The sequence below is a fragment of the Sturnira hondurensis genome, unplaced genomic scaffold (genome assembly GCF_014824575.4).
Source record: "Sturnira hondurensis isolate 20B ecotype Veracruz unplaced genomic scaffold, ASM1482457v3 Scaffold0024152, whole genome shotgun sequence".
Lineage (NCBI taxonomy): Eukaryota > Metazoa > Chordata > Mammalia > Chiroptera > Phyllostomidae > Sturnira > Sturnira hondurensis.
Window position 1 is genome coordinate 751,907 of NW_028096783.1, and position 121,896 is coordinate 873,802.

The 121,896-nt window shown below is 47.4% G+C and overlaps 1 protein-coding gene and 1 long non-coding RNA gene across 2 annotated transcripts; one reads left to right on the top strand and one right to left on the bottom strand.

The window, feature by feature from the left end:
• The first annotated feature begins 16,444 nt into the window (after nucleotides 1–16,444).
• CLMP (CXADR like cell adhesion molecule) lies at nucleotides 16,445–120,647 on the top strand. Its single transcript, XM_037038285.1, has 8 exons — nucleotides 16,445–16,616; nucleotides 17,204–17,515; nucleotides 104,105–104,262; nucleotides 114,411–114,612; nucleotides 116,101–116,268; nucleotides 116,729–116,851; nucleotides 117,396–117,537; nucleotides 118,400–120,647. Exons 2-8 carry the CDS (start codon nucleotides 17,488–17,490, stop codon nucleotides 118,701–118,703), a joined length of 1,125 nt encoding a protein of 374 aa, XP_036894180.1. The 5' UTR covers nucleotides 16,445–16,616; nucleotides 17,204–17,487; the 3' UTR covers nucleotides 118,704–120,647.
• Nucleotides 118,762–121,667, bottom strand: LOC118981495 (uncharacterized). The gene is made up of 2 exons (XR_005065351.1): nucleotides 120,993–121,667; nucleotides 118,762–120,454 (listed from the first exon to the last, which is right to left on the bottom strand). It is a non-coding gene; the product is annotated as an uncharacterized LOC118981495 (long non-coding RNA).
• Nucleotides 121,668–121,896: the final 229 nt, after the last annotated feature.

Below are 121,896 nucleotides of genomic sequence, written 5' to 3' on the forward strand. Positions count from 1 at the left end.
TGGCTGAAAAATTTTTTGGAACATTAGCAGGGTAACCACAAACACTGTTTTTTTTTTTTAACGCCTGTCTGACCTCAGTTGAGCCACAGTATCTCTCTCTGTCCCCCAGAACAAGCCCTGTGGGAAGCTTCCTTGGGGCATCAGGAACACCCTGCCTGCCTGGCTCTTCCTCCCAGCGTTTGCCTCCCCACTGGTGCTTACAGTCAGGCTGGCTTCCTGGCTGGGTGGGGATCACTCCCCAAGGGACTATTTCAGGTTTTAAGACAAAGAGAAGGTCACCGTTTTCCAACTTCCTTACCCAGGAGGGTCTCTGCAGGCCACTTGGGACCCCTAAACCTGGCACTGAAAGATGGATTTCCAAGAGGCCGGACCCGCAGAAACAGAGTAGAAGAGCATGGTTGCCGCAGGTTGGGGGGCAGGGAAATGGGGAGGTTTGGGGTCAAAGAGGACAAACTCCCAGCTCTCGGGCAAATAAATCTGGGGATCCAATGCACAGCATGGTGGTTATAAGTGACCATAGTGTATTATACGTTTGACAGGTGGTAAGAGAGGAGATCCCACCACCACGTGCTCAGAAAGTTGCAGTCCTGTGAGGAGGTGGCGGCGTTCAGGAGCCTTATTGTGGTGATCGCTTTGCAGCCCGTGCAGCATCTAATCCTCACGCCATGCTCTGTCAATGCACACGTGTTGTATGGCAGTGATGTCTCAAAACACCGAAGGAAAGAATAACAAAGACCAGCACTGAAACAAAGCCAAAGGGGATGATGACCATTCCCGGGGTCTCCTCCTGGGGGGCAGGGCTCAGGGCAGAAAAATCACTTAAGTTGTAATGAAAACGTGCAAAAGCAAAACGGTCCCAGGGAACGCATCGTCTCCAGTAAAGTGCACTGCTCACCGCAGGGGTGTGTTACTAGAAAGCACTGCCAGGCTGAGGCGGGAGGGGATTCAAGCACGTGCTGCAGCTGCAGGTGCAGGTGGCATGGTTGCCGGGCGCAGGAAAAGCTCGGTGTCGCCACAAACCAGCAGAAAAGTCGTCGGAGGATATAAACAGACAGTTCTCCTAAAAAGGAACAAAAGGAGCATGCTGTATGTGCTCAGACAGATGAGGAAATGCTTCACACCCATAAAAGAACTAAGTAAAAATTGCAGTGAGATCCTATTGAGGCAGGACAGTGAGAAGCGAGGAGAATTCCTTGGTGAGTGGAATAGGGAAACTGAGACAGAGAGCTGAACACACTGGCTGAGCAATTTACAGCCAGGCGCAGATGGTTCCCAGGGCAAAAGGCCCAGTTGCCTGGCGGGGGCAAAACTGGGAAAACAAGAACCTGTCCTGCCCCCAGAGTGACCTCTCCTCCCCTGACCTTTCCCCTGGAGACAACACCTAGGCCTCACTTAGATTTCTATTCCGGGCCCAGAAAAGCAGCAAAACCAGGTGGGCAACACCAGGACCAATTGCAATGACTGAAGACCCCGGCCCTGTCACTGGCCAGTCAGAGGAGACCAGGCCCCAGCAAGGACACACCTGGAGAACTGACGCACATTCTGCTGGGATCTCCCCTGGGATTTCTGCGGGCAAGAGAGGGGAAGAGCCCTCAACACAGAGCACCCGGTGCACTCTCTCTCTGAGCGGCAGCCCGCGCATTCCCCGCAGGCAGGGCTCTCCTAAACCCCAGGGTGCCGGGCAACCCCCTGAACCTGCACCCCAAATCCCCCTTTCTCTGACTTCCCACTGGGCTAAGACAGCCCAGCCTGGGCTTTCCTGTTGCTTCTTCTATGCTAAGCTCTTCCTTGCTGTACTGTCCCCAGCTTTAATAAATGTTTCCTCACAGTCACCTGGATGTGTGTTGTGACATCTTTCCCACAAGAAGCCAAGAACCCACACACGACAGCTGGCCCCAGGCGGACCTGCTCAGGCCAGGCTCCTGTCTAATGACACTTTGAAGGAATCAGTGAGGTGGGAACACTGATTCCAAGAGCAGCTGAAGAAGTAACACAACTGAGATCATTGTTTTAAGATAGAGACAAATCTCATGTTCCAGGGGGCACTAAAAGCACAGGTTATTTCCCTCTCTACCAGACCCACATCTACAAGTTAACATGTAGCTTCACAGAGGCTGAGCCCTTAATTAACTGTAAGTAAAATAAAAAATCAGTTTGTCCTCCTAGAGAGAGTACTGGCTACATGGTTTTCTGGGCCCAGGACAAATAAGAGATGAAGGGCCCTGATTCAAAAATTGTTAAGAATTTCAAGACAGGGACAGCGGAGCATTAAAACAAGTGCGCAGGCCCCTCCCCAGTGTGGGGCCTGGACGGCCACCCAGGCCACACGGCAGAAGCCGCCCTGCCTGTGGGACGCAGGAAGCAGTGCCCCACAGGGGTGCCGAGAGCACACACAGTCCCATTCGTGCGTGGTTCTGCCTCCAAGACAATTTTTCTCCACTGAGTGGAAAGAATGGCTTCCCCGTTGTGTGATTCTGGGTAAGTTCCCCAGCATCTGTGAAGTTCTCTGTCTGAATGGCAGAAAACAATGAAAAGTAACCCTTGCCAAGGAGTGGCGGAGCGGGGGNGGGGGGGGGGGGGGGGGGGGGGGGGGGGGGGGGTACAAAATGAGTGAGGACAGTCGGAAAGCACAAACTTTCACTTAGGAAACAAATTAGTCCTGGGAATGTGGTGTGCAGCTCGGGGGACTATCGTTCGCAACACCGTATCACACCGTTGACCCTTGAACACTGTGGGGGTTAGGAGTGCTGATCCCCTGCACACGGGAAAACCCACATAGAGCTTTGACTCCCTAAAAACTTCAGTTGTCTCTCCACATGCACCTACCCACAGGGGATTGGTTCCAGGACCACCCCTCACCCACTCGCCCCCCTGCAGATACCAACATCCTCAGATGCTCAAGTCCCTTACACAAAACCGCATCCCACAGGTCAGTGCATACAACTGACCCTTCACAGTGGGTTGGTTAAATCTGTGGATAATAAACCTGGGGATACGGTGGGCTGACTACATACTTATTGAAAAACACCTGTGTATAAGTGGGCCCGAGTAGTTCAAACCAGTGCCATTCAAAAGTCAGTTGTACATGTGAAAATTGGTTAAAAAGTAGATCTTAAAAGTTCTCCTGCCCTAGCTGGTGTAGCTCAGTGGATTGAGCGTGGGCCTGCGAACCACACGATTTCGTGGTTCGATTCCCAGTCAGGGCACATGCCTGAGTTGCAGGCCAGTTCCCAGCAGGGGACTCACGAGAGGCAACCATACATTGATATTTCTCTCCTTCTCTCCTTCCCTTCCTCTCTAAAGATAAATAAATAAAATATTTTTTTAAAAAAGTTCTCCTCACACATACACAAATTTGTAACTGTGTGCGGTGGTGGGGGTTAAGTAGACTTGTGAGGTGGCTGTTTCGCAGTAGATACATATATTGAATTACCATATACGTAATACCTGAATACCTGAAATTTGAATACCTGAAACTAATGTCAATCATATCTCAATAAGAAATCTCTAGTTGTCACATTGAACAAAGCAAAAAAGGTAAAATTAATATAATTTATTTAACCCAATATATTCAAAATATTGTCTTTTCAGTATGTAACAAATCTTCAAATTATTGATGAAAACACCAAACCTAGCCCTATATATTCCTAGGATTGTGATGGATACTAAACATGGTATGTGTTTGGCAGTGCTGTGTGCCGAGTCTGGTATAAAGTTTTACAGGTATGTAGCATCAGAATGGAGTTCTGGCATCCCAGCCCGCTACTTTCAGACTCTCTTTTGAGAGTCAGTTCTCTTAACTCAGGAAAAGCTTCTGGAAAAAGTGACCCTGAATTGCATTATAAGGAGAGGAAGGAGTGTGATGTGGTTGTCAGGAGGTGGGAGGTTGTCCCAAACCAAAATGACAGCTCAGATAAGAGCTTGCTGAAAGGAAGGGCGAGCCCGTCTCGGGGGACCGTAGACCTGTCAGCCTCAGAGGCTGACAGGAGACCAGAGCTGACAAGTCAGATGGGCAAACACTGCAAAATCTTCACAACTCGCACATCCCCTGGCACATCAGGGCAGTGCCTGTCCAATCCCCCCACCCCGGGCATCTCTGAAGGCGGAAGAAAGAAAATAACTCTCCAAACAGGCCACTACAATTTGGGATACTTCTTTAACTTTCTGTGTTCATCGTCACAAATACATGAAAATTTTACATTCTATTCCATCATATACCCAAGATTGTTTTATTGTGTTTTTAAAAGAGTTTATTTATTTGTTTTTAGAGAGATGAGAAGGGAGGGAGAAAGAGAGGGAGAGGAACATTGATTGGTTGCCTCTTGTACACCCACAACCGGAACCTGCCCAGCAACCAGGCATATGCCCTGACCAGGAATCAAAACAGTGACCTTTTGGTTTACGGGATGACACTCAACCCAGTGAGCTACACTGGTCAGGGCACCAAGATTATTTTAATGTTAAAAATAATCATCTCCCCTAAAAAAACTTTGCTAAAATTTAATTCCATTAGGATGTTTCATATTTTCTCTTAACACAAGAGGCTTAAGTGCCCCAGTCTGCAAAGCACTGCAACAGTAGCACCATACTAATGGTGCATTGGTGATAAAGGCTGCTGCACAGAAGAGTCCACACTTGACCGTGGTCCTCGTGGCACTTCAGGAACCAGAACTTTTTGGATGGGGCCCAGAAGAGGACATGCCCTGTGTGGAAATCCCACATTTTTGTCCAGCCTTCTCTGTGGCTCTTTCCCTTGGTACATCCTGCCCTCACCTGTGAGCCTCCAGCCAGACAGACCCCTTCTTGACTCCCAGAGAGCTAAGTGGTTTACGGAGATTTATAATTACTTGAATTTTTCCAGAATTTCTAATGTTTTTGCTCCTTTTAGTTTTTCTGCACCATGATTGGGTACGGAAGTAGAGCAATGGGAGGGGGCATGGCGGGGAAGGTTGCACTGCAGACTCAGAACAAAGAAAGTTCCGTGAGAGGGAAGAGCAGCCTCTGACACCCGCGACTGGGAGACCACCCAGCTCCATGGCTGGCTTCTACCTACTGCTCTGGGTCCCTTGAACCGGGCACATATTTCTGCTCTCCAGGGCCTTACCCCTGGGGCAGAATTATCATTTGTTTATGATTGGGACCAGGCTGCCCAGTGCGGACAGTCCTCTAGTAAACTCGGATCACAGCCCTGGGCTTCTAACTGATCCAGGGAAGAGCTCCGTGTGACTCACTTCCCTTTGCTGAAGTGTGCATGTGTCGCTCAGGTACTTGGTGACAATTGCAGAGGCAAACTTTGTGACCACCTCTTCGTGCGTGAAAGAGGAGTCAGGGGAAAGCTGGTCATACTTTCTAGGTCCCTTCTTTTGTTCTCAGAAATTGCCTTTATTACTAGCAAAAGGGCTGTTGTATTGCAAAATAGGATATCATAAAGCAGGTAAAATATCTTTTCTGGTTGCTTCAGTGCAATGGGGGTTGAGGAGGGTGCCAGTGAGACTAGACGCACCTGGTGTGGCTAACTGTTGAAGTGGGTGTTGAGAACATGGGCTTTGTTACACTATTCTCTCTACCTTTGTTTTAGGTTGGAAATTTTCAACAAGAGATTTTTAAGAAATGCCTGCTTTCGTGGAGTTTACATGGTCTTTTACAAAGGAAGCTATTGGAGAGAATCGGCATACCGTGGGATGCAAAGTGCTCCCGCCCAGTTCTGCTCCTTACTACCTGCCTGCCTGCTCTGTCCTCCATCCCTGGTCACAGCCAGAGCTTCGCCATCACTTCTCTGCAGAGGGCCCCTGAAGGCTCTCCGCCAGCTCACTGGGCTCAGGAGGAGGAGCAGATGGGATGAAAAGGGTGTCTCCTGTCTTCCTGCAGTCAGGAAGCAAGGCCAGTCTGAGCAGAGAGAAGGGCACTACTCCCCTTTAGACTCACACTTAAGAACCAGGATCTGACGTAAAACTTGAACACACAGATTTCCAGGCCCCGCCCCACAAGTACTAAACCAGCCCTGGGGGTGGGGGAGGTAGGAAGAAGTCCTTTTGAAAGCTGCTCTGGGGCCCCATTGCCAGGCCAGGTGTGGGAGTCGCTGCACCAGGCCAACACTTGGCGTCCAGTGGCTGGTGCTGCCCCTCTGTCCTAGAAGAGCGTTCCAGCTCTAAAAGTTTGGGTCAAACTGCGCTTCCACCTGGAGCCTCCTACTGCCTTACTGTCCGCAGGGGCGGTACCTGGAGATCCCAGCATCCCTTTGACCACCCTCTCTGCTCATGGGTCCTCATGGTCTTCAGCAACGTGTCCCAGTGGGCAGCTCTGGTTCTGCCTGGCTGTCCTCCCCTGATGTAACTGAACTAATAATTCAAATTCAAGCTACAAACCCAGAGACCACACCCATCAGGGTGTTCTTTAGGTTCCTCAAACTCAACATAAATGAATTCACTGGGTTCTCCTCACTCCTTCAGCTGCCTCTTGGCTTTTATGTTTCTTGCTCATCTTAGAACCATGATTCTTGTTATCTTGTGTAGAAATTGACATTATGATTAACTTATCTCCATCCCTCTCCATCCTCCACGCTTTCAGGGGTGTCAAACCCGCAGCCCACAGGCTGCCTGCGGCCCAGTATGGCTATGAATATGGCCAAACACAAAACTGGACACTTACTTAAAACCTTTTTTTGCTCATCAGTTGTTGTTAGTGTTTGTGTAGTCGATGTGTATCCCAAGACAAATCTTTTTCTCCCTATATGGCCCAGAAATACCAAAAGGTTGATCACCTATCCCATTACTCTATTCCATGATTTACACTCATCTCTTCTTTCCAGCACATGGCCTCTGGCCCAGCCCAGCCCTCTTTACCGTTCACTTGAACACTGAGTGGCTTAAACGTCTCTTCTCTAGTTGGTCCCAACACACTCCCCACGCCTTCCACCACTTTGAATCTCACCCCCTTCCTTTGAGTTGCTCACAAGTAAATCCCACCAATAATCTTCATCAAGACTGCATTGTTCTCCTGAAAAAACCCTTAGCAGCCCTGGCTGGTGTGGCTCAGCTGGTTGGAGCATTTGCCCCATACACCAAAAACCGGGGGGTTCGATTCCCAGCCAGGTCACATGCATAGCTTGTGGGTTTGATTCCCGGTCGGGCATATGTGGGAGGCAACCAACTGCTGTTTCTCTTCACATTGCTGTTTCTCTCTCTCTGTCTTCCTCCCTTTAAAATCTATAAACATAGTTTTAAAAATGTAAAAACAAAACAAACAGAAAACCTTTAATAACTTCCTTTACCTACTGAATAAAGCCAAGGCATCTTTTTTTTTTCAGTGATTTGGCCCAACTCTACCCTATTGGGCTTATATCCACCCACAGGTTTTGTGTGCTCCCTTAATAAAATGTTACTACTCATAGAATTCTGCCAGTGAAAAACCAGCTTGTGAATTGTTTTCAAATAGGTTAAAAAGACTTGTGATAATAAGTGTAACAATTGAAGAAAGTATCATCTTCGTAGATTTAGTGAGGACTTACTAATTTTTTCATGGGTTTTTTTTTATATTGTAAAGGCGATTACATTTTTTTGATCTTCCTCATTAGATCTTCAACACCAGCCCTAGAGACCAACCGCCCCGTTGCAAGTATCTGAATAGGCCGGCAGAGCTCAACCGTGAACTCAGTGGGGGATCTTGAAGTCCCATGGAAGTGTCATCACCCCCGACCCCCCACAGAAGCCATCTTTATACATCTTCACACCGGGGGCAGGAGGTAACTCCCTGAGTAACAGAAATTCCCTCCCCGCTTTGGGTGCGGTAGAGCCACAGGGCGGAGCAGCACGTGGTGAGCTGAGTGGCACCAGGCAGGAAGCCGTGGGGCCCAAAGGGAGGGGAACAGAGTGATTACCAATGAACTTTGCTTATTGGGGCAACCTGAGTGGATTCCCAGCCCAGGCTGCAGTCAAAGATGATGCTAAACAGTCCTCCTTTGCTTTCGGAGTTGCTATGACAGCCCGGAATTTGCAAACCGAGCTGGACCTGGAGACAAATTCTGTCCTTGGCCCCAAAAGTTAGTAGTTCCAAATGGTTCCGCTTATGGTTCTTACTGTCCCTTCTGACACTTGCCAGACAGAACTATCTCTAAACGGGGGATGTGGCAATGTCCCAATGGACCAGGCTATTTCCGAGCCGGCTGAAGCTGCAGTAGAAGGAATTTAGGTGTGATGGAAGGAACTTCTTGGCAAGAAAGTTGGAAAATATTTCAATAGGTCCCAGCAGAGAGAACCTCATCATTTTCTCAAAATTCTTTTATACATGTTTAGTGTTCTGTGGTTTACTAATCATATTCACATAAATTATCCCTCTGTATTTTCAGATATGCCCAGAGAAGTAGTCCAAGGTGGTATTATTATATCCAACCAAAGACAAGCAGAGTACGGGTCAGTAAGAACAAGCTCAAGTACCTAACAAGCAGTGGAATTGAGATTTGAATCTGGGAGTTCCGATTCCAAGTTTAGGCTCTGAATTCTATTATGATGATCTCCAAAACATAAACTAAGTCACACCTGATCCAGACAGTTTAGAAGCAAATTTTTAAAAGAAAAGGGTGTTATAGATAAATGGCTTTTTATTGTGGTAAAGTGCACATTAGATAAAACTGACCAATGAAACCATTTTGAAGTGTGCAGTCCGGCGGCAGTGAGTGTGCTCACACTGTGTGCCGTGCCACCACCCCCGCCTTCGGAACCCTCCGTTGGGCAGAACCGAACCCCTGCATCCGCAGAACTCCAGCCCTCCATGGCCACCTGTCCCTGCACGCCGGAGGTCACCATTCCACTTTCTGTTTCAGTGAATCTGACTGCGGTCTGTACTTCATGTACGTGTAATTATGCAACATTTGTCCCTTTGTGACTGACTTCTGTCAGCTTAATGTCCTCAGGGCCCATCCTTGCTTTAGTGTGTGTGTCAAACTTCCTTTTTAAGGTCTAATAGCATTCCACTGCATGTACAGACCACACTTGGTTTATACATCCAGCTGTTGGTGGACATTGGGTTGTGTCCACCTCAGGCTGCCACAGATGCTGCTGCTGTGAGCATGGGTGTGAGCATTTCTTTGACCCTACCTTCCCTCCTTCTGAGCAGGCACCTGAGGGCAGAGGTGCTGCAATAATTCTGGGTCATGGAATGATTCTGTTTAGTTTTTCGAGGAACCATCACACTCCTTTCCACGGCAACTGCATCACCTTACACTCCCACCAACAGTGCAGGGAGGTCTTCATCTCTACACATCCGCACTAACACTTATTTTCTAATTGTTTTGTTGTTGTTGTTGCTGTGGTTGTTAGCCTTTCTAACAAGTGTGTAAGTGGACGACTTTTAAACTCATGGTTGTCTATGTCATTTTTCCCAGAAAGTTGAAGGTTGGTCCTAGTAAAACCAGGTTAGCTTCCACCTGACAGGCCAGCTCTAAGTCCCATCAGGAATCTCAAAAAAGCATCCACCGGTGACCAGGGAAAGCACTTGAATACCCTGAGCAAATATACGACTTGCTCTTCAGGATAATGAACTTAAAGCGCAGATCCTTCCTCCTCATAGGAAGTTCATACACCTTTACTTTGAGTAGAATTCATTACATGGTGCACACTGGTTAAAGGCACCTCCCTCCATAGCTAGAGGGTGTGTGTGTGCACACAGGTGAGGGCGTGAGTCTACAGGGGTGAGGCGAAGGGGCAAGTCCCAGGGAGGATAGGATGGCTGAGAGGATCGGCAGGCTCTCCTCCCAAACAGCGCTAGTCACTTCGTGCCTCTGAGCTTCCTCTTTTGTTCTTCACCTACCCCTGCCCACTTCAAAGAGATGAGCGAGATGTATCTTTAAAGGATTTTGAAGGTGCTCTGTGCACACAAGATGTAATTATATCTGATGTCATAATTATGTCACCTGGTGAGAACTGTTGGCTTCCCTATAAAGTGGTTCAAAATAATGGGCAAGCTCAGGGCCGGTGAGACTGGGACTGAGAACCATCCTGAATCCCCCATCCTTGGATGTTCAAGCCCTACCCACCTCAAATGCCACCTCCTATGTGAAGCAGTCCCTGGTTACCACACAGGAAGAAATGGCTCCCTCCTTTATAAAGTCAGCAGCACTCCACCTATGCTTTCCTTAGGCCAAAGGCCATGTTTTACTTTTGGTTTATAGTCATGTAAGAGCATATCCCAGTTTAAATTGGATGCTCCTTAGAGGCAAAATCCAGGTCTGGTTTGCCCCTGGTATAAAGCAGATGCCACCAAAAGCTCCCCAGCGCACGTTTCTTGTTCTTGATTCATTGACTAGAACATGTCACCTGGTCATCCTGTGGCAAGGAAGGCTGTGAAAGTGCATCCATTTTTTAGCCTCTATGTTGGAGGTGTGTTGGGAATAGGACTGGTGAGCCAGTGAACAGGATCTTCCAGCGTTGTCTTTCTGCTCAGCACATGTCCTGGGAAGTCAGAGGGAAGAGGCCCCAGCTTGAGCCTTGTGCCGGGTTGGGGGGCCCCACAGTGTCTATTGCACACAAACCACTCCTGGGTCGAGTGTCCTCAACTTCAATTCGGAAATGAGGGGAACAGAGAAGAATGACCACCTCAATCGGACGGACCATGCCGATTCCTACAGTTCACATTCCTAAGAACACTTTATTTACATTCATAAAAAACAAAGAACTTACAAAGCATTAGCACCTCTATTTCTCTAATTACTGACTTAGGTTAAATAATATGTTCAAGATAACTCAGTAAGTGACAGCTCCAGGAAGGGGTCTGTCACTCATACCCAGCCTCCTAGTGTCCACACCTCTCAGACAATGGTTCAGGCCACAGCTGTCCCCTGCCTCCCCCACCCCCAGAGTGGCACAGTCCAGAGAGATGCAAGAAGCTGCAAGACAGTGGCCTAAGTTTGTGTCGTGTGCCTGTGGCTGTGTGGTGTTGGGAAGGTGAGGGCTGTTTCTCCTCCCGTCCTGTGTTGTCAGCCTGGCCACCACAGGCATCAGCTGTATCACTAAGCAGCTGTGAGCAGCTGCTGACTGCTCCCAGCATCTCGGCCTACGGAAGTCTGAGCTCCTCACAGGGCAGCAGTGGCCTCCTCGGGCTTGGCACATACTGTCCTCGGTTTTATTCCATAGCTTCGACAGCCTCATCCATTTCTAGACAAAAATCCCAGCTCTTCCTTGGCCCCCATCACACCTATTTTTTGCCAGGAGACACCGTGGAGTTTTCTGTTCTCATTACAGACCTTGCAGGAAGAGACAAAGCCACTCTATGTGATAATTTTCCACACTGCTGGAAAGAAAATGGGCTGGTTGCTAAGCAACCGATCTCAAGCTTGACTCTGTCTCTAACTTGAGCGTGACCCTGACATAACACATCCCCTGGCTAGGTCTCAGTCTAAAAATGAGGAAGTTTGACCAAAGAGAACTTGAGGGCCCATCCAGCTTGGCAGCGGAGGCAGCAAGGGAGCTAAGGCAGGTTACAGGCTGGGACTCTCTTTCAGGGCTGAGTGGATGAAAAACGCATAGGGACCCTATTCCCTTTGTATTTTTTTAGTCCTCACCAGAGGAGATTATGTATATATGATATATAAATAATATAAAGTTGCTTTTAAAGAAAGAGGAAGAAAAAGAGAGAGAAACATCGATCGGTTGCCTCCCATACATGCCCCGACTGGGGAGTGAACCCCAAACCCAGCTATATGTCCTGAGTGGAAATCAAACCTGCAGATTTTGGGTGAATGGGATGATGTTCCAACCAGCTGAGCCACACCTGCCAGGGCTCACGTAATCTCCTCAACAGCCACAAGAGAAATTTTATTAATGAAATGAGGTAGACTGAGAGAGGGTAAGAAACTTGCCCAAATTAGGCGCAGTATGGAGGGCTAGGGAAATCCAAAAGCAGCCTGTCTTGCCCTTCGAGTACATGAGGACACAGTAAGAACTCGGCCATCTACAGCTCAGAGGAGGATCTCTTCAAGAATCCAACCATGCTGGCACCCTGGTCTTGGACTTCCAGCATCCTTCCAGAAATGTGAGAAGTAAAATTGTTGTTTATTAAAAAAAAAATCAGCTGGTCTTTCTCCAAAGCCTGAACTCTGACAGGGTCACTGTAGCAGGAATTGAAAGTGTGGTGTGGGGAGGACTGGGAAAGCCCAGAGTAGCTGACCTCAGGGGAGAGGTGACAGCAGAGCGAGCGAGAGAGACCCTGGCTGTAAATCCTTAGGCTTGATCGCTGTGTGGACCATCTCATCTTGGCTCTTGGCTCTCCCCCTGGTACCCTAAAACCTCCACTGGGGTTGAAGGACAGGCCTGTGGATCTTGGGGCCTTGCAGGTAGATGGAGGTTGTTTCCTCTCTAACAAACATCCTGCAGGAAACACTTGTCCCCAAAAATCCCTGCCTGGTCACACAGATAAAGCTGGGGCTGTCCTCTCATGGTGTGGGACAGAACGGGGCCCAGCCATCCTTACCTCTCCCCGCTCCCAGGCCCTCTGAGAAGAGAACAGCTGCTTTCCCCACCTTGGTGGTTAACTCCTTAACCCTCAGCCGCCATCAGCACACAGGGCTCCCTAGACGCAGCCTCCATCAGCGCTGTCCGGTCAAGACCCTGAACGCTGGCAGGGGCCTCCTACTGTGCAGAGGTGAAAAGACAGGCCCACTGATGGCCAAGTCAGTAAGTATCATTGTAGGACAGGAAGGACCATGTAAAACCTTGTTTTAATAGGAAAAGGGAATGAGACAGAGTTGGCTCTTTTATTCTGCAGGGAATGGAATCCTATGAACTGAGGTTTTAGTTGGAACAAGCGTTTATTGAGCCTCCTCAGTGTTAAGCACTGCGGTAGGTATGTCCATTACTCTCATTCTTCCTCATAACAACAGTGTTAGGAAAAGAGGAAGGGAGGTGCACTGAAGTGACCTCCTCAAAGCCCCTAAGAACCCGAACTGTCTGCCTTCCCTGCCCAGAGCTCTTCCACCTCCCACAGCCGCCTTCTCCGCGGCCTCCTGAGCCTGAGACACCTGCTTGGGCGTAGCTGGACACTGGAGCTCTAAGGGACTCAAGGACGTGGTCCTTGGATCCAGGACCCTCTGAGATGAGACGACAGCAAGGTCTCCCCGTTCCTTGCCGTGCTCCCCTCCTGCTCAGTTCACAGGGCTTCCCCGACAGCTCTTCCCTCAGGAGCAGTAGCCCACGCCCACTCTGCATGCTGCCTTTCACAGCAGTTCTCAATCCACATTGTGAGTGTTTGTTGTTCTTCATCCTTTATTCACCATAAGCACCTGGATGGCAAGGATGACTTTCGCTTTGCTCACCATTGACTTCCCAGGACTGGGCATATTCCGGGTGCTTAAAAAAGATTCAATAAATTATCAATTTAAAAAAATTCAAAGATGGATGGATAAATGGATAATGGTTTGTCCTCCCCTCAAAGTTACTATGTCTCAAATTAAACTTACATTTCCCTTCCTGACAAGTTGACTCACTTGACTCCCCAGTTGGTCAGCAATACCATCAACAGAGAGTGAGGCGGAGGGGCTTTCGATCTTCTGACTTTAAATCTGGCCTCAATCATTTACTAACCCGGGAGTGGTAAGCAATTGGTTGATCTCTCCGAACCTCAGTTTCCTCCTTGTAGTGTGGTATTGTGAGGCTCACTGACAACATTCATAATCCCCGTTCTATATTAGGAGGTCACTACACAGCTGCTATGAACCTTAGCACACATCAGGCACAGTAGGTCATGTAGAGTTATCTTTGGTGCCTCTTTTGTCTTCTACTTCCTCCCCAATGGCCACCAGATATGTAACCTGTCGAATCTTTTTTCTCAGTATCACCACCCTCATCTCATCTCCCTACGTAATGCAACAGGTTCTAACCAGTTCCTCGGCTTCATATTCTCCCAATCTTTTATGCACACCCTGAGGTGGCTCTAGAAGTCTCTAGAGAAGAGGTTTAGGGAGGCAGTCCCTGGCTCTCCATAGAGAGTGGGAAAGAAGGAACTTGTCTGGAAGCTGCACATCCGTACCTCTTTACAAAATGCTGAGGAAATGCCCGCTGTCCGCGTTAAAGCCCGGGGTAGGAGCCTGATGATAGAGAAGGGGGACTAGAGTTCTCCAACCTCGGCTAACTCCTGGAGCACCTCCGGGCAAGAGCTGCCAATTTACATTTCTAAAATTATGGTCCTCATCGAGGTCTATTTTGCTGATTTTTTTCAGTGAGTTTAGGAAAGTTCCAGAGTCTTTCGCCTCACATTCAGGACTCTTCACGAGCTCACTTTGGGCTAACTATTCCAGGGCATTTTGCTACAGCGTGAATTTTTCATTTTCCATATTTCATTTCACTCAGTGCCGCCCGAATATGCCCCACTCCGTGCATGTGTCCAGGGGCGGCCCACAGTGGTCCTCCTCAGCTCCTTCCAGCGAATGGAAGTCATTCCTCTTTGAGCCTGGCTCAAAAAGTGCTCTTCCAGGGGCTCTCCACAGCCACCCCAGCCTGTGGGGCTCCGCCCTTTCTTGGAATACCCGTGTTTGTTATTGTCAGGGTAAATTATTCTGCTGCTTAACCACAGAACTTTCGAGTATTTTCGTTGAAAGTTTTCATATGTTGCTGTTTTCTCTCCCACGGGACCAAGATGCCCATTTACGGTAAGGGCCGCCGCATGCCTCTTGGGTCCCCCTGGCACCCAGCCCAGTCACTGTGGGACACGGTCTAGGTAGGCAGTGGGCTGCTGAGTCACAGTGACATCTCCAGGGCTCCCCACTCTTCTGACCCACAAATGCACAACAGAAGAGAGGCTTTGAGTTTAGGGACAGTCATGTCTAGGGGCCAAGGACTCTCCCCAAGGAATACATGGCAAATGTCTACCTGCGAGAGGGCTTTGCACCTGGGAAAATTAACCTCGGCCCAGGGAAACCGTTTCCTGTGCTGGTGACTGATGACTTGGAGCTGACGGCATGTTGTTAGCTTTCGCTTGGGCACTGTGTGTTTAAATACACCCCTGCTACACCCACACGCGTCTGTCGTGAGCACCGCACCCTTGAGCAAGACGTGCTGTGACCAGATCCATGAGAAAGGCCACCAGCAGTGGGGCACTAGGGATGGGGCTTAAAACTTGTGTAAAAACATTTCCTTTAGAGAGAAATGAAAGGAGGACTCTGGTGAAGGGCATCTAAGGATTTCCTCTACTTTTCTGTAAATCTGAAAGTATATTGGAATACACTTTATGTCACTTTTCTGCAAACCTGTAAGTCCAAAAGTATATTAGAATATTAAATAAAATTTTAAAGCAGAAATCACAGAAAACTGCCTTCCCACCTTCTTCAGCCTTTAGGAAGAATTAACATTTTTAACACATTCATGTACAAAATATACTTATGACTATTTTTTCTCCTATTAGACAAGAAGTGTAAAATGGGAAGAGCTGAAGAGAACTTCTAAATATTTTATAATATAAAACAATATTTTAGAACATTGACATTGTAATAGAGGGGTTTATATCCTAGGATCTAGGGCAAAACATTTAACCTCTCTCGGTTACAGTTTCCTCCTCCTGAAGTGGATTTAAAAATGCTCATCCCTTAGCATCGTCATAGGAATTAAATAAGAAGATAAATATTAAATAGTTAATATAATTCCTGGTTCATGTCGGTGCCATGATATTCAAGTTTCAAACGCTTAAAGAATGTCAATACCCGAGTTCTATGCGCTTCCTGTCCGTCACACACACAAAGCATGGGGTGCAGAGCAGACGCTAACACACGGCAACGGTGCAGAAGCAGCGACCCTGCCGGATCCCAACAGCCCTGCTTTCCCGCCCCTTTGAGGTGATTTCATAGGTGCCCCTAACCCCTCCAGGCTGCCGCTTTCTTCGGCTGTGAAATGGGTTGGTTTTCATTCCAACAAGGACTAGCTAATTAGAGCTGACTCTGCAGTCTCAGAGATCTAAGGCCCTGGAGAGAGGATTGGGAAAAAAACGGGGCAATTGCGTCATCCAATAGCCTGCCTGGCCTGGGGGGTTCATCTCATCCAACCACCCCGCTTCTCAGAGCTCCGGCCCGCTCCCAGTACAGTCACTGGCGAGGAGGAGGGTGAGCGAGCGGCTCCTCAGGCCCCAGTGCGGCCAAAGGAGAAGCCCTCGCTCCAGGGGCACCCAGAGGCCGGGGCCAGAGAGTGTGGGCCAGAGCCCCAGGACACGGTGCAAGGTGCGAGCAGGAGCCGTGGGCAGTTGAGGACTGAACACTGCGGGCTAGGTGCTACAGGGTCCTCAAAGATAGACCCCCAAGCGACCGGGCGCCCCCTTCCCCTCCTGGGCCTGGACCCTGGAGCCAGGAGCACGGCCTCTCAGGCCTGGACAGAAGGCCGTGCCCTCTGCCTTCTTTTCTCTCTGAAAGGGCTGGTACACGTTTTGGCCAGGGACCATTGCAGTGCGGCTTGCTCCAGTGCTTCCTATAATAGACCCCGTCCACTGTGCTCTTGCCCGCACCCCCAGTGGTGGTCAGCTCGGCTCTGCTGCATCTGGGGTGGACCACAGTAAACTCTGGCCACAGACCAGAGAAGAGGCAGGGCGAAAGTCCGAGGGAGAGCCAGGTGGAGGTGTCCGCGGTGTCCGCGGTGTCCGCACAGGCGGTGAGTCAGGAGGGCAGGAACCACGCTGCTGCCTCACTGTCTCCGTCGCCACTTCCACGCGCAGTGGTGTGTATGGCCTGCAGTTTCAAGCAGACGAAAACAGACCGGGGGGCCAGGGAGAGGAGGAAAGGAGAAAGGAAAAAGGGAGGCAGGAGGTGAGAAGGGAGAGGCAAGAAGAATGTAAATACAGGAGAGGGGTGAAGAAAAGAGGGAGAGAAAGGGGGAGAGAGAGGGGGAAAAAAGAAATGGAAGCAGAGTGCATATGCGAGAGGAAAAGATGCAAGAGAGATGTGGAGAGGTCAACGTGAGAGCAGAGACAGGGCACACGGACAAGGCCTCATCCCTCGGTTGCCCTACACAGACTCAACCCTACACCGCACGACCTGCAGCCACGCTGCTTCCGCTCGCCCCGGTCCCCTCCGGCCTCGAGGTGCAGCCCTGCCCGGCCCCTTCCCCGCGGCGCACCCCAGAGCTGGGAAGGCGGAGGCGAGCCGCGAGGGAGGGGCTGCAGGGAGGAGGCAACCGAGTGGTTCGAGCTCACTCTATTTTTTTCCCTTCTTTCTCCACTGCTTTTTCTTTCTAAACAGGGAAAAGTGCTCCACGAGCGGTAGCGTCTTTCCGCCTCGCTTTTTCCTCCCCAACCCCGGTCTCTGCTCCCGTCTGGGCGCCAGCTGGTGGAGCGCGCGCAGAAAGCCCGTCTGCGAGCGGGAGCGCGTGGCGCGGGGCCGCTCCCGCGGCGGCACATGGCCGCAGTCATCCCGCAAGCCTCCGGAGGCGCCGCACCCAGCTCGCCCGAGGTCCGTCGGCTGCGCCCCGCCGCCCCGGAGCCAAGCAGAGGCTGAACGCGGAGATACCCGCGCCGGGCGTCGGAATGACCCTTCTCCTGCTCCTCTGGCTAGGTGAGTGCCTCGGGACGGGCAGGGGACCAGGGGACCGGGGCAAACACAGCCTGCGTCCGAGGACGAACGCTGGCTCCGGATGGTGGTGCCCGCAGCCCCTGGAGTGAGCCGGCCCCTCAGTCCCGGCCTCCCGGCTGCGGAGGAGCACATCTGGCCACGGAGCACACTCGGGGCTGGAGGTGGTTTCTGGTCCAGCTGGGCTGTGACCCGTTTGGTGGGGAGGGTCTTCTGGGGGACTGAGGTTCAGTTTTAGGAGTCTGCGGGTAAACTAGAGGATCGGGGAAGGAAAGGCTTCTTCAGGAATTTTTGTGCCAGGTTCCTGCGGGGTTGGGGGGCGGGGATAGGTTTTTGTTTCAAACAGGCGCCTCCAGGGCCCAGATTGGAAACAGATGTGTTGAAGGGTCAGCGGAAGGGAAGGGGGAAGAGATGGGGAGAGGAAAGGGGCAGAGCACCCGGAGAACCAGGAAGGTGCAAACTCGAAAATGGCCCAGGGAGGGAAGAAGAGGGAAGGGACAAGGACTGGAAGGGAGAGAGGGACGAGAAAGGGAATATGAAGCAGAAGAGTAAGACGGAGGGAGAGTGAGTAAAGAGAGTGGGAGGAAGACAGAAAAAATGGAGTGGAAGAGAAGAGCAGAGAGAAACAGGTTCCGGGGCAAAAAGAACTCGACCCTCCTGTGTGTCCCTTCTGGGTGCCACCCAGGCAGGATTCCGGAAGCCTAAGAGGCCCTAGGGCACAGATTCCTCCAGGTGGAAGCAGGCAGGTTTGCTGGAGCCATCAGGACAGAACACAGCAAGGAGTGTGCACCAGGGGCAGACAAGAGGGAGGTATGAGTATCGGGATGCCCTGGAGAGGGAACGTGGGCAGGGACCGCAGGCAGGAGAACTGAAGAAAAGCCACAATCTGCACGAGCAAACTCCGGTGTCACCTGGAGACAGGACCAAAAGTCAGCGGAGTTCAGAAAACCAAAAAGCCTGCCTGTTGGGGTAGAGTGAGCCCTACCCTGGACACCTGGACACCAGAGAACTTGCCCTGGTTTTGAACTGACTGACTGGGTGACCTTGGGCAATTTATTTACTACCCAGCGCTTCAGTTTCCTTAGCTCCAAAACAAGACCGGCAGGTGGTGCCTAAGTTCCTCTGAGTTCTGACAAGCTAAGCAACCCAACATGAAAGGAGGTTGGCAGGGCCTGATGTCTAGAAACCCCCTGCCCCCCGAAAAGGTAAAAAGGCACTAAAAAGTCACCCTGAAATAGCTGTCTAGAGAGCTCCCTGTCTCTCTCTTTCTGTTTCCTTTTTTTCGGAAACCTCGCAGACCAACCAGGCCATATGCACATCAGTCTAGGTCAACCTCATGCCTGTGATCGCCCAGGTGAGCGGGCTGCAGGGGTAGACTAGCCAGAACTGTTGCTCAAGGAGGCAGGTGAGGGGTCACTGTTTTCTGAGCCTTTTGATACTGCCAAGTACTGCAATACTGCTCCTGTGCACAACTGGCATGTCTCCAGAGCACCTTTGTCACCTTTACTGGCCTCCGCTCCTCAGCATCCAGTCACCAGATGTGCAGTGGACTCAAACATCAGAGCTGCCTTGTTAAAAACATCTGGAATTTCTTAAGTGCTTATCATGCTGAGCACTTTATATCTTGTTTATTCACTTTTTCTGTGTGCCAACCCTATTGGCTACCCACTTCATTATTCCCATTTTGCGGATGAAGAAAGCAAGGTAGAAAAAGGTCAGGTAACCTGCTCCAGACCATCAGCTCGTCCTTAGCAGAGATGGGATCTGAATGCAGGTTATCTGCCTCCAGAGGTTGCTCACAAAACCACCACACTCTACCAACTCCCGTCACTGCAGAAGGACTCCTAAAGGTGTCCTCTGTTGTGAGGTCCAGTTTGGTCCTCTGCATGGAGCCGGAGATGTCTTGTGCCCCTGTTCTGCACAGGGGGTTTTGGGGAGGGGACAGCAAACACCTTCGGCATTGTTTATAGTGGAAAGTGAAAGGTGACTTTGTCCCACCAGGTTAGTTGGAATCAACTGGACTTGATGATGGTTCTTAGTCCATGAGAAAGGAACTTGCCGAGGCATGGACCAAAAGGTGTCACTGATTCACTGCCCATCCTTACTGGGTTGCTGCTATGTGTAATCATTGCGCTGGTGAGAAAATAATCTGTTGGTTTGATACCTCGTCTTTATGACGAAGACACCCCTTGTGATTTCTTACTTAGTTTTGAGTTCTTTATTAATTGTTACAAACGAAAGGCCATGTACAAGAGGAAAGGTGGGCTGCTGACTTAGAATTCGGCACAACCGAAAGCTCCGCATTCACACCTACTGTTCAGCTTTGCCACAGCTATGCCTTTGTCAAAGAGATTCATGACATCCCAGCTCTAAGTCCATGAGCCAGTTCAAGTAAGAAGTCACAGAGAGGATGAGCTGAAGGGCAGGGTGAGGGACAAGACAGGAGACCAGAGGGGAGGTTGGTGAATCAGAGATGGGCATTGGCAGGGAACTACCCCAAAGGAGTGCTTCTGCACTGACATCCTGTGTGAGTCGGAGCCCTCAGGGGAGCGCCCCAATGGGCTGAAAGGTCCTTATTTGTGAAGTGACTCTGGGCCATGGTATGCCTGGGCACTGTTTAGCAAAGCCGGGAAGAAAAGCCACGGAGTTGCCTGAATCCTAAAATCATCTGCTGGTCCATTGAAGGAATAGTTAGTTCCAGGACTGCTTCTGGTCATCGCTGGTGTGGGTTTTGGCCTCTTTTTTTCTTGAGATTGCACAGTATTGGAAGGGATTCGGGAGGGCTAAGAGTTCATAGTCAGAAGGAGGATGGACCTGTTCACTCCTTGTTTTCCCGACCTGCCAGTGAATCAAATCAGACTCCTGCCTTTCTGATGTGAATGAAAAATTACTACCCTCAGCCCTATGGAGAAGAGGGAAGTGGGACTTCATGGGCTCTCTAAACCCCAGCCCTTCCTCTGACTACCGCCCCTCAACTCTGCCCCTGAAGCTCAGGTCCTCATTCTTCCGCCCGAACTTCTCTCCTGGACTCTGTAACAGCTGCCACACTGCTGTCCTGCCTGAACTCTGTCTCCTCCACCCTACCCCACCCCCACCTCGCACACAGCTACCAGGGTCACCCTGTAGCACAGCTGCTGCAGTGCCGAGAATCGGGACCCGGAACCTGACTCCCCTGTCTGTAGAATGAGGGTGTAGAATCTCGAGTTCCAAACTTCTGTAATTCTGTGATCTTACTCCCCTCTTCTGTAAGCCTATCATTTCTACTGCCTGTAATACTGAGCACAAACACTTCATTCTCATATCAGAGATTTCATAGGACGTCATTCCTCTCCTCTCCTCCCTACTCCCAGACAACTGTCCAGAGAACTTGGACTTCATCTCGTGCCCGAGACATGTCCCCTGCTTCTTTTGGTTCTATGCTTCTGCTTATGATCACCCACCACCAAAGATGCCCTTCCTCTCCACCCCTGCACATCACAACCTTGTTGACCTTCCAAGTCTCACCTCAGACACCACCTCCTCCGCGCTCCTGGCCAACAGTAGCACGGAGGAGGTGAGTTGACCAACAGTGTATGAGTTCACCAACAGTGTATGTTTTCTTTCCATCCTTTGAATCCAGTAGCCTCTCTATTGTGCCCCGTGTGTGGGATAATGACCTGAATGCTTATCTGATACCCCTGAGAGTGCAAGCTCCACGTGGGCAGTGAGTGTCCCGTCCACCTGGGCTAAAGGCTGGTGAACTCTTTGTTAAGATAATTGGGTATTTGAAGCATTTGGAACATTGAAAGTCAAGACGGGTGAAAGATCTGGAGGCTCAGTGCTGTCAGTGAGATGGCACAGTTCTGAGGAGCATGGCTTTCACGCAGCTTGTTTCTGTGCTTCCTTGTCCATTCGTGCAAAAGCAGGATCAGTGCTATTTTTTTAATTACACATAGAATGTTACATAGAATGCCCACATATAGAATGGACAGAGACCAGACAGCATACTCTTATACAAACTTAGTTTGTTATAGCAAGTATGTTAGTGCCAGGTTAACAATAGACTTTTTCATGGAAACTTGTGCCTGGATGGGAAAGGAGCTTTGTTTCCCAGAAACTGCATTTAAGGAAGGTTCGAGTGCATGGCCCGTCGGTCTGCAATCTGGCGACAGGTGTCAGGAGGGACCTGTGTCCTTGCCTCGTCTTCCCAGGTTGGCCATGATGGGTGTAAGAACGATGGATTCCCAGTAGGCACATGTTGTGTCTCATCCCGTTTTTATCTCGTGCTCAGCCGGGCGGTGTACATATGCATGTATTTCAAGAATGTACCTAATAATGACATTTTTAAAAGGCAAAGTCAAAGAGGGGCAGAGATGGGGGAAAGCTAAGAGACGATCTAAATCGATTGTTCAGAGAGATTTGGCTGAAGTTGTGCAGTGAGCTTACGCAGAGGGCCAAGACGAGAACCCCAGTTCCAGGCTCTGTCCACTCACACCCATTCTTTGTGTGATTGGACACTGGAAACAGAAAATGTGTGACTGGAAACAGAAAATGCTGCTCCCTGCTTTCCAGCTCCCACAGGGAAGCTCTAGGATCACAGTTGCTCTTCAGAAGCTTCAGTTAAATGAGCTAAATGCTGAAGAATTGGCATTGGCTTTTATGTTGAGAAATTGCCTGAAAAATAGGGCAGATGTCGTAACATTTCAATTTGGCCATCGTAACGGAAATCTTGGAAACTTCTGTAATGTCTTGTGTATTTAGGAGAAAGAGAGTGCACCCAAAATCCCAACCACGTGAGTGAGTGCCCAGAAGAAACAGTGAAAACTCGGTGGCTGTAGCCCCTTCGTAATTTTGCAGGGTTGTTCTGGGTGAGTCACGTCTCCCTGAGCCTCAGCTTCTCTCTCTGTACAATGAGATTACTAGCTCAGGTTATTATTACATTCCCTATACCACTAACAGTCTCTGATTTTTTGTTTTAATTCTGAGAATTTGCAGGCTGGTCTAGCAGTAGTTGTGATAGGAACACATGGGTGTCACCATACTTATCTGGTATTTTCAGGCACTTGTCCACTCATGGCAGTTGGTTGCCTATGATCATAAATCCAGAGAGCTGACTACCCAGTGTGAGAGAGCCACAGTGACTCCATCCTGGAGTAGCACTGTGGCACCGTCCACCAGGGGACCTCATTCAGGGTCAGGGTGCCTGGCCACAGACCCCTGTCCAGGAAGCTAAGTAGCTGAAACACCAGAAGGACCTCATCCTAAGGAGAGTTGCCTACAAAACACCCCCGAACATGGACACCCAGGGTGGACTTCAGCACATAGGGTCCATTGTACAAAACAATTTGTAAGCATTAAGCACTTTTTTGTTTTAATTTTTTAAATTAAGGCATAATTTATGTATCATAATGGGTACCTACCAAGTATGCAGCTTAATGGGTTCCTTGCATAGATTTGAACTTGTGGTTGGGTTTTGAAATATTAATTATGTATTATTAGTTCACTTGTAGCACTGAGAGAGGATCATATGGATTGTTATGATGCTAGAATTTATCACTAACATTTGTACAAGGTTTGTCAGTTTACAGAGTATGTTAACATATCTTATTTCATCCTAAAATCACTCTTGGAGAGCAGATGTCATTATCACCCCATTTTACAGAGAAATAAACTGAGGCTTACAGAAATGAAGTGTTTCTGAAGTCCACCCTGTTAACAAACAGCTGAGCCAGGACACTCACCCAGCGTTTTGGGTTCCAAGATCATTTGCTTCCCATTCACCGGGAGGCACATAGTTCTTCTGAAATGGAGGCCTCTGTGCTACCAAGAAGAGAGGGGCAGGCTGAGCAGACGCATGATTTACAGGGTTTCATGGAATCAGTCCTACAGGGAGAAATGGAATCTTTGTCCCATCCCCCCTCCCCTTCCACTTCATTCAATTGGTTAAGAAATGGTGTGTTTGGGTTAATGACTCCTGTTCATATCCCAGAATGACTGCGTGTGTCAGACAGGGACTATTAATTAATCAGGAGGCTTTGTGGTTGCCAGGGTTACTGCTGTGCCGACCTCGCCCTGCACCGGAGTCGGATGCAGGAGCTCCCCTGGCAGCACACAGTCCTGTGGGTGGGGCCACGTATGAGTGGGCAGGACTGCTCTGCCTGTTGCTTTTCCTAGTTAAATTCCTGTCTTCAGCAGTTTTGACTTCTCCTCTGCAGTCCCCCGCCCCCAAATGCAGACTGCAGCAAAAAAGAAAAATTTTGGTTATCTGAGCTTCTTAACTGTCTGAATTCTGGAAAATAAGTTTATTTCCTTTGACACCACAGGGCCACAATGGGGAAGAAGGCTGAAATCAAACCATCCTGATTTGGTCGGTGACAGTTGGATCACTAGGCAGGTGGCCTGAACCAAAGTCTGGGGGTGATAAGACTAAAGACGCTTGACTCGTGTGGAGATCAGGGAAAGCGTTGTCTCCTTCGGTCTCACACTGAGAAGGGAGAACCGCCGAACATCTTCAGACCGTTCCTCCATCAGCCAGTGTGGAGTATGGGAGGTTCTCCTGAAGCCAGGCAATAAAGGGGGTTTGGAGGGTTTAGGCACTCAGGGTGACAGAGGAGAGAAAGTAGGGGGTGGGGGGGCAGGAGGAAGAGGAAAAAGAGGAAGGTGTAGCAACAGCAACAATAGAGGGTGAGAAAGCTAGGCGGAAGTCATTGCCCACCTGTGTTTACGGGGCAGTTTCTCTGAGTTCATTCTCTTTGTAGATCACAGGGAGGCTCCTGGAGCACCCTACAAGCATCCGTGTGAGCACTCATGTGTGCACTATACCTTTGCTGCCTTGTTCACGCACTCTCACTCATAAAACCATGATGGAAGGGAGCTGCTGTCTGTAGTTCAGGCCCTGGACTAGGCTCTGAGACTCCAATCATATAAAAAGCAGAGTTTCTGTTGTGCCACCTGAGAACACCCAGTGGAGGGATGTATTTCTAAAGAAGGAATTGTGGATACATGAAAATGCCATGATGGGGAAGGTACCCAGGTTTCTCAGGGTCCCACGGAGGCAGCCCCTTCATCATGTACTATCCTGTGCAGATGGGGTACTTCTCCCCCGGGAGGTCCCCAGGACTGTGTCTGATACTCCTCCACCCCTCACAGCACTTGCACATTCGCAAGGGGTGTTGATGGATCGTCCCCACCGTCATCAGAACTGATGGTTTAGTGGCGCGTGTCCTGGGCATTCGGCCAGGCGCTTCCTGGAGGGATCGAACCTCCCGATGGCCTTGCCTATGGAAAGTTATGGTCTCATTCTTCATCACAGCCTGCCAGCAAAATAGCTTCTCCAATTTTCTCATCCCTCATGAGATGTTTTTAAAAAGAGAGAGAGAGAAAGGGATATATCAATGAATTTGTATCTCTTAATTACTAAGCATGGTGGTCTATTCATGCAAGGTTTTAATGGTGCTCGTCCACATAGAAAGCAAATAAGATCAAGCCGAGAAGGAATTTTCTGTCCTAGAAGACATCCATGATATTGAATAGAGACTCAGCCCCTGACAGTTCCACTTTTTCTTTTGTTGGGTGGATGTGAGGGAGGGAGAGGACCAAATCCCAGAGACTTCATTGCTTAAATTCAGGCTTGGGTTTGTGGCGATCATTCAGACTGGGAGCAATAAGTCTTCTAACCCAGCCTCTGTCACTTCTCATTACTTCCAGTGACAGTTCCAATTATTTCCAATCACTCTTTGAGGGGAGAGTTGAGGGCATATAAGGCTTCCATGGATACTTGTGCCCAGGTGGGTGGACCAGCTACGCAGCAGCCTCTGTAAGCGCCTGGCCCCCGGGGTCCTCAGATTCTGACTCAGCCACTTCATGCTCTTCGTCATCGTGTGGCCTGGGGCCAGTTACTTCACCTTCCCGGATGGGAGAGGCTCAGCCTCTGGAGGGTCTGTTTGCACTCAGCTGACCTGGTGTTCCAGAGCAGGGCCAGCCTTCAGGGCCTCATCCACTGCTGCCTCTCCACCCTGCAGATGAGTTCCCAAATGCCCTTCGGGGAACGTCACCCTGCTCCAGGACCCCAAGGGTGGCATCTGTACCCAACTACAGCTGCTCTGGAACAGAAGTCATGCATTGTGGTCCAAGGCCAGAGGTGCCCTTCCATGCCAAAGCACTGTCTCAGTATTCGGGCCTGCTCTTCTCAGGCCCTGCCGTCTCTCCACCCGTTCCCTGTGCCCACCTGGGCTGCCCCAGCTGGGCAAGCCTGGATGGTTCATCTGAGCTTTTGCTGTCAAGTCCTGCGTTATTAAGCACCAACTGTGTACAAGGCACTATGCTGAGGACTTTCACAGGAGTCATTTCTTGTATCCCCACAGCGAGCCATGAGGCAGCTATTATTATCCAGTTTGTAAGTCAGGAAAGTGAGACTTATGAGATAAGCTGTTCTGTCCTGAGGCTGTACCGCTGGAATGTAGCAAAGCGGAAGACTGCAGCTGGGTTTGCCTCCTGCATCACCTCTGATTGGGGGAAGACAAGAATGAAGAGACAGACAAATAACAGATATATGGTGACACCCAGCTAGAGGCCACTCAGGGACCAGAGCCACCGGGTCTGCGAGGGGTCTGCCTGGTAAGGAGGTGCAAGTTCCCGCATTCGCCAATTTTCTGGCAGTCATTTATCATGACCAAAATTAGACCCCGGTGAGCCCAACACCCGTACCCAAGATGTGTTGAATTATATTTCCTTTTTAAATTTGGAAGGAAAGGAAAACCTCAAGGTGAGAAGAAAAATGTTTGTTTTTTTCCACTGACCCAAACAGCCAAGAGCACGATTTCCCTCTCCGTTAAAAGGGGCCAAGCTGCGTGTCCCAGATTTCCGCAGACCTGGGATTCCTGCTCCGAATGAATTCTTGGGCCAGGCAGTAGGTCTGGGTCCCGCGGTCCGGGTCTCCATCTGCTTCCTCTGGTGGAGCTCCATGCCGCCTTTGCTCCAGCCAATAGCAGAGAAGCGCAGCAAACTTAGGCCCTCCCACCTCTCCACCCCCAAAGAAGGAGAGGCTGGAAATGGGGCCACCTCTCTGCAGTCACCTTCTCTGCTCCACCGCTTCTCACTCTGTCCCTGGAGTCCTGCAGCTTCCCAAGCTCTGAGGAGTCCAGGTGACAGTCCCTCACATGCCTGCCACTTTTGCTGACCTTTCTGGTGCTCTTTCTCTCTCTGGGCTCAGTAGGGCCTTTTCTCAGATTCTGCACTAAGTGAGAGACACAGAGGAAAGAGAGACACACACACACAGAGAGCAAGACAGACAGAAAAAGACAGAAACACAGACATAGAGATACACACAGGGATAGAGGGACATCACAGAGACAGAAACACACAAAGGCAAGAGAGAAGAGCAGAGAGCGTGCACTCTGCACAGCTCATTTTTCATGCACCGCCTCTTTTCCTTTCGACCCCTCTCTCCCACTTCTCCAAATTCACACCCTGAAACCTGGGCAAAAAACTCCCTCCTGAAATGTTTTGCTGGTGGCAGTGCTCTGCCTGCCCTGGTCTGCCCTCAGGCCTTGCTTTGTAACACCTTCATGCCAGGACCCTACATTACCCATTTGCCCAGTGGCCTCTCACCACTTCTCCCAGACGAGCTCCCACCCATCATTCAAGATGGTGGGCTCCTCTCCTGTCACCTGCGGAGGCATCCCTGACACACGCAGGTGGAGAGCACTGCTTATCCATCTGGTCCCTGTAGCCTCTTGGTCAGTCTTTGGAATAGCTTATGTCATGTTATATTATAGTCAGGTTGTCTGTCTTTCCCATGTGAATGTGAGCAGAGAGGACAGTGTTGCTTTGTAACACCAGGCCTAGTGGCTGGCACACATTAGACACTCGAAAAATGGATGAATGAGGGAACACATGAACAAGCAGGTTAGTGTAAAATGTGAGCTTATAAAAATAAAGAGATTACCTCTACTACAATATCTAGTATCTGTTATGTCTTCCTAGAATATCTTTCTTTAAAAACATTAAATCTATTTGGGTGACATTGGTTAATAAAATTAAACAGGTTTTAAGTGTGCAAGTCTATAATACATCCATGTATTGCATTGTATGTTTACCACCCAGAGTCACATCTTTCTTCATATATTCGGCCCCGATTACCCTTTTCTACTTTCCCCCACCCTTCTTCCCTCTGGTAATCACCTTACTGTTTGTTGTCGAGGTCTGAGTTTTTGTTTGTTGGTCTTATGTGTTCATTTGTTGCTTTCCATTTTATATCCCACATATGGGTGAAATCATATGGTTTTTGACTTTGTCTGTCTCACTTATTTTACTTAGCATGATATTCTCAAGATCCATCCATGTTGTTGCAAATGGCAGTATTTTATCTTTTCTTATGGCTGAGTAGTGTTTCCTAGTATGTGCGTTCCACATCTTCTTTATTCAATCACTTCTCAAAGGACATTCTGATTCTTTCCATGTCTTGGTCACTGCGAATAATGTTGCAGTGAACATAGATGCACGTACATATATTTTTGTGCATAAATGTTTTCAAATTTCAAAACATTTAAAATTTGTCAATACATTTGTTACTAAAGTTTGTTAGTAAACGTAGTCACCCAGAAGATGGGTCAAATGGTAACTCTATTCTTAGTATTTTGAGGAACCTCCATGCTGGTTTCTACAGTGGGTACCCCAGTTTACACCTCCACTACCACTGAATGAGGGCTCTTTCTTCTCCACAGCCTCCCAACGCTTGTTATTACTTGTCTTGTCAATCATGGCCATTCTAACAGGTGTGAGGTCACATCTCATTGTAGCTTTGATCTGTATTTCCCTAATAGCTAGTGAAGTTGAGCATCTTTTCATATATTTGTTAACTATTTGTATGTCTTCTTGAGAGAAGTGTCTGTTCAGGTCCTCTTTCCATTTTGTAATTAGATTGTTCATTTTTTTGTTGTTGAGTTGTATGAGTTCTTTATGTATTTTGGGGTATTGACCTCTTATCTGAGGTGTTGTTTGCAAATAGCTTTGCCCATTTAGTTGGTTGCCTTTTTGTTATTGTTGTTGTTAACAGGTTATTTTGTTGTTTTGGTTTTTTTCCCTGTGCAGAAGCTTTTTAGTTTGATATAGTCCCGTTCATTTATTCTCATTTTTACCTCCCTTCCCTTTGAAATGAAATTCATACAATCCTCAGTGTGACCAAAGTTTGTAAGTTTAGTCCCTATGTTTTCTTCTGTGTAATTTATCATCTCAGGTCTTTGATCCATTTTGAGTTTGTTTCTACATGGTAACAAAAAGCAGTCTAGTTTTCTTTTTTTGCATGTGGCTTTTCAATTTTCCCAGCATCATTTATTGAAGAGGCTTTGTTTTCCCTCATTATATGTTTTTTCTTTATTGAAAATTACAGGATTTGACAAAAGTAGGTTTACTGTTGTTTATATGGAAAATAATACAGTAAGTAATAATAATACAAAAATAAACTCTGTTTTGCATACCAACTCCTATAGACCTACTTTGTCACCACCCTGCATTTGCCCATGTATATGTGGGTTTACTTCTGAGGTCTCAATTCTGTTCCATTGATTGGTGTGTCTGTTTTTCTTCCAATACCATGCTGTTTTAATTATCATTGCTTTGTAGTATAATTTGAAGTCAGGGAATGTGATATCTCTGACTTTGTTCTTTTTTCTCAAGATTACTTTGGCTATTTGGAGTCTTTTGTGGTTCATATAAATCTGGTGATTTTTTTTGGTTCCATTTCTTTTTTAAAAATGTCATTGGGATTTTGATGGGGATTACATTAAATCTAGATATTACTTTGGGTAATATGGCCACTTTAACTATGTTGATTCCTTCATCCATGAACACAGAATATTTTTCCATTTCTTGGTGTCTTTTTCAATCTCTTTTAATAATGCTTTGTAGTTTTCAGTGTGTAGGTCCTTCACATCTTTTGTTAAGTTTATTCCTCAGTATTTTATTATTTTTTATTTGGGAAGTATTTTATTCTTTTTGCTGCAATTGCAAAAGGAATTTTTTTTCCTTTTCTGAAATTTCATTGTTAGTATATAGGAATGCAATGGAATCTTGTACATTGATTTTGTATCCTACAATTTAATTTGTTTATTGTTTCTAATAGTTTTTGGTGGAATTATTAGGGTTTTCTGTATAAAGAATCATGTTGTCTACAAAAAGTGACAATTTTACTTCTTCGTTTCTAGTTTGGATGACTCATGTTTCTCTTGCCTGATTGATCTGGCTAGGACCTCCATAGGATATATTTAATGCAGATTCTTTTTCACCAAAAAGACTCAAAAGAGGGAATGATCATTTTAGGCACAGAAGATGGCGGGACTGTTGTGGGCAGAGGGGCCTGTCTAGCATGCTTCAAAATGTTCCCACCTGGGAGTCAGGCCGGCCACACTTAGTTGCTCCCAGAACAGGACAGCTCGCTGTCATTGGCAGGAGATGGGTAGAGCCGAGCAGTGAGCAGGTCAATGGGTGGGCAGTGTGACAGTGTGCACCCCCTTGGTTTTAGGTCTCATCATGGGAAGCCTGTAGAAGTCCAGCCCGTGGATGATTTATTTTCCATGTAATAATTTGGTGTGGCAGGGGGCATGCAGTGCCTCCTTCCAGCACTATTTCGAACTTGGCCTTATTAGTGGACAAGACCAACCACATCAACCAACTTCTTTCCTGCTCCTTTCCAAGTCCTCTGGGGGTGAATGACAAGGTTTTTATATGGGTGCTTAGCCAATAAGAGGCCTCTTTGCTGGCACGTGGAGTTAAAGGTCTTCTTCCTCATCTTTTCTTTGTCTGCTATCTTGGTGGATTCACCCTGCTCATTGCTAACCCTGCCAGGGTATCACCGAGGCTGGGCAAGAAGAGGAAACACAAGTCAGTCAGCAATCACAGAGTGATGGGGAGATCCAGAAAAGATTATTCCCAGGCTTAGGGCTTATGCGTATGTTAGCCTCTTGCATCTTCACAACAGCATTGTGAGGCAAATATTGTCAGCCTCCATCCTAGAGAAGAGAGTCAGAAAGGTTGAGAATTGTTCCTGGTGTTGCACAGCTGGTTAGCAGCAGAACCAAAAAAATGAAGGCAGGTCTTTGGGCTTCTAGATCATTGTGCATCCATTCCCTCACACCATCACAGTCCCCTGTGACTGGCAGCGTACCTCACCGGGCTCAGCAGGGCCCTGCACTGGCTTCTGTCCTCTGTTGTCCCATTGCTGTGTCAGCTCACTGAGTGGGCTTGCAACAAGCTTCCAGGAGGGCCGGAAATTTAATATGGACTGTGACCAACCATCGTGATTTGCCCTGGACTTTCAGCACTAAAACCAGGACAGTCCTGAGGAGGCCACTCAAGTGCTTGACCCGGTGACACAGTATCTCACTACTGAAAGTGTGGTCCTCTGGCCAGCAGTAGTGAGGCCACCAGGGAGCGTGTGAGAAATGCAGAATCTCAGTCCCCACCCCTGAACCAGAATCTGCAAGATCTGTGCAAGATCCCTGTAGAATACGAGTCTAAAAACCACCTGAGACACTCTAGAACAGCACCTAATGCACCTTTCAGGGCAGCTGGGGAGATGGAGGACTTGCACCTGAATTATCTGACCCAGAAAGAGCTTTCCTGTGGCCTCCATTGGCATATTCGGACACACGAATATGCCAGATTTACAGGCTAAGGAAGGTCCCACATTCAACCCATTGGTGGTGAAACGTCGTATGAGCATGAAGTGATTAATGGTTGAGATTCTCTATCTGCCCTTGAAATAAGGACGCTCTCAGAAGGGCTCTGAAGTTTCCTGGGTTTGCTCTCCCCTTTCCCGGGGAGAGGCTGGAGCTGTCAGCCAGGCACAGCAAATTAGCCAGAGTGAGTTCATCAAGGACAGCAGCCAGCTGCACTCCTGGGGCCTGAGGACTCAGACATGTGAGAGGAAAGCCAGAGGTCAGAGTGTGTGTCATGCTCAGCAGACAGATAGTAGACTCTCAGTAGGTATTTACTGAAGGAACCGGGAGGCTACAAAAGTGGAATTCCAAACTTGCATGTTTGCCCGTTCAGTGCCGGCTCCTCAGCACAGAAACCCCACGGGCCTTGCGAACAAGATGTCAGGGTTTACCCTCCTGCCTTTGCTGAACCGAAAAGCAAAGGGTCCCCTCTGTGCTACAGGGGAGGGGTGGCAGCAACTGCTCTCAAGCCTTCACAGCCTCTCTAAGCCTCGGTTTATCTCTCAGGAAACCTGGTCCAAGCAGTTGTGCAGGTGATTTAAGTGGCGGTGTTGTGCCGTCTTGGTTCATTTTTGTTTCCCCCTCAAACCTGGTCGTCAGATGTTCAAATAACTAGGAAAAGACATTTGCAATTCTGGGGTTTCTGAGTATCCTCAGAGGACGAGTGCGTTACCCACGGTTGTCAGTTCCCAAGTCACAAGCCCAGGATTAACCCTGTGCTAGGGCAGCCCCAGGGAGGGGATGGATGACAAGCAGGCCTGGAGGTGAACAAGTCATCCCTTCCGTTCGTTAGAGCTGACTCGGACAAAGCTGATTTCTGCTGTGACATTAATCCCACCCTGATACCGAGAGATCAGGCTGTTGCTTTTCTTGTAATAGGAAGAGATGTCTCTGACCTGGGTTGCTTTTGTAACTATTGCTTCTGTGCGGGTTGTTTTCCTGGGATCTCAAAGGTGTAGGTAGATTTTCTGGGAAGATCTAGACCTCTGTTACGGAGCAGCCCCTGTGTGGTCGGAGGCTAAGGCAGGGGCACAGTGGGGCAGGGCAGGCTGTACGTGACCCAAGACGCAGCTCACCACAGTCTGGTTGGGGGACCAGACTGACAGAGGGAGAAGCTAGTGGTGAAAAATGTCAAACAGAATGTAATTAAATGCCAAAATGTTTGGTACAGACAGGAAATGAAATGGGAGTTTTGGAAAAGGATAGTCACTAGGTATAAGATTTTTTTTTTCGGGCTAACAGTGGAGCAAGAATATGTGTAATGTGAGACGAACACACAGTCACTTAAGGGTATTGTGTCAGGGGTGGGTGAGAGGGCAGGAGCATGGAGGTTGGAAGGGGAGGGGGAGGACTCCTAGGAGAGAGGAGGGTGGAGATGGTTGTGAAATAGTTATTCTGGAAATAACACACACTCGTAGTTTACAGAACAATTTGGGACCTGCCCCACGCAGTGCTGAGAAATGACGTTGGGTAACTCACTCACTGGGCTGTAGTTTTCACTCTGCACAAGGGGAGATTGGAACCCAGAATTTCTAGATCCTCTCTGCTCTGCAAATTGTTCCTTGTGCTTCACCGCAGGCTGTGAGCTGATGCTCCCACCTGCACCCCCAGGCTCCCTGCTCCCCAAGCCCTCTGCTCCCCAGGCTCCCTGCCACCCACCGCCCTGGCTGTGCCCCCACAACTTTCCCTTGCTTAGAAGGACACATTTTGTCCAACCTGTGATTGCCGTTGCCCCTGAAGATGCTACATTTGTTCCTGTCTCAGGGTCTGTGCACTTATTCCTCCCTCACCCTGCAATGTTCTTTCCCCTGATCTTTGCAAGGCTGGCTCCTTGCCTTCCAGGTTTCAGTGCAAATATTGCCTCCAAGAAATCTTTCCTGAGCTCCACCCACTCTTCCAGTCTGACTAGGGCCTCTGCCTCATCCTATTACATTTTCTTCTGGCCTTTATTGTGAGCACCTCTTTGTGTGCATTAGTTCACTCAATCCTTACAACAGAGATTGGCACTGCCTGCAACAGACTGTAAGTCCTCACCAAAGGTTGTGCACAGCTAGTGAGCCATGGGGTTAGCGCCTGAACCCAGGCAGTCTGACCTTAACATTGGTACCATAAGGTAATATACTATTGAAGTCATCTAAGCCAGTGCTGCTCAGACTTTCAGGTGCTTATGATTCACTTGGACCTTGTTAAAAAACAAGATCTGAATTTAATGGGTGTGGGGTGGGGCCTGAGATTCTGTGTTTCCCACAAGTTCCCAGCCAGTGCTGCTGGTATGTGGGAAATATTCTTCAGGAAGGAAGGGAGAGATGGAAGGAGGGAAACTGAGGCTCAGAGAGGCTAGGTGGCGTTCCTTACATCATATAGCTGGTTAATGTGAGACTCTCGCCTAGGGTCCTGGCTCCCAGCCCAGAGCTCTTTCAACAGTTCAGCAGCCCCAAGGATTTTAAAGCATGCACGCCAAGGAAGGGGACTTGACGCAGGGTGGGGAACACACCATATAATACACAGTTGATATATGATAGGATTGGAACCCTGAAACCTGTATAATTTTATTAACCAATGTCACCCCAATAAATTCAATGTAAAAACAAAAGAAAAAGAAAGCATAAACACATCTTCAAAGATCATTTGCAGGAGTATAGATGCCTAAATTAGAACTTGCTGGGGGACTGGTGATTCTTGCCTCTGCCCCCAGCTCATCATGGCCAGGGAACTTCGTTGTCCCTGGGCTTCCCATAACATAGCAGGACAGCTCTTGTTTTGAGAGACAAAAATGGTTGCATCAGGATTCCCAGACTTCTTCCAGCATAAACACTCAGCCATCTAGGTGTGTGTTCTGCAGTGTACCCACCACCACTCCCTCTGCCTCATGGAAATGCACTGTTGTGATCAGGGTAAGGGCTGGAGGCGCAGCTTTCTCCCAGGCAGAAGTGCTGGCAAAGGTCGTTGTTCCCTTGCTGACCCCTCCTTCCACACAGACAGCAGGTGAGCACCACACCTGAGTCTCCATCAGCCTGGCTCACACTGTTCCCCCAACCATGGCAATTCTCTGATTCCTCGCCCAAACCAACTTGGGGCCCTTCCACATCATTTCCAGTGCCTTTTCCGTACAAATGGCCTGTCTTAGCTCCTGTTTAATATTTTCCTAAAATCTTTCAAACAAGCAGCATCTGACCTCTGCATGACCCACACCTCTTGCTAAGTGGCCCCAGGCCTGGCCCTAGCAGCTGCAGCTGTGGTTTGCAGCTTGGCTTTGCCTGGGCACATCCAAGCCCAGCACAAGTAGTGGCCATCTGCAGATGGCACTGTAACTCATGCTGAGTGGCCCTGGGCAGAGCACAGGTGACAGCTAACCTTGGCCTGCACCTCCCAGGAAGCCCCAGAGCCAAATTCAGACCATGCCGTAGAGGTGAACTTAACCACCTCTACAAGAGACACACTCAAAGGGCAGACTCAGCAGACACCAGAGCCCCACTGAGACAAGTTCCGCTGGTGAGGTCAGCCCCTGCACAGCAGCTCCTCCATGGTGGTCAAGGCCAGGCCTAAGCAGCCAGTCAGCCTGGGGGTAAACCCCTCCCATTAATCTGCCTACAGCAATCTAGGCTCAACTACAACAGGAGGGTGTATGCAGCCCACACAGGAGCATACTCGTACCTGGAGCACCCAGCACAGGTGACTCGGGAGGCTGCACCACTGGACCCTACAGGACACTTACTACAAGAGGCCACTCTGACGTGACTGGGAGTAGTGGCTGCTCTACCTATCACAAAGAAACAAACACAGGAAGGCAGCCAAAATGAGGAGCAAAGAAACGTGGGCCAAATGAAAGAACAGAGCAAAACTTCAGACAAAGAAGCAAACAAGATGGACACAAGCAATCTACCAGATGCAGAGTTCAAAACACTGGTTGTAAGGATACTTAATGAACTTAGGAGAAGAGTAGATGAACTTAGAACTTCAACAAAGAGAAACATATAAACAGGGATAGAAAACATTAAGAACGAGTTAGAAATGAAGAATACATGAACTAAAATGAACAATTTATTACAGGTAATCAATAGTAGAGTAGATGAAGCAAAGCATCAGATGAGTGATTTGGGAGATAAAGAAGTAGACAACATCTAGTTAGAGCAGCAAAAAGAAAAAAGAATCCAAAAAAATGAGAATAGTTTGAGGAGCCTCTAGGACAACCTCAAACACACCAGCTTTCACGTCATGGGGGTGCCAGGAGGAGAAGAGAGAGAGCAAGGAACCGAAAGTGTATTTGAAGGAATAATGATGGGAAACTTCCCTAACCTGGTGAAGGAAACAGACGTACCAGTCCAGGAAGCACAGAGAGTCCCAGACAAGATGGGTCCAAAGAGCCACTATACGACACCTCACAGTTAAAATGCCGAAGATGAAAGACTGAGAGAATCTTTAAACAGCACGAGAAAAGTCCGCCCTTCCTCAGCCTTCCCACTTTCTTCCTTCCTGACACAAGAGATTAAATGTAGACTGGTTGGAAACTTCCCCGTCTATCTACTCCACCTTCCACCAGCATAAACCCCTTCCAGAAGATGACCGTTTCTTTGAGCAGACCACAGGGAGCTCAGTACTTGCCAAGGGCCCTTGCCCTCTAAGGCAGCTCTTATTGCTAGAAGGACTTGTCACTCAGAGCTGGAATCGCCCTTCCCAGGAACTGCCAGCAACCAGAGGTTAGTAACTGACAGTAACTGACAGAGGTTAGTAAATGTCATAATCACCGTATAAGTAAAAGGCCCCCCAATTTATAAAGGGATGTTTGAAAAACATTCATCTCTAACAGGCACTGTGGTGGACATTTTCATGTACATACATGTCACCTCGGGTAATACCCACAACCACACCCTGATGTACCTAGAACTGAACCCCACTGTGCAAATACAGACACTGAGGCTTACTGGGAGGGTTTAAGGGACTTGCCCCGGGACAGGTGCCAGGGAGCTTCAGCAACAACATCGTTTCTCCTTCACCAGAGCCACACACCCTCCTTCTACCCAAAGCCCTGTAAACAGTCAGAGGAAGTCCTTTTATGATTGTCTCCTATCCTGCTCTTTTCTTCTACAAACTAAATGCTCCTGTTTCCTAAAATCCTTCTCTCCACTTATCATAATGACTGTGCCGACCATCATTAATTGAAGTCCTGTTCCATGCCAGGCACCCAAGAGGTAGACTGAGTTACTCTCTGGAAGAACCCTAAGGTATTTCCATCTTGTACACGAGCACAATGCTGACGCTCAGAGAAGTAATGTGTCTGATGTCACTCAATAAGGGACAGAAAGTGGGGGTTTGAGCCTGGGTCTCAGAGACTGTGAAAGTGAGGACAATGCTGGGGTGAAGGGCTGGAACAAGGACAATGGGACTCGGAGTGAGAAGCGGTGCAAACTTTTCCATTTGAACGATCTTCCTTGTGTTGGAGGCTGGGCGTCCCCACAGAATCCCTGAGCCTGCACAGTGCCTGCAGGGGTCCGACTGCGCAGGCAGCAGGGCCTGGAGTTATGAGGGCGTTGTTACTGAGGAGTTTATTTGACACCAATTCTAAGTAATTAAAAAAAAAACCTTTACTGAGCTATAATGGGCATAACAATAAACTGCACACATGTGAAGTCCAGAATTTGTTAAGTTTTGGCAGATGTATACACCATGAAACCATCACCACAAGCAAGATATTTTTAAATATGTCCCCAATCCAAGAGTACCTCACAGCCCTAGGAGCCAGAGCTTCTATGAACCTTAACGTCGCCACCTCCTGTGGAGACCAGGGCTCCATCCTTCAGAGTGAAGTTTGTCGGAAGGAACCTACTGATAAGCCCCTTCCTCTGAAGTGTTCTTTGGCATTTGGGACCCACTGACTTGGTTCCAGTTGCAGGTGAGACTCACAAGCATGCAGCCTTTATCAACACATGCAGTGGCCCAAGTAGATCATCATCTAGCCCACGGGCAGCAAACACAAGGCTCTCAGGCGGAATCCGGCCCTCGCCCTTGTTTTACGCAGCCCAGCACCCTGTTTCTATCCCGCGCTGCTGAGCTCTCGCTTAACTGTTAAGGAGTAGTTACACTTACACAGTCCTAACATTGCATTTGGCCCTTTGAAGGCAACAGAGAGGCTGATGTATACCCCCCCTCCCCCCGCCCCGTGAAGATCAGTTTGAGTATTTTGGGCTAGAATTATTCTAGCTAAAGCTCAATTGCTTCCAGCTACAGTGCCAGGTCATGAAAGATGAAAGGGAAACTACCGCTTTTACGAGGGGAAGACTGTTTATCCGATCCCTGTTTGTTCTTTCAAAGTTTAACCATCACACTATCGTGTTTCATGATGAACACAAACCAGATAGATAGCTGAAGCCAAGGGGAAAAGTGCTGGTTGGAGGAACAGGGTATGAATGAATCATGATTGAGGAACAGGGTCTTAAATAATCACGATTTTCTTAAACTAAGAGTTTTCTAATTTTTTTCTTTTTTTTACAGATTTTATTTTTTAATATATTTTATTGATTATACCATTACAGTTGTTCTAATTCCCCCTTCATTCCCCTCCACCCTGCACACCCCTCCCCCACCATTCCCCCCCTTTAGTTTATGTGAACGTGTCTCAAGTTCTTTAGATTCTATATTTCCCATACTATTCTTGCCCTCCTCCTTGTCTATTTTCTACCTACCATCTATGCTACTTATTTTCTGTACCTTCTCCCCCCTTCTCCTCCTCCCACTCCCCTGTTGCTAACCCTCCATGTGTTCTTCATTTCTATGGTTCTACTCCTGATCTAGCTGTCCTCTTGGTTTGCTTTGGTTTTAGGTGTGGTTGTTAATAACTGTGTGTTTGCTGTATTTTCACTGTTCATATTTTTTATCTTATTTTTCTTAGAAAAGTCCCTTTAGCATTTCATATAATAAGGGCTTGGTGATGATGAACTCCTTGAACTTGACCTTATCTGAGAAGCACATTATCTGTCCTTCCATTCTAAATGAAAGTTTTGCTGGATAAAGCAATCTTGGCTGTAGGTCTTTGGATTTCATGACTTGGAATACTTCTTTCCAACCCCTTCTTGTCTGTAAGGTCTCTTTTGAGAAATCCGCTGACAGTCTGATGGGAACTCCTTAGTAGGTGACTGTCCCCTTATCTCTTGCTGCTTCTAGGATTCTCTTCTTCATTTTAGTCTTGACTAATGTAATGATGATGTGCCTTGGTGTGTTCCTTCTTGGATCCAACTTCTTTGGGACTCTCTGAGTTTCCTGGATTTCCTGAAAGTCTATTTCCTTTGCCAGATCAGGGAAGTTCTCCTTTATTATTTGTTCAAATAAGTTTCCCACCTGTCACTTCTCCTCTTCCCCTTCTGATACCCCTGTAATTTGGATGTTGGAGTGTTTAAAGATGTCCTGGAGGTTCCCAAGCCTCTCCTCATTTTTTTGAATTCTTGTTTCTTCATATTTTTCTGTTTGGTCATTTTTTTCTTCCATCTGGTCCACTTCCTTGATTTGAGTCCAAGTTTCCTTTCCATCACTATTGGTTTCTTCTGCATTTCCCTTCATTTCAATTAGTTTAGCCTTCATTTGTTCCTCTAATTTGTGACTAAAATCAACCAATTCTGTGAGATCCTGATCACCAGTATTTTGAACTGTGCATCTGATAGGTCGGCTATTTCTTGGTCACTTAGTTATTGATCTGGGGCTTTAAGTTCTTCTTGAGCCATATTTTGGTCTGTTCGCTCCTGTTGTTCATGAGCAGCGGAGCCCTAGGTGTTCACCAGGGTGGGGCAACTCAGTGGCTGGGTTGTGACGCTGTATGTGGGGGCGGGGTCAAAGAGGGGCAATGGCGGTCCCCTCTGCTGCTTCCCGCTGCTGGGGCCTGCACGGTCTGTCTCACTGCTCGCTCCTTCACTGGTTTATCTGCGTGAGCATGTGTGGACGTGGTCAGCCTGCCATCTTGCGCCCTCACTGGGTCTGCCTGTTGCTACCCCACACCTGGGATCTGCCCACAGCTGCCTGCACGCCCAGGTCAGGAGATCTTTCCTGCCCAACCCCTGTCCACTCCTGGCTCCACCCCTCTGGGTGAATGGTTCTTTGTTGTCGGACTTCCGTATAGTTCAATTTTCTGTGCCTTGGCTGCATTTTTGTTACTGAAACTTTGTTGACTTTAAACTTGGTTGTGAGAGGAGGCACAGTGTTTCCACCTACGCCTCCATCTTGACGGAAGTAGAGTTTTCTAATCTCTAAATTAAAGAAAGTTCGTGGAGGCCTGAACTACAAAGAGAGTAGAAAGGATCTTGAGGTGCTGCTTCTGGGACCAAAAGGCCTTTTTCAGAGCGTGGACAGGCCAGCAAACTGATCCGTTGTGTGTACCCAGAGACCAGATGTGCCAAAGGGGGAAGTGCCCTGATTTACTTTATCAGAGCTTGACAAATCAGCTCGGGAAGACCCACTGTCAGGCCTAGCTGTGAAGTATGGCATTTCAGGAGACAGCGCCTTAGTATCTGGATGCAAAAGGAGCCAGATCCAGTCAAATGTGACTTAGGTCCCTCTGACCTTGGCTTGTGTCATCCCTTCCTCTTAACCGTCTTGCTCCCCTGATTTGGTGAGGACACATTTGGAACTTCCTATTATACACAGTATGAGAATGTTCAAACTACCTCCTATTCCCAAATGACTAGATTTGGAGGAAAATCCAAGCAGGCATACTGTAGTAGAAAAAGCAGTTAAGTAAGTGTGAGAAGAGCTTATACTCAAGGACAAAAATAATAAAAGTTTAGACTCATGGGGCTATAATTTTACTTTTCAATTACAGTTGACATTCAATATTATTTTATATTAGTTTTAGGTGTGCAGCATAGTGGTTAGACAATGATATAATTTACAAAGTGGTCCCTCCAATAATTTTAGTACCTACCTGGCACCATACGCAGTTACTGCAGTATTATTGACTATGTTCCCTATGCGGTTCTTTACATCCTCTTGACTGTTCCGTAGCTCACAATCTGTACTTCTCCATCCCATTGCCTTTCTCACCCTGTCCTCTAACCCTTCTCCCCCTGCCAACCATCAGTCTGTTCTCTGGGTCTATGGGTCTGTCTCTGTTTTGCGTGTTAGTTTATTTTGTTCTTTAGATTCCAAATATAAGTGAAATCACATGGTATTTGATTCTCTGCCTGACTTATTTTACTTAGCACAAAACCCTCTGGGTCTATCTATGTTGTTGCAAATGGTAAGATTTTATTTTTTCTTTTTGCTGAGTCCCATTCCATTGTGTATGTGTATCACCTCTTTATCTACTTGTCTATTGATGGGCACTTGGGTTGCTTCTGTAACTTGGCTATTGTAAATAATACTGCAATTAACAAAAGGATGAATATATTTTTTTGAATTAATGATTTGATTTCTTTGGCTAAATACCCACAAGTGGAATTTCTGGGTCAGAAGGTAGTTTTAGTTTTAATTTTTTAGGAGCCTCTATACTGTTTTCCATAGTGGCAATACCAGTTTGCAGTCCCACCAAAATGAATGAGGGTTCCCTTTTCTCCACATCCTCGCCAACACTTACTGATAATTGATTTAGTGATGATGGCCATTCTGACAGGTGTGAGGGGATATCTCACTGTGGTTCTAATTTGCATTTCTCTTATGGCTAGTGATGTTGAGCCTCTTTTCATATGCCTATTGGCCATCTGTATGTCCTCTTTGGAGAAGTGTCCATTCAGGACCTTTGCCCATTTTCTAATTGGATTGTTTGGGTTTTGGTATTGAGCTGTATGAGCTCTATAAATTTCAGGTGTTAACCCCTTATTGACTATATTATTGGTGAAAGTGTTCTCCCATTCAGTAGGTTGTCTTTTTGTTTTATTGATGATTTCCTTTGCTGTGCAAACTTTTTAGTTCAATGTAGTCCCATTTATTTATTTTTTATGTTGTTTCCCTTGCCTGAGGATGTATAGCAGAAAAAAATTGCTAAGAGAAATGTCAGAGAGTTTATTGCTCATGTTTTCTTGTAGAAGTTTTATGATTTTCAGTCTTATATTTGTCTTTAATCCATATTGAGTTTATTCTTGTATACAGTGTAAGAAAGTAGTCTCATTTTATTTTTTGCATGTATCTGTCCAGTTTCCCCAAAACTACTTATTGAAGAGACTGTGTTTACCTCATTTTATAGTCTTGCCTTCATTCTCATAGGTTAATGGGCCATATAGGCATAGATTTATTTTGGGGCTCTTTATTCTGTTCCATTGATCTTCATGTCTGTTTATATGCCAGTACCATGATGTGTTGATTACTATAGCCTTACAATATAAATTGATATCAGGTAGCGTGACACCTCCGATTTTGTTCTTTTTTCTCAAGATTGTTGTGGCTATTGAGGGTCTTTTATTATTACACACAAATTTTTGGATTACTAGTTCCAGTTCTGTTAGAAATGGCATTGGGGACTTCCGCCAAGATGGAGGCATAGGTGGAAACACTGTGCCTTCTCCCACAACCAAGTTTCAATACAACAAAAGTTTTGGAGAACTAAAACACATCCAGAGACCAGAAAACGGAATTATACTGAAATCTGACAGCTACGAACCGTTCAACGAGGACGGTAAGAGAGGTGGAGCCAGCAGTGGAGCTGGGTCGGGCAGGACAGATCTAGGAGCGCAGGCAGCCCGGAATTAGTCAGGGTGCGGGGCAGACTGACCAAGGTCACACATTCGCGTGCAGTGAGACGGACCACGCAGGCCCCAGGGGGTGAACTCAGTGGTGGAGGGCTGATAGCAGTGGCACACTCGCGTGCAGTGGAGTGAGGCGCATGGGCCTGGTGACGGTGGTGGCTGCGGTGCCGGTGGGGGTCGAGGCAGTGGGCGGCAGAGGGAAGCCATTGTACCTCTTTGACCCCGCCCCCACATACAACGTCACAACCCAGCGACTGAGTTGCCCTGCTCTGGTGAAAACCTAGGGCTCCGATCCTGCTACTTAACAGGCACAAACAGCCCAAAAGATGGTGCAAGAAGAACTCAAAGTCCCAGACCCAATAACTCTAAGCGACCAACAAATTGCCAGCCTCTCAGAAGCACAATTCAAGACACTATTTATCAGGATGCTCACAGAATTGGTGGAGTACAGTCACAAATTGGAGGAACATATGAAGGCTAAACTAATTGAAATGAAGGGAGATGTCCAGGAATCCAATAGCGATGGAAAGGAAACTGGGACTCAAATCAATGGAATGGACCAGAAGGAAGAACGAAACATCCAACCAGAAAGGAATGAAGAAATGAGAATTCAAAAAAATGAGGAGAGGCTTAGGAACCTCCAGGACATCTTTAAACGTTCCAACATCCAAATTATAGGGGTACCAGAAGGGGGAAAGAAACAGCCACAAGTGGAAAACTTATTTGAACAAATAGTAAAGGAGAACTTCCTCAGTCTGGCAAAGGAAATAGACTTCCAGGAAATCCAGGAAGCTCAGAGAGCCCCAAAGAAGTTGGACCCAAGAAGGAACACGCCAAGGCACATCATAATTACATTAGCCAAGACTAAAATGAAGGAGAGAATCCTAGAAGCAGCAAGAGATAAGGGGACAGTCACCTACAAAGGAGTACCCATCAGACTGTCAGCGGATTTCTCAAAAGAGACCTTACAGACAAGAAGGGGCTGGAAAGAAGTATTCCAAGTCATGAAATCCAAAGACCTACAGCCAAGATTGCTTTATCCAGCAAAACTTTCATTTAGAATGGAAGGGCAGATAAAGTGCTTCTCAGATAAGGTCAGGTTCAAGGAGTTCATCATCACCAAGCCCTTACTATATGAAATGCTAAAGGGACTTATATAAGAAAAAGAAGATGAACAATATGAACAGTGAAAGGACAGCAAACACACAGTTATTAACAACTACACCTAAAACCAAAGCAAACCAAGAGGACAGCTAGATCAGGAGTAGAACCATAGAAATGAAGAACACATGGAGGGTTAGAAACAGGGGAGTGGGAGGAGGAGAAGGGGGGAGAAGGTACAGAAAATAGCATAGGTGGTAGGTAGAAAATAGATAGGGGGAGGGCGAGAATAGTGGGGGAAATATAGAATGTAAAGAACTTGAGACATGTGGTTATAAACTAAGGGGGGGAGAATAGTGGGGGAGGGAGTGTGCGGGTGGAGGGGAATGAAGGGGGGGAATAGAACAACTGTAATGGTATAATCAATAAAATATATTTTTAAAAAATGGCATTGGTATTTTTATCGGGATTGACTGGAATGTATAGATAGCTTTGGGTAGTGTAGACATTTTGATGATGTTAATTCTTCCTATCCAAGAGCACACTTTATACCTCCATTTGTTTGTAACTTCTTCAAGTTTCTTCAATTTCTTATAATTTTCTCAGTACAGGTCTTTTACTTCTTTGGTTAAATGTATTTCTAGGTATTTTTTATACAACTGTAAATGGGATTTTAAAAATTTCTCTTTCTGATAGTTTGTTATTAATATATAAAATTGCAACCAATTTCTGAATATTAATTTTTATTATGCTATTCTACTGAATTCATTGATCAGTTCTAGTAGATTTTGGTAGAATATTTAGGTTTATTTATATATAATATCACATCTTCTGCAAATCATGACACTTTTACTTCTTCCTTTCCAATGTGGATGACATTTATTTCTCCTTCTTGTCTGAGGGCTGTGAGTAGAACTTCCAATACTATGTTGAATGAAAGTGGTGAAGGTGAACATTTCTGTCTCGCTCATGATCTTAAAGGAGATGCTTCTAGCTTTTCCCCTTTGAGTGTGATGCGGCGTGTGCATTTGTCATCAATGGCCTATATCGTGTTGAACCTTGTTCCCTCTATTTACGTTTCGCTGATAGTTTTTATCATGAATCAGTGCTGGATTTTGTCAAACTGTGTTTTTTGCATCTACTAAAAATTAAATCATCAATAATCTTTTAAAAGCTTTTATTTATTTATTTTTAGAGAAGGGAAGGCGGGGGAAAGAGAGGGAGAGAAATATCAATGTGTGGTTTCCTCTCACATGCCCCCCTACTGGGGACCTGGCCCGCAACCCAGGCATGTGCCCTGACCTGCAATCGAACCTGCAACCCTTTGGTTCACAGGCCAGCACTCAATCCATTGATTCACACCCTGAGGTAGGGCTAAATCACCATATAATTTTTATTCTTCATTTTATTTATGTGGTGTATTACATTATTTAATTTACAGATATTGAATCAACCTTGCATCGCAGGAATAAATCCATAGGGCTATAATTTTTAAAATATGATGGGGGTGTGGGGATCCCTGAGTAGCTCCATTTTCTTTTTTTTTTAATATTTTATTTATTTATCTTTAGAGGGGAAGGAGAGAAGGAGAGAAATATCAATGTATGGTTGCCTTTTGTGCATCCCCTGCTGGGAGTTGGCCTGCAGGGAACTGGCCTGCAACCCAGGCATGTGCCCTGACTGGGAATCGAACCGCGATCGTGTGGTTCGCAGGCCCGTGCTCAATCCACTGAGCTACACCAGCCATAAACTAAAGTAAGTTACTTTAGTTACTTACTACATAAGTAACTATGTAAGTTACTGCATAAACTCAAGTAAGTTACTTATTTCTGAGCCTCAGTTTTCTCATCTGCAAAATGAGAATACTAACTGCCATTTTAGAAAGGAGTAAGGTCAGGCTCTCAGAGGTTCAGAAATTTGGCTCAAGTCACCGCCTACTATGTATCTTACTGCTCTTTTCTCTGAGCATACCAAGATGAGGTCATATGCACTGAAATGCATGCAGTGAGCCAGGACTGGGCAGTCGTTCCTTGTGGTTTGTAGGCACGGACTTCCATCTGGCATTCACAGACAGCTGTGTCAGCCCACATCTGCATGTGTCCATGAGCACATTTATGTGAGCCTGTGCTTTACAGATCTGAGCAGTGTTTTGGTCTGACTAGTATGAGGATGCCTTGGGACTTGTAGGACAGAGCCAGGAGTTCCCAGAAACCTGGGCTGTGTGGCAGCTCCAGCCCAAGGGAAAGCAGGCCTAGACCCCAGGCAGTGGCTCCGGCTCCGACCCGCGCCAGCACCAACCATCTCAGCAGGAGCGGCACTTGGCTCTCACTCTGGACGATCCTACTCCTGCTGTCCTGTCCCAGCCACGAGTTCTTTACAAGAGGTTCAAGTAAATCATATCTGCTCTTACTGATTGTCATTCTGGGGAAGTCTGGGAAAAGGTGTTGGCCTTGAGCAAATGATAAGGAGCAGAGTGGAGCTCCTGGACAGCACCCAAGGGTGCAAGCTGTGAGTTGCTCGGCAACCTGGCAAAGTGTCCCAAGTTGGTGAGGACGGCAGCCCTCTCACAGTGTCCTTCCAGCCATGCTCACACATTGCTGGCGGGGTGCACACAGCACCAACCTTTTTTTTTTTTTTTTTAGATTTTTATTTATTTCTTTATTTTTAGAGGGGAAGGAGAGAGGGAGAGAAACATCAATGTATGGTTGCCTTTTGTGCATCCCCTGCTGGTAGTTAGCCTGCAAGGAACCGGTTTGCAACCCAGGCATGTGCCCTGACTGGGAATCGAACCTCGATCATCTGGTTCACAGGCCCGTGCTCAATCCACTGAGCTACGCCAGCCAGGGCCAGCACCAACCTTTTTAAAGAACTGTTTGAAAGTCTGTGCCAGGAGTTTTAAAATCATTCATAACCTGGGGCCCATAATCCCATTGTTAGGAACCTCTACGGAGGAGAGAACCCAAAAGAATGTACAGAACTTTATGGACAAGAGTGTTGACTGCAGTGAAAATACCGGCGCACACTAAATTTCCCAAAAGAAGAGAATGACAGTTCATGAACCCAACAGCTGAATACGGTGTTAGTGAAATAGACAACAAAGAATTTTCCTGACTTGGACAAATGCTCACGTATAAAAAATAATACAAATTCTACAGAACTGTGTACACAGAAAAATCTCTAATCTATGCATACAAAAAGGACTACAAGGAAATTTTACAGGTGGCTATTTTCTTCAATATTTTAATCTCTCTTTTCCAAGTTTTATATAATAACTACATATAAACTTTAGTTTTTAAACATTCCTTTAAAGATTGCTTATCTAGCCAAGTGCCACTTAAATGGCTTTCTCTTTTGCCTAAATTAGTACAACAGTCTCCCACTGGCCCTTCCTCTGCCCACCCCATCCCCTTCCCAGCCCAGCCTGCATTATCTCCAGAGTCATCATTATGAGTCTGGGCTGAGCAGGCGTAATACCCTCGGATTAATACGGGCTGTGGCTACCTGTTGCCTCTAGGCTAGAAGATAGGGTTCCAACTCCTTCAATGATCTGTTGTTCCCCACAGAGGCCAGCCTCGTTCAGATCTTCCTGCACGGTCCCCTGCTGCTGAGAACACCCTCTGCCCTCCTTTTCTACCTGGGAGAGACTGGCTTCGCCTTCAAGTCCCAGCCCAGAGAGGGCCCCTCTGTGAAACTGTACCTGTCAGTCCCCACAGAGTTTGTTGCTGTTGGCTCTGCTTTCAAAGACTTTGCCCATAGCTCTCTTTTAGTAAATATCATAATTTGTTGTGATGATTTAATATCTGTTGTCCCCTAACCCCTCCCCACATAAGATTACAAAATTCTGAGGATGAAGTTTGAGACTCATTCGTCTGGGTGTGCTCGGTGATGAATAGAAAGAAGCCGGCTGCTGAGCTGGGGCGAATGAAGCAGCTCTAATGCCAAGCAGATGGCATTTGTAAGATGGCTGTGAACTGACCTTCATTCCTAAAAGCAGCAATAAAAAGCAGGTTTCATGTGCAGCAAAATAGATTCAATTAGCCAAAAGGAGGAACTTCCACAGGTCGCTGTCACTGGAATAGGTGAGGGTTGGGGTAGGGAAACGCCTTTGGAAGAGGGTAAAAACCTCCCTGTGTAAGAGGAGTCGGGCATTGTCCTTCTTGGAGACAGGAAGGTAGACAAGGTGACCCAAGCCAGATGGAGGCTTCAGTGTATTCTCTAAGGACACAGGGCGGGAAGCTTCACTTTCCTGGGGCTCAAAGGGCACCCAGGCATGTTTCCACGTGGGCTGTGGGCTGCACCGCCAAACCCAGGCCTGTAATTTGAACCTACAGCCCTGCAGACAAAGAAGACTGTGTTGAGAGCAGGGCCAACTGCTCCCACAGCCCAGCAGGGCTCTTGGCTCCACATCGCTCATTAGCATCTGGAGTTCACATAAATATACTGAGGGCCCAGGCCTCTGGGCCTGGGAGCCGCCCCTTCCCACCTTCTGAGTCCATCTGCCCCTGGAGCCCAGTGATGGGAAGGCTCTTCCTGGGCAGGGGCCTGACGCTTCACTTTCAGGGTCCTTCATTTTGCCCCTCCCCTTCTTTCAGTGTCCCTTCACATCCAGAGTCTCTAAAGCCCAGGGATTCCCCTCCACCCCCTCACGGCCCCAGTCCTGGAGACTTGGCCAAGGGAGCTGGCTGCCTGGATGCAGCCCAGCCCCATGTGAAGCCCAGGCTGGATTCTGCAAATCTTGGGGCTGAGGGTGGTGAGGACCCTCCAGGCTTTTGGGTTCCTAGAGGACTCCAAATATAATAAAATATTAGAGAAGGAAAACCAAAAAGTAGAAACCTGAGATAGCACTAACCTGAGAGGAATGTAAAAGGGAACATCACTAGCAGCATATAAGCCTGGTAGGTGCCAGGGAGAGGGGGCAGGGTTAGAGGCAGTGCCGCTGGATCCACTCTCAGGTCTTCTCAGGAGAGCTGCACTGGGGCAGGGAAAGGTTGGAGTTGGGAGGGCACTGCTAGGTGGGACTGCTGGCCTGCCGCTCCCCAGGGCACTGCAGGGTGACAAACTGGCAGGAGAATGCAGTTCTCCTGATTCTCAGACTCCCATGAACAGCCCCATCTCATTCCAAAGGAACTAGCCCAGTGACCACAGTTGCTTCCAAGTCTGGAAGGGAAGACAGGCTTTCCGAGAAAAGCCACAGAAGAAGGCCAACTGAATCCCGATGTATATGTGGAGAGCCCCGTGGGGGCAGTGGTCCCTTGTGCTGTGTGGCTGAGGCTGGAGGGCCCTGGCCCTAGCCTCAGGGTGTGTTTAGGGCCGTGGAACTGCCCTGGCCAGACAACACCCCCCACACACACACCCTGCCCTGTGGCTTGCTCTGTGTCTCTGAAAAAGACACAGCTTACATGTGTCTCTTCATGCACCAGAGGAGAGGCCAATATGAAGTGGAAGGAGGAAATTAGGGTGGCAGGTTTCCAACATCTGACAGCATTTTCAGTCGGATTTTTTGGCAGAGGTTTCTCCAGTCCCACCTCGTTCACTGAGCTTGGCAGCCTGGCTCCCCTCGGTCAGTTTGAGAACAGGCGTTCTGCTTTCTGACCCCTCCGCCATCCCCAGTCGTCTGTCCATCTTTCTTCCCCGAGCCTGATGAGAAAGGCCCTGTCTTCTTCTGCTTCTCCTGGGATGTGCTCATCTCCCTGTGGGCAGCAGCCTTGTCCGCGTGGGGCAGAAGGGGCTCCCTGCCCCTGCAGCTGCAACCTGAAATCACACAGACGCTGCTGGAAGGGATGTGTGGAGGCCATTAATCGCAACTTACCCTGCAGCCCTCATGTGAGGAGGTGGCTTCTCCAGAGCTGGGCAGGGATCCGTGCTCATCATCCCCTGTGAGCGGGGAGCAGGGGCACAGGAGGAGGCTGTGGCATAGTCTCTGCGATCACATGGGCCCAGCTGCACTTGTATTTCTGACTTGATAGCGAAGAAACCTTGGGTAAGTTATTGAACTTCTCTGAGTGTCTGTTTCCTCAGGTGCCAGAAAGCAAGAGACGGAAAGAAAATAAATGATAATAATACCTCTCCCTAGGTTTACCCATAGATCATGGATAATAGTAGCCAGCACTTACTGAGTCCCTCCCACGTGGTGTGTCCTGCTGGGCAGTGTGTGCGCTATACCGGAGCACCCAGAGCCACAACGGGCGTACAGTCATGTTCATTGGCTTGTTACTACACAAAGACCCACACAGTCAGCGCTCGTCTTGGGCACATCTCCCCTGGGCAGCAGACCCCTGAGATGATGGAATTCGTATGGTCCCCAGTTTCTGGATGCCAGGAAGACCTAAAAGCGAGAGAGTAGCTCGCATTCAGCCTGAGCAGTGACTTGCTGACCTGCTCTCCCACACCGGGGACAAGTCACCGAGTCCAAACACAGCTGGCTCCCCTCTTGTTTAAACAAGGTCCAGAAGGCAGGCAGGCGGCCTGTCGCTGGGCAGGAAGGAACAGGGCTGCTTGGGATTCCATGTGGACTCTGGGCTGTGGAAGCTGTCAGGCTGATGCACAAGCTCTGTCAGGCTCGCCGCTCTTGGCGTTCTGGCCTCTTCCCCCTGATGACCATTTATAGTCAATCCCTCCAAAGACACAGTGTAGCCCTGGGGCTGAGTGTAAGTGATGAAGCTGAGGAGAGGCACCTGGCCTTGGGGAAGCTATGGAAACTACCAGAAACCTCCCTGATGCCAAACTCAGGGGGGATTTCCCAGAATGTGGGCTTACCCGCTCCCCCTTCAGGCCTGAGCTGTAAGAGCAAACCAGTGCTGAAAGGAGGTTGGAGGGCCTAAGACTTGGAAGGATCGTGAGCACAAATCCCGAATTCGGGCCCTATGCCCTTGAAGTTTTATTTTATCTTTCCTTGAAACATGATTCAAGACCCTTTTATGAAGTTTGGACGTAGGAACCCTGTAAGAGAGCTGGGGAAAGGGAAAGATGGCTTGAGAGCTCCCATGGTCCGGTCTGGTCATTGAACTACAGCAAGTTCTCTGCCTCTCTGTGCCCCTGTGATTTCCAGGGCGTCGGCTTTGAGGACGCACTGCCTTACAGGGCTCCTGCGGAGGAGCTCTCTTAAAGTGCCACGAGATTAAGAGGAGGGTCTGGAAATAGGCCTGCAGATTCAGGGTCAGGTGAAAAGAATACTGCCCTGGACGCCAGCTGGGTAAATTGCTGGCAAGTCAGGAAATAGTCCTTTGAGGTGGTCCCCACAGACCTGCATGCACATGCAAGAATGCAGAGTAATAAGAATATCTGGCTGGCACGATAGGGATGTCTGGGGGTGCGTGGAGGATGAATGGGAGGGGGCAGGGGTAGACAAGGAGCAATGACATTGTGCTAGGTTCCAGATACCGGGTCAGGAGCTCTCCACGCGCTATTTCATTTTTTAATGTTTGTAACCTTGGTGGGTTGGTCTCCTTATTTTACTATTGAAACTACGGCTCATGGAGGCTGAGCAAATTGCTCAAGGTTTCAGACTTAACCTATGGTAGAACCAGGATTTGAACTTGCCCCTGCTCTCTCAGGTTCTTTTTAGCAGGGGTGGCTTGGGGGACACATGTCCTCAGGAAACCAGACTACCGACTGGAAGTGGCTGCCGCGCACAGGACGGCCCCGCCAGCAGGCTGCTGTGAGACGCGAAGTGGGCTCCAGGTTGAGGAGGTGTCTGTTTTTATTAGAAGAACAGCTTGTTCCCTGTACACTGTGGGGTGACATTGTGAAAATCTCATCTTTCTGGTTAATTTTTCTAGAACTTCGTAGAGATCACGACCCTTCTGTTATGACATCCTTTCTTCCTTGGCCAAATAAAAATGTGCCTGATTATGCTATGACATCCTCTGGTTAGTTTCAGCTCCAAGGATTCTGAGGGCCCTTTTCCTAACCTACAAACCTTTCAGTACAAACCACAGACCCATTTACTTACCCAGATTTGCTGAGCACTTACTCTATGCCTGACTCTGGGTTCGTTCTGCACTAGGATCAGGAGAGGAGCTCAACTCCTCACTTTCTACAGGAGGCAGATAGGTAAACAAGTGCGATGTAAGAAACACCGAACATTGTGAGGTTTAAAGCTCCGTGCAGACAGCTGCTCTCACCCCGCTGGTTTTCATTCAGTAAAAAAGAAAAGCACTGGGAAAACTTGACAAGAGTCTATGAGGGGAGACAAGTAGTAAGTAGATAAATTATATGAGACAAAGGAAGCAAAAACCTGTGACAAATGAGGGCAGTTTTGTTAGGCACATCACCACCGCCCGCCCTCACAGTAGACGGCTTGGCACCTCACCTGGAAGAGAGCAAGTGCTCCGTCAGTGGAGGGATACATTGTTGTTATCACCCCTGTTACCCTTGTTGTCGGCAACCCTCTGGTGGATTAACGTCGATGTTTTTCCTTATAAAATCTGGGCAGCACTGTAATTTCTCAATTTTGTAAAGAAAAATGTGTACACAGTGTGACTTAAGTGGCTTCACCGCACAGTGATTTGGAGTAAAGATACAAAAATTAAGCATACTCTGGCTCCCAAAAGTGTGCCAGAGTGTGGCATACTTCTACCTGGGGACCCTGCACCCCATTAGCTGGTCAAGAGACTGTCTTCTCCGCCTCAGTGCAAACTTATTCTGACCCTACCTCCAGCCCCTTATGGTCCAACCCTTAAACCATCAGACGTTTTCTTAGAATCTCTGTCCCACGCTCCCAACCTTCCCCAGTTGTCAGGCCCTGGCAGTCCGTGCATCTCTGATTTGGCTGTGTTTGCTAAGGCTCTTACTGAAATACAGACCCTGAGTCCTATGGGGCCTGGGATAGGGCCTGAGGTCATGTGTTTCCATCGCATGTCCCAGGCGATGTGGGTGCCTGTGGCCTGAGGACCACACCTGGAATAGTGAGCTGTCCATTATAACCCCAGAGCTGCTCTTCCAGCTACCTTCCTTCCTCTTGCTCCTGCCACCCCCAGCTCGGGCCCTCCTTACTTCTTCCAAGCCTAGTCCTAAGTGGTCTCGACCTGCAGTCTCCCCTTCTTCTCCACCCTCCATGATTCTGCCACACGCATCTTCCTAAAACATGACTCCCTGTTACTGCCCTGCTGTGAGGCCTTTAGTGACTCCTCACTGACCAGCAAACTGGACACAGATGTCTCCCACTGAAGTCAAGATGATCCAAGACGGAGCCCCAGCGCTTCCCACATGAGAAGTATCGTGATTCCCGTTGCTTTACGCCATGCTCTAGCTCACTGCTGCTTTGCGTGGGGACTCTCTCTTCCACTGATGCTCCAGCTGTGGCTCTAACCTCAGCACCCAAACTCTCTCCCTACTCTCTGGCACCCGCACCCACTTCCACTGCTGGAAGTGAGCCCGAAACTGCCATAGCTGTTTGTCCAGATATGGTTACTTATGTGCACTGTTCCCGTGGGCTCATGCTCCTGCATCTCTCCCAGCAGCCCCACAGGACCTCTCCCAGGGTAGGCTCCCAGCAAACCCTGAGTTACTTCACCCCAGGTGTCGGAAGGATCTGTTGCCATTTTCTTTCACGGACGCTGCTCTCTTTACATTACTCATGTTCCTGTGTTAAATGTATTTCAGCATCATAAACAACGTCCAATCCTTTCTGGAAATCATTAAGCTATACATGATCAATAATTATCTGCAAGAGCAGACATTGTTAAGTAAATACCATATTTTGCCATGTATAATGCACAGTTTTTTGCCCAAATTTTTGAAGGAAAAATGAGTGCACATTATACATGGATAGTGCCTGAAATACCTTGTATCTGTTCTTGTGTTTTATAATTATTTGTTACATAAAATTTCTTGTACCATAATATGTTCAAAACTGCTAAAATCCTTTTATAATATAAAAAACAAGTATCTAAATGTAAATAAGTAAAAAATAAAAAATTTTTAATTAAAAAAATTAAAACAAAAATTTTTTTCCTTAAAGTTTGAGCCAAAAATGTGGGTGCACATTACACGTGGCAAAATATTTGTAAATGGATGCTTTCCTCGGAGCTGAGTGAAGTGCAGGTCGCCGCCTGCCTTTCCCACGCCTCTCTGCCTCCAGCCCTTTTGCTCACCTGCCCCTCTGAAAGGTGCTTTTGCAGTTCTGTGGAATCCTGCTCCACTCCGAGAGGCAGGGTGAGCACCAGTGTAACACCACCCACGAGACTGTGAGCTCCTTCGTATCCAGGGCCCTGCTCTCCACACCCCTTCAGCTCTCCTGCTACACACAGCACAGTAGTCCCCCGTCCCAGCCACACATCGATGTTTCTCTGCAGCTTTGCAAACATTCAGGAGCCCAAATCCCCACATCCCATGCCAGGCCTGTTTGTTGAATCTGATGGTTCTTAGATCTGAGTGTACGTGCACCTGGAAGGCGTGTTAACATAGGGAATGCTGCCCTGGTTGGTGTGGCCCAGTTGGTGGGCATGCCATTCCATCACTGAGAAGTTATGGGTTTGATTCCCCATCAGGGTACATAACTGGGTTGCGGGTTCAATCCCTGGTCCTGGCACACAGGATCCCCAGTCTGGATATGTATGGGGGGCAATCCATTGATGCTTTCTCTCCCTTCCTCTCTCCCTTTCTTTCTCTTTTTTAAAAGCAATGAAAAAAATGTCCTTGGGTGAGAATTACAAACAAACAAGCAAACAAACAAACACTGAGTGCTGGCTTCACCCCCAGAGATTGTGGGATGGGACCAAGAACTGTTTTCTGTAACAAGTTCCCAGACGGTGTTGACAGTGGTCTGAAAATGTTCCTTAGAGGACTGTGGCCCAGGGCTGAGGCCCAGCCACACTGTGTCCGAAGGACAGAAACCACACTGTTCTTCCCACAGGCAGGTGGGGCGTGACTGCCCCACACAGGGGACGGGCTCAATAAACACTTAATGATGGGATGATTTGCTCCGTCTTCCTTAGCTCTAGCTCCCCAAGCAGATAAGTGACTTGCAGTTAGAGGCCAAGTCTTACATTACTTCTCTTGCAAACTCTTGTCAGGCAAAGCCACAGGCTGGGCCCGGAGTTGGCCCTCAGTGGGTACTGTCAGACAAGGGACTGTGTTTCCTGCCCCTCCCGGTGCTGCTGTCGGAGGAAAGCCCAGGAACCCGAAGTTGCCTCTTTCAGTCATTGAATAGGAGGAGGGCAAGTTCCTTGTCGACTTCTTTGAAGTATTTGTCCCTGAGATGTTCCCCGAGGAGGAGGCCCTAGCCGTTCATTCTGTACGTCTTAGGAAAGAAGAGTGAAAGCCTGCCCAGAACCATCTAGAATAATCCAGCAGAATCCAAAGGCTCCTGTTCCCTAGGCCCTTGTGCCGCGTGCCTGCTGTGCTCTCCAGCTTCCCCTGAAACGAGCTAGGAGGTCATTCAGACCTGCACAGGAGCCGCTCAGCACAATGCACGTCTCAGGATGCCCTCCCCACAATGTCAGTATTTATTGATCCTCTCAGGGTAAGAAAGGCTCCTGAGAACAGAGGTGGATTGTTGAAATCAATTCCCTTCAGCAGGGTCTGTTTCGTGGTTCCTGGAGCATTTGTTAGCTTATGATAACATCATTGTCACCCTTCGGCAAGAGGTCCTTACAACAAACACAGCAGATGTCAAAAAATGGGTGAAGTCCTCATTTTGTTCTCTTTGGTGCTGAAAATTGAAAAAAATTTAAAGCAACAATTATTCATCAACTGACAATTATTCATCAACTGAGAGTATTTGCAGGACACCATGGGAAGCGCCTGCACACCCTGGGAGATGGGGGCACCCCACCAGGCCCGTCCTGGGCCCCTGCGTGGCACAGCACCTCCTCACCGGAACAGCACTTAGCTTGCTGCCTTACAGTTTGTCAGTCGACCGTCCCCCATTCTGTTAAGTGTAAGGTAGTTATCCCAAGACAGGCCATAGAGCAAGCTGATAGGAAAACCAACACCGCACAGCGTTTCTCAGTGTGTGTGATTCTGTGCGAGGGGCTGTACGTGCAACTGTCACACGCACCCAGACGGCACCCATGCCTGCTTGTCCAGGATTGTTTGCTGCCTGCAGTGTGGGGTCCAAAGGAGACACAAGGGGGCACTCTACCCTTCTCACCCACTGGCCTCTGTTTTCCCTCCTCCTGGCCCTCACACCCAGGCTCACCCCGGGATGGGCAGCACAGCTCTGCCTGTACGGCGGCCTGCAGGGAACCTGGTACGAGCGCACTCTGGAAGGTTCATAGCCTGTTATCTTTTTACCAAAAGTAACTGTTAAATAGTTCCCAAGAGAGCTGGGATTTTGCTGGGCTTTCCAAACATTGCTGCAGTCACTTTTTAAAATAACACACATACACCTCCATCCATCTCTCAGCACATTCATTCTCTAAGGCATTGACAAGTCACTGGCCTTCCTCCATGCTGCAAATGCCTTAGAACAGGCCTATATAGCAACTGCTTTATGAACTCTTTATGGTAATGACCCTCTTTCCTATTTGACCCCCAGGGCCCAGCACAACTCCTGGCACACAAAGGGGGCTAGTGGGTCAGATAGAGAAGAGTAGTGGTCACAGCTAATACTCGCTGGACACTTTTCTGGGCCACACTGTGAAGTCTCTCTGTAGCTGCGAACAACCTAGGGTTCAGAGGGGTGAAGTAACTTGCCCAAGCCCAACAGCCTGGATGTAATAGAGCAGATTTTAAACCCAGGTCTGTCTAGTTTTGAAGCCCCTGTGTTTAACACAGTACAATATAAGGGCAACAGTTGAACTGCCATTGGTTTGAGGGACTGTGAGTAGTTGAGCAGGGTGGCTGGCTTTGTGACTTACTACTAAAGTAAACTAATACACCCAACAGCCAAACATATATGACAAAATAACAAGCTGGCCTTTTTCAAGAGGGAAAAAGTGAGACCCAGCAAGGTGCACGGGTCTACCAGAGCCAGCAGGCCCCCGTGTCACTGTCCCTGGAGTCCCTGAGTCTGATTCCTAGCAGTGGAGACTTGGCACTGCAATTGTCTACGGGACCTGAATCCTCCCTTATTGCTTCTTCTCTTAAACAGTCTTCTCCAGGAGAGAGGCATTTTATGGAGATGGCCTCATTCTGTTTTCCAGGCACAATGCTGAGTTACCCAGTGAACGCAGCACGTGGGCTTGCCTCCTCTGACCGACGAGGTGGCACGCTGCCATTGGAAGGGCACTTGGAGGCTGACAGGCAGTAGCGACTTGTCTGAGATCTCAGAGTAGAACTTGGGTGGCTGGTATTACAGCCCAGTCACCCCACCCTGCCATCCAGGGTGCTTTCCCTTCCACTGGCTTCCACCCCTGAGTCTGAGCAAAGAAGCATGTGGTCCTGCTTCTCACATCAGCTGAGTGATCTGTGTGAGAAAGCCCACAAGACCGAACCTGGGGGCTTGGTGCAAAGGGGACCAGGAGAAAGGAGCAGGCAAGTTTTATCTAACAGAGAAGCAGCTGCAGGGATGGCAGTGGTGCAGAGCGGAGTCAGGGCCAAGGCCCCCTGTAGAACCTCCGGGTGTTGCTTCCCACCCTCCTCCCAGCCCTGGAGGGTGACCCAGTGGGGCTCTGCTCCATCACGCCCACATCACTCAAGCTTGGGCAAGGGACTCAACCTCGGGCCTTTATCCTGTCTCTATCCCTGAACTACAGAGGACTTCCTGGGTGACTGCTAAGATGCCTTCTCTCTGGCATTCAGGAGGTTAGCCCTGACGTCCGAACCCCCTCGGGCTCCTCTAGGCTTCATTTTGGAAGGCAGAGCCAGCTGGTAAATGGGTCCCAGATATTTTGTTCCTCTGATTGCTCCATTCTCCTGGGTGTAACAGTTCCTTAGTGTTTCTGCTCCTAAAGGGGTTAAACATGAATTGGGCCATCTGTCTCAGCACTCAGTAGAAATGTTTGCCGAAATAATTGATTACCCAGGTGAAAGACAGGCTCTTGTGAAGACAGTGTCCCTGTGGTAAGACCCTCGGAGGTTTTGCCCAGAGCCGTGTGCACTGTGCTGGGGATGCCCGGCAGACCCTCCTGGGAGGACGGCAGCGTCATTTGGGAGAGGTTATCTGTGCAGTGGGGTCTCCGTAGCACCTTCACTCGGTGTAGATGGAGGAAGGGGGCGTTACCTGTGAGACTGTACCAGCAGGATGTGGCATAGCTGACCTTTGTGCCACTGGTGAAGTCTCACCAGCGCGGCTTCCTTCCAGCAGCCACGCGGAGTGCCCTCTGGTGCCCACTGCCTCTCTCTCTCTCCTTGTGTTAGTTACCTCTCGCTGCCTGACAAGTAAGGGAACTACACATTTATCGTTTCATAGTTTCTGGGGTTCTGGCTCAGCATTGCCTGTCAGTTTTCAGGCCCAGGGGACTTCAGTCATCTGAGGGCTTGCCTGGGCCTGGAGATCTGCATCTCTGTGAGAATCCACCTGGGCAGCCACAAGAACATGTCGCAGACCGTGGGGCTTAAACAACAGACACTGATTTCCTCTCAGTCTGGAGGCTGGAGGTCCATGATCACGGTGCCAGCAAATGCAGTTTCTTGTGAGGGCTCTTTCCCTGGCTTGCAAACAGCTGCCTTCTCACCGCGTCCTTGTATGGCCTTTCCTCGGTTCTTGGGCACAGGGAGAAAGGGGCGGGGGTAGAGGTGGGAAGGGAGAGAGGTTGTTCTGGTACTTTTTCTTATAGGAACCCTAATTCTATAGATTAGGGCCCCATCCTTTTGACCTCATTTAACCTTAATTACTTCCTTTTAGGCCCTATCTCCAAATACAGCCACATTGTAGGGTTAGGCCTCAGTGTAGGAATTGGGACTTGAGGCCCAAATATTCAGTCTTGTGTTAGTTACCTCTAACTAACTAACCTTTGGCCTGCGACAGCTTCCATGGTACTTCCCTGGGGCTGGCTGCTGGCCAGAGGAGACCTCAGCTCCCCCCATGCGAGTCTCTGCACGAGCTGCCTTATCATCCTCATGCCGTAGGGCCCGGCATCCCCAGCAGGGCACCGTCCAAGAGAGCAGCATCGAGGCCACAGCGTGTCCTATGATCTAGACTCAGAAGTCACACACCATTATTTCTGCAAGATCCTGTGAATTACAAAGGTCAGTCATATCCGGGGTAGGGAAGAACTGTGAGGCCAGGAGACGGGAGTCCCTGGAGGCCATCCGGGGCCTGGCTGCCATGTCTGTGCATGACAAGACGTCATGGCATCAGAGACAGAACGTTTGTTTTGAAAAGCAGCACATCTGGAGCTGAGTCGGATCCTAGCCCCACCGCTTCAACGCTGTGTGGAAAGCAGACCTCCCTGGGGTCTTTCTCCTTCAACAGAACAATACCTTCCTCATAGGATGGACATGTTTAGTGATAGAACAGACTTGCTGTGTTGCAAATGGTCATCAAGTAAATATTCTTTCTGTCCCTAACATTCCCTAGTCTCTCACCACCTTGCTATTCCCACCTTCGTTGTTTGCCCAGACTCCACATACTTTCCTTGTGCGATGACGATACAAGACAAGAATTCTTGGTATAGCTCAGTGCGTTGGACATCATCCTGCAAAGCAAAAGGTCACTGGTTCAATCCCTGGTCAGGGCACATGCCTGGGTTGTGGGTTTGGTCCCCCCTGGTCAGAGCATATCAGTGTTTCTCTCTCACATCCATGTTTCTCTCTCTTTCTCCCTCCTTTCCCCTCTCTCTAAAAGTAAGTCAATAAATAATCTTTACAAAAATAATAAACGAATCCTGGAATGTCACAGAATGCTAGAAAAACATCTGTATCACATACTGTAATAGTCCTCAACTGTTTTAACCATCAAGGCTCTTTCTATTGTTTTTCTCCCAGTGAGGCCCTATTTTGAAATACTTTTGATCACCAAACAAACTATGTGAACTACATATTTCATTTCCCATTATTTTTATCAAAGGCTTATATAACTGCCTATTAGAACTTCTGGTCAGTGACAGGCCATCATTTTTCCATGCAGCTTGTGATAATTTCAGTAGAAGGCAAAGTAATTATTATTTGAAAGCCCCAGAAAGGTGAAGGGGATTTACCCAAGGTCATACAGGTTAGTGGATGATAGAATCAGGGCTCCCACCTGGACTTCCTGACTCCAAACCAACGATCGTCCCCTAATTCTAACTGGTCACCGTATTGACCGGACACTCTGCGCTATGTCTCCATCATGGTCTCTGACATGGTGAGAGATCTACGGTCTTCTCCAGTCTAGCACTGTGAACTCTGGGGCAGACCCCACGTCAGGGCCCCGTTGTGCAGACAGCACAAATGGGCAAGACCTCCACCCCACAGATGTGGGCCCACAAGGACCACAGAAAGGCCGTGACCCAGGCGGCACCCTAGGAGGGCTGTCCCACTGGGCCCTACGCTGTACGTGCTAGAGCTGTTTCCTGAGAGCGTTAGGCAGGGGAGCCAGTTTTGTGTCTTCCAGTTTGCTGGCCCATAGCCAATCAGATTCTCACTGACAGATGGAAGTCACAGTCAAGACAGGGGACAGGAATATATAAAAAGAAAAAAAAAAAGATAGGGAACAGGACATCAGTCTCGAGACTACCCAAGTGGAGGAGGGGTGAGGGGTATGGTTCAGCATATGCTTTGCCCTGTCGTGGGGAAGGTGGAGGGCTCCACCAGCACCCTAGGGTGGGCCACAACCCACCTATTGGCAGAAGGTCAGTTTATGACAGATGTGACGGGTGTCCAGTCCCCATGCCTTCTCTGAAAGAACAGAATCAGAGGAAGAGGAGCCTATGAATTAAAGAGGAATTGCCTCAGCCTAGAGAAAGAATAATACCTACGAGCAAATTCAGTGGGCCAGTTGTTTAAAAATAAATACTTCATAAATGTTGGCATGCTCTGCATATGCGTTAGCACTTGCTCTCAATGTAGTTCACAGTAACGTTCATTTTGAATGTTCCAACCTGCCTCTGCTTCATTAGAGGGCCTATGAAAAAAGGATTTTGTGTTTCCCATACTTGGGCCAAAATTCTTTAGTGGGAGAGGTAAGTCTCTAGGGATAGATGTGGTCATGGCCCCAGGACTCAAAGGAGAAGCTGGCAGAAGAAAAGAGGCAGTTCTGAGAAGAGCAGATAAAAGTTTTCCATCATGCCTTCTTTCCTCCTGGTCAGAACATAGCTGAAGCTGTTGTTTGCTCAGGCCCCCAGGGGGCTGTTCTGTGCCTGGGGAGAGGAGAGCTCAGGGCTGGGTGCACGTACGATGGGCGACCTTGAACTTCAGTGCTTGCTGCAACACAGCCCTCAGCTCGGGAGCTCCATCAGCATCAGCCAGGGAGATGCTTTAACGTCACTTACATTCAGTGTCATTGCTCTGTACTCGCTCAGCTAGATGCATTTTGTGACAAGAAATTTAGTTTTATAGAGAAAACCTGTACAAGCAAAGGCCTCAGTGAACTTCCTTTGAGGGCAATCGGTGTCATCAGCCCAGTGGCTGAGACGTTATTGAGACATGCTGCCCCTTCTGGCGTTTTGATTACACAACCTCAGGGCTCACAGTCCCATACCGGGTCCTGGTGAGTTTGCAATAGAAGTTTGCACAGCCCAGCACTTCAGTAATCTATGGTCTGGGTGGGCCGTGGATGATATACTTGAAAAGATACAGGGAAACCTAGGGGGGGAAATGACAAGATGCTTGGCTGTGGGGGCGGCTTTTCCCGCAAGTCCCCTGGTCCGTCATGGATGAAAGTAAACACTACCAAGACATGATCTGCTTGGGGAGGAAAGGTGGCCGATCCCTCAAAAGGGAAGGGCCTCGAACCCCTTCCTCCAGGGGCTTTTATTGGATTGTAATACACAGGAATACAAGGCGGCAAGGATCAACCAGTAGATAACATTTCAAAGAAATCTGAGGGCTTAGTTTGAGTCAGAGTCGGTCAGGAAGGGAGTTTTGCAAAAACTTCAGGGTTTCCTGCTCAGACCCTTATCATATGAATGAAAGCACTCTTAGCAGAGCAGGTTTCACAGGTTTTCAGGAATTCTTTATGATGCCAGATTTTTCCCCGGGATCTGCTCTGGCAAGGCAAGGAGCTGCACCCCTCCCCATCAGGTATTCAGGCTTAAGGGGATTAGAGCCAGGAAGTGCTTCGCCCAGAGGACAGGGGGACTTGGGCTATGTCACGTAGCTGGGAGGCATGGATCCATTGCTTGCTTTTTGTTGCAGCGCCACCCCCCACCGAGTCCTTTCATGATGGCCTCCTAAGTGGCCAAGTCTGGCTTAGGTTGCTCCGCACTGTGAGGAGACTTACCCATCATGGACTTCCAACCATGCTTTGGGGGCAGGGAGGAAACTGAGGTAGCATTTGTTACCAGAGACAAGCTTTGTCTCCTGTGGCTCACATTCTGGAGGTCACTCACTCATCCTTAGGCATGGAGGGTAGAGTTACAATTCCTGAAACCAGGCAGAGCAGTCCACAACACTTGGCAAATACTTCCCTACTTTGAGCTTTAGAGACGAATCAGACGTGGCTGCCCAGACTCAGAGTAGCAGTCTGCTCAGGCAACCGTGAGGAAGGACCACGGACTAGCTGCCTTAGACAACAGAAGTGTTTCCTCACAACTCTCTGAGCCAGCCAGAAGGCCAAGGTCACAGTGAGGACAGGGTTGGTTTCTTCTGGGGCCTGTCTCCTTGGCTCACAGGTGACTGTCCTCTCTCCCTGTGTCCACACAGCCCTCCCTCTGTGTGCCTGTGTCCAGACTTCCTCCTCTTACTGGGGCGCCAGTCACATTGGATGCACCCAGATGCACCTGGTGGGTGCACCTGGATGGCCCGTTTTAACTTAATCACCTTTTTAAGGATCTGTCTCCAAATACAGTCACATTCTGAGGGACTGGGGGTTAGGCCTTCACCATACAGATTTTGAGGGGACACAGTTCAGCCCCTAACAAGGAGTGTTTAGTTTGGAGGAGAACAATCACACCCATGTGAAAAGTCAGACGAATCCGCTAGTAAGGCTGCTGTGTGAACCACAGGCAGGAACTCAGGAGAGGAGGAACTCGCCGTGGACCAGTGGGGTTCGAAGAAGGCTCAACTGGAGAGGTGGGGACCAAGCTGGCTGGAAAGGAGAGTAAGGTTTGCGTAAGGGTGGAGTGCGGGAATGGGGAGAAGCGGTGGGTGTCCCAGGTGGGAGGAAGAGTGTGGAAAATGGGTCAGGCGGGCTCTACCCAGACACGCCCAGGGGCTTTGCCTGGAGCAGTCTTGTGAAACTGGAGCATCATCCCCTGGGAGAGGAGAAGAGAAGGGCCAGGAAGGCAAGCCAGTGATACAGTACGGGGGCTGGGGGCAGGGCCACGTCCTCTCACTGACGGCTTTCCCGCTGGGTCACGAAGTAACCACAAGAATAACGTTGGTGGATAGCCCCTTACAATGATTAGTTTCCATAATATTATCTCACTTCCTTTGCACAACCATGTAACGAAGTGAGCGGGACATCGTATAGCCGTTCTATGGATGAGAAGACTGGGTGGGGGGAGCTTGAACTGCATGGCCAGCAGACATGAGGGCTGTGATCAGAACTGAGCTAGAGGCACGTGCGACTGGGGGCCTGTGAAAGTATCTGGTGGGGTGAGGAGTGGGGGTATGGGCAGGGAGCTGTAGGAGTGAAGTGATGAAAGCCTGGGAGTGGTCCTAGAACTAGAAAAATCTAAACAGATTGGCCGTGTTGGTTCTGATTAATAAACATGCTAAAAATAAAGATGCTATGGAATGAGCAAGCATACCCCTGGGAAGGGTAACACGTTGGGTTGTCAAAGGAGAGGTCTCGATCATTTTTTAAATTTTTTAAATTTATTATTTCTATCCTCACCCTAAGGCATGCTTATTGATTCTAGAGAGAGGGAAGGGGAGGGAGAAGGAAAGAAAGACATCTGTATCTCACATGAACTAATCTGTGGATTCCTCCTGACCCTGGGGACTAGGCAGGGGCATCATGCTGCTACGTTCCCCTGTGCTCAGGAGCACCTGCCGTGTTACCCTCAATTCGTGTATCTGTGCATCTCTCTCTCCCCCTGGACCTCAAGGTCCCCCAGCAAATCGGCAGCACTTTACTCATCTGTGTACCCAGCACCTGGTCAAGTTCCTCAGGCACGGGAGGCGCAGCGCTTACCTTTTCAATGAATGGGTGAATGAGCAGGAGTGAACTGCTGGGACGCCAGTACCAGGGAGGGAAAGGGTAATGTCAACAGGTGTCAAGGAGCTTGAGGACAAGTACAAGTAATGTCACAGGTGTCCCCAAGACAGTCTCGTACACAGATAGGTAAACCCACCCTAATGGAAATCTCTGTGAGACCAAACGTCCTGATGTCAGTGGTCCTGACCTCCAGTTCCCCGAAGGCCTTTCTCACTGGTGGGCTTTGTTCCATGGCCTTCCGCTCGGAGGTGTGCCCGGAATAGGTTTCCCTCAGAAAGCAGTGGTTTTCTGCCCTCAGCCCCGCCCCGTTATTGCTCCAGGTCCTTTCCCAGGCTCTGCTGGGTGGTCTCCTGCCCCTTTGTGCTACCGTCCACTTGCTGTGTCTCTGCTTGGCACATGGCAGGGCTCCCGAAATGCCTGCTGAGTGGACGAGGCTGGGCATAAAAGATGGAGAGATAAGATGGAAGGACCAAATACATCCATGCGTGTGACTTGTTCTCTCACAGCATCCATCCAGAGCCCGGTGGGCTGCCGTCACGTCCTGGGCTCTGTTGTTGCCCTGCAGTCTAACTGTGACCAGGGGCTCCCAACTCAGCTTGTTTCAGAAAGTCGCTTCTGGGAAAACTACAAAGATGGGTAACAGACGGCCCTGCCTTCCAGAAATTTATCCTGCCCATGGGAAGAGCCAGGCCTTCCCAACTGTTGTTGCATTGATCTCGTCCCCTCTCTAGCAAAGCAAGTTCCACCCTCGTGCACTTGGCGAGTGTGCGAAGGTGCTCAGTGGGCCCTTCAGAGCCGTGTCCTCTGGTGGTCATGCAGACATCTGCTTCTGGAAAATTCAGGGCACCTGACATGGGACCCACCCCTCACCACATCCTAGCCCACCTCCCCTTGCTTGAGCACACACTTAGATTGTGCAGATGAACTTGAACCTTGGCTTTGAGCAGCAGTGAGTGCACACTGCATGAGGATGTAGCCGTGGTGGGGTGGAAGCTGCCTTGCTCTGCCCTCCAACAAGGGACTGATGCTTCGAGGTGAAACCCAGACATCAGGCTGATGCCCTGGACCTCAGCCTCTAGATTATCCTGGGGAACACCCGGGACCAATGAGTCGTCAGAAAAGAGGTCTTGATCATTTTTTAAGTTTTTTAATTTATTTTTTTATCCTCACCCCAAGACATGCTTATTGATTTTAGCGAAAGAGAGGAAGAGAAAGACCGATGTGAGAGAAAAATATTGATCTGCTGTCTCTCAAATGGACCCCGACTGGGACCCCTGCAACCCAGGCATGGGCCCTGACCAGGAATCGAACCCTCGACCTCTTGGCTTACAGGATGACACTCCAACCAATTGAGTCACACTGGCCAGGGCGAGGTCTTGATAATTTATAAAAATTTTAGTATTGACCAGAACCTGGGCCATGCACACAATTGTCTTTCTTCCCATTGTAGATGTCAGGGAGACACAGGTGGGACTTTTAAGGGATGAGGGCAGAAGTTTAGAGAATTTGACACTCTGTCTTCAAGTTCTCCAGTGCAGAACCTTGTCACCTCTTAGAAGGCCTGAAGCCTGGGGCTGAAAATCCCCACTGTCCCAGGAAACAAGCTTAGAGAGACATTGGTGCCCTTCCTGGGTGCTGAGTTAAGCCAGGAAACAATCTGTGGCTGTACTACGAGTGATAGAAAGTAGAACAGAAACCAGAGTCCATGAACTTGCAGGTTTGGGATGTTCCTATTATGGGTCAGCTTTTCTCCCCATTCTCTTGCCACGAGCAGGCACATCCTTGCATGCTAAGCTTTCAGCTGCCGGCACTTCAGGCCACTGACGCTCGTTCCCCCTCTACTCAGATTGCATGCATCCCAGTGCCCAGGCGCAGAGGTCACACAGGTCTGCAACAGCATGGCACAGTGGAGGCAGCAGAAGCTTTGGGGTTAGACAGAGCTGGGTCGAATGCCAGCTTTGAAAGCTGCTAAAGATCTGCAGTCCTAGACCTAACTGCTACACTCACATAGCAGCACTTAAAACGTGCCAGGGGCCATTCTGGGTGTCCTATGGATACAAACTTATTTAATTCTCACCACTAACTCATGCAGTTGTGTGCCATTATTATCCCCATTTTACAGAGGAAGATAGTGAGGTATGAAAAGATGAAGTAACTTGCCTCTAGGTAAGCTGCAGAACCAAGGTTTGAATTTATGCAGTTTGGCTGGAGACTCAATGTACTGACCCACTCAGTTCTTCCTCCCTGCAAAGCAAGTTACATGAGCTCCACGCATTTCTTTGGAAACCATTTCCTGAACACCTTGTCTGTGGCAGCACTACGCCAGGTCCGAAAGAGGCAGTGAGCAAGGCGCTGGGTGGCCCTGACCCTTGGGCACTGATAGTCCAGTGGGGGAGGCATCTTAATACAGAGCGCTAGGAGAGAGATGTGCAGATAGCACTTGGGGAAGATAGAGGAGGGACACTCGAGAGAGGTGTGCTGCAGGAGGTGGCCCCTAGGTCTCAAGTGGCTGGTAGAAGGGCGATCATGGGGCCACGGGCAGGGTGAAAGGGTAGGGAAGGGAGTGAGAGTGGGAGGAAGTCGTGAGTGCCAAGACAGAGGTCTGGCAGCCCCTGTGTGGAACAGGGAGCGATCAGTGTGTCTAGAACACAGCTTGGGAGTGGGACCATCATTAGGGCTGAGGTTGGTGAGCCAAGCAGAGTGAGATCTCCAAGTGTCCTTTTACCATACTGAATTGAAGTTGAACCTGGAGAAAATAGTGTTTTAGAAAGCAAGTAATGAGGAATATGAACATATAAAACTGAAAGCAAGGAGTCTATTGTAGGGGTAACTCAGTGAAGACCTGTGGGGGTTGCATTACAGGTACAGGTAGGATGGAGAAGGGTCAAAGTCAAAGACATTCAAAAAGCAGAATCTATAGGACCACAGAACTGGCGCAGAGTGAATGTAAAGCAAAGGAGAAGAAGGAGCAAGCGTGACTCTCTGGGTTCTGGCTGAGCAAGTAGGGAATGTGCCATTCAATCAGATAAGGAGCATGGGGGACGGGCAGAATGCTGAATTGGGGACCCTCCAAGCTCAGGTGCCTGTGAGACACCCAAGGAGAGCTACTTCAGCTGAACCTGCAGGTCTTAGAGGAAGAGGTCTGGATGGGAAAGCTAAGTTTGGGAGTTAAGTTATCAGCATTTAGGTGCATGGAAACTCTGCAGGTGACGAGAAGACCAGGAGGCTGTGCGGGGGGAGGAACGAAAGAGCTGAAGATGGAGTGTCAATCAGCGCCAGTATCCTGATACTCACAGGACATCCCCATGAGAGAAGAGAACCAGTGACAGGGAAGGCAGGTCCCAGAGCCGAGGGGTGGGCCTGCCTCTACTTGTCCACACATCGGACTCCCCACCAACACTGTGACCTGAGAACAGAGTTGTGCCCAAATCACGTCTGTTTTCCCCAAACAGCAGGCTTTTAATGCGAGAGGAATAAAGAAATCACAGAAAACCAACATTTATTCAGTGCATACATGTGCCAAACACGAAACCCTATCTGTAAACAATTTAATTCTCACAACCACGCGGTTAAGTACACACTGTTCTTTCACGGAATATTATGCAGCCTTAAAAAGGGAGTTCTGCAGCTGGAGACGTGGATGGACCTGGAGGACAGTGTGCTAAGGGAAATAAGCCACCACAGAGGGACCAATATGGCGTGATTGCACTTGTATGAGGCCTCTAATGTGGTCAGATCGGTGGAACCAAAGGTGGTGGCCAGGGACTGGTGGGGGTGGGGTGGGGGGTGATGCTAATCACAGGTGCAGCTTCAGCGGAGCGGGCGAGGGAGTCCACTCCCCTGTGCGATGCTGTGCCTTGGGTGACCACACTGGGTCGCAGGTGCGTTGTAGACGTTTGTCACGAGGATAGACCTCATGTTCAGTGTCTCCAGATCTGCATGAGTGGGTGGGAGTGAGGCTCAGAGAAGCCAAGGGGCCTGTTCAAACCCACACGCTGTTAAGGCATGGGGCTTCCTCTGGGGCTCAGGCAGACCCCAGCGCCCTCACTTTAACCCCTGGAACAAATGAAAGCTAATGGCTGAAGGGATCACTCCTCCCAGGGACTCCTGGGTCTTCACAGGAAAAAACATCCGTAAGCCTTTATGAAGGCCTGTCTGTCCGGATTCAAAGCCTTGCTATTAGAACTGAGAGCACACGATGCTAGGGAGGTATGACTGACAGCCTCTCCCATTGTCACTGAGACCCTAACCCACTTCGAGGAGTGGCAGGGATGGAGACCAAGTGCGCTGGTGTCACGAGTTTTCTGCTGGGGGGCGGGGGGGGGGGCTCTCCGTGTGAGCTGAGGAGCAAGAGGAGATGCAATAGTGACGCAACAGTGACGGGGTGACCCCGCGGGCGCTGCTTCCCAGGGTGCTCATCAAGCCACCGAGGCCAGGAAGCGCCGCCCGGTTCCTCCGCAGGTCGCGGTGAGGAGCCCAGCTCCCCCAGCGCGGTGGAGAGCCCTCACCTGGAGGGCGGCTCTCAGCCAGCCCGGCACAGTTAGCTGTCAGGGGAGCAGCTCAGAGCCCACAGCTAGCACTCCGGTGTGCCCCTAGAGCAGTGCTGCCCAGCAGACTACCTAGAAATGGGCCCTGGCTGCTGCGGCTCTGTGGACTGAGCGCCAGCCTGCGAACGGAAAGGTTGCTGGTTCAATTCCCAGTCAGTGCACATGCCTGGGTTTCAGGCCAGGTCACTGGGTGAAGACATCAGGGCATGTTACAGGCAACCACATGTTGGTGTTTCTCTCACATTGATGTTTCTCTCCCTCTTTCTTCCTCCCTCCCCCTCCCTCTAAAAGTAAATAAGTAAAATCCTTTTTTAAAAAGCATAAAATAGAATGCAAGGCCACATGTATTATTATTTTTGTTTTATTTATTTATTTATTTTTAGAGTGAGGGGAATGGAGGGAGAAAGAAGAGAAACATCTGTGTGCAGAGAAACATGGATCCGGGTGCCTCTCCGTTGCTTTTGGTTTGCCTCTCACACGCCCCCTACTGGGGACCTGGCCCAGAACCCAGGCATGGGCTGAGACTGGGAATCAAATCCACCATGACCTTTCCATTCACAGGCCAGTGCTCAGTCCACTGACCCACACCAGCCAGGGCAAGGTCACATGTAATTTAAAATTGTTCCAGTAGGCATGTCTAAAAAAAGCAAGAGAAACAGTTGAAGTTAATTTTAATAATATATTTTATTTAACCCTAAGTATACAGATTATTTCAGTTTGTAATCAGTACAAAAAGTTAACAATGTATTTTACTCTCTTTTTATTTCACCAAGTCTTCAAAATCCAGTGTGTATTTTATAGTTAAGATGCATCTTAAGCCCTGGCTGGTGTAGCTCAGTGGATTGAGCGCGGGCCTGAGAACCAGAGATCGCGGTTCGATTCCCAGTCAGGGCATATGCCTGGGTTGCAGGCCAGTTCCCAGCAGAGGCCAGTTCCCAGCAGGGGAGGCACAAGAAGCAACCATACATTGATGTTTCTCTTCCTCTCTCCTTCCCTTCCCCTCTAAAGATAAATAAATAAAATATTTTTTTAAAAAAAGATGCATCTTAATTCCAATTAGCCACATTTCAAGTTTGCAAGTGCCAGGTGCAGCCCAGCAGCTGGCCCAGCTCCTGAGCCCACTGAGTCTGAGGGGTGGGACAGCAGCCGTGGTCGGGCCCATCACACAGTTAGGCAGGAGAATGCCCGCTGCATCCTCATCTTACCAAGAACATCACCCTCCACAGTTACCCATAGCACAGTGTACTTGACACTGTGCTAGATACTGGATCCGGTAATGCCTTATGCATGTTCAGTGCACTGCAGATCACAAAGCCCTCCACACGCAAACGGAATGGATGTGTGAATCCATTATCTGTTACTACGTGGCTAATTACCACAAATGTAGCAGCTTAAAATGACTGACATTTATATTTTGAGGAAAGCTCCAGGTCAGGAGTCCAGGTAAGGCTTAGCTACTTCCACTGCTCAGAGCCTCCCAAGGCTGCAGTCAGAGTCTTGGCCAGAGCTGGTTCTCACCTGGATGCTCACCTGGGAAGGATATGCCCCCTGCACTTGCATGGCCATTGGCAGCAGTCAGTTCCTTGTGGGTGTAGGACGGAGGGTCTCTTTTTTTACTGGGTGTGGCCAGAGACCAGGAACGTGCGTGGCCCTTCCTATAGCTGGTTCAATGCACAACAGCAGGGGAGCACCTGACCCGTCTGCTGGAGGGAGTGCTGTGTAATTCACCGTCATCGTGTGAGGGACAGCCGTCACCTCGGCCGCATTCCGTGGGTTAGCAGTGAGTCACAGGTCCCACTACACTCAAGGGCCGGGAGTTCTATTCACAAAAACATGAATACCAGGAGGCAGGGCCCATTGGGGCCGCCGCAGGGCTTGTCCCCCTTGGTGGTATTACAGGAACAGTGGTACATGGGTCCTGCCCTTTGCAGCTTGCTGAAAAATTTAGGAAAGGGAGCTGGAAATAAGGCCCCCCAGTTCTGTGCCCCTACACAGGCAAGGGGCATGGCCATTAGGAGCCTCCACTGGGGTCTGGACACGTCCCTCCCTGGACCAGAGATACCAGCGTTGAGATGTGGGACTTTGGCCCAGAGATAAGAAAGTGTGGGCTCACGTCCAGGAATAAACTGCCTGTTTTAGGAAACCTCACCCAAGACCCTCCTGCACAGCTTTTTCTAGGTCCTCTGACCAGGTTCCTGGAAACTGGAAATTTTCCAGGAAACTGGGGGTTCCAGCTAACCCCCAGTTTTCTTCTTTACCCATTAGAACTTTGACTATAGGACTCTGAGCCACGGTGCCGTGTTTGCGAGTGCCATGGAAACTTGCCTGAAGAGTCACTCACTAATCTTGGGCCCCCATCTCAACAACTTTCAAGATTGTGAGAGTATCCCAAAGTGGGGAGTGCCCAGATAATCCAATCTCTCAGTGCCTCTCCTATCCGATCTCTGACACCAGGATCAAGGTCAAAGCTGAAGCGCTTTGATTCAATCAGCTTAGTTTTCTCTCTCGGGCTCTACCAGGCACAGTAGTCCATCTGCCGAGCTGCGGTGGAGAGGAGGAAATTTGCCCGAATAAGTACGATCGAAGTCTGTGTACAGAATCACAGGAGTCCTGAAACACAGCCCCTGGCTTCCAAAGGCATTCACGCTGCTTCTGGGGGATGAAGAATGCGTGTTGTAAATGACGAGTGCAAAATAGTGTAAACCACCTCATAACCAGTATTACAATGAATTCAGTAATAAGTTATAGTACAGGGTAGATGCCTTAGCCTTGCACAGACGAAAGAGCCCACCATGAACCAGAATCAAGCCGCTTGGGCAGGCATCGTGAGAGACCCAGATTTAGAGCGGTGGTTCTCGATGGGAACAGTTTTGTTTGCTGGGAAAGCCTGAAAATATTTTTGATTACCACACCCCAAGGGGAGGCTGGGGTTGTGGAGTGGGGACAACTAGCACGTAGTGGACAGAGGCCAGGGATGCTGCCGGACAGGACAGTGCACAGGACAGCCCTACCAACAGAATTGCCTGCCCTCAAAAGTGCTGGAGGCAAACATCTCTGTTCTAGAGCAAGCAGAGAAGAAGCCTTTTAACAAGGTGGATGGGTGGAGGGTTGGGGCCAGGGAAGGACACAGAAAAGAGGCAGTTCAGGTAACAAGAGACACCAGGCCACCAGCCCACATGCTGTCATAGAGGGTTCACACCACCAACTAATGACAACCCACTAACAAATGTAGAAATTCTAAAGTTAAAATCTCAAAGTGCTACCACTGAAAGGATGTTAGCGATCTCGTCTAGCCCTTCATACTGCTGCTGGGGAAGCTGAGCCCTGAGGGGCTGCCCTTGGGTGCCTAAGGCCATGGGGGTTGCCCCAGGGCAGAACTGCCCTGGCACCCAGGCCCCTAACTCAGGCCAGCCCTCTTTCCTCTGCTTTATTTCTTATGTTTAATAGCGCAGTAACTTTTTGAACATTTTGCATCCTACTGAGTTGAAAGCTATTCTTTAGCTAAGATGTTTGCAGTCTTTCTTTTAAAGCACAGAGAGTAAATATTTTAGGTTTTATAGGTCATGTGATTTCTGCTCCAAATACAAGGTGGGGCAAAAGTAGGTTTACAGCTGTTTGTACGGAAAGTAAGAAAATAGTTACTCAATAACAGTACAAGAATGAACTCTGTGTTTCACGCCCGCACTCGCAACTGTAGCCCTGCATTGCCCGCCTTGCGCCGTGTGCTCTCGTTTGTGGTGTGTCCACTGCAGCCAGGGACGACACAGCAGTGAGTGAGTGTGGCCGCGTTCCAGTAAACTTTGTTCATGGACACTAAATTTCAGTTTCCTATAAGTGTCTCAGAACGTTATTCTTTTGTTGCTTTCACCCGTTTTTAGCTGCAGACCATGCGAAAGGTGGCGGAGAGGGGGCCAGAAAGGGGGTGCTGCTGGATCTGGCCCATGGGCCAAGACCGCTGATCATCCGCTCCAACTAACCCTCAATCTGGCCATCTCACCATGAAGGTGGATTCCTATGTGCTAGCGTGGGAAAACTTTCAAAACCTACAGCAAACCAGTTACAAACAACACAGGCACTAAAATCCTGTTTTTGCTTAAGGTAAAACAAAATTTTATATTTCTGTACATGTAACAAAACAAAGGAAAACCTGGACTGTTCATAAACTTAGTAGCAGGGGTGGCTTGTGTACTGGAGGAGGATTGGAGAGCTTGGGTCGTGGGGGCCTGGACGTGTTCCCGTTTTTTTATACTGAGAATGCGTGTCCCTCTGTATTAGTCTTGCAACTTCATAAAGTTTTAGATTTGAAAAGAGTTCATGTGTATTAAGATACATGACACTAGTTTGGTAATCGTCCCTCACTGCCCCCTCCCACCAGCCCCACCACAGACCCGCCCTTCGTACTGTCCTGTCCAGGGAGCCTGGGGCCCACCCACAGTGAGAGAAATCGAGCACCGGGCTCCGGAGGCAGAGAGAGGCCCCAGGCCTTGAGGGTTTCTCGTTGTTTTCTGTAAGTGGGGGCTGGGGAGATGCCGTTTCATAAGAATAAAAACCAACCACTGCTGGTTCTGCCAAGGAACTGGTGGTCTGGGGCCCAGGGGTCCAGAAGGAGAGGGCAACGACAGAGGCCTGAGGTCAAGGCCTGCTCCCCACGGTCTGGGTCTTGGCCCTGGAAACCTCCAGTGCATGTGGTTTGCATCAGGAGCCAGCGCCTTCCGCCCAGCGCAAAAGCCCAGCTGCTCGGCGCCCAACTAAATTCTTTGTTTGCAGGGAGCTGGGCCAACGAGGGTGGCTGCCCTCAGAGCTGTAGACTGTCCCCTTTAGATCAGAAGCCGGAAATTGCCCGACAGCCCCAGGCGACAGGCTGCAGGCTGCGCACTGGGGGAGCTGGGATGCTCAGAGCTGCTTAGGATCCCTGGGGAGGACTCACCCTGAGACCTCTTGGCCCACAGTGGCCAAAGCAAACAGCGAGCACATGTCCCCAGAGCAGCCTCTCTGAAACTGTTTATCCTGGAGGCATGGCCCGGTCCCCCCAGGGACCCTAAGCTCCGCCAGCCTCTCCTCCAGTTTCCCTGCCTCCTGCCTTCCTCCTCCAGGAAGGGAGTGCTCTGAATTTGAGACTCCTTTGTGAACTTTCAAAAGAGTCTGCAAGGAAAATTCACATTTCAGCGCGATGGTTATTTTGATATTCTACAAAAGAAGGGGTGCATGTAAAGGCCTCTGGGCCCAGGGAACTGGGCATGGGAGGGCCATCTACCCAGTTTGGGATGAGGACAAACCTGTCAGTCTATGTTGGCAGCTTTTCACATCTGAAACCAAAGGCTGTTAGCCAGCCTGTAAGTAAAACTCCATTTATTAAGGTTATACTTCCGGTCTACCTGTCAGAGGTACTGATTGCTTAAAAGTAGCAACCAGTCACGAAATGTTACACTGAAAATAAAAACCTACAGGCAATCGCCTTACTTCCAACAACCCGTACTCCTGAAAACACCTATGACAGACACACACCTTGTTCGGGGCTGTTTCCACTGTTCTTTCGTGGGACGTGAGCCGTCCATCCTGAACCTTCACCATACGTGTGTGTGGTTTCTACACTCCAGAATTGCCGTGTTGACCGGAATTCTTCACCTTGGAGAGCATCAGCAAAGATGTGTGACACCTTCCTTGGATATTTTGTTTCAAGATGAGTAAAGAAAAAGGGAAATCTCTCAGGAAGAAAAACAGTTAATTTGTTTATTGCTACTCTTGGGTTTGGGGCAGCTGGCCTGCAGGAAACCAAGCCTCCCCCTTGCAGTCTGGTTTCACTCGGCCCACAGAGTCCTCAATCAGGAGTGCAAATGTGAGCATGCAGCACCCCGGCTTTCGGGTGCCTTTGGCCCTGACCGGTGTGGCTCAGTTGGTTGGTGTTGACCCTTAAGACTCCGGTTTGATTCCTGGTCAGGGCATGTGCAGGGGGCAACTGATTGATGTTTCTCTCACACGTCATTTCTTTCCCTCTCTTTCTCCCTCCCTTCTGTTCTCTCTAAGAATGAATAAATAAAATCTTTTTTTGAAGTGCCTTTGGCTCCCCATTGCCTCTGCATCAAGGACAAACTCTGTTTTCCTTAGTACGTCACGCACACTTTGCCCGTCTGGCCCTACGCAACTTTCCAGCTTATTTCCAGTTATTAGGTTCTGTCCATTTGTGACCAAACACAAGTCCTGCCGCCTGCCTCTACGGAAGCGAATACTCAAGACACAGGTGCTGATGTAAAGGAAAGTGATTTGTTTTCAGGTGCTGGCCACCTGGAGGATGGGGGACTCCTGTCTCAAATCCCATCTGCACCTCTCAGTGGCGACAGAGGTTTTTGTGAGAGGGAGAAAGGAACAGAACAAAGACATCCAGGGATAGGATCACAGTGCTCCCTCCATGCAGACCAGCACAGCGCGTTCCGATAGGGAGAGTGCTGGTCTCATGTGCATCTTCCTGGGTTAGTCATCCTGGCCCCACATCAGCCTGGCCCCACGGTTGAAGGTCATCTTCCAGTGCTAGGATGCCTGAAGGTTGGAGAATGTGTCTTTTGAAGTTAGTTCCTAGGATTCTTATACAAACCTGCTGTTACCTACAAGCCACATGTTAGTCCAAGTATGCACATACGCAAACAATGTCAAAAGAATGGTGGGATGAGTTATAATTTCCCACCATTGCGATTTTCCATGGTTACGAATTCTGTACTAAAGTCACTAGAAGCTTCTCATCTTTCCCTGAACATATCTCCAGCTCACCCCAGCAACTCTGGAGTTTCTCAGTAGACAGTCTATTTCCTCAAATAGGAAATACTGGGTTAACTGTAGTTTACACTGACTCTCCAACAGCTTCCCCAGCCCCACGTGTAGGTGGAATCGTACAGTATTTGTCTCTGACATTTCCCCAAAGCAATCCTGCCTTTTCTGGGTCCCTTAGTGCAGGCTCTGCCCACCCACCGGCCGTGTGCTGGGTGTGGGACAGAATCAGCCCGGAGGAAACTGTAAATGGTATCTGCAGTGTGCTCCGCAGAGGCACTGCCTGTGCTGCCGGGGCCCTGCCTCCGCACGCGGTCAGCCCTGCTGCTGCCCCGGGCGTGTCCCCATGGGACTTTTAATTTCCACTTTGTACTCCTTACAGTGGCAGCTGAGATACAGTTCACACTATGTGCTGTGTGCTTTAAAACGAAGGTTTCTGTGTCTAAGCCTTACCATAGCCCTGTGCAATGGGGACCACGTGCACTTGACAGATAATAAAACTTCAGAAAGTTAGGGAAAGGCCGTACTGAGGCCATATAGTGCAGGGCAGCATCTGAACACCAGTCTGGTACAGCCAGGCCCTCTGAGGTGACCACGGTCCACGCTGTTTTTAAAGCTACAACTCCAGGAGTTGGGAGGAGGTCGTGCTTGTTTTGTTGCTTTTTCCATTTGTTTGTTTGTTTTGCTCCTAATCCTAAATACACAAAATTAAACTAAGAGAAGTTAAGAATACCCTCTAAGATGCAAAATATTCTTTTCCATATTTATGTTCTAACCTCTGTGGCTACGAGAAAATATTTCTTTTCTTTTTTAAAGACTATTTATTTTTAGGGAGAGAGGAAGGGAGGGAGAGAAACATCAAAGTGTGAGAGAAACATTGATCGGCTGCTTCCCTTATGCACCGCAACCAGGAACCAAACGCACAACCCAAGCCTGTGCCCTGACAGTTACCTTTCACTCTGCGGGACAATGTCCAACCAACTGAGCTGCAACAGTCAGGGCCAGAAAAATATTTCAGAGTGGAACAGATGTGGCAAGTGGAATATCTCTACCTTTTATGTTTGAGGGAGGAGAATGAAGAGCTAAGACTAAGTGATCAATTTTGAGGGATGGAAAAATGACCACCTACACCCTACTTTGGAATGTTGGACAGTCGGTCCCTGAAGATTCAAGCACCCACAGGTGGGAAATGTCGGGGAAACGTGTTACATTTGTTACGTTGCTGCTCTTATGACACACCTCTGGTTCAAAGGGGGCTGCGCCGTTTACTAGTTGTTTTCTTAGGCAGTTTGTTTTCACCAAACTTCAGTTTCATCTCCTGTCCCATGGGAGTAAAAATTGTCCCTATTTTATAGTGTGTGTAAGGTTTATGAGACTGACATGCTGCCTGCGCTGAGAGGGCGGGCTGAGTGTTCGTAAGGTTGTGGACAGCGTCCGTAGGGCTCTTGGCAAGTGCTCCATGAAGTTAGGTCTTCACGTGCAACCCCCACAGGGTTCCCTCTACCGCTATGCATTTTTTGACTCAGTTTGAAAAAAGGTACTATACTAGTTAGGCTTAAATTTGTGAGGCTGGGTCTGTACTGACTTTTTTCTTGTCATTATTCTTTAAACAATACAGTGTCACAGTGATTTATATAGCATTTACATTGTAAAGGTATTAGAAGGAGCCTCGAGATGAATTAAAGTGCATGGGAGGATGTGAATAGATGATTTTGATTAAGGCTTTGATATCTGAGGGGGTCGTTGAACCAGCCCCCCCTTGCATACCGAGAGACGATCATACAGTATCTTCTACTTAAACTCCATTTGAGGAAGAAAATCAAAGATTGGACGCTTTCTGCCGCGCCGAAGTATCACGTACCCACGCACATGTGTACCTTGTATCCTGATGGTGTTAAGAGGCAACTCACAACCAAGTTTTAGATTTATGAAAAACTGTCCAACTTCTGAACTGAGTTTTTGCCAACCGTTTCCAAAATGCTTGCCCTCCACTCTCCTACACGGTCCAGGCCCCGGAATGATGCTGCTCACGGTGAGAAAAGTCCGCCTGCCCGGACAGCAGGCTCCCCGCTTGGTCTGGGTGAGAGCGGTAACTCAGGGAATTGCGGCCGGTGCACATGCCGGCTGCTGAGCCTTCTTCTCCCTCCTGGCCTGCGGAGGCGCCGCCCAGGCCAGACCATTATCCTTCTCAATTCATATTGCTCCGACTGTGAATGCTTTTTCCTTCCTTTTGAACTTTGCCAAGCCCTCCCAGGGCAGAGCAGAGCTCCTGGGCCCCTTGCAGCACCTCTCCCGTCGTTCCGAGCCCCTGGGGCCTGAGAGGATGGGAACTGATGTGGGCCCAGGCTTCTGGGGCACTTACATCCCTTGCCGTCCCCTGTTCAGGCCTCGGGTTTTTTACATTTCCAAGAAATTAAGGCCATGCAGTGCTCTTGCCGCCACCCCTAACTTTCTTTACCTCTGTTTCCTGTTAGTACTTCACCTTTCTTGCCATCTGCATTCCGGGGAAGGGAGGTCCCACCCAGTCCCGCCCTAACGGCGCTCTTTCCCGGAGCGGGGCGGCGTTACCCGTTCTCTGTGTGGCTTAGTGCTTTTGACCGCTAAACAGAGCGGGAGACCAAATTCAGTCCTTGGCTCTCTAAGTGGTATTTATTTCTCTAGTATTTTGGGCTTGAGGCTTCCAAGAAGAAGAAATGAGTGTTTTTGTTGAGAAGGAGCGGGCGGGTGGATTAAAAGTGAAAGTAACACTTCGTTTCTGGAAGAAAGCAGAGCCCTGTGTAGGGTGTACGGCCTGGCTGCCAGTCCCAGCTTCGCCATTGCCTTGCAGCAGCGGGGCGGGCCGCTCAGTTGCCTGATTTGTGAGGTGAAGTGGCTAGATGAGAAGTCGCACTGAACATGATGGTTAAGATGAAGACTCCAAATGACAAGCCTGTGGATCAAAGGTGGCTGTGCCGTTTACTAGTTGTTTTCCTTAGGCAGTTTATTTGATTTCTCCAAGCCCATTTCATCACCTGTACTATGGGAATAAAAATTGTGCCTATTTTACAGAGTGGCTGTAAGGTTTAAATACGGTAATGTTCATAGAGCTCTTAGCAAGTGATCAATAAAGGTAGCTCTTAGCATGCAAGTTTCACAGGGTTCCTTCCTTCTACCACTATGCATTTCATGACTCAATGTGAAAAAAGATCATTGATAATGAAATTTTTAACTTTTTTTTACTTTTTAACTTTTAGTTCTATTTTGGTATGTTTTATTTTTTTAAATGTTCCCATTCTTCCTCATTTGCTCAGAATTTTTTGTCATAAACGGTGTTAAATTTGTAAAATTCTCTTTTTCAACTACTGAAATGATACTCTTTCTCCTTTTGCATAAATATGAACAATTACAGTGATTAATTTTTAATGTTAAACAAACCTTACATTCTGAGGATAAAACCCATGGGGTCTGGCGCATAATTTTCTATTTATTGCTCAAGTTGACTTTGCAAAGGGATGATTGCAGCTCAGAAACAGGAGGTCTCGCGGTCCAGAGGGACCCTGGTCCGCAGTTTTCCCCTGAGTGCGCGCACGTGTGCATGTGATCTCTCTGGTTTGCAGGATCAGAGTTGCCCTGATAAAGTGTGTTGGGAAGCGTCCCCTCCTTCTTTATCTTCTGGAAGAGTCAGTGTGGCATTGCTGTCATCTCTCCTCTCTGGATTTCAAACGTGACTGAGATTCTCCCTCTCTTACATTCTCTCTCTCTCGGTTAACATTTTGCACAATAGTCTTGAACATTTTATCTTTAAAAATTAGAAAAGAGAAAGGAATGCAAGATAGTTCAGTGTCCTGACTGCATAACAGAGTGTTTCATACAAATACAAAAGGTAAAAGGAACAAAAGACTGTGGCTATAGAGAAAATAGTGCTGAAGGATGGACATTTTTCATAAATCATGCAAACTACCAGCCTGAGAGCTTGCTTCTAGTGTTTCTCAGAAGATCCCATTCAAAACTGAGCACTGTTTCATTTACCTTGGTTGTAAAACCATGCAAAAGGAATCTGACACTTCAGAATCTACCACACAACATCAAATATGTAAGAAGTGAAAACTTTAAAATTAAATTTAAGTAACTGGATATATATAAACTCCAACTGTTTTGACAAGTATAACAGGTTTTATGTTAGTGAAGTTGTCTAGTTTCTCTGAGCTGCCTCTTTCCATGTGAAGTAACCCAACTGTTCCAATTTCTCTCTAAGGGAAGAAGGTGGGAATTACAGTTTTGAAAATTGTAAACAGCAGTCTACTAGGTCCTAATATTATAATGTAGCAAGTTACATCTTTCGAATTGAAACTTCAGTAGGTTTAGATGCTCAGTTTAACATGGTTTTTAGAAGATGGGGAGTAGGGTGTGGTCTCACCTGTAAAATACCGGTGAGCAAAGTTAGGAAGTGACTGAATGAATACCCACACCAGGTACAATTAAGTTTCTAAGACTTAAGGACAGAGCCTTCACTCACCTAGAGTATTCACTCCAGGGAGATCCAAGATGGCAGTGGAACAAGTGGAAGACACACCTCCTCCCAGGACCAAACTGACTTGCAATTAAACGATAGAACAATTGACCTGGCCGGGTGGCTCCGTTGATGCATCATCCCGTACACCAAAAGGTCACAGGTTCTATTCCCAGTCAGGGTACATACCTAGGTTGTGGGTTTGATCCCAGGTTGGGGCGTGTGTAGGGGGCAACAGATCAATGTTTTTTTCTCTCTTTCTCTCTGTCTACCTTCCTCTCTCTCTCAAATCCATAAATCAATAACCAACTGAAGACTAGCTTAACAGCAATTCTATAACCAAGGGTTGATAGAAGAAGCCACATGGAGACCGGCGGGAAGGGTGGAGCTGCAGCAAGGGCTGGCCTCGCTTTTACAGGTGGCAGCTGAGAATCTGGAGGACATCCCAGGTGCAAAGGTAGCCCCTGAGGGGGTACAAATGAGTCATAAATAAGAAGCAGGCAGAAATGAAGAATACAATACTGAAGAAAAGAATACACTAAAGGACTAAACAGTAGATTAGATGAAGCAGAGTATCACATCAGCTATTTAGAAAACAAGGTAGCAGAAAACACCCAATCACAGCAAGAAAAAAAGTTGAGGATAGTTTAAGGGACCTTAATTGTGACAACATGAAGTGTAACAACATTCACATCCCAGGGGTACCATAAGAAGAAGACAGAGAGCAGGGGATTAAGAATGTATTTGAATAATAACAACTGAAGACTTATGTAACATTGTCAAGGAAAAAGACACAGAAGTGCAAGAAACACAGAGAGTCCCAAACAAGAGGAACCCAAAGAGGTTCACAACAAGACACATCACAATTAAAATGCCAGAGATTAAAGGCAAAGAGAGAACCTTAAAAGCAGCAAGAGAAAGACAGTTATCTACACAGAACTCCCATAGAACTGTCAGCAGAAAGAATTGACCTGAAATATTCAAAGCATTGAAAAGTAAGGATTTATAACCAAGACTACTTTACCCACCAACACTATCATTAAATTTAAAGGAGAAATAAAGAGCTTCCCAACAGGAAAAAGCTAAAGGAGTTCATTACTACCAACAAGTATTAAAAGAAATGTTAAAAGGTCTTCTTTAAGAAAAATAAAGGAGGGGGGAAAGGAACATAGTTATAAAAAATAAAATGGCAATAAATATGTACCTATCAATAACCACTTTATTTTTTATCTTTTAAATTTATTTTTAGAGAGAGGGGAAGGGGAGAACAAAGAGAGGGAGACAAACAACAATGTGTGGTTGCCTCTCACACACCTCTACTGAGGACCTGGCCCGCAACCTAGGTATGTGCCCCAACTGGGAATCAAACTGGTGACCCTTTGGCTCATAGGCCAACACTCAATCCACTGAGTTACACCAGCTGGGGCTCCATAGTCACTTTAAGCCAATCACATTTAAGGTTTAAATGCTCCAATCAAAAGACACCAGGTAGCTGAATAGATAAGTAAACAAGAGCCATATATATTGCTGCCTACAAGATATCCAACTCACAGTGAAAGATACACACAGACTAAAAGTAAAAAGATATTTCATGCAAATAGAAAGGGGAAAAAGTTGGGATATCAATACTTATATCAGACAAAATAAACTTTAAAACAAAAGCTGTAGCCTGGGCTGGGCAACTCAGTTGGTTGGAGCATTGTCTCATACATCAAAAAAGGCTGTGGGTTTGATTCCCAGTTAGATACCTAGATTACTGTTACCTGGGTTACCGGTTTGCTACCAGGTTGGGGCACATGTGGGAGGCAACTGATTGATGTTTTTCTCTCCCATTGGTGTTTCTCTCTTTCTCTCTCCCCCCTCTCCCTCTCTCTCTCCATCCTTCTCCCCTTTCTCTCTTTAAAATTAATAGACATATCCTTGAGTGAGGATTTAAATTTTTGTTTAACTTTAAAAAATAATTAAACAAAGGCTATAATAAAAGACAAGCACAGCAGAGTACATGATGATAAAAGGAACAATCCATTGAGAGGACGTAACCCTTGTGAACATGTATGCACCCAGCATAGGAGCACCTAAATATACAAAGTAAATCTTGATGGACGTAGAGGAAGAGATTGACAGTATTACAGATATAGTAGGGGATTTTTACATCCCATTGACATCAATGAATACATCTTCCAGACAGAAAATCAATAAGGAAATAGCAGCCTTAACATGACACAGCAAATCAAATAAATTATATTGATACCATTAGAGCATCTCACCGAAAAGCAGCAGAATGTACATTCTTTTCAAGTACGCCTAGGACACTTTCTAACATAGGCCACATGTTAGGACACAAACAGTCTCAATAAATGTAAGAACATTGAAATCATATCAAGCATCTTATCTTCTCTGACCACAATGGTAAGAAATTAGAAATCATGGGAAAAATGGATAAGCCTGCAAACACATGGAGACTAATAATGTGTTACTAAAACAATAAGTGGGTTAACAATGATCCAGAGGAAATCAAAACATAGCTTGAAACAAATGACAATGAGAACAAAAAATCCATGGGACACAGTGAAAGCAGAACTAAAAGGCAAATACACAGCATTAGAGACCTACTTCAAGAAACAAGAAAAATCTCAAATAAACAATCTAACCTTACATTTAAAGAAACTACACAAAGAACGATTAACATACCCCAAAGTAGAAGAAAAGAAATAATAAATATCAGAGTGAAAATAAAAGAGTTTAAAAAAAAACACCATAAAAAAGATCAATAAAACCAAGAGCTGGTTCTTTAAAAAGGTAAATGTGATTAATGAACCTTTAACCAGACTCATCAGAGAGAGAGAGAGAGAGAGAGATCCCAAATAATAAAATCAGAAATGAAAGAAGAGAAGTAACAACTGATACCACAAATATGCAAAGGATTATAAGAAACTATTATGAACAACTTTATGCCAACAAATTGGACAATCTGTAAGAAATGGATAAATTTCTAGAAAAATACAATCTTCCAAAATTGAATCAAGAGGAAACAAAATCTGAAGAGACCAATCATAACTAATGAAATCAAAGCAGTTAAAAAAAACTCCCAATAAACAAAAGCCCTGGACTGGATGGTTTCACTGGTGAATTTTACCAAATATTCAAAAAGAAATAATATATATCCTTCTCAAAATAGTTCAAAAAATTTAAGAGGAGAGAAGACTCCCAAGTTTATTAGGATAAGGCTTGTGTTATCCTAATCCCAAAATCAGATAAAGACACTACAAAGAAAGAAAGTTATAGGCCAGTATCCCCAATACACATAGACACAAAAATCCTCAGCAAAATATTAGCAAACTGAATTATAAATTAAAAAGATCATACACCATGATCAAGTGGGGTTTATTCCTATGATGCAGGTTGGTTAAATATCTGCAAATCAATTAACATGACACACCATATAAACAAAATGAAGGAAAAAATCACATGATCTTATCAATAGACTCAAGAAACACATGTGACAAATGCAGCACCCATTTATGATAAAAACTCGGCAAAGCAAAAATAGAGGGAACAAACATCAACATAATAATGTAGGGCGTACATGACAAATCCACAGCTAATATCATACTCACTGGGGAAAAGCTAAAAGCATTGTTCTTAAGGTCAGGAAGAAGACAGGTATATCGGCTTTCACCATTCTTACTCATCGTGGTTCTGTAAGTCCTAGTCAGAGCACTTAGACAAGAAGAAGAAGTAAAAGGCATCCAGATTGGAATGGGGGAAGTAAAACTCATTATTTGCAGGTGACATGATACTGTATATAGAGAAGATGCCACTCAGAAGCTACTGGAACTGAGAAGTGAATTCAGTTAGACCAGCCCTGGCTGGGTAGCTCAGCTGGTTAAAACATAATCCCATACGCCGAGGTTGCAAATTCAATCTCCTCTCAGGGCACACACATGCAGCAACCGATGCCCGCATAAATAAGTGGCTCAGCCAGTCAATGTTTCTCTCTCCCTCTCTCGCCTCCCCGCCTCAAGTCAATAAAAAATTTTAAGAGATTAAAAAAGAATTCAGTAAGTTAGCAAGATACAAAATAAATATCCAGAAATCAGGTGCATTTTTGTATACCAATAATGAAGTATCAGAAAAGGAAAGAAACTAAGAAAACTATCTCAGTTACAATTGCAAAAACAAATTCAAAATACAGTTCAAAAACAAAATAAGCCCTGGCCAGGTAGCTCAGTTGGTTAGAGCGTTGCCCAGATGACATGCCAAGGTTTCGGGTTTGATTCCCAGTCAGAGCACGTATAGGAAGCAAGCAATGAAGGCATAAATAAGTGGAACAATAAATCATTCTCTCTCTCTGTTCCTCCCCCCCTCTTCCTTCCACCTTCCTTTCTCTCTCTCTCTTTCTAAAAACCAATAAATAATTTTTTAAAAAATAAAATAAAATGCTTAGGAATGAATATAACCAAGGATTTAGAAGAACTGTAGTTGGAAAAGTATAAGACACTGATGAAAGAAATTGAAGAAGATACAAATAAATGGAATCATATGCCATGCTCATGGATGGGAAGAATTTACATTGATAAGTGCCCATGCTACTGAAAGCAATCTATAGATTCAGTGATATTTCTATCAAAACACCACTGGTGTATTTCACAGAATAGAACAAATAACTCAAAAATGTATATGTAACCACAGAAGACCCCAAATAGCCACAGCAATTTTGAGGTAGAAAAACAGTGTTGGAATTATCATGCTATTTGATATAAAGCTGAACTGCAAGGCTATAGTGATAAAAACAGCATGGCACTGGCATGAAAACAGAGACAGAGTGGAACTGTGATGCTTTCGAATGCCTTGTTGAAGGTCATCATGAACTGTTACAGGGTCAAGAGCTAAAATCTTACTGCAGCTTTCTTTATTTCCAAGAATATTTTGATCAAGGCATATTCTTCAAAGTAGTAGTTATTTATTATGTTTATCGATTCCCAGACAAAATGGCGAATTTTTTCACTTCAGTGAACGTTCTTTCTAACGTCTTGACTACTGTTCATAAGACTCAAATAGCTATCCCTGAAGTACTATGGAGGACAGTTTTTTGACTGATTTATCACTGACCCAACAATGAACACCCCCTCCAGAACATACCCAGAGGCGATGCTTAAACCCAGTGTCCTCTTCAATGCTCGGTCAATGATACAGATGGCCATCGTCATGAGGGTCCAGCACTGGGGACACATGTCTGCAGAACTACAACATCTCATGTCGCCATGGTCTGTCAGGTCAATGTCAAACACCAGTTCTTTCTCCTGGGCCTACAAAAGCTCCCGGCTTCCCTGTATCAGGCCGAGTGGGTCCATGGGAACATAATTCACCTGCATCTCCTTTTCCAGATCCCTCTCCCTGTTGAAGGATTGGTGGCAAACATAAATGTCATTTTTCAATGTGAATGAAAACTCCCAGTGTTGAAAATAACTCTATCACTCTGCCACAGTGGAGCCAGCGATAGCTGGGCATCGGGAAGGGTCCCCAGTAACAAAGCTTGGGCAGCTGGGCAGCTGGGCACCTCGACTGTCTCCTCAGAGTGCGGCACCCCGAGACGGCCCCTCGAAGTCCCGCCCCCCACTCAAAGCATACTTCAAGATGGAATTATGTGTTCATAAGTTGCTCTGCTTTTCCTTAATAACACTTCTAAAATTTATCGAATTTATCATGCTTAATATAATTTAATACTTCTAATTCTTTTTCTTTTATTACTACTGTGAACCTTCTTCATACAATTATACACTTCAAGGGGAAGAAACTAGCTCTCTTTTCCTTACTATTATCTTCATAAACCTGGCTTGGTAGTAGAAAGCTGGTAAATATTTAGTGACTGAATGCATAGGTGATTCGTAAGTTAATTAATACTTTCAGATGAGCTTCCCAGAAAATTTGTAAGTCCCTCTGAAAAATTAATTAGTTCAGCTTCCATTTGTTGAAGGCCTACGTGGTGACCAGTATTGTGTAACTTACAAGGACGGACACAAAATGTCCCTGCCTGGGGAGCTTCGCGTCTAGTGGGAGAAAAGATGAGGAAATACACAAACACAACAAAGTATGGAGATCAGAGTAGTCCGTTTCCACTACAGGAAAGCAGGTGAAACCAAGGTATGAGATCCAGGCAAAGCAGCGTATGTGACCTGGCTCCTCGACAGAGAAAGGGTTCTCGCGGCAGGGAGGGGGAGGAGATGAAGAGCAGGTGCAGCTCTTTGCGGGTCGTGAGCCAGACAAACCTTCCCGCAGCACACAGCCGGGTGGGTGTTCAGTTTGCTCAGGGATCGGCATGTTTAGGAAGTGGTCACTCCTGCCGTAGAAGGCAGGGAGTCTGAGAGAACCTGGAATGCTCATGAAGAAGTTCTCCCTTGGGCCTGCAGGCAGCGGTGAGGCCACCAGAGGCGGTTGAGTAGGACAGTGCTTGGCGACCTTTTCCGCCAAAGCGCTCCTAAGAGCAAGGGAGCAGGCATGGGCACCTCTGGGGACCTGGGACACAGCCCAGAACAACCTGCCACAGGAGGGTGTTTCTTTAAAGTCTTGCTTTATCTTCAAAATGCACATGAACTTTGTATTCTGATCCATATAAATATATATTTTTAATACAGAGCCTTGTTTTCAATTACTTCCCATTTAGTAAAATGCCACTCCAAGAAAATCCCGATTATGCCATTACTCTATAGCTCTCTGTGGAAATGAGCAAATCTTCTTGAGGAGAACAAAATAAGGACACTGTCCATTTTGTTCACTACTGTATCTCCAGCACCTCAAACAGTGCCTGACCCTTGGCAGGTGCTCAGCAAGCGCTCATTAAGTGAATGACTGATGGACATGGAATGACAGGATAGGACCAGATGTTCTATAAAGCGATATGGGCAGATGGCTGTCAGAGTACGTAGGTGGCACAACCCAGAGTGGGAATTTGGCACCTCAGGCCTCCGCTGTGGTGGAGGTGAAATAGGCTGTGCGCTGTGGTGGAGATGAAATAGGCTGTGTACTAGGTAAATAGATCCTCAGCTCCATCCGCTCACCTTGGACGCCACAGCCCGCCAAAAGCTCGGAGATTTAAGAAGGGTTGGGCAGGTGGGGAGCAAACGCGGGTCTTTTTTTACCTCTGAATTAATCTCAAAGAAGGGCAAAGCACTCAACAGGGAAAATTTTAGAATAAAACAGAGGCTATTGTTAAGCTAAAAACAATAACAAAACAAAAAAAAAACAAAAAAAGCTAGAGTTGTCCTCTGCTATTTCTCTAGAAGTTTCCCTCTCCTAAACCTCCCCTCGGGTGACTCATGCCTTCCCCTCCACCTCTCTTCTCTTTCTCGAAGCCAAGCCGTGTGTCATCGGTTCTTTCCTGCTCAGACATCTAGCACCCATTCCTGCCTTTGTCCTGACAACACTCCCCTCCGCCCGTCACCTCTCCTGCCTCCTGAAATGCTATGGCTCTTCAGACCAGAAGTCTTATTTCCTTTAGTGATTTTCACCATCCATCGCTTGCCATCTCCTCTGAGCTCCAGTGGTTTCACAGGCCGTGCCAACTTTGGGCTGTCTTACAGTATAAGACAACTTTGGGCTGCCTTACAGTATTTGGTGCTTCTTTCCCATATCATTGAATGCTCCAGGAGGACAGGAACTGGGACCCGGTATGACCGGACCTCACAGCTTCACAGTGTCCCTGGGCAACCCTGCAGCGTCAGACGTGGCCAAGTTCTAGGTTCACTGGTTGCCAAGGGAGCTAGAAGTGAAGGGAACCTGCCTGCAGGCACCCTGCAGCTCCTCACAGGGCTGGCCATCAGTTTCTCAGGAGCAAGACTCTTCAGATCTCTGCCCAAGTTCTGTAGAGTTCATGTCCCCAGGACGATCACAGCTGGAGGCCAATGTGGTATGCCCAGGAAAGCTGATTCCAGGACTAAAAACCACAGGGGCCTTCAAAGACACAGAGAAAATGAAGGACTTAAACAAATATTTTCCCAGGAAGGCCTCAGCCTCTGGTAGGATTTCCAAGCTGCAGACACAGCAGAAGCGCTGAGGGTGGAGGAAGGAGCTCTGGGCAGAACGAGGCTTCATTTGTGTGGGTCACGTGGCCTCACCCCTAGGATTTCTGTGCTTCTTTCATGAAATCCTGGATTCCTTTTCTCCCAATCTGAACCAAAGTAGCTCAAATACAACCTGTCTGATAAACAGGGAGGGAGGGAGGGAGGGAGGGAGGGAGGCAAGAAGGGGGGAAGGAAGGAGACGTTTTAAAAATTCCCACACACTTTTTCTTTGTGGTCAAAATTAGCAAAATAATGACTGATAGTTTCCTGCTTCCACGGGAGACTTGCTTTCGCATTTTCCTGGAACCCTTTTCTCAGACAAGGTTACTTGGAGGAGAATCTGTGGGCAGCCAGCAGCTTCCTTTCTCCCTTCCTATCCTCTGAGCAAAGGGTGTTGCAGCAGAACTGTCTCCAGCAGAAGTGTGACCCCCCACCCCCGTCTCCACCCTGAACTTCCTGGGGACAAGGACAAGCAGTTCTGGTCCTGGAGGGCTGTCCTATCAGCACAGACAAACAGTAAGGGGCCCACTCTGCCCAGATGACTGTCTGTTGAACATGGGAAGCAGGAGTGTAAAAGTCACAGACATTGTCGTTTTTAGTTGTTCTCAAAATGGAGCAGAGCCCTGGACGGTGTAGCTCACTGGGTTGAGTGCTGGCCTGTGAACCAAAAGGTCACTCATTTGATTCCCAGTCAGGACACATGCGTGGGTTGAGGGCCAGGTCCATGGTTGGGAGTGTGTGAGAGACAACCACACATTGATATTTCTCTCCTCTTTCTCCTTCCCTTCCTCTCTCTCTGGAAATAAATTAAGTATTATTTTTTAAATAGAGCAGAAAAAATGTGTCAAAGATAATTCCTGCCCCCTCTCTCTCCCGATTACTTACTGGTGTTTTAGGGAAGTGGTGGGTTGAACACAGGTATTTTTCTCTGTTTCCTCACCAAATCCCAATGAGGTGGAAATAAAGAAATAAACAAATGTAAATCCACAAGAACAAGAGAATGGGGAGGAAATCAAGTTGAAAGAGAAGGTCAACAAGTATTTGGACACAGAGAAGGAGATGGAGGAGGGACACTGACTGACCAAATCACAGCGGCCCAAACCCTCTGTTCATAGAAGGCAAGCCAGTTCCAGAAAAGACTCAGCCCTGACTGGTGTGGCTCAGTTGGTTGCATCCCACAAAGCAACAGGTCACTGGCTCACTTCCCAGTCAGGGCACCCGCCTGGGTTGCAGACCAGGTCCCTGGTTGGGGGTGCCTGTGAGAGGCAACCAATCAATACTTCTCTCCCTCTCTTTCTCCCTCCCTTGCCCTCTCTCTAAAACATAAATAAAATCTTTCTTTTAAAACTGCACAAGTACGACAAAAAGTTGAGCTGAGGCATAGAGAAATCAGAAGAAAAAATTTAAAAAAGAACAGTTAGCCAAGTTTCTCTTTCTGCACCCCACACAGAGAAGCCCCAGCCCTTCCCCCCACCTCAAAAGGAGGGCTTTGGGAGAACCAGACACCAGTCACCGCAGAAAGCAGAGGACCAAACCGTAACCACGGAGAGCCCTGATGTCAGGGTCTGCAGGCCTTCTCTCAGAGGCTGTTTGATTTTCAACCTGAACAGGACACCCTTGACCCCTCACCCACCCCACCCAGAGATCATTAGCCATCTGTTGGCCTCCCCTTGACAGGCAGGTGATTTGATAATTCTTCTCTGGAGAAACAGAACAGTTTCAGAGACACTACCGTCTGGGGTTCCACCATCAAAAAGCCTACAGAGAAATCCCTTGGGAGGAACCCCGTTTCCTCACAGAGCTTCCAAACTGCTCCTTAGTAACTCTCTCCCCAACACCAGACATTTGAGAAAAGTAGGAGAAAAGCAAATAGGAACAGAAGCTATGCAAGAAACCTTTTGACTAATAGCTTCAGAGACATAACGGATGAGATTGGAGAATGTTATGCAAAGGGTAGAGAAAACGATGACAGCGATGTTTATTGAGCATTTACTGTGCACCAGGCATATATTAAAACCAACTGCATCTTGGTAACATGCTTTGATCCTCGTGAAATGCCTATGAGCTGGGTACAGTCATCCCCTCATACTACAGAGAACTGCGGCCCAGACAGGATGAGGAACCTGCCAAAGATGGAAGGTGCACTCCATGTACATAAATCCCTTAATGACTACCACGTAGTGCCCCCCAGAGATTCTTTGACAAAAAAACTTTTAGCCCCAGCTGGTGTAGCTCAGTGGATTGAATGTGGGCCTGCGAACCACAGTATCGCGGTTCGATTCCCAGTCAGGGCACATGCCTGGGTTGCAGGCCAGTTCCCAGTAGGGGACTCACGAGAGGCAACCATACATTGATATTTCTCTCCCTATCTCCTTCCCTTCCCCTCTAAAGTTAAGTAAATAAAATCTTTTTTAAAAAAAGAAAAAGAAAAAAACTTTTAAAACAACTCAAATCAAGCAACATAAGAAAAAATAAGAAAACTGTAGGATCAATCTAGGAATTTCAACATCTGACACATCAGGTACAAAGAGGAAGAAGAGAAAGTGGGAGGGATTATTTTTCAATAGCTTAATAACATTTCCTGACATTTAAATGGCATGAGTTTTCAGATTAAATGAACCAAAAATAAACGAATGGAAAAAAAAGACCTGCACCAAAAATCCGTCATGGTAAAATTTTACAACTCTGTAGATGAAATAAGAAACCCTAAAAATGTCCGGAGAGAAATAAGAGGTCACTTTTATTTATTTTTTAAAATATGTTTATTGATATGAGAGAGACACATCAGTGTGAAAGAGAAACATGACTGGCAGACTCCCAGGCCCCGACGGGGGACCGGACCAGCAACCTTGGCACGTGCCCTGACCGGGTCGACCCCCAACCTTTCGGGGCGGGACAGTGCTTCCTCCACGCCAATCAAGACAAGAGGTCACTTTTAAAAGACTGGAATCAAAAGTGGCATCAGAGGCCTCAATAGTAATTCTGGAAGCTAGAAGTCAAGGGAGCCTTCTGAAATTTGAGTCAAAATTCTCCCCTACCTAACATTCTGCACCAGCTGGGCCAGAATCAAGTGTGAGACACAGATTCGTGTGAGCTGGTGTCGGACTTGCCTGCAGCGGGGAAACTGAGGGAGGACTGACTCTTCACTGGCTGCCATTCTGTTCTGCTTGAATGTTTACACATGCTTATAGTATATTATTCAAAAAATGTTCTTAAAGCCTTTTAAGTGTGCTAATAATTAACTGGGTTTGGAATCACCCATCTTAAATAGTACAGCACTTGGGTGATTTCTTGTTCTTCTCTGCACCCCATCCCCCCTTAAGCAGGAAGCACTCTGGGTCTGTAGGCAGAGGGAGAGGAAGGTCAGCCAGACCTGTTTGCTGCCAGGGTGAAAATGCAAAGATCATCTGGAAGACAGTCCCTTGGGAAGCCAAAGATTCATCTTTGGGTCATTTGAGTAATTACATGAGTGTCGATGGATACATGAGCATGGAGCAGCCGTTTGAGTCATTGGGTGTGGGTGAGTGATAGGAAAAAAGTAAAGTTAGGGGAAATTACTTGGCATTGCACATCCGCCCTTGCTGAGAACTGACATTTCTTGCAGGGACTTGTACTGGGTGTAGGAAGCCAAACTGTGTCACCGGCTCCGTCCTTGCCACTTTTTTTCTTAATCCTTGCCACTTCTCCTTAATGGGAGAAGCTGCAGTCTGGTTGAGCAATTTGTCTGTGAACCAAAATTAAGGAGTATGCAGATCAAGGTCCAGATTTCGAATTGCCCTTATCTGGGGGAAGAGAAGCTCTGAGATGTTCCTTATGAAGCGTGAGCTAAGCCTGATTATAGTTCTTCTCACACGCTTGATGGAAGAAGCCTATTACACCTATTGACCTTAAGAACTTCTCTAATACACTAGTTAGTTTTAAACCCTTTTACGAGTCTGTGTTAAACGTATCGCATGGTGAGGTAGCTTAATTGGTTGGAGCGTCATCCTGACACATCGCGGTTGCGGGATCTGTCCCTGGTCAGGGGGCACACAGGAAACAACCAAAGAATGCATAAATCAGTGGGACAACAAATTGATGTTTCTCTCTCTCTCCCTTCCTTTGTCTCTGAAATCAATCAATAGAAAGAAAATTTTTAAAATAAATAGCCCTGGCTGGTGGAGCTCAGTGAGTTGGAGCATCATCCTCTACACCAAAGGGCTGAGGGTTCAATTCCCAGTCAGGGCATATACCTAGGTTGTAGGTTCGATTCCTTGGGTAAAGATTTAAAATAATAATTAAACAGTATGATGCTGTGGTCATCTTTTCATGAACATATTGGTGAGAATATATTCTAGCACTGAATGATACTAAGCCAACTGCATCAGCCTTTTGAAGAGAGACTACCTTGGTCTTTAATGCTGGACACAATGCCATACAGGAAATAACTGTTCTTCACATTCTGCCGGTCGTGGTCTTTAAAGACAACTCCTCCCCCTTCCCAATATGAGATGGCACAGCTTCTGTAAAAGTTTCCCCGTGACATGTTGCAGGAAAATGTGTTACCAGTGTGATATAAAGACTATTGTTTACATCATATGTAGCTCATAAGATGTGTGAAGTCACCCTGTTTGAGTTCAAATCCTGGCTCTGACAGTTGTCAGCCCTGAAATCTTCTCTGTGTCTTACATTTTGCTCTATAAAATGAGGCAAAACCTGCCTCATAGAATTAAATATTCATGTGGATTTTTATGTATAAATATATATGTATATACATAAAATATATATCCCTTAACATACAGTAATTGGCATATAGTAAGCACTCAAGAAATGCTAAATATTATAAAGTATTTTTGTAACTTTCAGATAAACTACCACTAAACTACAATTCCTACTTATTCTGCATAGTGAAACTCGAAACATGTTTTGAGTTTGAATAGGGAAAGAATTGTGAAATCTGAGAAGTGCTGTACAAATATAAAAGTGTAGTATGCAGCTTCTTATTACATTTCTACGCAACAGAAAAGTTCATGTCAGAATCTACCTCCAAGGCAGGGGTGTCAAACTCACTTTCTCTGGGGGCCACATGGGCCTCACGGTTGCCTTCAAAGGGCAGAGTGTAGAACTCCTTGCCCCTAGTCAAGGAGTAGTTACATGTGCACAGTCCTAAAATTACATTCGGCCCTTCGAAGGCCGCCGAGGCTGATGTGGCCCCCAGTGAGAATGAGTTTGACACCTCTGCTCCAAGGAATGTTATCATTACAAAAAGAACTAGTGAATTGGTTAAAGCATTTTTAATTCTGTAAGCCAGTGAGTATCACTTTGAGTGGTGAGGGGGAGGAAGTTAATGTACAATTATTTTTAACTTTATTGAAGTGTGTGGTAGGCAGCCTCTCCGATTGCCTCCAATGACCCCTGCTGCCTAGCATCCCCTCTCCTCAAATAGAATTATTTAATCGCCTATGACAAGCAGACTATGGTGACAGAGATGAGATGTCCCCTCTGAGCTTGCATGTTGAGCACTTTCCTGCCCTCCCTCGTGCATTACTTTCCTGGGGAAAGCCAGCCGCCTCGGGGGAGGCAGCCCCGAGGAGAGGCCCACAGGCTGAGGGACTGACACCCGCCAACACCCGGAGGTGGGAGCTTAGAAATGGGCTCCTCCCGCCTCAGTGAGGCCTTCAGACAAGACCACAGCCCCAGCCAGCAGTTTTATCTCACCTCATGACAGACCCCCAGGGAAGCTGTGCCCAGCCTCCTCACCCCAGAAGTTATGAGATGCCTTATGGGTGTTGGGGGTGGGAGAGGGAGGAGACGGTAAAGGGGGATAAGTGGTGGTGGAAGGAGACTTGACTTGGGGTGGTGAACACGCAATGCAGCGTGCAGATGGTGTGTTGTGGATTTGTGCACCTGAAACCTATGTCACCCCCATAAAGTCAATTAAAGTTTTATAAAAATGTTGACACTATAAAACAAGAAAATATTTATCAATACATAAATAATAAATTGATAACAATGTACACATGAAAAAATGCTGTTCTGAGATGTTTGTTGTTCTGAGATGCTAAGTTTGGGGACAATGTGCTATACAGCAATACATAATAAATTAGTACAATATATGTGCAGAAAATGCACAATTATGTGTGTACAGCTTGGTGAATTCCACCAGATTAGCCTGCTCAAGTAATAAGCACCCAGATCTAGAAATAGAATAAAACTAGACCCTTAGAAGCCTCCCCGTGTCTCTTCTACTTGCCGCCCCTTCCTCCAAGAGTAACCGCTATCTGGACTTTTGAAAGCAGCTTCTCTGTATATGACCAAGAGTAAAAAAAAAAGTGGAGGCTGGGTAGAGGGGGCAAAGGAGGGAAATGGGAGCATCTGTAATAGCATCAACAACAAAAAGACATTTTTTCAAAGAGTAAAAAAAAGATGATGAAAAGCTCTGAAGGCACACACAAGAATACTAGCGTGACCTTAGACCAATAAGATCTGTGTTAAATATGTATAGAGTTGGTGTGAGGTGCTGTTAGGGGTGTGGGTGTTAAGTGGAAGTGGCTGGGTTAGAATTATGGCTCTAATCCTCAGAAACTGTGTCGTGTTGAGCACGTTGTCTCCCTGCATCTCTGTGCCTTCGCTGTAGGGCAGGGTTAATAACAGTGCTTACCTTGCACAGTGTGGAGACTACAAATGGAAACGACCTCCCTGGCTGGTGTGGCTCGGCAGATTGAGTGCTGGTCTGTGAACCAAAAGGTCACCCGTTCAATGCCAAGTCAGGGCACATGCCTGGGTTGCAGGTCAGGTCCCCAGCTGGGGGATTTGCAAGAAACAGCCAATCGATGTTTCTTTCACACTTCAGTGTTTCCCTCTCTTTCTCCCTCCCTTCCCCTCTCTAAAAATAAATAAATCTTAAAAAAAAACGAGAAAATAGAAATGACTACAAGTCAAGTAGAATAATACACAATGCTCAAAAAATGTTAGCTACTATCAAAAGAAGCGTCCATATGGGGGTATAAACTACATTGGATGACAAACCTGAACTGTCTGTCTTTTTGTTTGTTTCGTATCCCCCTGTCTGTCCCTAGAAAGGGTGACTGAGGGGAAACAGAGATGAAGTGTAGACCAGCTGTCTCTTTGTGGTTGGCTTTGCTTGGAAGGTGGAGAGGGCAGTGTTAAAGTTAAAGGCTGAAATGAGGCTCTAATTTATCAGTGGGTTTTGATTGTCAGCAAATCTCGATTCTCCATTGCCGTGCCTAAAAGTGGACTATTGCCCTCTCAGTAGTAAGCCTGTGTCCATTTTTAATTCCTCCCCTCCGTTTAAATCTGTCTGCAAAAGGTAATGAAAGATTCATATTTATAGAGCCACACTTGGAATGAGTTGGAGGCTATAAATAGACACGCCAACAACCAGGGCAGCGAGGGATCCGGCTCTCAGAGTCCCAGAATCGGGGCCCAGATCCTTGTCTCCTCTGTGCCCCAACTCTGGCTTGCTCATCTGTAGACAGCGGTGTGCATTTCCTACCCATGTGAACGTGGAACACGTGCGTGGAACATGCACCAGTGTACTACGGAGGACACAGTGCTGGGGGATGTGCTGTTTCCAGTGGCAGAGTGATCCCTGTGGACCAGGTCAGCGTCTTCCCCCGACCACTTCACTGGAGATCCCAAGACGAAACGTTACTCCCAGGTAGCGACCCCAATGCTGTAGGGCCGTGACACAGCTGACATGATGATCATGTGGTGATTACTGACCAGTCTGCAGAGCTTGTCGGGGCTAAGGGTCCATGGCGACACTCCAGGCTTCAGGTGCTGAGTTCAGCTTAGCTGCTGGCTTCTTGCACAGTCAGGCTGCCAGCCCGGCCTTTGGGATGCCCCCACCTCATGTGTAGCTGCTAACACGGCCGCTAGATCTTCAAGGCGCAGGTGAAATACCTTCTTCTGTGGAGCCGTCCCTGGCCACCAGGGGATCTCTCTCCTCCCGATTCCTAGAGCACTTTCTGACCCTGACCTCAGTGCCCATCACCTGCTGTTCTGTTTCTCCGTTTCAGTAGTTTCTTCACAGACAAAGGACAATGCCGTCCACCTCTGTGTCCCCTGCAGGACCCAGTGTGGTAACAGGAGGGCCCCTCATGTTCATTGAGCAAATGTGCACTCCTGGCTCCTCCACTCCGGTGCCAACTATTTTGTCAGAGGTGCATTCGTAGCCCCTATAATCTGAAGCATCGAGGACAAGGTGTTTGTGTGAGGAGACGCTGTAGAAATCGGTATCTCGGGACACTGTGTGACAAACTACAAATAAAAAGTGGATACAACAGACCTGTCGGGATCTCAGAACAGTTTTCTACGGTTTCAGATCATCAGTGGTGATAAGAGAATGTGGATAAGTTTGTGCATTTCAGCAGATGAGTTTTGAATAGGCAGACCATGACCTTCTGCAGGCCTTCCCCAGCTTGGGATTCCAGAGTACATGTGGGGTTTTGTAATTTGGGAAGCAACTGGCCTAGAACGAAGACAAAACTTCAAGACCCAAGGGACCTTGAGAGCTCTTTTGCTGATTGCTCAGTCTCTCAGGGGAGCCCAACCTTTGGGCATCTCTGGGCCACACTGGAAGAAGATGAGTTGCCTTGGGTCAGACATAAATATAGGACAATCTCATAATGTTTTACATACATTTACAGTTTTGTTTTGGGCCGCATCACAGCCATCCTGGGCCGCAGGTCAGATGCCACTGCAGCCATCTGGGACAGATTTTGTTCCTTCCCTCTTTGCCTTTTCTTACTGACACTCTGCAGACAGTATTTCGCAGTACCAGAGTAACTGATTTGTTTTGCAATAAATTCTTCAGTTAAAATAAGGGTGTGTTTTGGTATTACACACAGTAAGCATGTAATTCAGTTGGAAAAAGTCAAAACAGTGTCATGAAGTTGTTAAAAGTGTGTATGTTTCTATTTCCTTGATAAAGTTTCTTTGGAATTTCTGACCATATGTTCTAAGATTTCCATTTTTTTCCACAGCCATTGAAAATTAAATGCAGAGGGTTTAAAATTTAGCATTTAACCACAAGTGGCAACAAAGTGCTTCTTAAGCTTGTATCCAAGGTAGTTTATAAGTTTTTGTCCATTATAATCCTTTCTATTGATAATGTAAGAACTATGTTAAAGGTCAGGAGTGCAGAATTCTCTCTAAGTAAACTCTGCCCCCTTGTGGTTGAAAGCATTCACAGAGAGGAAAAACGTTACAGTTGCACTGGCCGCTTCCCTCTAATTCTTCCGAGGAGCCCAGCAGCAATGTTTAAAAGCAATGTTCATGTGATGGTGCAGCAAAGCTGCACCATTTGTTCGACTGATGGTGACAACTACACTGACAGGTAGCCGTGTGCGTGTGTGTCCCGTGCTGCCACCCCATTCAGCAAGGACAGTGCCTCGAACATACTGAGCACTCGGTGACCATGTCACAGAATGCTACAGTTAGGAGGGACACTGAACACTGAGCTCAGCAACCACACATAAGAATCCCTTTTATTGTCCTTGACACACTCCCACTGGGATGAGTCCAATAGTGAGAAACTCACCAAATGGCACAGCTCATTCCCCTGTCAGACGGGGCTGCTAAAAAGTCTGTCAGCACATCGAGCCCAAATGGGTTTAAGCCCAAATGGGTTCGTAAGGGAGTCGGACCATTTCAGAGCTGCAAGGGGAGCTCCCAGCCTGGGACTTTAGGGTGAAAGGTATCAGGCCATCTGCACCTCGCTCCGCCCCCTGGCACAGCACCCCACAAGCCCATTGCTTGTTTGTAGCATTTTAAATGTTGGAAGGTGGCTACCGACTACCACTCCTTCTACCAGCTGTAGAAGGAGTCAGCTGCTCCTCCTACATGTCTTATGCTCCCACCGCCTCCTGGTCACAGCCCTCTGGATGTCACCGTTCGGGTCACGTCCCTGTCCATGTGTAACATCTAGAATGGGACACAGGCGCTCTGGACGGGCTTGCTTTGCTGGCACAGTGCCCGGCAGAGCTGATACTCCCCTGTGCCGGACGTCAGACCTCTGGAATGCAGCTGGGGCTCCACAGGCATCTTCAGGAGCCATATCACACTCCCGCTCGCTGTAGATCTTTCCCTCCGGGTCTTCTGCATCCTCCCCACACTACGCTTAGGTAAAGCTGCAACTTAAAGTGTTTGTCCCTGTCAACCAGGACCCCAGCTAGCAAGAGCTCAAGTGTGTCTGGTCAGCTCTGGCCTGCCACCTAGCTCTGTGCTGTTGTGTTTCATCTGCGTGAGCTCTGCTTCCAACCAGCCACTTGCCGAGACAAAGACCTCTGGGGGAGTGAGAACAGAATAAAAATTGTAGGGGAGCTCATGTCCCCATGGCGCCCTTCAGCCGTGTGGCCTCAGCTGCGGGGGAGGGCTCAGTTCTTTCCTCTAGAGCAGAGGTCACTGTAAGCTCACTATGAGCTCCTGGAGCGTTTTGATGAGCTGGGCTCAATAAATGTAAAGTATTGCTAGTCATTAGTGTTCTGATGGCCTGAGGGAGGAGGAGAGACTCTTAGCATCTTTGCATTTCCAGCAACGAACCTAACAGGTGAAGAGCTTGTAGTATTTTAATAGAATAAATATATGCAAAGTACACAGTGAGACGGCCTTTTGCACAGGAGAAGGGAAGGGAGTTGATCATTTTTCATCAGCCTGTGTTTAGTCTAAAAACTTCCGCTCTCTTCTCTCTCCTTCCACAGAGAAGGGGTCAGGGGCTTCTTGTCAGCTCCACCCTCCTCACCCAGACCAATGCCAAAGCTCAGGCTGTCCCCTTGGTCGGAGCACCCACACCACTAATTCTAGGGACTTTGGGAACAAATCTTCAACTCCAGGGGTGGGGGCAGACAGGGCACCACCCTGATTCCCAGATGTCTGAAATTCCACTGGTAATCTGCAAGCTTCACTCTCTAAACATCAAATAATATTTGAATTGGAGAAGACATTTAAATATCTCAGTTCCTTAGCAGCTCACAGTGAATGTGGTTTTTCTTTTCTGAAGACTTCAGAAGTCTCCAGAGAGAAGACTAGAGGGACTCTGGGGCTGGGATGAGTCGGCAGGAGTTGCAGAAGAGAAACTTCCTCCTCCTCGTGAGGGAGTCAGTCCAGCAGGAGGCGGGCTCCCTTCATCACAAACGCGCTGGCTGCCCTCACGTCCCTGCAGGGGGAGCCGGTCTGCCCTTCCACATCTAGCTCAGTCCCACAGCCCAGTCTTCCTTAACGCTCTAGTCAGAAATGACCTGTACAATATTCCTAATTTCTTAGGTGTGATAGTGAAGTTGTGGTTGTGGACAGCAGCCTTATTTTTACATTTAGAGGTAACACGTCATGAGGTGCTATCTTCAACTTACATCCAACTGGCGGAGCAAAAATATATGTACATATATATATGCAGACAGAAATAAAGCAAATACAGCCAAATAGTAACAGTTACCAAGTAGAATGACCTTCCAATTACTCACAGTTCTGATTCACCTTCTCAGATTCTTTTTCTGGTTCTTCTTGTCTTTCAAAGTCCAGTGTGTACAAGTATTATTAGTAATAATTATCGTTTTTGAGTGTGTGCTGTATACCAGGGGCCAGTGCCAGTCATTGCACATACATCCTTTCAGCAGTCTGTCCCATGGATGCTTTATGCTCATTTCAGAGAAGAAAAGACGTAGCGTGGCCAGGGACTTCCTGGGGTTTGGGGCACTACTTAAAGTCGCATCTGCCCAATGCCAAAGCTCATGCGCTTTCTACTGCATCATGCCGAATCTTGAGTCGCATACTGTGTTCCAGAAACAGTCTGAAAAGGCACATGCTGCATACACGCAGACACACGCACATGCATGAACACCCCTCCTGAGTTTTATGTGTATCAGTCCATAAACCAGAACGCCTTTGGGTGAATCACTTCTTTCTAAGCCTGAATTTCCTGATCTGTAAAATGGGAGAAGTTGATTTTAAAATTTGCAAAGTCCTTTTTATTTTTCTGACATTTGATGACGTTGGTGACTGAGATTTTCTCAAATATTCCTTGTAAAGTAAAACACAAGATAATCATCTTCCCACCCCACCCCCTCCGCCCCGGTAAGTGAACGGCCCATCCAGAGAAGTGCGACCACTGAGTGGAAGGAGGCGCCGGCAGGACTTGGTCACCCAGGAGCGGGAGCCCTGCCCTGGGTTAGTGTGAACAGCATGGCTCCTGCCCCCCAGTGAGGAACAGCAGCCCCTACGGCTCTCTGACTTCGTTACTCATAAACTGCCTGTCTACACAGCCTGGTAAAGGAGAACTCAGTTCTGAAGAAGAACCCACCTGCTCCCGACCTGTGCACCAAGCACTGTGGCCTCTCCTTAATGGGACCCTGGGGACTGCCAGGAGCCTGTGCTGACAATGGCTGCCCCGGGGGCCCATGCTTGGCGGAGACCCAACACAGACTGAACTTAGAGGTGCCCGGCACACCCAGTGGGCACTCAGCCCACCTTTGAGCAGCAGAAGAATTCTCCATTAGGGAGGTGAGAGAGAAACAGATACTCTAAGGGCGGCATCCTAGTTTCTACTAAAAGTTACCCCCGGTCTTTTTCTAAAGCAAGATGAGTCACCGGTGGCTCTGTGGGGAGCCGTGGAAGAAAGTCTGGCCAGTGCTCTTAGTCCTGCCCGGCCGCTCAGGCCCACGTGGTCTGGCGCGGAAACGTGGCCTCCGTCTGTGAAGAGACAGTTTCCGCCGGTGTGCGAAAGCTGTGGGCTTCATTAAGTTGGACCAAGTGAACTTCCTTAAAAGGGTCATCCAAGACATCGACCTGACCACAAAAGCAATGTTGGCTCGTTGTACAGAACAGTTTTTAAAAAGACTTTTCTAATGAGTGTTTTAATGTGAATGAAAGAGTCAACTGGTAATAGAAATTGCCTTTTAATAATTTACTATTATCTTCTGAGCGGGTTCATCTTCAGAATATGTGGCTCAGTTTTATATAAAAGTATTTATGTTGAAAAAAACCAGTTACTTCTGCTTCCATCTCCTTGAAGAGGTCTTGAAGGTTCAAGAGATCTTTAATAAACGTAAATGCCCCTTAGAGAATAAAGCCTTAAGTTAATCTGAACTGGCTGCAGGCGCCAGTCAGCCGAGGAAAAGCCCTTCTAGTGGAGGCGAGCTTTTCCTCGGAGATGCCTCTGCGCTTTACCCTGGTCTGTTGTCAAATTGCCGCTTCGCAGGTGAGAGCACTGGGCTCGGCAAGGATAATTCTCCCAGGCTCTCCCCGGTCCTCTGTTAAGTACCTGAGCTGTATGGAGAGGCCTCTACGGAGGGAGACCCCACAGTCTCCACTACTTGACCGCCCGGTGCAGGTGAACACGGACATGCGCACTGCCAGCCCCCAGCACCCCTCCCCGACCCCAGCAGTGCCGCATGAGTGCCAGGCTCCCAGCCGGATTATTCCCCACCTTGGGTTACTGCCACTAACTGGCTTTTTGTGCCTTGACGTTTCAATTCTCCAAGCTGTAGTTCCCCCCTAAATCGAATTTCTATGATCTCTAAGGTCTTCCCTAACAAAGATGAGTACTTGAATGCCAGGGAACCCCAGGCTGGCCACAGGGTGCTCCGATGGGCCCTTCCCACTCCCCCGCCAGGCCGCACACCCATACTCGGTAGCCCCCACTGGCATTGCCAAGCCTGGTTACGTGCAGAGTCCAAGACCCTATCCACTTAGGCTACAGAATAGGGCCATGGGTTTTTTAAGGAGAGAAGGGCCTTAGAAACCTGCTGGGATCCCAGTGGCCTCCTCGAGACTGGGGAGGTGAGATTTAGGGGAGACTAGAGGTGCAAGCGCTGACCCCAGGCTCCCTATCTGGTGAAGTCATTTGTATTCTCCCGGTGGCTCCCTCCCTGCACCCTGAGATTAATTCTGGGCGTAGTATAAATAGAGCCTGGCTCTGGCGAAGCACACCACCCACCACTGCGCTGCTTTCCTGTCGGGACATCAACCAAACCTGAGCCTTTGATTCCCTCTAGTGGCTCCAATCAGCACTTTCATAGCTGGTACTTGCATTTATTTACTCAGTGTCTAGGAAGTGCCTGCCCTCTACAGTAAAATGGTGCTGTGTTCTTTTTTTTTTAAGATTTTATTTATTTATTTATTTTTAGAGGGGAAGGAGAGAGGGAGAGAAACATCAATGTATGGTTGCCTTTTTGTGCATCCCCTGCTGGTAGTTAGCCTGCAAGGAACTGGTTTGCAACCCAGGCATGTGCCCTGACTGGGAATCGAACCGCGATCGTCTGGTTCGCAGGCCCGCGCTCAATTCACTGAGCTACGCCAGCCAGGGCTGGTGCTGTGTTCTTTACGTGAGTGTTGTTGTGTCTCGTGCAAAGTGATCAAGGGACCTCAGAAGCTTAGCTCAGTACAGTTTGGACCGGCCGATTTCCTGCTGCTGTATGGTTGCTGTATGGGGACTGCAGGAGGGAGGGTTTTATATGGCTTATTTCTACCACTAAATGAGCTGTAGGATGCTAGGTGACTCTTTTACGCCTGGGCCTCCGTTTGTGCATTATGCATGGCTTCTATTCACATCAATCCAGCAGATATTTATTGGGCCCGTGCAGTGTGTGAGGCCAGAGCCCGGTGCTATGGCGATGCACTGGTGGACTGCACTTGATTTCCAGGAGCTTATGGCTGATGGGAGAGCCAGGCCTCCAGGGAGCCACGTGAAACACAGGGCCTGTGTGCCATGCAGTGGCGCAGGTGTGGGTGGGTCCTGCTCTGTCACTTCCCGGTCTGTGATTTGGGGCACGTTGCTAACTCCCTCAGCAGATTTAGAGAGTAACCCTTTCTTCGTAGATCTGAGTGCTCATTCTAGAGCTGAACCACAGGCAGTGCTCACTAAATGGAGGCCACGCCCACTGCAGAGTCGAGTGCTAAACAGAAACGAAGTGAGACCCTACAAGGGACTTCTGCTGGTCCTGAAGGCTCCTTCCAGTGCGCAGCCTAATTCTGTGGGCTGCATTCTTTGCCAAGAGCTTGGCGCCCACTTGCTCTTGCTCTTAGGATGGAGGCTGCTCAGGGCTCTGACCCCATCAGCCCAGCAGAGAAAACTGCAGGCCCCTGGTCCCTTCTTCCTCATTTCATTTTCCTGCAGGCAAGATACAGGCCCTCCTCCTCCCCACAGGTTTGCTGCTGGTTGATCCTGGTGAATGAGTGGGGAATAAGAGATATCCTCTGTGTTTCTGTTAGTCGTCGTCCTTGGCCTTTGGTGCTTAAAACCCTTCTCAGGTGGCAGAGTGATTTTGTTCCGGGAGAAAGGACTTCACACAATGTGGGGGCCCTCCACCCCCTGACCACCACGGATGAGAGTAAGTCTACTGAGACATGATCTGCTTGGGGAGGAAAGGTGGCCAATTTCTCAGAGAAGGGCCAGGAGCCTGTTCCTCAATGGACTTTTATTAGGTTCATTTCAAACAGGAATAGAGGTAAAGCTCATTAATCACTGTCAGACGGTAAGGATCAAACAATAGATAGCATACAAAAAACTATGAGGGCTTATTCTGAGTCTTGGTCAGTTAGCTAAAGGGCTATGAAACTTTGGGAAACAAACTCATTTTACATTTGGACCCTTATCATTTAAATTGAAGACATTCTTAGCAAAGCAGGTATCACAGGATTTTGTGTATTCTTTCTTAGGCCTGATCGCCCTGTGGAACCCACCCTTTCCAGCACAGGGCTGCACCCACCTCTGGCATTGTTTCAGGATTAAGTCAGGCAGGGGAAGTAAGGCAGCCAAAAGATTAGGAGACTTCTCCCAGACAGAATGAGGACACAGGTTATGTCAAAGCCAAGGGACAAGGGTCCATCACCCCATTTTTCTGTAGCCCCCAAGTCCTTCCCTGAGGGCCCCTTCATGACCATGCCTATCTTATGTCATCCCTCCTTTGAGGAATCTTACCTGTCGTTGGCTAACCAATCATGCATTGGGGGCCGGGCAGGGTGAAGTAGAAGGGGCAGAGGCAGTGCCCCTGCCAGGGAGATAAGCTTTGTCTCCTTAGTGGCTTATGGCCCCAAGGTCTCTCACTCAGCCTTAGCCATGGTGGGTTACAGCTTCTGAAACCAGGCAGGGTGGTTCCCAATGACACAGCCCTGGCCTTGGGGCTCTTTTAACTTGGAGGTTGTATAATATTGTTGTATTGTGAATGGCTTGAAAGAGATCATTTTTCACACTGTGCTTCTTTATTTATCACTGTGTAAGGACATAAAGGCAGACCCAGAGAAAAAGCACACCTTGAACGCCAGACACATCATACCTGGAATCTAGGTGGGGTTTCATTACGCCAACTCATCAGTCATCAATACTGTAGACTTAATAATCAACAGTGTCAGAGCCTGGTACTAAGAGAGAGATAGTACCTGGCCAGGTACTAAGAGAGAGATTAATAGGAAGGAAAGAAGGTGAGCTTGGAGTCCAAAGTTGCCAACAGGATACCATCCCTAGAAAAAGATGAAAGTTCCGGGGAAAGGAAAAAGAAAGTGGAAATGAATTCCTGTTGGCTGAATGGATATCGGATCCATGGAGGGACAGGTTCCAAATGTGATAACTCAGAATTTCACTTTGGATAGAGAGGGCTGAAACCGTAAGATATGAAACTGTACAGAATGAACGGTAGGTTGGGGGGATGAGAGAAAGTGTGTTCCTAGATGAAGCAGGACCCACCAGAGCCCGCTTGTTGCACGAAGCTTTCCTGGGAGGCCAGGGAGGGTAAGGTTCTCTCAGAGTGAAACTCCTGGGGAGGACACTAACCTCTGCCTTCCCTTCGGTTTCTGTCCTATTGGGAGCCTCTGCTAGTAGGGGAGGGAAAGATCAAAAGACAAGTTGATGTTGGCCTGAGTGATTTCATTATTCATAAAAACCCCTCTGAGGCAGGAAAACAGGCATTGGTAGGAGTGTCATATGGGGGGGAGGCAGTTAAGGAAGATATGATGAGTTCAGTTAATGCAGGAGCCGTTGATGGGAGATCCTGGGACTTCTAGCACTTCTGGTCTAGGGTTCTTCCGACACCTGGCCTTGGCCCTGGCCCACGAGAACACTCAAAAACCATCCGATGTAGTTTCGCTTTCTACACACTGCCCCGCGGTGTCTGCAGTACTCACGAAAGCTTTTCCTCTTTCAGTGTCCTACTATGTTGGAAGCTCGGGGACTCACACAGAGATCAAGAGAGTGGCAGAGGAGAAGGTCACTTTGCCCTGTCATCATCAGTTGGGGCTTCCAGAAAAAGACACCCTGGACATTGAGTGGCTACTCACTGATAATGAAGGGAACCAAAAGGTGGTAAGTATATGCCTGCCGGAGGCCTCCCCGCTCCTCCTTCCTTTGCCTTCCCTCAGCTCTCATTGGGTCAGAAAGGGCTAGAATGGCCTTTTTCATTGCTGATAAAGACTCTAGACACACAACTGTACACAAAAGAGGGTATTTGGGTTGTCAGGAGAAGAGATTCTGTGTCCTCTAGGGAAACAAGAGCTATTGGAAAGCCGTCTGTCCTTCGCCCAAAGAGGGACTGCACCACGGAGGTCTTTTCTAAGGGGACTGCACTGTGGTCACTTGCTGCGCTAGTCCAGGGGCCAGCCCTTTACCTCTAGCAGGAAGCCTGCTCCTCCTCCTGCTCCTTTTCTGGGACCACAACCACCGGCCTGTGCCACAGCTTTGTGCAGAATTGCAACTTCCGAGATCTAAGACGGTGTAATATGGTAAACGTGTGACACAGAGGGATAAGTACAGGATGGCAATGAAAATGTTCAATACGCACTGAGCTGGCCAGCAGAAGAACTGACAGTGATTCTGCAGTTGGAAGTGAAGAGCTGGCCTTGGCTTTGGGGTGCAGGTTGCACAGGGCCACCATGAGGGCCCACTGGGTCCGACCACCTTCAGCAGCGAGAACAGGATTTGTCCCACTCCGTTCCCGCTGGCCCCCGGCTGGCCTTCATAGAAAACGAGAACTAAGTGACCTACTGTTAGGGTCCTTTCTGCCTTGGCTCTTTCAGCCCCTGTCTCTTTCCTTGGCCCGGGCTTTCTAGCATAAAGATTCTCACCCCCTTTACCCATCGACTTGTTTTTTTTTAATTCTTTTGATGAAACTTTGTACTTTTAAAAAAATATCTGTAACTAGGAAGGCTGACCTTAGACTTTCCTTCTTTTACAGAACTTTACTTCTTTCTTTACTAAAAAGTGAAAAGTTGTCCTTTCCTTTCCGCCGTCTATACCACTAATTTCATAAGATGGTTTTTATGGGCAAAAGCTAAGGTCTCACTAAAAATAAATTACCAGATCCCTGTTGGAGTTTCACCTGCTTGAAAAGCTGCCTCCATCACCCTGTTGTTTCCATGCTGCCTGCCGTCTCCTCGTCCTCAAATGCATCACCCTGACTCCCTGTTCTGTGCAGAGCAAGGTCACCTTAACCTGAGCAGGCTTGTTCCAACAACATCCTCAACCTCCTCGCCAGCCCCGGTTCTGAGTGAAGTAAATAAGAGCACAGTTTCCTCTAATAAAAATCCAAGAACGACTCCATTCATCTAACTTTCACCTTAATGTTTTTATTTGAACTGAAGAAAAAAGAAGAGTAGCTTGGTCTTGTGGCCCAGTGAACAGAAGGGTTAGGAAGTTAGTCACTGATTTAGGAAGGCCACCGGTGCTGTTTCTAACAGCGCTCTGATAAGCAGTCACCACGCCCTCCTTATCTTCAGTTAATAATGGGAAGCAAGGAGCGTCCTTTATTCACTCATCCAGAGGAGATCTGCACGTTCAGGGTGGTATGGCTGTAGACCCTTCTTCGCTTATTCAGATCACACATACTCATCTTGCACTTCCTGGTAGGCCACGCTAAACACTAAGATACAAGGGTGAAGAAGACACCAGTGCCTGCAGATGGCTCATCTGATTGGGGCATCATCCTAATACCCCAAGGCTGTGGGTTTGCTCCCAGTCAAGGCACATACAAGAAACAGCCAGTGAATGCACCGTAAGTGGAACAACAAATTGGTGTTTCTCCTTCTCTCTCTCTTCCCCACCTTCCTCTCTCTCTCTCTCTCACATCAATCAATTAAAAAAATTAACAAAATTTAAAAAAGATATCAGAGGCCAAGCTTTTTAGAGTTTTCAGTTAAATGGCATTCAGTAACTTAAAAATATACATATTTTAAGCACAATAGGTATTAGCTACATGCCGGGCACAATCTGTTTAGAGCCCAGTATGTGATTTAAGTTACTCCTCCAAGGTTTGTTCGTCCCATGTTATAAATAGGGAACTGAAGCACAGACACTCAGAGTGTGAAAATTGCATAAGGTCACCCATTTTGTATTTTGAAACTAGGCACTCTGATATCAGTGCCTGGGCTGTTCGCCACTAGCCAAGGCACTGTCATAAATCATTGGAAACTGTAGCACGCTGTGCGGGAGGCAAGGGGGAGCCTGGCTGGTGTGGCCCAGCGAACTGCAGGCTGGCTCAGGGGCCGGTCCCCAGCTGGGAGAATTCGAGAGGCAACCTATCGATGTATGTGATATTTCTCTCCCTTTCTCCCTCCCTTTATCTTTCTAAAAATAAATACATAAAGTATTTTTCTAAAAAGAAAGAATGAAGGATTATTGGAGGAGAAAATTATTCCAGATAGAACTAATTATGCAAAGACCCTGATGCTGGGAAAAGATGGGCTGGAAGATTAAAAATCAATTTAGTATACACCAATGTTACCTGAAAAAAATTATTTTTAAAATCTGTTTAGTAATTTTAATAAATATAGATTCCCACTATACAGGCACTCTATCCAAAGGAGTTCACTGAAGAAGTAAATATCATGATAGAAACAAGAAGAGTGTTCTAGATAAATACAAAGGAGGAGCTACTGGCCAAGAGTAGTTGGAGGAGGGGAGAGGTTTCATGGAAGAAGGTACATCTGAAAAAAACACACTGGAAAAACAGGGCTCATCTGCGAGCTGGTGGAAGGCATTGCCTAGAGGAAATCTCAGAGCACAGACCAAGGCTGGGAGTTCGGGGGAGCCACAGCAGCTGGAGTAGGGGAAGTGCAGGTGGTGAGCCTGCAGACGTTGTAGGGCCAGCACGTGAAAAGTGTCGTGTGCCAGACTAGGGGTCTCAGAACTGTCCCTACCGTGCCATGGAGTTTTTGAAGGATGTCACAAGTGCAAGGGCCTCATTGCATTTTACAGCGCCCGCCCTGGCACTGTGTGGTGGCACACTGGTTTAGGGGACGCCTGAGTAGGAGCAGTATCAGTTAAACAGCATCAGGCAGAACAGTAAGGGCTGACCCAGTAAGCCCTTGCCCAAAACAGATTTCAGAGCTAGGCTCTGAACCCAAGATTTCTACACCTAAGTCCCCTCCCTTGTCCCTGCCCCTTCCTTCAAAGCCTGCAGCTGCCATAGAAAAGAATGAGGAAATTCAAGACAACTATCTGTCTGGGAACTGATGCGGGACATTAGACTGAAATCATACACTTCCTGTGCTTCTCATAATACTCCTCATTCGAAGATCAGGTTTAGGAGGCAGCTCCCTAGGGTGTATGTGGGGTCTAGGGGCAAATTTTCGGGTTGGGTTTAGAAAGAGATCCTCTGTCAATATGATAAGGAAGAGAGGTAGATCTCTTGAAGGCTGCTCCCCCTGCCCCCACTCCCCCAGGGCCTCCTCCCTCCTTGTGAGGCGGGGAGGAAGGGGAGGAAGGAGTCCTTATCCAGAGGTAAGGTTGGAAATGTAAACAAAGGCTGGACTTTGTTTGGAAGGTTAAGCTGAAGAGATCCAAGGTGACAGTCATTTCTTTGACTCTTGGGTTTGTAGTTCTGTCCCTGTAAGAACATCCAAACCTGCAGAGAATTTTTGTAAAAATGTATTTGAGTCCTGGCTGGTGTAGCTCAGTGGATTGAGTGCGGGCTGTGAACCAAAGGGTCACCAGTTCGATTCCCAGTCAGGGCACATGCCTGGGTTGCGGTGGGGAGTACACAAGAGGCAACCACACTTTGATGTTTCTCTAACTCTCTTTCTCCTTCCCTTTCCCTCTCTCTAAAAATAAATAAATAAATAAAATCTTTTTTAAAATGTATTTGAGCCCAAAAGAGGTCACGCCTGGGATCGAGATCTCAACAGACTGAGATAAATCCTTCAGGGAAAAATAGTTTGCCTGTTTTTTTTTTAAATGTATTTGAAATTAAAGAATGTTGTAAGGAAGATTTTAGGAAGGCCGGAGAACGCCAGGCTGGGATTGGATTACAGGACAGTTAATGAGATTATGTGCCTTCTTGAGGGTGGTTACAGTTTATTTCAAAGGTGTGGCAACCTGGATGGAGAGAAAGCCTGACAAAGGTAACCCTGTCACCACAAAGCTATGAGGTGTGGCTATCCACCGTGACCTGCCCAGGTAGGAATTTATAATCAGATCACCCTGGGAGTTACTTCCCAAAGAACACCATTTTTTTGCCCACAGGTCTCATCTTTGCATTTAGATATTCTCTCTGGATAGCCTCATTTTCCCTTGTCTTTTCTTGGCCTCTGTTTTCTTGGCCTCTGTTTTCGTGCCCTCACATGTCTTATCTAATCTCATGGTTTGAAATGCCCTCCACGAGCTTCCTCCCAAATGCTAATTTCCAGTCCACCCTCACCCAGAGATACACATATGCTGCTGCTTGCTCACTGCCTCCTTTGGGCACCTAACTGGTATCTCAGATACCAGTGAGTCCCAAGTTAAACCTTGACCCTCCTCCCAGCTTCACATACTCTGCCCCCAAACCTGCTCTGCCCAGATTTCTTCCTCCTCCTCAATGGCGAGTCTCTCCTTTCTGTTTCAAGCCAAAAATCTGGGAGTAGCCTTCAACGTCTCTCTTCTTCTCATAACCACAAGGTACATTTAAGTGAGGGGGTCAGTCTATTGCAAAATCCATTTGGTTCTGTCCTCAGTACACTGAGAATCTGATCACCTGTTTTCATTTCCATTGCTGCCATCCTGAACCTTCACTACAACAGCCTTTGACTGTTTTCCTATTTTTGACCTTGGCCTCCTACAGCCATTCTCAAGACATAAATCATATCATGATATTCCTCTGCTCAAAATCTTGTCAGGAAAATGGGCCCCACCCGGCCCACTTTCCTTGGAGTAAAAGCCATCGTCTTCACTGTGGGCCTTGAGGCCCTGCAGGGTCTGACGGTGCTGCCTGACCTCATCCACACCTCTCCTGGCTCACGCTCGCTGCCTGGCCCCTGCTGTTCCTCCTGCATGCCAGGGCCCTCCCCCAGGGGCCTTTGCACTGGCTCCCTTTTCCCTAGATTGCTCCCAGGCTAGTTCAAGTGTTTGCCCCCATGTCACCCTCTGCGGAGGTCTCCCTTAACCACCTTATTTAAACTGTAATCTGGCCCTGGCCAGGGTAGCTGGGTTGGGTGTTGGCCCGCAAAGCGAAAGGCCACATGTTCAATTTGCTGCTGGTTCGATTCCTGTTGGTATCTCACACATTGGTGTCTCTCTCCCTCTCTTCCTTTCTCTCTAAAAATAAATAAAACCCTTTTTAAAGAATTGCAGTCTGTCCCCCTGGCCCTCAATACCCTTTCCTGGCTCCATTTTTTTCAGTGTTTCATACTGTGAAACGTCCCGTGTGTATTTCTGTGTCTGTTTCCTGTCACTAGAATATGTTCCAGCCCTGCCTCTGGATGACTCTTCTGCCTTCTCTCTCTTTTTAAATTTTTTTTATTGTTCTATTACAGTTGTCCCAATCCCCATCCCCCACCACTTCCCCGCACCCCCCACCCCGTTCCCACAGTCATTCCCCACCCTGTTGTCCATGCCCATGGGTCCTCATGCTTATTCTTCAACTAGGCCCTTCCCTTTCTTTCCCCCTTTCTCCCCCTCCCTCCTCCCCTCTGGTCACTGTCCATCTGTTCCTTGTTTCCATGCCTCTGGTTCTGTTTTGCTCATTTGTTTGTTCATTTAAGATTTTTAGAGAGAGGGAAAAGGAGGGAGAAAGAGAGGGAGAGAAATATCGATGTGTGAGAGAGAGAGAGACATCAATAGGTTGCCTCTCACGGGTGCCCAGATGCGAATCCCAGGCATGTGCCCTGAGGGGAATTGAACTGGCGACCTTTAGCTTCGCAGGACTACACCCAACTCAGTGATCCACACTGGTCAGGGACTCTCTTTCTTCTCTAAGTAGTTGTGCTTACCAATTTGCTGAAAAATGTCTTTGAAGAGTTCACTTTAGCTTTCAGAGCAGCCTGAGAATTCTGTCCTAGAGAAGAGGCCCCCACCCCTCCTCTTTGCCCCACCCCTCATCCCAGGCAGTGCTGGGCCTGGGAGCCCCACAGGCTCTAACATGAGATCCAGAAAGTGAGCAGGGGAACCACGTGCTGAGAGAGGAGGCAGCAGGGGTGTGGGGGAAAGGGGAGCAGCCTCCAGCAGGTCTGATTCCCCAGCCATCCCAGCCTGAAAGCGTGCCACACTCCCCAGGGACACCGCAGAAGGCCGCCCGGAGTGTGATCTTCAAGCTTAGAGTCCAGGGTTCCTGGAAATGAATTGGGGTGTAATTTTCCTCACGTATGAATTTCCATAGAAATTGAAATTAACTTGTGGAATGCTGAGGGCGATGCCATGTTTCCCATCCATGGGGGAGCAAATTGTTCTCATTCACAGAGATGCAAATGAATTTTGTCAATAGGAATCTCTTTTAGTCCAGTCTCATTTGAACCTGTTGTAACACCCATTAATGAGCTAAAGAAAATACTTGATACATATTCATGTTCTGTGTTGTGAGTTTACCTTTAAAAAAAAGTTACCCTTTAAGACTGTAGGGGAAGAAAACAATCTTTCTTTTTTTTCCAAACTTCTCAGGTTCTTAGGTTGGGGTGCTGCCAATTAGATTAACAAGACAGAAGTTTATTAACCTATGTATCATACTTGTAACACTTGGGAGTCACTGGAGATGAGTGACTCAAAGAGGTGGTAAGAATTTGGGCTCCTATATCTAACTTAGTGGAGGAAAGGGGAGGGTGAGAAAAGGAACTTAGGGAAATGCAAATGGCTTTCTGGAAAAATAAACGGGCCCTTAGGATAGATGGGAGACAGGCTGGTGTGCCAGATTTCTGGTCTCCCAGAAGAGAGAATTGGAGTTGCTCTGGGGGTAAGCGTTTACGACACTTAAATTCTTTTGTGAGGCTCTTACTTCAGGCAGATAAGTGATTTGAGAAGCTCAAATGTCTTTTTTTTTTTTTTTTTTGAGTGAGAGAGTGAAAGGGAGGGAGAAAGAGAGAGAGGGATAAACATCAATATGCAAGAGAAACATCAGTCTATTACTTGCCTCTCACATGCCCCCAACAGGGGCCTTGGTCCTCAACTCAAACATGTGCCCTGACTGGGAACTGAACCAGCAAACGTTCGGTTTGCCGGACAACACCCAACCCACCAAACCACACCAGTCAGGGCTCAAATGTCTTCAGATGAAATTCATTCTTATGCATATGCAAAGTGGCATATTTTGGGGTGGCAGGTCCTGGTCCCTAACAACACTTACTTGTAAATCCCATTTCTTTGTATTGTTATGATCTCTAGCATAGTGCCAAGTACAGAGTATGTTTAAAATTTAATACATGTTTCTTGACTAAAGGACTGCAATGTTGCAAAACAGCCTAACCATACAGTCAAGGGCAACAGACAAAATCAGAAAGCCTGGAAGGCGCTCTGGGACACATCCAGCATTAGAGAAAGAGGACCCAGCAACCTATTTGTCCAAAGTCTTTCACAATTTCTCCTATAAAAATGGTGCAAAGAAATGCTGTGGATGAGAGCTAAGAAAAAAAAGACCATTCGAGTTTGTATCCGGGAAGATTTCATAAGGAATTAATATTGATTTTGGAGTGAAAGAACGAAGAGGGAATTTTCTTGTGAACAAGGGGAGAAAAGGGAATTTCTAAATAGAAAAATGCAGTGGGCAAAAGCATGTGAGTACAGAGAAAGCACAACTCACATTTAAAGAAGGAAAATTGCATACTCTGGTTGTGCGCTGGCACTCGAGGTGGATTACACAGAGCATTGAGGCCTCTGGTCTGAGGCCGGCCATCACTCAGAGGAACTGGAGGTGCTGGGAGGTTTCTGAGCTAGAAAAGAACATGAGTTTTATGTTAATATGAACTTGGCCCCAACTTACATTATTATGTGGGTGATCCGAGAGGACAGACATACACAGATGCCAGGCAGCTGGAAATATGAAACAGGAGCTCAGAAATATGTCGGAACTAGAGACAAGGATATGGTAATTATCACAATAGTATCGGCTGAAATGAGGGGGCAAAGCTGCATACTGAAAAACTTCGAAGTCTATGATCATTACAGTGTTTACCTTAATTTTCTTTTAACTGCCTCTCCCTTATTATTATTTTTTCCTCAGGGTAGGAACTGTCTTATTCCAGCTTCACAGGCCTGTGGGCTCAATAAATGTTAGCTAAAGAAACAGAATATGCAGAGAAAGGAGAAGACACTTTTCTTAGAGAGGTGGTGGGGGCGAAATACAGGAGATGGAAGAACATTACATAATAGAGAAAGAATGAATGGCCACTTCATTGGATGGCTTCCAATCTTTTCTGAAAGCATTTAATGAGTTGCAGAGCATCACACGATTGAGGATGGCGTTAAGGGCTTAAGTAGAAGTGAAACAATTTACAACAGCTGCAGCAAAAAAAGAAGAAAAATAATTTTAAAATAAAATTAAATACAAGTAAGTAAAACAGCTGCAGCCAGAAATGTGCTCAGCAGCCCCACACACTTGCATGGCTTTGGCTAGGGCTCCTCTGGGTGTCTGGAATCCTCCCTCCATCTCTGGGTCTATTCATCTTTCAGAGACTAACTCAAATGCCAGCAACTTTTCTGGGACATTCTCTTTGACACAATTTCAAGCTAATCATTACTTGTTTCTTTTTAAAGATTTTATTTATTTATTTTTAGAGAGAGGGGAAGAGAGAAAGAGGAGAGAAACATCAATGTGTGGTTGCCTCCTGCACATCCCTAGCTGGAGACCTGGCCCACAACCCAGGCATGTACCCTGACTGGGAATTGAACCAGTGACCTTTTGGTTCACAGGCCGGCTCTCAATCCACTGAGCCACACCAGCCAGGGCTAATCATTACTTTTTCTATGTTTGTACTTCTCTCTTTGTTAATCCTATTAGATTATAAATGACTTGCTGACAGGAAGGGGGTTTTACTCATCTGAGTAGCCTCTTAACCTGATGGGAAGCATTCATTCCATAAACGTCTGCTGACATTTAAATTCAAGGAATTTAAGACTGTGACTGCTACAGGGCAGGGAGGAGGAAACTGAAGTTAAGAAGCTTGAAGTTTTGGTGGACAAGATCAGCAAGGGTTCAAGAAGTCAGGGTTGTGATGCAGACATAAGAAAATTCTGTAAAACTCAAGATTATTTTTTTTTCTGTTGGGGAAATCTAAACTTTGGTTTCCCTACCTGGGAAAATGAAGACATGAAGCTCATGTGTATTTTATGAAAGGAAAGGACACAATTTTCCCCATCTAATTTACTAATCCTCAGTGAAATCAGAAAAGGAAAGCCAAACAATAAAGCCCTCAGTATCAGACCTGAATTTTTAAAAAAATTTTATTGACTTTATTGGGGTGACATTGGTTAAAATAATTATATAGGTTTCAGGGGTAGGATTCTCTAAAACACATCATCTATGCACTGTGTTGCGTTCACCACCCCAAGTCAAAACAAGTTGATTTTTTTTTTGGTTTATTTTTCTCCTTCATTTCTAAACTTTCTGAAGAGCAGTTAATCAGTACTAAAATAAACACAGGTAGGAAGAGGAAAGGGCAGAGGTAACTGGTGTACCAGAGCGATGAAATAGACAGCTCCAAGTGCACATGCTCAGGTCAGGTTCTGCTGCCTCTGTGAAATGGGCACAAGGATTACATGGGAAAACTGTGGGAGAAGTAAACGAGATGTAAAAGCACCTAGCACCGGGAATGAACTTGTTCTTTGGGGAAATCTCATGGCATTGGTGGAATATGCAAAAGTTAAAAGGGGGGAGGTAAGTCTTGCTCCACACCCTTACCCTTTGTTCTCTCCAATCTCCTCAGAGTCAACTCTTAATACCATTACCGTGCATTTCCTCCAGGTAGCTGCAATGATGTAACTCACATGTAAAATCCCTTACCTATAAAATGGGATGGTCCTGCACATTTAATAGAATTATTATTTTATATTAAGATGGTACACAAATATGAGGTGTTGCTATTCCTAAAATGAAAAGCAGGGCCTAGACAAACGTTGTATCTTTATTTAGAACAGGTCTCTTGGATCCTTAGCATCAGCCCAGGCTCAACTGCTGTGTTCCATTGGCAGTAGTCCTGTAGTCCCACTCCTTGCCTTGATGGCAGCTGGAGAGCAAGGCAAGACCACACTGTTTGACCCTGCCCTGGTCTGTCCCACAGGTAATCACATACTCCAGCCAGCATGTCTACAATAACTTGACCGAGGAACAGAAGGGACGAGTGGCCTTCGCTTCCAATTTCCTGGCAGGAGATGCTTCCTTGCAGATTGAGCCTCTGAAGCCCAGTGACGAGGGCCGGTACACCTGCAAGGTGAAGAATTCAGGGCGCTATGTGTGGAGCCATGTGAACTTAAAAGTCTTAGGTAAGATAGAGTGCCAAGGTAAATGCCTAGCTTTTTTTCGTTTACATAAGTTAACCCATTTATTATAGGCTAGCAATGTTTCAAATTGTGGAGCTTCTACTGCTCTTTCAAGTCCCTTAGTCTCCTTTTAAAAGAACATTTTATTTATGTATTTTTAGAGAGGCGGGGTAGAGGGAGAGAAACATTGATGTGCGAGAGGTGCAATGATCAGCTACTTCTTGGCACGCCCCCAACTGGAGACGTGGCCCTACAACCTAGGCATGTGCCCTGACTGAGAATCGAACCACTAACCTTTTGGCTCCCAGGCCAGCACTCAATCCACTGATCCACACCAGCCAGGGCTCCTTCAGTCTTCTGGTGGCAGGCTTGACTGCGACAGCCGAAGTAGTGGGGTAGGTCCAGGCACACCAGTCACTGTTTTCATGCAAGAACCACAGTGCCAGATCCCCACAGCTCACCTCTTGGTCTTGCCACAAAAGGAGCAAGAGTACTTGGTGTGCTGGTTGATCTCACTTTTCTTCACCATTTTCCTGAGGGAGGTGTCATAATGGGTGCTGTATTTACCGATGGTCCCAAACTTCTTAGTGTGTTTAGCCATTTTGCTGCAAAATTGGTTGGAACCCAAGAGTGATAAACGCCTACATCTTATTAATAAAGTCTGTGCAAACGACAGTCAAATGCATCACGGTGCTACAAAAGTTCTTGTTTGGTATTTAGCTCTATTCAGAGATCACCTACTCTAGTTTCCTGGGAAAAAGTATGTTCTGTATTTTAACCATAATGAAAGAAGAAAAAATCACAATTTTCCATGATAGCCCATTAAAAAAAATTAAATATCCCTCTAGCCGGGTAGCTCAGTTGGTTAGAGCATTGTCTTGATACACCCAGGTTGTAGGTTCAATCCCCAGTCCAGGCACATACAAGAAGCAACAGTGAATGCATAAACAAGTGAAATAACATATCAATGTTTCTCTCAAATCAATGAAAAAAATAAAATAAAAACATTGAGTATCCTCTAATATTTGAATAATCTCCTTATATTTAACTTAAATCTCCCTCACAGATGTGATTCAAATCCACTTTTTTGTAATAGCAGGAGCTACTAAGTTCTACTTAATATCCTCCAAATTTATGAACTTCTGTCCTTGTGTAAGTATTCGTAAAACCACACTTAACTTTCCTGAAATTCCCCATTCAAATGTGTTTCTTCTTTGAGAGGTGGTCATGCAGTTTCTGAGCAGCCTTTGAAAACTACAGCAGCATTACTGGAAGCAGCTAGAATTGGGTGTGTGTGTGTACAAGGGACAGAGGTGGACGTCTTTCTGGGAGCGACATAACACAGGGCTAGGTAACAGGGTAAGGCTATCAAGTCCCCCATTCAAAACTAACTGGAAGGAATGGCTGGAGAAACAACTCAACGGGACATAGTTCTCGCACGGAAATCAACTGTTTGGAGATCTATGCTTCAGAACTTTCTTTCCATGCCAGTGAGACCGTCCAAGCCCAAGTGTGAGCTGGAGGGAGAACTGACCGAAGGTGGCGACCTGACTTTGCAGTGTGAGTCATCCTCAGGCACGAAGCCCATCGTGTATAAGTGGCAGCGAGTCCCCGAGAAGGAGGGAGAGGATGAGTACCTGCCTCCCAAATCTAGGATTGGTGAGTCATCTTTCTGCCGGTCTATTGGGACAACAGGACAGACTTGATCCATGAATTCTAAATCTGGTTTTGACAGCAATTCACTCTCTGCCTTGAGTACACTACTGAACCTCTTTGAACTTCCTTTTTTCATCCATAAACTGGGACTGTCTTTTCTCTCCTCAGATGAATTGTAAACACAGTAAAAACGTGGTACATTAGAAAGAAATGTACCATATAAATCTGATTATCTTGGTTAGTGTCTCTTAAATGTTCACAGCCTTTTGTGACCTTTGAGGATTCCCAGTAATTTAAAAGCACATTCACCTTTCCTCCCCGTTCCCAAATGGGATCTACTCTGTCATCTATGCCATCCTTACCAAACTGTGTTAGACAATCTTAGATTACCACTGTAGTAAAATAAGCAATATGCACAGAGCCTGTCACTAAGGGCAGTGCGGTGTTCTCTCTGCCTGCGCAGACAGCAGGAACCCAGGGCATGTGCTGCTGCAGAACCTCACCATGGCCTCCTCCGGACTCTACCAGTGCACAGCAGGCAACGAGGCCGGGAAGGAGAGCTGTGTGGTGCGAGTCACTGTGCAGTGTAAGTACCCAAAGCACACGCGTTCTCTCTTTGCGTTGTAGTTCAGTGTAAAACACGTTAAATCACGAGTAAGAGTAAGGTTAAGTAAAAGTCTGTATTTCCAGAATAGCATGGGTCTCAGTAAAACAAATTCAGTAGTTGCAGGGAAGAGTCAACAGTTATAGTTAACTTCCTATTTACAATTATGTGTGAACTTAACAGTTCCCCAAATTTATTGTATCTAGGAGGGACCCAAACAGAGATTTCCTTCATAAAGGGGTACTTCTATTTTCAGAGCTTTTCCTGTGTCTGCACTTTCTCAAAAATATTCAGCTTAAAATAATCTTACAGTCACAGAGGCCTATTTTGGGTGGCATATTCTACTACCCTTCACCATCAAGTGGGATGGTCCTGCACCCAGTGGGGGTAAATGGGGAACTCAGGAAGAGAGACGTAAAGACCTAGACAAGACCTTGTTTGTCCTGTCCAGGCTTGTGGTTTTCAGGTTCATGTATTTCCTGGCTTACGTTCCCCTCTATTTCTGCCTTTGCTTCTGAGAAAACAGATGCACAAAGCATGGGCATGATTGCAGGAGCCGTAACAGGCATGGTGGCCGGCGCGCTGCTGATTTTCCTCTTGGTGTGGCTGCTGATCCGAAAGAAAGACAAAGAGCGGTATGAGGAGGAAGAGAGACCTAATGAAATCCGGTAAGCCTCACTGAAAAGCTCCTCTGCTGGTCGGCCTCCCTTCTAGGGCCAGCTCCACAGTGACCCGCCAACATAAATGTCCCATGTTCTCTCAACCAGAAATCTAATCTGGTAGGTCAGGAACTCCAGCCTAGGACAAAAGGTCCAGCTGACCTTGACTTTATTGTGAAACCGTCCGTCCTCGATGCAGATGGAAGAGATCACTCCCTTGGTGTTCTGACCGAAATGCATGCCTGACTCCGACCCTGGAAATGTCAGAGCCAGACTGGGAGAGACATTAACACTGGCCTTTGCTCAGAAACAATGCTGAGGTCCCAAGACACAAGGAAAGGTTGAGGAAGTGCTGTAGCCTGAAGGAGATGGAAGAGGCCTGACAACGGAATATCATGCGTGATCTGGGATTTCCATTTCTGTGAAAGATGTTACTAGGGCAATAAGTGAAACCTGAATAAGGTTGGTAGATTAGCTGGCTAATCGTGCTGCATCAATGATTAATTTCCTGATTTTGATCATCATACTGTGTTTATATAAGAGAATGTCTCTTTCCTTTTAGGAAATATTAGATGTTTGGGGGAAGAGAAATTACATTACTTCCAATTCACTCAAAGGGCATCAGGCATAACCTGTGGGCCACGGAAGGGTCCACTCACAAACCCCACAGCTAGGCACATGCCGTTGAGACCTCTGGGCTGACCAAGGGTCCCTTTGCTAGAGCCAAACATTCGGTCCCAGGAAATGGGCAGCCCCTAGGTCCCTAAACTACAGCCTATGTTCATAGGAGAACCTCAGAAGGAAGCGTCCATAGTGGACATGCGCACAATCTCCTGCATTACATTTTACCCTCGCTGTTTCTCCTCCACAGAGAAGACGCCGAGGCGCCCAAAGCCCGCCTGGTGAAACCCAGCTCCTCGTCCTCGGGCTCCCGGAGCTCGCACTCCGGCTCTGCCTCCACCCGCTCCACCGCCAACAGTGCCTCCCGCAGCCAGCGGACACTGTCCACGGAGGCAGCGCCACGGCCACTGCCGCCCGTGCCCCGCGCGCATGGCCGAGTGGGGCCCGTGGCCAGAGGTGCAGCGCCAGAGGATCTGCACCCCGCAGCCCTGACCGAGGCAGAAGCCACACCCAGCAGGGGCCCCAGCCAGAGCCGGCCCTTCCAAACTGTCTGAATTACGGTGCATTTGGACTCCCAGGCTGTCCTTGGGGTCAGCATCATAGGAGTTTTCTAGCCATCACAGCCCAGCCACCAGCCACACCATCCCTAATCATGTGAGAGGTCACCTAGTAGCAGAGAGCCTTACACCAGGCCGATTCAAATGAGCACTATCCTTAGAGCACACTGAACCAGGTGTGAGCCCACTGCCTCCAAAACGGCATCTCCTTCTGCCTTCAGACAAGAGCAGGAGAAGCAGGGGTTTGAACCTGTCTATCTGTGGGCAGGACCTGGGGTGAGAAAATCGGAGGAAAGAGGAAGTGAACCCACAAAGAACCTCTCACCTGAGATGTTTCCTACCAACACTTCAATTCATGATTGTCAAGAAGCAACGAGGTGTTGTTCATAGATCTCCTATGCCTTTCTGCAAGCGGGATTATTGATCATCCAGAGTTGAGCAGAACCCACAGCCTTACGTTACACCTCTCGGCACTGCATCCTGAGAAACTCCAAAAAAGGAACTGTCTCTTCTGTTTCATCTTGACTTCATTTACCACTGGGTTAGGATATAGATTTCAAGGGGAAATGAAATGATGGGACACAGAGGATGATAGTTGAGTTCCTCCCACTCCATCCACCACTAATTTCCCCCTACTTATACTGAACCACAAGAGAACTAGAAAGAGTCCAAAATGTGTGACAGGACTGTGAAAAACGTCTCATCCTAATGATGTTCAGAGGGTCACTGACAAACGTGAGCAATGTACCCTGTAACAGCTGTGGGTTCCCCTCAAATGAGACATCTCTGAGGACTCCCCTGCTGGGCGTCTCTGGAGGAACAAAACATTCACTACATGCCATTTAACAATGTCCCTATAAAGAAGTCTTTCCATGAAACCAATCTTTTAAAGATGCTGAAAGATTACCCAACATACCATTATAGTTTTTCTGAGAACATAAAAAACCAGAATTTCAAGACTTCTAGACTAGATAGGGAGATTAGACCAATTTTCTTAATGTTTCATAGAATGGTATAAGGAAGTCTGGAACTGCACCAAACTTGCAACTTTCTTTGTTTCATTTTAGAAAAAGGATGTGAGCCTGGGACTTTTGGTGATTCTAGGCCTTCCACTATCAGGAAGATCAGGGATTGCCAACACTTCCTAATGGCCCCCTATGTCAAAATCACTCCTGCCTCAGAAGTTGAGACAGAGAGAAATTCTGCATTTTACCAGCTTAGCCTCTAAGGAAGTGTATGGGGAGATGGAATTAACACTTCAAGAAGAGACAGCATAATTAGCGAATGGCAGGACAGGTCTGCGCAAATGTCCATTAACATTTTAATTATCAGTATGTTGGAAAGAATTAGCAGAAATGATTCACCAGGATAGCTCTCAGAAAAGCTGCTTCATGGGAAAAGAAATGTCTAGAAAATGTAAAAAACAACAAAAACTAACAGCACCCTCCAATACAATAACTTGCCCTTTTAATAGTTTTGACTACTCTGCCACTCAAACTCATCTTAATGGCAAGAATCCAAAACCTGAAATAGCCCTTCGAGGAGCCAGTCATTGGTAGAGCAAGAGATTTATTATTACAAGGGCAGCAGGCTCTAGAAAAGAAGAGGCAATGCTTCTAAAATGGGAATCAGATGCTTGAAGGGCAGAGGCTGATGTGGGGTTGTGCTCCATTTCTCTGGTTTTCCATTTCTCCATTTAATTCTCACCAGTGTCCTCACACGGGGCAAACGCATTTCCTTCTAAAGCCCTGTAAGAAACAGGGGTTTATCCTTGGGAGAAAGTTTTCATCTGTGTTTTGTCTTACTCAAAAAAAAAGTTGGGAAGTAAGAGACATTGAATAAGTAGTGTAAAGAATGTCTTAGTTTAAGAGGGATAGCATACTGGGAATGTTTCTCATACTAACGCTGCCTCATTGTAAGAAATAAAATCCCTTTACTTTTTATTCTTCTGGTGGTGGCATCCAGCAGCGTGTGACCGCTTCTGCTACATAACGCTGAGAATCCTCATTGCCAGAGCACCCGAGCCCCCCAGGTCACTATGGAGGCTGCGGCTCTGCCACCTCTACCAACTTTGCTGTGAGCATTACTTCCTACCTTTGAACCTAAGGTTTCCCGGCTCATGCCTTTGAAAGCAGGGATCAGTCCACTTTGCATAAAAATGATATGCAGGTAGTTTAAACATGTGGTTGTCAGAAGACTAAAATATCAATTAAGTAGCCAAATTATTTATTTTGGAAATCTATTCCAATACAAATCAACAAAGTCACAAAACTGATAATTACCTACAATCTGAGAAATTCTAGGGCCTGAAGATCCCGAGAGATAAGATGCTGGAGTCTTAGCAATGACAGTGCACTTCTCCTTGAGTCAGTTTTGGGTTCAGACACCACAGGATCTGGGCTTGAGATAAAGTTTGAGCCACTGCTGGTTTCAAACCACATTCCATTAACTTTGCAAGTCCAATGAAATTGACTATGAAACAAATAAACAAAGGGTAAAATTACCAAATGACAGAAGAAACAAATGTTTGTAGGAAGGACATATAAACAAATGATGTGAATATTTAGAGCAACGATTTCAATAAAATATATACATAAAATTTTAAATTGTAATTTAATGAAGTTGATGCCTTTGTTATTGCACTGTATAAAACCAAGTTTAGAATTGCTGTTGCAAAGAGACTTCCTTTTGCTTCATTCTTGTTACGGTTTATATTTCAGTCTTCTAAGTTGCCTTGTAATCAGGACTTTGATCACAAAAACCAAATACTTATTACAAATGAAGTTTGTATCAGCAATTACAAAATAAGTAAGTAGGGGTGATGCTGTAGGAGAGGCTGACGCTCATGGAACCTACACTGGAAATGTGTTCATTAGCTTTCTGCCAGCTGAGGAACAGAAGAACTCAGACTGAATGTGACCTATTATTTATTGACTTCAGTCACAAGTATACCAAGTATGTACTCACGAACAAGTAGTTAAGTAGTACTTGGTATCTCCAAGTGATGAGAATTCATGCTGGGGTTCCTGCCCTTAAGGACTTGATCAAAATAACAATATTTACCAAGCAAGTATTTTATGCCAAGGTAAAATACTAACAGAAAAGTAAACACTAGGGATTCAAATAAATCTGAAAAAAACTTCAGGGAATTAAATGAGGTGCTTAGCATGTGAGAGATGTGCAGCAGCGC

What these genes read in the sequence shown, in the direction of transcription:
- CLMP (XM_037038285.1), top strand. Translation starts at nt 17,488, where the DNA reads ATGACCCTTCTCCTGCTCCTCTGGCTAG. An exon ending in TCTCCTGCTCCTCTGGCTAG is followed by an intron (nt 17,516 to 104,104) that starts GTGAGTGCCTCG and finishes TTCCTCTTTCAG; the next exon opens with TGTCCTACTATGTTGGAAGC. An exon ending in GGTGCGAGTCACTGTGCAGT is followed by an intron (nt 116,852 to 117,395) that starts GTAAGTACCCAA and finishes CTGAGAAAACAG; the next exon opens with ATGCACAAAGCATGGGCATG.